General features: G+C 41.1%; 11 protein-coding genes and 1 long non-coding RNA gene across 18 annotated transcripts; 6 read left to right on the top strand and 6 right to left on the bottom strand.

The window, feature by feature from the left end:
• The first annotated feature begins 2,554 nt into the window (after positions 1-2,554).
• LOC309695067 (uncharacterized protein) lies at positions 2,555-7,332 on the top strand. The gene is made up of 3 exons (XM_082515471.1): positions 2,555-2,716; positions 4,770-5,111; positions 6,492-7,332. Exons 1-3 carry the CDS (start codon positions 2,638-2,640, stop codon positions 6,725-6,727), a joined length of 657 nt encoding a protein of 218 aa, XP_082371597.1. The 5' UTR covers positions 2,555-2,637; the 3' UTR covers positions 6,728-7,332.
• Positions 7,333-9,484: 2,152 nt separating this feature from the next.
• LOC309694427 (sialoadhesin-like) lies at positions 9,485-14,517 on the bottom strand (the record flags this gene model as incomplete). 2 transcript variants are annotated; one of them, XM_082514511.1, is made up of 8 exons in its annotated part: positions 9,485-9,719; positions 10,142-10,234; positions 10,869-10,946; positions 11,614-11,787; positions 11,863-12,108; positions 12,188-12,451; positions 13,612-13,647; positions 14,126-14,517. In XM_082514511.1, 8 exons carry the CDS (start codon positions 14,154-14,156, stop codon positions 9,634-9,636), a joined length of 1,008 nt encoding a protein of 335 aa, XP_082370637.1. In that variant the 3' UTR covers positions 9,485-9,633. The 2 variants fall into 2 exon arrangements, with proteins under 2 accessions (XP_082370637.1, XP_082370638.1); XM_082514512.1 differs by lacking the exon at positions 13,612-13,647 and having other exon boundaries at positions 14,126-14,156.
• Positions 14,518-15,119: 602 nt separating this feature from the next.
• On the top strand, positions 15,120-18,489 carry LOC309695403 (uncharacterized protein). The gene is made up of 3 exons (XM_082516030.1): positions 15,120-15,473; positions 16,803-17,150; positions 17,618-18,489. Exons 1-3 carry the CDS (start codon positions 15,404-15,406, stop codon positions 17,824-17,826), a joined length of 627 nt encoding a protein of 208 aa, XP_082372156.1. The 5' UTR covers positions 15,120-15,403; the 3' UTR covers positions 17,827-18,489.
• A 2,783-nt stretch (positions 18,490-21,272) lies between these two features.
• On the top strand, positions 21,273-29,531 carry LOC309694817 (uncharacterized protein). The gene is made up of 4 exons (XM_082515047.1): positions 21,273-21,556; positions 22,517-22,864; positions 25,916-26,278; positions 26,517-29,531. Exons 1-4 carry the CDS (start codon positions 21,499-21,501, stop codon positions 26,627-26,629), a joined length of 882 nt encoding a protein of 293 aa, XP_082371173.1. The 5' UTR covers positions 21,273-21,498; the 3' UTR covers positions 26,630-29,531.
• LOC309693743 (uncharacterized protein) lies at positions 26,285-101,844 on the bottom strand. The gene is made up of 7 exons (XM_082513251.1): positions 101,368-101,844; positions 101,100-101,213; positions 99,808-99,940; positions 98,969-99,319; positions 98,704-98,839; positions 95,165-97,481; positions 26,285-26,474 (listed from the first exon to the last, which is right to left on the bottom strand). Exons 1-6 carry the CDS (start codon positions 101,600-101,602, stop codon positions 96,738-96,740), a joined length of 1,713 nt encoding a protein of 570 aa, XP_082369377.1. The 5' UTR covers positions 101,603-101,844; the 3' UTR covers positions 26,285-26,474; positions 95,165-96,737.
• On the bottom strand, positions 46,862-53,106 carry LOC309694411 (uncharacterized protein). The gene is made up of 9 exons (XM_082514488.1): positions 52,705-53,106; positions 52,328-52,443; positions 51,678-51,713; positions 50,857-51,117; positions 50,532-50,777; positions 50,260-50,448; positions 49,507-49,590; positions 47,422-47,502; positions 46,862-47,123 (listed from the first exon to the last, which is right to left on the bottom strand). The coding sequence occupies exons 2-9, from the start codon at positions 52,356-52,358 to the stop codon at positions 47,038-47,040; spliced, it is 1,014 nt and encodes a 337-aa protein (XP_082370614.1). The 5' UTR covers positions 52,359-52,443; positions 52,705-53,106; the 3' UTR covers positions 46,862-47,037.
• On the top strand, positions 53,238-57,677 carry LOC309695969 (V-set domain containing T-cell activation inhibitor 1-like). Of its 5 annotated transcripts, none has more exons than XR_014273271.1 (3): positions 53,238-54,399; positions 55,008-55,537; positions 56,011-57,677. XR_014273271.1 is itself a non-coding variant. In XM_082516999.1 (3 exons), the coding sequence occupies exons 1-3, from the start codon at positions 54,208-54,210 to the stop codon at positions 56,112-56,114; spliced, it is 495 nt and encodes a 164-aa protein (XP_082373125.1). In that variant the 5' UTR covers positions 53,243-54,207; the 3' UTR covers positions 56,115-57,677. The 5 variants fall into 5 exon arrangements, 1 of the variants encoding a protein (XP_082373125.1); XR_014273272.1 differs by having other exon boundaries at positions 55,023-55,537; XR_014273273.1 differs by having other exon boundaries at positions 53,238-54,265.
• Positions 57,337-66,889, bottom strand: LOC309694765 (Fc receptor-like B). Of its 2 annotated transcripts, none has more exons than XM_082514972.1 (7): positions 66,771-66,889; positions 66,288-66,323; positions 64,618-64,878; positions 64,293-64,538; positions 64,044-64,208; positions 63,583-63,666; positions 57,337-59,827 (listed from the first exon to the last, which is right to left on the bottom strand). In XM_082514972.1, the coding sequence occupies exons 1-7, from the start codon at positions 66,799-66,801 to the stop codon at positions 59,745-59,747; spliced, it is 906 nt and encodes a 301-aa protein (XP_082371098.1). In that variant the 5' UTR covers positions 66,802-66,889; the 3' UTR covers positions 57,337-59,744. The 2 variants fall into 2 exon arrangements, with proteins under 2 accessions (XP_082371098.1, XP_082371097.1); XM_082514971.1 differs by having other exon boundaries at positions 59,737-61,986.
• Positions 69,779-77,890, bottom strand: LOC309703416 (uncharacterized protein). The gene is made up of 10 exons (XM_082528205.1): positions 77,602-77,890; positions 76,672-76,808; positions 76,198-76,233; positions 74,661-74,921; positions 74,336-74,581; positions 74,063-74,251; positions 73,407-73,490; positions 71,777-71,860; positions 70,558-70,650; positions 69,779-69,990 (listed from the first exon to the last, which is right to left on the bottom strand). The coding sequence occupies exons 2-10, from the start codon at positions 76,700-76,702 to the stop codon at positions 69,905-69,907; spliced, it is 1,110 nt and encodes a 369-aa protein (XP_082384331.1). The 5' UTR covers positions 76,703-76,808; positions 77,602-77,890; the 3' UTR covers positions 69,779-69,904.
• On the top strand, positions 78,668-88,474 carry LOC309703417 (uncharacterized protein). Its single transcript, XM_082528206.1, has 3 exons — positions 78,668-78,838; positions 84,805-85,152; positions 86,452-88,474. The coding sequence occupies exons 1-3, from the start codon at positions 78,721-78,723 to the stop codon at positions 86,625-86,627; spliced, it is 642 nt and encodes a 213-aa protein (XP_082384332.1). The 5' UTR covers positions 78,668-78,720; the 3' UTR covers positions 86,628-88,474.
• Positions 94,280-96,271, top strand: LOC309696693. The gene is made up of 2 exons (XR_014273623.1): positions 94,280-94,521; positions 94,760-96,271. It is a non-coding gene; the product is annotated as an uncharacterized lncRNA (long non-coding RNA).
• A 6,774-nt stretch (positions 101,845-108,618) lies between the features above and the next one.
• LOC309702907 (uncharacterized protein) lies at positions 108,619-113,929 on the bottom strand. Its single transcript, XM_082527540.1, has 6 exons — positions 113,455-113,929; positions 113,203-113,316; positions 111,900-112,032; positions 111,060-111,410; positions 110,795-110,930; positions 108,619-109,570 (listed from the first exon to the last, which is right to left on the bottom strand). Exons 1-6 carry the CDS (start codon positions 113,693-113,695, stop codon positions 108,821-108,823), a joined length of 1,725 nt encoding a protein of 574 aa, XP_082383666.1. The 5' UTR covers positions 113,696-113,929; the 3' UTR covers positions 108,619-108,820.
• Between the last annotated feature and the right edge of the window lie 4,090 nt (positions 113,930-118,019).

Here is a 118,019-nt window from a genome sequence, read left to right on the forward strand (position 1 = left end):
CTTGAAGGATCGGAATAAATTCCAGGTGCGCCGAGGGTAACAAGGGAGACCCGACAATGCCCCTAAAAACCCGTAAAAAGTGGAATTTCACAACTGTTGGTTCGTATGCGACAATGAAGCGGTGAGTAATTTAAAAAAAGAGGGGGGGGTAATGGCATGTGTGACATGCTTATATACACGTCATTCCTGCAGGGGGAGTATCGACATTTCCGACGTATTTGGCAGCAAATATAGAAAATCGGAAGTTTCTAATATTTCTGTCAAAACCGCTTCTTTCAAGCGGGGGTTCCTGGAAATAAAACAAACAAACAAACAAACAAAAAGCTGCTGCGTAAACGCATTCATTCATTTAGATAGACCGGCTGGTGTACGGAAGTGGATTTGGGGGGGGGGGGGGGGGGGGTCATTCTTTTTGTTTCCCCAGAATTCTGAGGTTAATGCCAGAATTCTTTAAAAGAAACAGACGCCCCCGTTTTTTGATTTGCTTCTTTTTATTGTCCCCAATCGTCTTCGGTACTGGTGCCATAAGCCAAGGGCGTAGATTTGGTTTTGGCATTGGTGAGGACGGATGATTTAACCACCGAACCCTGCCCCGTTTCTTTTTTTCTCCTTTGTGCGTTTGATAACAGAGAAATATACTTGCCTACATATGCTATTCTACATGCTTTTAAACCATTTAAAATAACAATTCATAGTTTTAAATGTGATTATATAATGTTAAATTAATATTAAAACAAGTATTTTAGACTTTAGTTTACTTCAGCCATATCAAATACAGTCATGAACCAACAAGTCATCATCCAGTTTCACCTGTGATCTTGTGTCACCATTACTCTCTGCGCTTTGTGTTGGTTCTTCTGTCACCTGACAAATAGGACATGCATGACAATAAGAATAAAATGTGGAGCTGCTTCAGTGTTTCTGTCAGTTTGTGCAGATCTTGACTCATCAGTAATGTTTGTAGGCTGAGTGCATTTTTAAAACAATTTGTGCAAACTGCACTACGAGGTGGATATTTGCAAAATCATGACTACCTCATGATATTTTGACTCAAAAATGAACCCTATGAATATGTCAGTACCATTAGGATTAAATTATTGTGTCACCAACATTTTAACGTTAGACATATAATTTTAACAGCCTCTGTAAACTAATATCCTGGCTGCTCGAGGCTGCCATTACTGTGTAATGTAATGTGTAATGTATTTGCTTATATTGGTTTAAAAAATCCTGTAAAACAAGGTTTACGAGGTTTAGTATATAAAATAAAGAAATGGCCAATTTTGCACGTATCTTGGTTACTGCGTTACTGTGCATTATAATCCAACCAGTCCTCTTTTCCTTTTTTAGTTACTTAAAATAACTTTATCGAAAATATTTGTCATAATTTCCGCAGCCCTCGTGATCAGATCTCTCTTGAAAAACACTTTTTTTATTATGTCAGTGACACTTTTACCTGGATAAATGATGGATTTATGAAAGCAACCTTTCCAAGAGCAAACAAACAAACCAGATGTTAGATGAGCCATCACAGCTGTTTTCCGGCCAGTGTAGCATGGGTAACTGCAGGTTCACTCAGTTTATTTAAACTAAACTGCGACCTCTGATCTCCCCTGACCGTGAACACCAGAGGATGCGGTGTAGCTGTGCAGCTGTCCCACATTGTTTATCGAAGCTGCACCTGCATAAAGAGACGTGTCACAATGATCTCACCAACACAGATCCAGTGAAAATCCAACATGAATTAGAACCTTACTTACTTACTCTTTATATTTGTAGTTCTGTAGTACTTACCTGTCAAGATAACCCTCATCTTCCTCTCCTTTCTTCTGTCTTACATCTTAAAACAATTAATGTTTCTTTTTCCTCCCTGATAATTACAGCCTCAGTCCTGCAGACACGCTGTGATCCGACTGCACAGAAAGTATTATTCCAGCAGAGGGCGCCATACATTAAAAAAATAAAGCGTTAAACATCCCACTTTTAAAAAGAACTGTTGTACCAAATCCACTGAGCCACGAAAATGCACAGGACACCAGTTACAGAAACGACAGTCTTTATATATCATTCCTGTGCCTTCTGTTCATTTAACTGTATCGTTAGGAAATCTAACTGGAGCTGCATTAATATCTCACCTAATAATAATAATAATAAAACTGGATGTAGGCCTACGTGAAAGCTGTGACTATGATTTATTTTCTGGGGGATTTCTGTCATTACAGGAAGTGAAATATTGTTTATTTATTTTTTTAAAGCGGGAACTGACTTACAGGGTTTTCGGTTTTTTTTTAACACATCTTCAGTTAAAATTCACATAAAATGTAACAAGTCAGCAGTTTATGAAATACTGTTCGCCGCATTCTTCTTCCACATTCATATCCCTCTCACATACTTGGAATTTCTTTCTTTACACCGCCCCCCCCCCCCAAAAAAAAAAACAAAAAAAAAACAAAAAAAACAAAAAAACTGTAAAATGTCAGAAAATAAGTAGATGATCAGTAGATGGCGCAGTCGCTTGTTGTGATGACGCAACAGGTTTGGGCAGGCGTTTTTCGAAAACTTTCAAGTCTTTCAACTCCGCCCTGTTCGTCCTTCCTCTGCTCTGGTAAACAACTTGTTGCCGTGCATAAAGCTGTCATGGATTTAACGGCAGACATGGGTTTTCTGTGGTTTTTTGCACATTTGCTGCTCTTCCATCGCGCTTTTGCTTCTGAAGGTGAGTTTTGTGCGTCTGTCGTTGTGTGTTTGTGTGCGTTACAAACAGCATATGGAAGAAATGGGAGTTGGTTTCCGTGATCCTGCTGGTTAGTATTATTCCGTACAAAGGCTTCAGTGGCATTATCTGCCTGGTAACTGCAGGCACTGCGCTGCAGGATATTTTTAAGCCTTTCTTTCTTTCTTTCTTTCTTTCTTTCTTTCTTTCTTTCTTTCTTTCTTTTTTCCTCCTGCCCTAATATGTGTTTGAATTTGCAAAATCCCAGGCTGTGGTGCAACCTATGCTGTTATCACACTCAGTTTTCTGTGAGCTGGCAGTATTAATAAGTTAGAAGTGCCTACAGGATGTTAACGCATTTTTGTCGGAAGTCCAGCGGGCACACAAATCACCTTTGGACTTGTGTCATTGAGAACCTTTGGAAAGTCAAACAAACCCCACATTAAGCTTTAATCAGCTCTTGCTGTTTTGTAGTTTCGTTCTCACTGTGCTAAATAGACCTTTGGTCAAGCTGCTGTCTGTGCATGTGTTTTATAGATAAACCTGACCATTGCATGTAATAAAAATATAATTATAATCTTCAGTTGCCTGTGTTTGAGAATTTTTTACAGTCTTATTTTATGCAGTGTATTTTGTTCTTGGGTTTTTGTTTTTCAAACTGAGCTCGGCATTCATGTAAAAATGCAACCGAAAATGTTTGTGTTATGACAGGTGTGTAGAGCAGAGTTTACTGTAAACCTGTGTGTGTGCTGAAAATGTGAAATATGTTCCACACTAATTACAATGTCTGGGATTCAGCAGTGCCACAGAATTGTTGAGTCCAAACTGAGACCACTGATGTCAGTGTTTGTGTGAGGAGATCCAGATGTTCCTGCAGAAACTACTGTCTAATTTCTGCTGATCAGCTGCCAAACCTGCCAAAAGATAGGCTGGTAATTAAAAGTGCATATAGCTGGCTGCGGTCCAGCTGTGTTGTTAGTGTTTGGAATCAAGACACTGGGAGAAATCACAGCACTGTCTCTGGGCCTGATAGCAGAGCAGCCCACGTTATCGATCAATCCAGCATGGGAATGTCATTTTTGTGATCCAGACAGAAGTGACCAGAATGTGCAGGATTAGAAACGAGTGCATCTGAGGGACCGCTCATATCCAGCAGGTTAGGAGACAAAGTTGGAGAAGTGAGTCTAAGACATTTTGGACCTCAGAGGAGGTTAATGGATGTAGTGAAGGAGGACATGCAGGGGGTTAGTGTGACGGAGGAAGATCTTGGGATGAGGTGAGAGGGAGGCAGGTGATCTGCTGTGGCGACCCATGAAAGGAGCGCCTGGAAGATCAGTCCAGTCATGACTGACTGACAGCATCATCAGACCTGTCACATGTGTTGGGTTTCTGTCCCTGACATGACACAACAAGAATTTTCCTAAAGAGAGGATTTGGTTAAAAAAAACCTCACAGCTTAGTCTCCACTACAGCCAGGCTACATGATGCTTCTGATAACTGTAAATGTTCCTGACCCAGGTGGGCTCAGGTTTCATCATAGACTGTATTTAAAAGATGGACTGAACACTTGACGGCACAGGTTGGTTTTGGACTCCGCATATTCAGTCAGTGTTAGAAAAGAAACTGTACAGCAGATAAAATTCTTTCTTTTTTCCCCCTGAGGCAAATATTTGAATAAGAGAGTACAGTCCTCCCTTTTTCAGTTGGTGTTATCTGCATGTGTGTGTGCGGGTGTGTTGCACTGATATCTTCTAAATGCTGAATTAAATAACTGACTTGGGAAACACTCCAACTTCACTCACCAGCACTGAAGCACAGACATCTTGGACAGTCTGTGAGCACATTTACGCGCACAGTAAACAAATTATTAGTCTCATAATTGCATTAAAAATGCTTCTAAAGGCTCCAGTAGGACAGATATGGTCCAGAGGCTCCAGTACAGAGACCCCAATTTATTCAAAATGAAGAAATCACCCCATGTAGAGTTCTTATAAAGAAAGAAACAATCTATTAAGGGTTAGTTGAATTATATCTGAATGTTGTTCTCTGATTTTAGACCAGTACGCAGCGACGATTGGAGAGGATGTCACTCTTCAGTGTCGGGCTCCCAGAGATGCAGTCGTCACCGTGCTGGAGTGGAGCAAACCTGACCTGAGTGTGGACGATTACGTCTTCTTCTACCGCAACGAACGCTCATACGAGAAGTACCAGCATTCGTCTTTTAGGGGTCGAGTCACGCTGCGAGAGGCCTTCATGAAGGATGGAGACGTTTCCATCGTCCTGAAGAACGTCACCGTCAGCGATGCTGGAAGATACAAGTGCAGAATTATAATGAGCAACGCAGCAAGCGGCGAGAGAGTCTTAAGTGAGGAAAGCTCCCTCAGTGTCACAGAAGCAGGTGAGGTTGAGTTTGTTTTTGATGAGACTTGTTAGAAAGCTGCAGGGTTTGATTCCAGGAAGCATGTGAGTTTATAAACCCTCAGATGAAGGAAACTCAGGTTTTCTGCTCCTGGAAGAGAGCCAGCTTCAACTCTGATTCAGTTACCACGGTAACAGACTGAGCTTAAAATCCTGGCGGGATTTCTTCAACAAAGTCTGAGTGTCCCTCTCGCTTCCCCTCGTGGTTCACCAGCTGACTAGTTTTATTTCCCCTTATTTGTTCTTATCAAAGTTCAGAGCAGTTTGTTTGTGCAGTGAAACCTATTTTGTCCCACTTGGACATCACTTTTCTATTTTTTGTGCTTTTTAAAATAGTTTTCGTGCAAATGAGTGTTTTTTCAGTCATTCGCAGAATTATTATCAGCTCAAAATACAATCTGCAGCTGTCGGCCAGTTTCTCTGCAGGGAAGGATGAGCTTCAGATACATGACAGGCTCATGTGTCGTGTTCAGCCACACTCATGGAAACATGTCTGTCACACTTGGATCTTGGAGATTATGTGAACTGGCTGTAGTCAGTCTTACAGTAATCTGATTACTTTTCATGTTGAGTTTTGTTCGCATTTTCGATTGAGACATTATTCAAAGAGCATTTTTAAAGGAACAGAGTCTGAAGTTCACACTCGGTGTCTGTGACCCAGATCCATCTAACGTATCACAGGATCTTGTGTGAATCAGTATCAGCTCCATGTTGGAGTCCGCTTACACTGCAGGATGCAAAGCAGATCATGATCATGGACAGAGACCAGATCTGACCAAAGGCCTGAGTGTCTTCTGGTCGTTTCACAGCTCATCCCTTCTGGATCTGCTTTGGATCCATTCATAGTGTCTTATTTTGTCCTGACATGATCTGTTTTCCATATTTTAATGACTCTCAAAAGTAAAATGTGACTCAGTAGAACATCCCTGCTGTAGCTGCAGGAGAGCCATCGACTATCAGTGAAGGCTGGTTAGAAATGGTTAAATTGGAAACGTTAGTATGACGGACGCGTCAGTAAACTGTGTCCCATCAGTTTCACCAGGTTTTCAGCTTCAGTTTCAGGTAAAAAAAATCAACTGTAAAATCAGGATGCATAATGTAACTTGGGTAAATCACGGCCATCGAAAGTATAAAAAAAAAAAAACTAATTCTGAGCCCCACTAATTTCACTTTCTTTCTCTACTCGCGGACGCATTTAACTCTGGGTGAACGAACTCTGAGCTGTTTGAGCAGGACACAGAGTTGCTGATCTCAGATATACTCAGATTTTTTTTAAGTCTCAGAGTCTGTTGAACAGGCTTCCTGGAATAGAAACTTGGTCTGAGTGCAGCGTGTAATGTCTGATCTTTGTGATCTGCAGAACACAGGGATGAAGTCAGCGAGCCCGTCGGACGCCTCGAAAAAGCAATTCAGAGCAATGCGAATCACGAAGGTGGACAGAGTGTCGCAGTCGCAGTTGGAGCCGGAGTGGTTAGTGTCCTTGTTCTTGTTGCTGTTGCTGTTGTTGGTTTGTTGGTGTGTAAAAGAAAACGGCCATCCTCACCGACTTGCAACGAAGCCCCGAAAAAGAAAAGGGGATCAGAAGAGATGATTTGAAAACCTGAATGTGAAACACTGAGAATCCTGGCTACGTGTATATAACAGTGTGATTCCACTTCTCAGAAAAGGGGACCATGAATATTTCTCTGCTGTGAGAAACTAAAAAAGCAGATGCAGGTCATGAGACTGTCCACAAATATGTAGCATTAAGCACTTTATTCCTGTGAAACTGACCACTAATCAATTTAACAATGACAGAGCAAGTTTTATTTTTGTGTTGATTGAGAATGAAACCTTTCTCTTTAAACTGTGGAGACTGGTGTTTGTGGGAATTTGATCACATGTCAATAACCATGACTGCGGCACGTGAACATGGGGATTTGTGGTTTAGCGTGTCTTGTGTTTAGGTCTAAGCCAGAGATCTTATATATACATATATATATATAACTCAGATATATGTACATATGCACACATCTCCCTTTTAATACTAATGACATGTGTAACACTGACTTTTAATAAGAGTTCTCTTGTAATGTGAACATTTTCTGTAGCTTTCTCATGTTCATGTTGATCTTTCACTTTTGTTTCTTGGCAATAGCCACAGATTTAACCCCTACGTGTACAGCATTATGTTCTGATGTTAATAAAACACTTCAATCAGCTGGTTTGGTTTGGACGGAGTTTGTTTCATGATGATAAAAGGCGTCGGTACAACGTGAAATAACTAAAACTGGTCAGAGAATGAATGTTTGTTGCTGTGGGCGGTGCTGGGGGAGGGCAGGATCGCTGTGTGTCTGAAACAGCCACAGGAATGCAAACGGCTGCACAATAACACAGCAGGAAGTCTGTACTGGAAGAGCTTTTGTTCTTCCTTGTGTCGGAGCAGAACCTTCTGCTGTTAGTAGGAATAATGGGTAATCAGATTACTCTGCAGGTGTGGCCTGGAAACGCTGTGTTGTGGAACAAAGTCGTTGTGGCGTTGGCTTTTTTTCCAACATCTGGAAACGATGAATTCAGCTCCACAGTTTGAATATGCAAGAAGAAGAACAGCTGGAATCCCCCAAATATGTTTTCTTCTCCTGAGGGTTAATGATTTAACTCTGGCAATAAACAAATAAAAGAAGTTATTGTGCTCATGTCAGCTGACTGTAATTGCGGGGCCAGGACCGCCACCTGCTGGCTGCTTTTAGTCACTGCCCATCACTAAGAGAAAGCTGTGTGATCCACATCAAATACATTAAAATACCTTTAAAAGTTTTAAGATAAATGATTGAGTCATTGCAGTTTGGCTTCTCTGCACTGTGTGATTCACAGATGTGCTGTTACCTTCAGTGTATGAGAGAGGTGTGGAGAAGCAGCTGGATTATTCAAATGCACTGCCACGCCTTTAAACGGTTCTGTGTTTTTAAAGAATGAAAAACAAGGCCTGAGCTCTGCAGGCTCAGACATGCAGGTGGAAGTCTTTCGATTCTGCTCAAGGCGAGAACACAACCAAATAAAAGCTGAATGGGTGAGGAACTGCATTTAAGATGTTTTATTAAAGGATGTTTCCACTTGATCCTGAGCTCTGAGCGGCTTTGCAGCAATTCTTTAAATGTTGTTCTGGGTTCTTTTGTGACCTGCTGAATGAGCCGTTGATGTGTCACTCCTGTTTCCACAGGCTTCCTCCATTTGTGGACGTCTGCTCTCATATTGGTCCCAAAACCTTAGAGATGCCTTTCTAACACTTTCCAGACTGATAGTTGTCAGTGATTTGGTTTCTCGGCTATTTCATTAGATCATCATCATGTCTGCAGCCTGCTTTACTTTGTCAGACGAGTTTTATTTAAATGATTTCCTGATCCAGCGGGTCTGGCAGTAGTCTGGCCTGAGTGTGGATGTAGTGAAATTAAACTCAGCTTTCCAAAATAAAATGTGGTTAATCCCAGTTAATTCACAATTTAACACCAGGTTGCAGTCAGTCTCACACAGGGGCCTGTAGGGTTGGACAGCTTCCAATCCTTAATAAATGAAATCGTCTGCATTCAATCTGGTTTTCTTAGTCTAATATTAAAATGTGCTTTATGGCCTAAAACATTTATGTATGATAATGTAAAAAAGAAACTAAACAAAACATAGAAGTCACCTCCTTATGACCTCACTGACTAATGTGCTGTAACTGTCTCCTGTTTTCATGTCTTTTCATTGTTTCTGCTGCTGCAGGCTGAGATCGGAGCCTTTTTCATTTGTGCATCTACAGTTCATCCATAACTGACCTCACTTGTTCTGTGCCCTGAAGAATAAACTGCAGCTGGATCGCTCCCTGCAAAACTAGACAAAGCCACGTGATGGAAAATGTGGATTTGAAAAGCGACTTCGACACCTCTGCTGACTGAGTTTAGTTTTCAAAACAGGAAACTAAATGACCAAAGAGCTGCTCACTCACTCAAAACGTTTACACAGTGCATCACTTTCACAACAACCTGTGAAGCCAGTTTCAAAGACAACCGTTTACATCTTGATGACATTCCCACGTTCACCCTCTAGCACAGCATCTCCACAGAGCTGAACGGCTCTCAGTTTATTTGAGACACACAAAACAAAGACTAAAGTGTCCTTTAAGCGAGACTTCAAGAGACTTCTGAGGATGATACCACTCCTTAAAATGATTCTAGGCGAGTTTCTTCTCTTTAAAGAATAAAATGAAATGATGCCTGCTGATGTGCTGCAGCTGTTTCCAGAGTCTGTGACTCTGGATTCATGTGAAGAAACAATTTCCCTTTTTGAATCTGTGATTGGCCGATGTTGCACAGGTGTGTTCAATGACCAGGAAACTGCTTTGTAAGATGTTTTATTAAAGTGAAAATTAAACTTTCCATTTCATCCTGACCTCTACATTCAAACTGGTCCAGCGCAGCTGTACAACTGTAAACACACACAGAATATGATTGAATAAATAATACAGAGAGGAGTGCAGGGATGTGTCACTGGTTAGACTGGTTAAGCTGTGGTGAAGGTGTGCGGGTCTGCTTCAGTGAGGAGTAGATGACCGCTGGCTCTGGTGGAAGATCTGAACACAAACACACAGATTACCGAAAGTTTAGATAAACATGACAAAAAACACACACACTTTGTTTATTACAAAGAGGATATCCACAAAACTGTTTTACACAAATATAGATAAATGAATCTCAGAATTCTAATAATTAATATTGAAATATATAAATATGTCTTAGTAGTAGCCAGATCTTTTGTTTTTGAATGACAGAACTGATGCTTTGCTGAATTATATGTCGCCCCTGTTTCCATCGCACGTCATCATCAACCTTCAGCTGGACCATCTCTGATTTGCAATAAAATAAAAAATTAAATAAGAGGCATCAACTGTGTAGCATTTTCATATGTATATATATATATATATACATATATACTACAGTGTTATAAAGAGCTGTTCCAGTCTTACTGACCACTCAGAGAATTTCACAGCTGTACCTCTCTGTCTGCAGTTCGTCTTGATGGGGATCTGTGCGTAGCTGATCTCAGGTGTTCTGTGCACTGAAGAGTAAACTGCCGCTGGATCGCTCTCTGCAAAACATGACAAAGTCAGGTGACTGACCCAGAACCTGTGTTTTACGGTGAGAAAAAGTTTGACATTCCAGGAACAACAGCGGCAAATGTGAGGCCACAGCACAGCCTGTCTTTAACATGCAGCAACTTTAACACCTCTGCTCGGTTTAGCTCTCAAAACAGGAAACCTGATGACCACAGAGCCGCTCACTTGGCACAATGATGTAAGTCTTACACAATGCATCATGTAAAGTAAACACTTTGCAAAAGTGTGAAAGTCTTTTTTTTTTCCAAATTTAACCTGACCTGACTAGCGTGTGGCAGTAGTTACAGAAGTGCTGCACCAAAGATTAATATAACCTGTAAATATTCCAAACTACACTAGTGTAATCCAAAAATGAAAACATGGAGCTAGAAATAAGAATAATAAGCCTGCTTTAATGTGAGAAGCACAAGACATTACTCTTTCTGGCTCTGGTTCAACATCTTTAATACCGGAGATTTTTAATGATGGACTGAAATCTTTGTCCCTTATGTGCGAGCAATTTACCGTCCAGACAAAGAAACTGATGAACCTGACCTGATGAAAAACCAGCCATGCATCTCACAGAGCCTCATGTCGAAACACGAGAGGATTAATGCTGTCCTTTACCTCTCATCATCTTTGACCCTTTTCGATCATCTGCAGATGTTCTTCCCACTGATGAAGAGTTGGCAGCTGTTGCTCTCTCTGCAAAATCAAATGCAAAGATTTTCCATTAATAGCAGAACTGTAAATGCTGCTGATTCAGCAAGATTAATATTTGAAAGAAGGCGAAATGTGTTTAAAATGCAAAGTGAAGAAAAGACTGCGGTCAGAATAAAGTTTTTTTTTTTTTTAAGTGTTTCTGTCTTTTCTTTCAAAAAACAGGAAACTGGACTGAACCGCCCGCATCAGCTTTCTTTGACCACAACTTCTCACTTCACACACACTGGAAAAACTAACCAAACTGTGTACAGTGTACAAATGTATATATTCAAATATGACATTAATCATAAAATGCTATTGTAGAAATCGATGCACAAGAAGTGCATGTAGCTTAGTCATAATAAGCCTTATTTAAGCCTCAGTTAATAATGTAAATGGTCTGTGGCTCAAACTGGTCCTCACAGAGACAGATGTGTGGAAATAACATGCAGCATGTTGCAGCTTTTAAAGAAAGCGATTGTGTTTGCTGTTTCCACTTAGATGATGTTAGTGTGAGCTCTGACTGTTGGAGATGTGGGCTGTAGAAGTGAGGCTCAAAGTGCCAGAAACACAAAAATGGAGATTATAATTTATTGATTTTTTTTTAGGTGATTTGTTTAAAAAAAACAGTGGTTTGATGTGTCATCATAAAGCGCAGAATGTGTCTCACCTCCAGCTTTTCCCTGGATGCATCGTCTCAGCACTAGAAGCAGTATGACCAGCAGGAGCAACCCAGTTATGGAGGGAACAGACACCATCACAGAGAGAGGAGGAGAGGAAAACGAGGAGTAGAAGGAGGAAGCGGAGGCTGATGGAGGAGGAGAGGTGGGAGAACCTGCATTTACTAAGAAATACAAATCGATGTGGTCAGTTTGACTCACTTTGGGTATAGAGTCTGTAAAAGAAACTGAAGCTTCACCTGTGACAGTGATCCAGCTGGATGGAGACTCTCCATGACCGCTGATGTCACACTTGTAGAGGCCTTCATCAGACCTGGAAACATGCTGGATGGTCATGTGACCTGTAGGCTGCTTCCTGATGAGGGAGCCATCTTTATAGAAAGCAGCTGGGAGGTTGGAGGGAGTGGTCTTTGTTTTACAGAGCAGAGTGACGTCATCTCCCTCCATCACAGGGAGGACAGGACTCTGCAGGATCACTGATCCACCTCAACACAGAGACAAACTACAGCATTTCATCCATTTACACACAGCTTCATCAACACTAACTCCACACACTCAGCTTACCAGTGACTGTCAGGTTAACCATGTTACTGATGGGACCCTCTCTGGACTCACACCAGTAAACTCCACTGTCCAGTAGGACAATGTGGTTGATGATGCATAAAATACCGTCTAATCTTCCAAACTCATCTCCACACTGAGTCCTGTTTCCCTTGCTTGTGTTTCTCCTCAGAGTCCATCCAGCAGAGCTGTCGTCCTCCTCACAGCTCAGAGACACAAAGTCTCCTTTAAAGAACTGAGAGCTGCTGGGACTCACAGTCAGACGAGCTGTGAGGAGAGACGATTAAAATAAAGCAAAACGTGAGGAAAAAGCTTTTTCACAAAGAAACCAGCAGAATCTTTGTTGGTGTTTTTCAGATGAGGGCAGAAAATGATCCAGGAGTTTAGCTCATGCAAAAGATAATCTTCTAAAATCCTGCCCAGGTATCATGAAACAACTTTTTAGAGATGTCGTTCTATGATATCATACAGATACAAAAGTCTAAACATGTCAGTCTGCATTCTGAGCTTTAATCTCACAGGGATTACTTGTGCATACACTGACCTCGTGGTATCTATTATGAATATTAACCATTAAAGACAGGATATCAGGAAAAGGACAACATTTTCTCTCCAAGTTAAACAGAGATTTGCAATCTGTCTGCAGGTAAAAACTTAACAGATTCATTTACTTTTTACATTATTTATTTTCATTCCTTCCTTCGAGAAATTGAGCTGCTGGTAGCCGTGTGCTCGTCGTGTGTCACAGGACCAAGAAAGCCTCATTAAAAAGCTAACATTGATGGTTGCGTTTTATATCATCCACCCTTTAGTCCTCTTATTTTTAAGTAGGTTTTTATTAGGATTTAAACATTTAAATCACTTTATGTTTAAGAATCTGTTCCTTTCTGCTCATTTTAAAATCATTAACTAGTATTTAGAGACTAGTCTACAGAAAACACATTACTAACCTCTTCCCTCTTTTTTACTGAAAAGTTATAAAGTTTGGTGAAACTCCAAAAACTCTTGATATAAAGTCTGGAACTCTTTTGCTAGATCGATAAAACTTTATTAATCCGTCAGGTAGATTCCTCTGGGAAATTCAGTTTCCAGTGGCAGAACACCGACAGAAATTTGCATAGTAGAAATTAGAATTAGAAAATAGAATATAGAGAGAGTTTTTATATTTATTTATATATGCTGTATATATATATATATATATATATATATATATATATATATATATATATATATATATATATATATATATAAAAAACATTAATAAAGGAGGACATTTTTAAAGCATCATCACAGCTTTTTCGGCCTGTTTCATTTCTCAGAGACACACATTAAACCTGATCTGTCTCCACTGTTGTGCTACTTTTTGGTACTTTTTGGGAGTTGGTGTTTTATTGTCTTTTATTTGTCATAAAAAAAAGTTCCCTCACCGTGGTTTGTTGCCCAGCTGAGCAGCGACATCAGGACTGAAAGGAAACCCAAGAGATAAATAGTGAATAGATTTTCACGTGTTTTTGGTTTAAATACTAAATATCCACTCGACCTGTGGGGCAGTGACCTCGAGCTGAATGTCAGACTGATAAACAGGATGTGCTCTGTAGGGGGAGGTGAGGATGCAGTTTAACACCGCTGTAGTTTATCTGCACCATCGACCACTAAATATGAGTTTTTAACTAATTTAGTGACGTGAAAGCGTGAAGCTGTTAAAATTTCACCTGAAACACAAAAAACCCAGCTGGATTAAAGCACCTGCAGCATCCACCTGTACTTCCTTTTATACTGTGTAACTAGATTTACTGTTACACCCTTTTCCCTTTTGTTATTAACACAGGTTTGAAGTCTTAGGTAAAAGCAAATATCTGTGGCTTCAACTCACTGAAGCCAAAATATCTTAAATATACACATCACATACTAAGGTTTCAAAAAAGAGCATGCGGTACTTACAGAGCAGCCACAACAGAGGTGTTCGTCCCATCGTGTCACACAGATCTGAGATCGTTTCGTTCCACTGCAGCCCTTGAACCCTCCTCCTTCCTCTTGGTAGCAAAGTTTGGGGGGTCTGTGGTTTCTCTGCAGCACTTCTAGGGGAAAAAAACTCCTTTGACCTTTTAGTTTTAAGATAAGATGTAAATCATGAGGTTTATTACAGTAACGAACTGAAAGTGACAGTTTTATTTTGTTTAGTTTATTTATTTATTGCATTTACATCTATCCTGCATTCTTTGAGGGTTGTATTTGCATTAAACATCATGACATGAAGGCTCTCTCTAGTTAAAATAAGATTGATAATAATAATCTTTTTTTAATACGGCTCCACGGCACAATTGTGTCACCTGCTTGTCTAAAAATATTTTAATAATAAGTTAAGCAAAGCGGAAAGAGATCCACACAGAAACACGTGTTTCTTTGCAGTAAAAACACCACATATAGGCTACACAGCTGTGAGAGCTGGAATTTTATTTCTTTCTAAAAAAACATCCTTATTTTCAGTGTTTGTTGTTTTTAACTTCCTAAGACCCGAACTCTTCCACGGCATGCATTTTAATTTATCTTTGATATTTGGGCACATTGGGGCTCGATGAATGTAAAAACAAAGAATTACTAGATTTTTTTTTTACCTGATCTTTCGAGAGAAATGAGAGCCACATGTGAGGATATTCGTTTAAAATTGCGATAGAACAATAGCAACATAATGTCCTTGTAAGTGGATATGAGGCAGTTGTAGAGCAAAATTGAGTGTTTTGGTCTAAATAACCCAAAATGTGATGTCTACATATAAGGACGCCAGGTCCTGGAAGGTTAATCAAATATTTTGTTGTTGTCACAATAAATGCGACTTCCTGTCGTTTGTAGTCTGAACGAAGCCTGGATGTCTTCATCGTCATAGCCAGTAGGGGAGCTCTGTAGCAAAAGAGTCACTGAAGCGCTTTTACAGACGCACTTCTCTAAAAAAATAGTCATGTTTCGGTCATGGATCAAAGTTTGTGTTTGTTGCCACTTAAGATGGATTTTCTTCTAGGCTAGCAATAAGAAAGCATCATTTCAAAAATTAGTTATATAAAGCGTGACTGTGGTGATAAACAGGAGTTTGATCCAGGAACTAAGAGAATGTGATTAAGCTGTACAAGCTTACATAAGCGACATGTCAAAAATGAAACCAAAAGTACTTCCCTTTCAAAACAAAACAACTTCCATCTAACAGTGCGCGCCTCTTCTCGTTTAATGTCTGCAAAAATGTCGTCAGTTGTGGTCTTCTTCTCCCTTCACGTCTTACTGGCTTCTGGATTGAAAGGTGAGTTCATGCGTTTAGAGACAGGACGAACTAGCAGTGGAGGAAATGACTCAACCTTTGCTAAAGAAAGTGGGCACTGCTTGATGGTAGCAAACAATGCATGATTAATAATACCGTGCAGTGCATACATGATGTTGTTATGTTGCAGTGTGTGCATGCACTGCACAGTTGCATCGATAAAAATGTTAGGAGCTGGTATGAGTAATTGATCTGATGCCAAAGATGGAATAAAATGTTACTTTTACTTCACGGTTTGACTGTACTGGGCGTCATCACCACAAACAGAAATGATTAGCTTATAAAGCACATTTCAGACAGACACAATTTGCAATGAAGAGGACATCAATACAGGTTAGTGGAAATCTCACAACAGTGGCATGAAAGGTGTACAAATCCAAATATCGACAATGTTGATACCAATGTTTGTACTGATATTGAGATGACACCTTAGTTTCTGTTCCTCTCCTGTATATAATGCTGCGGTTACATAGAAGAGGAGACCCCGCTGTCTGTGTAGCAGCTGCTGCTCTCACATGTCACAGCAAAACCTTTCTTTTTTCAACCGAAAATGTTATTCACTGCATCTGGTGACGTCATCTCAGCAAAATGTGTTGTAGGATACAGCATCGACGGCAGTATAAAGTCAAAGTCATGATTCAGAGGTTGTTCAGAGGGTGAGGATGATTTTAAAATGTACTGATTAAAGAGTGTGAAATCATGATTACATATTAAATCTAGAAAGCTTGAATGCAAATATTGTACTTTTCTTAACACAATTTATTTTAAAGCTTGTTTGACTTAATATTTTGCAAATTTAAAACAAAAATGATTAAATATGACTGTTTACTGTTATAGATCAAGCTGCCAAGCAGTATGTGAGTCAGTACAGTCCTCTCCCGCTGTAACATTAAAGCAATAGACACATTAATGAAACATGTATACTATTTGTTAATAATTAATAGTTTTATTACTTTAGGCACTTTAAGCTCCAAGTTTTGTTTTTGAAGATGGATTGCAACTGTCACTTAAATATTTATTCAAGTATTGTTTTTGCTGCTTCATACCAGGTTACCATGGTGACCTCACAAGATGAGAGCCATTATTGTGACACTGTAAACTCTGCCCTTCTACTTGCTACAACTCAAGAACAGTTCAGTACTTGCTGTGATCCTGTTGTCAGAGGTCTCAGGTTGTGACTGTCTGCTGAAGTATAGGTGGTAGAAATGGAGTCCAACGTGTTCTTCTGCATAATGCATGTCCATGATGTGCAATATAACACGCTGTTAATGTTTTGGGGTTTTTTCTCCTCTTTCTTTTTTCTGGACACAGAGCTCCGAGTGGGGCCTGGACAAGCTGCCACTCTTCAGTGTTGGGGTCCCAGAGATGCACACGTCACCCTGCTGGAGTGGAGCAGGCCGGAGCTCATCTCACAGGGTTATGTGTTCTTCTTCCAAGACCAGCGCTCGTACGAGAACTACCAGCACGAGTCCTTAAAAGGCCGAGTGCAGCTGAGAGACTCATCCATGAAGGATGGAGACGTTTCTGTGATTTTGAGGAATGTCAGGGTCAGCGATACAGGAACATATGAGTGTGAGATTACAACCAGCAGCATCAGAAATGGCGAGAGAGTCGTCAAAGAGTTCAAGCACTCCATCAACCTCACAGTCACAGACACAGGTGAGTTTGTAGAGGTTGAGCTTACTGCACAGCCGTTTATAAGGGCATTCTTCACACCTCAGAGGTATGATGTTGGCTTTTTCCATGCTCAGAGTGGTCGTCTGTGTATGGTAAAAGCAGTGCCTCATGAAATCCTTACAGCAGGCTCCAACAGTGGGCTCATTTTCCTTCTGCTTATATGTGATGCAGCAGTTTGAAAAAGTCAATCTAAAGCTGCTGAATGGTATTTTTCCATTTGTGTTAGAAACATGGTATGAAACATGAGCACAGAGATGCTACCCTACAGTTATTAACCAAACGGCTGCAGACACATTCACTACTTACTTTTCTGGCATCCAGCTCACTGCCAGCAGCTTTGACATCACCTCTACCGAATGTTACAGAGATTTCAAAATGTAAAACAAGAGCTATTTTTAGTCTGCCTGGTACCAGAGTCCTCAAACCTTTGTTTTGATTTTTCTCTGCAGATTTCACAGAAGGACAATCCAAAGAAAGAGGACACAAGGATGGAGTAGACAAGGATATATCTTCTTTTGTTATTATGTTCATTGTGACGTGCGGACTCCTTGGTGTTATGGTTATTGTTACTGTAGCTGTAAATATCTACAGGGAAAAAAAATCAATCATCAAAAACCCAAATCATACCAACATGATGGAAAGTGAACAGCTGGCATGAAATGTGTCAGATCTGTTTTGAGAAAAACTAATTATTTCAGTTGTTCAGTGGTCCTTTTTAAAATTAAGGCTCCTATCCAACGTGACGTCATTTTTATCCTTTAAAACCTCAAATGAGCAATCCATGCGTTCATCTTATCTCAGCTGGATTACTGTAATTCGCTTTACTTCAGTGTCGTTGTTGATGTTAATTAAACTGTGTAATTATTACTTTGTGTAGCATTTCTCTTCTCTGATCCTGTAATCACAGTTACAACTTACAGCAATGTCATGTTAGCAAGCGATGATACTAACAGCCTTGCTGTGGATATCAGAGTCACAATACTTTATTAACGCCTAAGGAATTTTCCTCTGTATGTATTATTGTAGTGTCTAACTTACAATATAAAGCACCTCGAGGTGGCTGTTGTTGTGATTAGAAGAGAACAGAACATGCTGGAGTTTTCTGCCCCATCTCAGCAGGAGCAGATAAGCAGGGAGCCAAGGCCGTAGCTTAGGCGCCGTGTGAGAGAAAGAATGTGAATGTTTAGGCTTTTATGATAAGGTGGGGGCCACTAGAGGCTATAAGAGTTTGATCAATGCTCCACCATTTTGAGATCTGAGGCTGTCTGCATCAGTGTCCATCTCCCACGCGTGTGATCATTAAAATCATCGTTTGACTCAACCCGGCCGGACCAGTGTTGTTATTGTGGTTTTTCCTCTTGTCTCCATCCCCAATATTTGAATCCGTAACAACTCACCTGTCACGTGTTTTATAAGGACTGCATTCACTTTTGGCTCACTCTTTCTTCACTCCCACACTGGGCGGCAGTGGAGGTGAGGTTCTGTTTGGGTTTTTGATTTCATGCGTTGTTTAAGGTAATGAGTAACTTAAATCTGTTTTCTTTCAGCGTTGGCAATTCATGTGTCTTTCCTTATTGATTTTGAGAATAAAAGGAGAAGCCTATGAGTGATGACTGCTTATTCACATTCTAATCGGATGAGCCCATGATGATGACTACTTAAACTCTGAGCCTTCCTTCCTTCATAACACTGAATCTGCCAGGGGGTTCTTCATGTTAAAAGGAAGTTTTTCCTTCCCACTGTTGCCACAGTGCTTGCCCATAGGGGGTTATAGGATTTTTGGGTTTTTGTATGGTCTACCTTACAATATGAAGTGCCTTGATGTGTCTGTTGTGAATTGGCGCTGTATAAATAAAATTGAAAATTTTCTGTTCTATCCTCTCAGCTACAGCCTTGGTGCTGTTAAAGGGTGTTGCGCAGCTGTTGTGTGGATCAATACTGAAATATCGATTCTAAGAGATATTTATGTTCTAGGTCTGATTCTCATATTAAAATATCGATGTTTTAGTAACGTTGGGGTAAAGATTTACGGGACACAGTGGAAAGTGTCTAAACGATTGGTAGGAACTACTTTCTTCCTCCGTCTGTCAGTAATATGCAAAATATAAACTGTATAAATGCATCGCTGCTACGTGCTCCTTCACTCAGTTCATGATAGTAAGCGGAGTCACGCGTGAAGCAAAAGTGCTGATGTTTAAAAAAAAAAAGGAAAATCCCCGCATCCTGTAAACGACAGATTCTCATTGTTCAAACTTTACCGTGGGTCGTATGCTGGGTGTCATTAAAACATACACATACAGCAGTAAAACAGCCACTGTAGGCTTTAAAAATAAAAATACAAGTCAAAATATTTCATACATGAGACAGAGGCTAGATAACATGTATCTATAAGTGCCATCGTCGTCGATGCTGGAGGAGGGGCTACAGCGGATCTTCCGCTGTAGGCTGCTGCTACCGGTCTGAGCAGGTTGGTACTCCTCTGCAACCTGGTGAAAACGGTCTCTCGGAGGACGTTCTAGTCTTGGATCACAGCTTCTGTTTTTTGTTTTTTAAACTGAACGGATTTGTTCTTTTGTTGTTTTCCTTCTTCGGAGTTTCTTATCTGGTTGCGGAGGCGCCTGACCGGGCTACCTGGAGATGGTGTGGCATGCTGGTGTGATCTGGCTCCAAGGCGAGCCGGTCGACAAGGGGAAAGTTCAGCTCCACCTCGGGACAGCGGGAGATAAACTCGACAGTGGTGTGAGAACGGAGCGGAGAACTTACACCTGAAGCCCAAAAACAATGAACAGGTGAGTTTTTATTTCTTTATTCAGCGCAATGGCACCAACGCCAAATCCCCGAAAATCCCACGTTGACTTCCTGGCATTTGTATCTGCTCCAACTTCTTATAACAGCCTTCATCCTTTACCATCACACATGTGCTACACGTGTCTGTGGATGACCTTGGTGAAGCTGTGGGCTCTATTCCGTGCTCCCTCTGGTAGTGGGCGGACGTCGATTTGAAGAAGCAGCGGCTTCATTTTGTGAGGGAGGGTTAACGTGTTGCGCTTTTCATGTGGCTGCTGTGAACTGCGTGATGTTTCTCTCCACTTTAAACTGTGGGAGATGTGCTGTATCAGCTCAGCTGCTTCTTCTCGCGGTAATGAAGCTGAATTACAGTCGGCTTGTGCGCGTAAAGTGAACTTCTTGACTCTGGGAACACAGTTTCAGATATAATAGCGACCTTTCCTTATGTTCATGTGACCATCTCATGCTGGTATCTCATAGTTTAAATCGTGTAGTGTCAGTCAGCATTTTATCCGTTGGGTAAAAACTGCACCCCTGGCTTTAAGAACCGATCAGCAGCAGCAGAGGGCGTCAGTGACCAGCTTTGGTTTCAAGTCAGTTGAGCTTCGCTGTTTCTTTTAGCATTTGTACGCGCAGCCTGCCCACAGTTGAGAAAAAAGGAAGTACTGAAGTTACACTGTGTGCAGGGCTCTACGTGTATTCACTTGGTGGAGCAATAAACTAACAAACAGTGCATGCAGTTTTAAGTCTCGGAGCTGTAATATGCAACTGTCACTGTGGTCACTGTAGAAGAGCAACGAGCAGCAAATGATGAGCATGTGAGAGCGTTATGATCAGAGTACTGCTACACAAACAAACAGCATCACCTGAAGTATAGCAGATTTACACTCAGCGTCCTGTATGTTAGGATCACCAAGCTCACACTGAGTCAGTCTAACCCAGAGGTCCTGCAGCTCATTTAATCCTGACTGATAAGGGTTCAGCAGGATCGCTGCTTATTATAACTGCTGCGGTCATTTTAAAAGCCAGCGAGGATTACTCGCACCAGGGTCTGTGTCCTGATTTTAAATTATTTTGAACTTCGATCTTTAAATCCTCCGCCTGTCCCCACCCTGACAAAGAGGGTGGGGACAGGCAGATGTTGAAACAGACGCTACCAAAATTGGCCTATGTGCTTGTGTTGTAGTCACAGACTATATTAAATTTAGTCACAGAGTGAGGTAAAGAAGGAAAATAAAAACAACGACATAAGATGCCAGGTTATTTTGTACTTTTTTTTGCTGGGGGGTCTTTGTGAGGGATTTCCTTCCTCCTCTCGCCCGTCCTCACTGAGTCACGTGACATTAGGAAAACAACAACTGGAGGAAGGAAATCCCTGCAGAGACGCATATCCTTACAGAGTTTACAGAGCAAAGTAAACCACTGATCCTGTCACATTAGTATAGATTCGCTACCAATATCGGGGTTGTATGTGCCATCTATATTTGGATCGATCCGCCCACCACTACCAAACCGCGGGGCGACCGTTGGGCGACCTGCAGAAATGTCGTCGGTTGTAGTTTTCTTCTCCCTCCCGATGTTGGTGGCTTCTGCGTTGAAAGGTGAGTTTCTTGTGTTTTGAGGTAACATGAACTGACAGGCTGCCAAAAGAAATGACTCATCCATCAAGGATGTAAACAGTGAAACTACACACTGCAGCATTTTCACGCTTCCGGGAATGCAAACAGCTGCTGCAGCTCGCCTGATACCGTAGATGGAAGAAAATGTGAGCGAGTTCAGAAGGAATTTGGCAACAAAAAGAATGGATGTGATACTAACATGGTGCCAGGCAGTGGCGGCCCTGTTTGGCTGTGTCAGGATTTCTTAAACAACATCTAAGCCAAAAACACAAACTAGTGGTGTGTGACACTGCAAATCTTGATGAACACAGTGACAGTATTGCAAATTTACTAAAGTGTTTCTATATTTTACAGTTTTCCAAACTACTCCACTCTATATTAGATGTAATTTGTTCTCGATATCATTTATTTTAAAATGTCAATTTAAAATTGTGCAGGTTTTAAAAAAATAAATCTAATGTATGTCATTATACTTTAAGCTACCAAGCAGTATGCAAGTGAGTACATTTTCTCCAGCTGCAACATTAAAGGAATGAACTCATTATTAACAACACGGTGTACATTTACATGTACATTTCTCCTGCTTTGCAGTAAAAGCCTCTGCTTAACGTCAGAGTTTAATTACTGACAAACACACTTGCAGCAGGTCGTGAAGAGGATTCCTCTCTGGTCTTGAGGTTTGTCAGTGCAGATTCACTGCTGGGGTTTGTTGCAACACTCATAACTGAAGAACAGTTCACAGAGTAAAATGCAAGTTCGTTTATAGAGGCATGAGTATCATGTCGGAGAGCTGCAGGTATCCATTACTTTGAGTAATCCACTGATGTGTTTTAGACTTCCTCTGCTCAGTACTTCCTCGCTGTCCACAGATTTCCAACACGTGCAGTATAACATGCTATTAATGTTTGGGTTTTTTCTCCTCTTTGTTTTTCATTCATACAGAGGTTTGTGTGAGGCCTGGACAAGCTGCCACTCTTCAGTGTTGGGGTCCCAGAGATGCACACATCACCCTGCTGGAGTGGAGCAGACCGGAGCTCATCTCACAGGGTTATGTGTTCTTCTTCCAAGACCAGCGCTCGTACGAGAACTACCAGCACGAGTCCTTCAAAGGCCGAGTGCAGCTGAGAGACTCATCCATGAAAGACGGAGATGTTACTGTGATTCTGAGAAACGTCAGCATCAGCGATACAGGAACATACGATTGTCAGATTACAACCAGCAGCACCAGAAATGGCGAGAGAGTCATCAAAGAGTTCAAACACTCCATCAACCTCACAGTCACAGAGTCTGGTGAGTCTGCAGAGGCTCAGCTTACTGCTGAAGCTCTGCACCATGTTTACAGCACGAGTGTTTATGAAAGAGTGCTATGGATATCTGAAGTGTGCCATTTCATTCCAGCTCAGATGAGTCTCTGGAGGCAGTTTTATCAATCCTTGTTTGGTGAAGGAGAGTTTTGTTTTTGTGTAACTGGAAACTTAAAAACACTGCAGAAGATTTTAAATGTTTTCCCTTTGGTTTGAGGCATGAGTCTTTATACAGAAAATAAATATGATTAATTAAATAAGACATTAGCTCAGACTTTAGTTTGGCTCATAAAATCTTCATTACATGTTTGTACAGAGGCACTGTGCTTGTTTTCTATCTGATGTGTTAATATTTTGATCAAATGAGACGCTTCCTGTTTTGGTGGGTGTTGACATGTTCGATACGGACTTCCTCGCAGTTATATTTATTGGTGTTTTTTTTTTTTTTTTTTTTTTTTTTTTTTTTTTGCATGCTATGGTTTGTGAGTTGTCTTTGCATGTTTATTTTCATGCTGACAAACAGCTGTAGTTGTGCGTCTGCCTCACTGAGCTCAAACAAAGGCAAAGCATGCAGCAGTTATTATTGGCCGAGAGAGAGAGCTCAAAATACTCAGTCAAGCAGCTACACTGCTCTGAGCTCTTATTGCTTATCAGTTTTTGCACGGTGAAACCAGCTGAGTGCATTTCACAAGTCCATGTGCTGGCACAAGGGACCAAGAACCAGTCAGGAGAAACTTAGGCTTCATTTTTCAGGCAGTGACACTGTGACCTGCTCTGCCCTCTTTGGATAGGCTCCACTTGTTTCTGTGACGTTATTGTATTATTTCTTAGTTCCGCTGTTTGTGTTACACTTTTAATGTGAAGCACTATTGCAGCTTTTGTTTTGAAAAGGTCATTACTTAATAAGCATATCGCAGTTTGGGAAAGAAAGTAAGTGCTGTGTGCAGTCAGTGTGACCTGACCCAGCTGAATGGTGGGCTTTTTTCTGCTTCTGTTAGCAGCTAAAGCTGATGTGAATCTTGACCACAATGATGCTAGTCAGTACTTATTAACCAAATCCTTGCAGATATTTTCATTACTTTTCTGACAACCAGCTCAATGCCAGCAGCTGCGACCTCTGCTGACTGTTAACAATGTTTTAAAGTTAAAAAAACAAAAAAAGAAATATTCTCAACATTTCTGTTGCCTTTGGATCAACTACAGCCAATCAGCAACCTTCCTGCTACCTCTTCCTCCATTAGACTAAGATAAATCATGGCATGAATAATAGAATGTTAATATGTATATATCTATATCTATATAGAGATATATAGATAGATATAAGTCGAATAAACGTACTGCAGAGGCTAACGTTAGCTACTGTCCGTCTCACATGAGCACCTGGATAGCGGTTAGACTACACGCCTTTTGAAACAGAGGATCGCAAGTTCGATTCCTGCCTGGGGCGTCTGTATCCAGTAAAGGTCCTAAGGCTAGACCTCCTATGCTAAGTAAGCCTACCGCAGACATGAGCGAGACAGATAAATATGAAGGTATGCCGGCTCGGACGTCGCCCGGATTAACAAGGTTGAGGAAAGTTGAAAAGTGGGCTACTAGAACAAGAGGGCATCGGTGGGCAAGAGACGAGAACAGGGTGTTGTTGGAATGCTACTACGCAAGTAACCCCGGCGGAAGGGGCTACATGAATAGGATGAGGGACCTATGGATTCTTCGATACCCAACATCCACAATGACGGTGAAACAACTAGTAGCTCAGTGTTCCAACATTCGAAAGAAGGGACTGCTCTCACAGCTAGAGATTGACGAGGTACAACACAAATGCTACGGCAAGGAGGAGTCAGGACGCCAGGTCAGGGGGGAGATATCATCACCCCCACCCGAGATTGGGTACATAGCCCCAAGTGCGATAGGAGAAGGATCGTTGAGTGCGAGAGGAACTGACCTGAAAAATAGGATCATGGCCAAGCTTGAAACCTGGATCCCCCGTAGCCGGTTACCAAGATTACGTGAAGTACCCTCAGAAGGTCTGCTAGATGATGTTAATGCAGCACTACCTACTATACCTACGAAGACGGCCGTAGTGATCGATGTAGCATGACAGCAATATCAGGAAGAAGGAACACGAGAAGCTGGAGAAATACCAAGGGCTCAGAGAAGAGCTCGGTGAAGGTAACTGTGGTCCCCGTGGTAATCGGCGCACTAGGTGCGGTGACTCCTAAGCTAGGCGAGTGGCTCCAGCAGATCCCGGGAACAACATCGGAGATCTCTGTCCAGAAGAGCGCAGTCCTGGGAACAGCTAAGATACTGCGCAGGACCCTCAAGCTCCCAGGCCTCTGGCAGGGGCGTGCTGGGTGTTTTTATTTATTATTTATTTTTATATATATATATATATATATATATTAAAAAAATAGAGATATTTATGAAAATGGTATATATCTGTAAGTATCAGTGATTTCAGTTCAGCTGATCTCACATTAATGGTCATTAAACTCTGGATTGTTTTCACTGCAGTTGCTGTTTTTAGATCTCAGCAAACATCCTGTTGTGTCCACAGGAAGTCGTTCCTGTATGATGGTGCACGATCTTCTCTGAGTAGACAAAGTGACATCTGGCAAACAGAGTTGGTGCAGATTGTACAGGGATTTCTCTAAAACATGTGTTGATCCTAATTTTTGATAGTTGAGTATATAAGAAAATAACCTTGTTTAGAATCGTCCAACAATTTTGCGCCTCGTTGTTTCAGAGTGGCGTTATCAACATGTGGCTATGACAAAAGTATTTGTCACTGTGGAGGTGGATTTGAGATTTATGTGAAACTTTATTATAATTCTGGCATAAGTACAAAAAGCCTCAGCTGGCCATCCCATCACTCCTGTCGCCTTGTTTTTCTTCCTGAGCTCCTTGGTTTGCATCTCTAGTGGGAGTAAGAGGAAAGTGTTCAGGGGGAGAAATCTGTATTTGTAGCTCTTCATGGTGATCAATGCTGCAGAAATGAATGATTGCACTTTGTTTTTGACCGCTCTATTTCCTCTTTCAGTTCAGATAAACATCACAGCTGGACAGAACGTCATTCTGCCATGTCGAGCTCCAAACATCGACAGCAATTCCAAGGCAGTTGTAGAGTGGAGCAGAGCTGACCTTGGAAAAGATTATGTTCTTTTGTATCGGGATGAGCAGCCTGATCCAGAAGAGCAGCATCCATCTTTTAAGAACCGGGTGGATCTGCAGGACAGAGAGATGAAGGATGGAGACGTGTCTTTGATTCTGAAGGGTGTCACGACTGCTGATAGAGGAACATACGAGTGTCGTGTCTTCAGGAGAAGAACAAACCGCAGGAAGAGAGCTCATCTGGAGACTGACCCCATCAGCATCATCAGCCTGAGAGTTGTTGATCCTCCAGGTGAGTGAGTAGAGTTGAGTGTGTGTGTGATCAGAGGTGAAGCTGCTTCCTGGTTGTTGATGTTTGTTTCTAAAGATGTTGTTGATGAGACTTTGTAGAAAGCAGCTGGTCTGAGTGATGTGATCAGAGTGCAGTAGATAATGTCTGACAGCAGTTTGAAGAGGAAATGGATTCTGTTCTGTTCTTCACTCATCACCTACCTGACAGCTGACACCTCACACCTGTTTCTCACCTGCAGGTCACACAGGAGTCAGCAGAGGACATGCTGGACTGGTGGCGGCTTTGTCACTCTTTGCTGTGATTGCTGCTTTGGCGATCTTTATAAAACTAAAACCTCCTCAGCCAGTTTGAAGCAAAACAGTTTGTATGTCTTTTTTTTCTGTCTGCAGATAAACCACAGTTGGCTCATTCTGACATTAACCTCCTAAGGACCGAACTCTTCCATGCATGCATTTTTAATTTCTCTTTGATATTTGGGCTGATTGGGACCTGATGCATATTTAAAAACTATTTAAAAAAGTTACCAGATGTTTTTTTTGTTTGTTTTTTTTAACCTGATTTTTGTTTCAGAGAAAAATGAGATCCACATGAGGACATTCGTTTTAAATTTCAATAGAGCAGTGGCATAATGTCCACGTAAGTGGACATCACACCCTTGTAGAGCAAAGTTTAGTCTTTTGATCTGAATCATTTGTGCAAAAACCTTTTGCATCCCTTTAAAGAAATCATCAGGTTTTTTTTCTCAATCTTCCTTACTTTGGAAAAGTTGCGCAAAAATGTCTGACCTTGATGATGATGATGATGGGCTACAGTTACAGGCGAGAAACTGGGGGCCACACCTGTCAGCTAACGACATGAAACTGGGGCAATATTTCACACAAACAAACTTGCTGAAAACATTAAATTGAAAGACTGAAAAAAGTAATCTGAGAAGTGAGAGATCTAGAGCCGTGACTGAAAAAAGTCAGATTCAAGTGAGAAGTGCATTAACACAGCAACAAATACCACGAGTATGGATCTAAACAAAAGCAGTGTGTATAAAAACAATGAGACAGTCTAATGTTTGTGAGGAAATGCTCAAACTGATTTAAGAACTGCATCAAAAGCGGTGAGAATGACTTTTCTCTCTGTTATGGATGGAGTGATGAAGAAAAACTGTAAGGCTGGTCAACGTGTCCGCTTCGCTCCGTGCTCTCGTCACAGTGGATGGTTTTGTTATGGGCATGCAGATGCTCCTTAGGTCATGTGACAGAACATCATTCAGACTATGATCCTCTGATTACTCTGAAATGTTCTGAACTGACTGATGCTGTGATTTTACACTCCATTTTTTATTATTTAGAATTGACCAAAAACACAAATATACTACCGGTAATAAGACTAGTCAGTATACCCTCCAAGGGGAAGTTTGTTTACTAGCACAAACCTCACCTCCTTATATCTTATTTCTTGAATGCATTCAAAATTCAGCCTACTTAATATTAGAATTACAACACCTCCTTTGAAAACCTGAGTACAAGAAGATGAATACTGATTAAATTTCCATTTCCTAAGTTTTTCATGCCCAAACTGTGGTATGTGAGATTCCTGTGGAAGGGAAACTTCTATTCCTTCTCTTTTTAATTTTGACATAATTTTACTTCTTTCAAAATGATTCCCTAATCCATTTACATTATATGATACTACTTTAGTTAACTTACGAGTAGGGCTGCCACGATTAGTCGACTATTAAAATCGTCGACAACAAATTTAATAGTCGGCAAGTCATTTGAAGCTTTGTAAGATGAGGCGCAAGAATTAGGATTTAAGAGTGTAATAACAGACTGAAACAGAAGATGGCAGCAATGCATGTACAAGGATGCCAGCTGCCGTTAAACGCCAAAGAAGAAGAAGTTGTCTCCAGTATCATAGCTTTGTCCAAATTCAGGGCCAGCATCCTTGTAGGCTGTTTACATTACAGTCACTAGAGCCGGGGGGAACACCGGACTCCCGGCAAATAGTTTTTAAACCCAGTGCGGTCTTTCGTTACTCGGGTTAATCATGATATATAAGTCACTCAGATAACTTAAAAGTGTTATTATTTGGCTTTTTTTCAGTGTTTTATTTGTTCCTCAGTAAATCGGTTTGGCTGAGATTAAAGTTATAGTTTTCACACAGCTGAATAAACATCAAACAGAAAACGGATTAAACAGAAGTGTGAGATGCTCGAGAATTTACTCCAATGTCCTGTTATGTTGTAGATAGCAAGGAGCAGACGGCTGAGTTTACTGAGACAATCTGCAAATTTCATTAAAAGTTTAATAAACTATCTTGTCTTTATTTTTTAGTTAGCACACACCTTAAACACTTCAAGCTGTAAGCTAATGATAGTTAATAAGTGCAGATGCATGCTGATGCAAAAAGCTGCACGTTTTATGGCCAATGGATGCATGATCTGATTACTCGACTAACCGCAAAAATAATCGGTGACTAGTTGATTATCAAAATAATAGTTTGTAGCAGCCCTACTTATGAGACAGGATTGTACAACATTATACGATTTTAACCTCTGTACATACCAAGAAATCAAAAAGTACACCGGGGGGGATAACATGTGTAGCAAATACAACAAAGACATGCAATCATGCTGACTTCCAAAAGCATAAACGCTATATTAGCTGTAGTTGGTGAGGGAAAAGCTCCTCACTCAACTTGCGGAAGAGTACCCTCTTCGGCCCAGAGGCCAAAAGCAGAGTGGTCTGTAGAGTCCAGCTCACTATGCAGCAGCCTATTTACCCACAGCCATCCCGGTGCCTAAATGCCTGGAGACGCTCCTTGAAGCTCTGCTTTTAAAAACGTGTTTCCCAGTTTCTTCTTCGCACTAGTTCGCACTGTTTTATTTGATCCAAGAGTGTAGCCCCGTCTTTCACAACGTCTACCGATAATCCTCTCTTCACCATATCCGTAGTCGCTTCTTGCGTCACTGCTCCATCATTGCAGTACACTCTCAGCCTGGCCGGGAAAGTTGACTGGAAGCGATGTTATTCTCCTTAAGCACCTTCTTGGCTGCCGCTTATTAGATTTACACTCTAAAGAAAAAGTTAATTATTTGATGTTTGTCTTTTGTAAGCAGAGGAAGCGTTTTCTTAGTGAAATGCAAAGGTATCCTGTAACTCGAGGTGTCAGGTTAACGTAGCACTAACATTAACCATTATCTGCAGCTTCCTTCACTGGAAAATACTAAATAAAAATAATAAAAAGTTGTTACAATAAATTGTGTTCTATGTTTTTATTTTCTATCTTATTTTTCCTGTTTTATAAACTGAATAATATCGTGAAAAGTGTTGAAAGTTTTATCTGATTTTGAGTGTGAGCTGTAGCTTTGGATACATTAAAATATATTTACATTAGTAGCTGGGATTGCCTTCAGCCCCCCTCACAACTCTGATAAGGCTAAGTGAAAGAAAATGGATGGATGGATATTTACCTTTGATCATCACTTGCTGTAATCGTGGAGGAGTTTTAAAGAACAAACCGCTCACACACAAATGAAGAAATCCAGAGACATTTAGTCACAGAGGATTCAGAGAAAATGGTCTGATGTTCATGTCTGAAGCAAAGGCGAAAGTCTAGTTGATGAAATGAGACTTTTATTCCTTTTAAATGGGATGGGAGCTGTCTTTGATATGAGGCTGATGAGCCTCCTCTGTGGCATTCTCTTCCTCCACCTGTTTGTCAGTCTTCTTATTCTTTTGCTGCTGAAAAACATCAAATTCAAATAATATCACAAAGTCAAAATTCAAATCCAAGATTCACCCTGTTCTGCACTAATATTTGATGACAAATGTCATCATTAAACTTAAAAAAAAAAAAAACTTTATTCACTTGCTTATAACTTCAGTTGAATTTTTCCAAGTAAATTCATTCATTTATTTACTTAAATTTTTTTCCTTCTTGATCACAGCCACCACAGTGCCCAGCAGTCTGGAATAGGTCTCACTGGTCTCTGCTCCTGCAGGCTGTGTGCCCCTGGCATATTGCCTGAGGTTCGCAGGTTTACGCACCAGTCGGAACTCGCTGTGTCTGATACGTCAGCCAGCGGGTGAGTCTTCTCTGGCCTGCAGCACTAGCTCCCTGTCTGGCGTATTGCCCGCATGTTGTAGGTTGCATGGCTAGCGGGGTCCCCGATGTGCGGCTTGGTGAGCTACGCTTCCTCTTCTCAGTCTGATCCTGGGTTCCAGGTTCGGGCCCTGGGGTTCTCAGGCCCCAGCTGGAGGTCTTGAAGAGCATCCACACAGGGCTCGTCTTCCCTCCGACCGCCCCTGTGCTTTCTAGTATTCCGTCACTCTCTGGCTGTATCCCAATTCAGGGTCTGCAGCCTTAACCCTCCAGGCTCTATCCTGGCCATTTGTGGCCACTTCACTTTTCTTTTTTCAACCATTTTTGTTCTGTTAATGCAAATGGAATGAAACTTCCCAAAGGTGTGTATTTTTTTCAGATTTTTTAATCTTTTTAATTTTTTAATTTTCAACATCAGCTCCTTAATAATGTCAATAATATACACTATACCATTTTTGGCCAATTGAAACCCATTATAACCACCTTTTTTGATTCCTTGTTATTGACAGTACTATATCATGCAATTTAGGTAAAATTGCTTTCATTCTAAAGTCAACACATGAAAATTGTAGTTTTCAATGTTTTTTACCAAATTACATCATTTACCCATTTTTGGCCAAGCAAGCGATTTCATGTAATATTCCGAGTTTCTAGTAGTGGCCTTTGATGGCCTACCACACTCCAATGGACCAAAATAATGAAACAATTTTGACATAGGTTTGATCTTAAGGATCTAATAGTTTGTGTTTGTGCATGACATTGCAGCACAAACATGTATTTGCAAGATGGACTGGAATAAATAATGACGCATAAAATACTACATAGGCTGCAGTGAATTTCTGTGGATGCAGGCTATTGAGCTTTGAGGTTCCCAGTCAAACTTAGCTTTGAAGCACATGTTAAAAGCACTTTTACTCTTGTATTTTTCATAAAAAGAGACCATGGGCCCGTTCTTCGTACCTCGCTTACTACATCCAAGATCAAATGACACATCCAAGATCAAATCATCTCGCTAACTTTGAGCTCGCTATTCCGGTTCTTCGAACACACCTGTTGTTGACGATTAGTATAGCTGGATGAAGTAATGTGAGATCACTGGGTGGCTTAACAGGGGCTACGCATCGATAGTAGAAACATTGATCGGCAACCCTTTGTTTGGTCGGCGAAATGTCGAAGGAGCGCGCTCAGTATTTTTCGGCAGCAGAGCAAGAACTCTTGATTGAGGGATTTCAGGAGTTTCAGAGTTTAATTAAAATGCAAGGGAACACTGCAAAGGCTGCAAAAGCAAGGAGAGAGGGGCTGGCAGAAAGTTGCTGACAAATTAAACTCGTAAGTAATTTAATAATAATAATAATAATGGATTGGATTTATATAGCGCTTTTCAAGGCACCCAAAGCGCTTTACAATGCCACTATTCATTCACTCTCACATTCACACACTGGTGGAAGCAGCTACAGGTGTAGCCACAGCTGCCCTGGGGCAGACTGACAGAAGCCAGGCTGCCATATCGCGCCATCGGCCCCTCTGGCCAACACCAGTAGGCGGTAGGGTAAATTTATTATATCATATTACATTATATCCTCTTTCACATTAGAGCCACGACAGGACCCACGAGAACATGTGAACAAGTAAAAGTGAAATATAAGAATATTCTACAGAATGGTAATATTTATCACTTATATTGCTTTTAGTCTCTTGAAAAGAGACCCTGAAATAATCTGTTTGTTTGTTTATAAAGGCAACCAAGAAAAGGGCAGAGCAAAAAAAGACAGGTGGTGGTCCTGCACCCCCTCGTCAACAAGTTGGTTAAGTGAATAATACCCTCACGGGAATATCGATATCTGTCTATGAGCACACTGTCGCGCTGAGCTAAAGGATCCTGTCTGTCCCGCAATATACGCTGAATTCTGAAAACTCTCCTTATCAATCTTGCACCTTCCGCAATGGGTTGCTCGCGTATACGGACAGGACATGGCTGCAACAGGCTTCCCAAATCCACCTTCGCTTTTATAGCCGTGGTCTCTCATCTTGATTACACGACGTAATTTACAATTACTACTCTGAAATATGAATTACATCTGAAATAATCACATACATGTAATAGAATGATTAATAGTACATTTCCCTTTTTTTAGGAAATGACCTGTATGTATCTGTATGAAATCAATAAAAGAATCAAGTACTGCATTATCTTTAGTTAAATTGATAATATTTATTTATGGAAAAACAGTGGTAAAATATCGCTGTTGCTTTCGTATACATGAAGCGGACATACCTGCGTGGCCGCGATCTAATCCTGTTTACATAAAGTAAACCTGCTTCCGAGCAGGGGCCCGTTCTTCGTACCTCGCTAAGTAGGTTAGCCGGATTAGATTGTTGACGATTTCGCGTGATCCTGGATCAGTCGGTTCCCCGAAGCTCATCCGGGACTTGCTGTCATAGCAACAGAGCCGTAAGCGTAAACCTGCTCGGGAGCAGGTTTACTTTATGTAAACAGGATTAGATCGCGGCCACGCAGGTATGTCCGCTTCATTTATACGAAAGCAACAGCGATATTCCACCACTGTTTCACCATAAATAAATATTATCAATGTAACTAAAGATAATGCAGCACTTGATCCTTTTATTGATGTCACACAGATACATACAGGTCATTTCCTAAAAAAGGGAAATGTACTATTAACATTCTATTACATGTATGTGATTATTACAGATGTAATTCATATTTCAGAGTAGTAATTGTAAATTACTTCGTGTAATCAAGATGAGAGACCACGGCTATAAAAGCGAAGGTGGATTTGGGAAGCCTGTCGCAGCCATGTCCTGTCCGTATACGCGACCAACCCATTGAGGAAGGTGCAAGATTGATAAGGAGAGTCCTCAGAATTCAGCGTATATTGCGGGATAGACAGGATCCTTTAGCTCAGCGCGACAGTGTGCTCATAGAGAGATATCGATATTCCCGTGAGGGTATTATTTACTTAACCAACTTGTTGACGAGGGGGTGCAGGACCACCACCTGTCTTTTTTTCCTCTGCCCTTTTCTTGGTTGCTGTTATGAACAAACTAACAGAGTATTACAGGCCAGTATTACCTTGCCAAGAGACGCAAAGCAATCTAAGAGATAAATATTACCATTCTGTAGAATACTCCTGTATTCCACTTTTACTTGTTCCCATGTTCTTGTGGGTCCTGTTGTGGCTCTAATGTGAAATGGGATATAATATAACATATTATAATATAATGCCATATGATATTGGACAATATAGTGTCATATGATAGATCTACCCTACCGCCTACTGGTGTTGGCCAGAGGGGCCGATGGCGCGATATGGCAGCCTGGCTACAACCGTAGCTGCCTCCACCAGTGTGTGAATGTGGGAGTGAATGAATAGTGGTATCGTAAAGCGCTTTGGGTGCCTTGGAAAGCGCTATATAAATCCAATCCATTATTATTATTATTATTAAATTACCTACGAGTTTGATTTGTCAGCAACTTTCTGCCAGCCCTCTCTCCTTGCTTTTGCAGCCTTTGCAGTGTTCTCTTGCGTTTTAATTAAACTCTGAAACTCCTGTAATCCGTCACTCATGAGTTCTTGCTCTGCTGCCGGAAAATACCGAGCACGCCCCTTCGACATTTTCGCCGACCAATCAGCGGGTTGCCGATCAATGTTTCTACTATCGATGCGTAGCCCCTTTTACGACACCCAGTGATGTCACATTCCTGCGTCCAGCTGTAGTAATCGTCAACAGCAGGTGTGTTCGGGGAACCGGATTAGCGAGCTCACGGTTAGCGCGATGATTTGATCTTGGATGTGTCATTTGATCTTGGATGTAGTAAGCGACGTACGAAGAACGGGCCCCTGGTTTACGCTTACGGATCTGTTGCTATGACAGCAAGTCCCGGATGAGCTTCGGAGAACCGAACGATCCAAGATCACGCGAAATCGTCAACAATCAAATCCAGCTAACTTACTTAGCGAGGTACGAAGAACGGGGCCCTGTTTCAGGAAGCCGGTTTGGAAAACTCAGAGTGAAAAACGACACTCACGGTTGAGTAACCCCGAACTGTCCAACTCGGAATATTCCGTTTCAGAAAGGCTGATAACAATTAGTTCAGTCAACGCGGAGTTGCTTTAACCCCAAGTGAAGCGCGCGGACGAGGATACATAAAGCCCTGATAAGCGGAGCACAGATTAAGCGAGTCACCATGGAGACGGAGGGAAAGAAGGCGCGGTCAATGTATTTCACAGCGCTTGAGGCCGAAATTCTGATGGCAGCATATGCCGATAACATGCAAATTCCGCGGAAAAAAGTAACACAGCCACAGCTGCAAAAGCATGCATGGCAAAACATAGCCGACAGAGTCAATGCGTGAGTGTTAATTTAAACATTGATCTAGGGATTTCCACCCATTTAACACGTTATTTTATCATATGTTATTTTATTTGTTATTTTATACATTTTATTTTGTGATGTGATGTGAGCGCAGGTGCAACCCAACAGGCCCCAAACGTGCCTGGCAGCAAGTAAAAATGAAATATAAAAATATAGTCCAAACAGGTAAGGTGTAATTGTATTATGAGCCACAGTGCTTGGTCTGTTTGTCCGATGTAAATCAATTGCAGTTAGAGGCTACATTAATTTTCTTTCTGTAAGCACTTATTGAAATTATCTGAGCACATTACAAGTACATATTTGCTTACTCTGTATGCTCAAATGTGGCCCGTTATAGCCAACAGAAAAAAAGCGGAGGCCCGAAAAACAGGTGGGGGTCCTCCACCACCACCACTCACAGAGGCTGACAGTTGGCCCTCAGCCAAAACAGTGGGCGCCCTGTGGCCGAAGGCATCTCTGTGGGGACATCCTCTGAGTCAATAACCCCGCAAGACACAAGTGCCTACATAAGGGGTAAATTCAAAATAATACATGATGTGCATACATCCTTTCTTCACAGTCACCTTTGCAGTGCGACACATTCATTTGATAAACTCTTTACCATAATGAATTATTTTGTAGTGAAGTTATTTTCCTACTGATTTTGCCTTCCCTCAGTCTTGGTTGTCTTTGAGAGCATAATGACAATGAAGTATAAGGTGCTTGGTATGTTTGTTAATTGCCATTTGGTCCCTTGTAAGTTATAAGTGACCTGTATAAACCTCATATTCTATCAGTTGATGGTGATGGTGTACTGCATCTGGTGCAGCCTCCTGTTGAGCCAGACCAACATGCAGTTGTGAGTACTCTTAATACTCCACAGATTATATGAGTTTACAGTAGAACAGCAATGTTGTCTATTTCTTTACTACAGGAAAATAATGAAGAAACATTGACAGCTGTTACAGAGGAGGAAGCAACAGAGACACTTTATGAGGTTTACATCTTTTAATACTTTGTGTACAGGAAATACAGGCGACCAATAAAGCCAGTTGAACAAAAAATCTGTTTATTCTTCTTTCAACATGTTGAGGTGATGGGTCAAAAGAAATGATTGTGACATATGGTGTCTCTGACTGCGCTTCCATCTTGTATGTCCGTGGGAGGGTCAGGATGTTCATGGTTTGGATCACTGCTGATGTTTGGTTCAGAAGGACAGTGTTCTTCTCTAATTGTGGCAATGTTGTGAAGAATCACACATGCCACAATAATGTCACATGCCCTTTCTGGGGTGACCCTGAGTCTTTGCAGGCACTGGAACCGGGCCTTAAGCATTCCGATAGTCATTTCAATTCTGGCTCTTGTCCTGCAATTAGCCAGATTATATCGCTGCTGTGGGCCCGGGTCAGGGTCAGGGTAAGGGGTAAGCTAATAGGGTAAACATGGATACCCCCTATCACCAAGCAAGTAGCCAGTGAACTCTCCTAAGACAGAAGGGTACACTTCAGTTCAAATGTCCCTGAAGCAATTGGTCTTTATATATTTTAAAGTATTCTCAACTCACCATGTCCAAATTTTGTGCTCAGTGTACATTCACGGAATATTTGTGAGTCATGGACAGAGCCTGGCCACTTGGCTTCCACATTTGTGATAATGTTGGCAGCATCACATATGATCTTCACAGTGCAGAGAACACAAATTAGCATCCATTACTATGATGAAATAATTTGTTAGTTTGAAATGCTACAGGGAACTATGTACCTGTACATTAATGCTGTGGAAAGACTTCCTGTTCACATAGTCTCCTTCATTTACTGAAGGAGCAATGATTGGAATGTGAGTGCCATCTGTACAGCCAATCACGCCTGGGAACCCTGAAAATAAATGTAAAATTTAAGTAGTAGTCCAAGTATCACCACATCATAAATTAAGTTTTGGTCATCCTGATACCTGCAATTTTGTGGCATCCCTCTTTGATAAATCTTGTGGGTCTATGACCGGGGAACACCACAAACGAGTACAGGAGACGTTTCAGTGCAACTGTAACATTCCTGACTGCCCGACAGACGGTAGCCTTGGAAACGTGCTCAGCATCACCAATATTATACAGAAAGCTCCCGTTTGCAAGAAACCGAAGTGCAATACAAATAATATGTAATGAACTGAGAGCATGTCCGCGATGTGTCACATGCGTAATATATGGCCTGAGGATGTTATCCAAATAAATTATAGATTGTGCTGAGAAACGGTAACGTTCGCACAGAAAATCATCAGGAAATGATAAAATGTCCAAACGCGCTCTGATCACTCTCTCCCGGCGGAGAGCTCTGCGGAGAATTTGGGCTTCACGATCTACTGGCTCTTCAAGGAAGTGGCACGCCATGTCCGACACTTCCTACTGTCAGGTTTCCGACAAAGGGGCGGAGACAGTCAGGGTTAGTTGTAGTAAACCTGCTAGGGGGCAGGTTAGCTTCACGGAGTGTGTCGTCATAGTGACTCACTCAGGCTGCAGCTGAACTCGCTTTGTGAAACCGAAAACCCAGAGTTTTCGTTAACTCAGGGTATACTTACTCAGTTTTTCCACTAAACCGGCTTCCTGAAACAGGGCCCGGACCCCATATCCAAAATGTTAACTCTAGAAACAAAAACAAAAACAAAAAATCCCCAATCACAGGACATTTTGCAGAGTTCAAACCTGCAGCTGCAGCGCAAACAACAACAAACACTGTTTGTAAACGTGTCCTGGAGTTTATGCAGGTACAGACAGAGCTACTGCTGTAAGTAAGCCTAACAGCTTCCACATCATTTATTCTGGCTATTTGGCAAGAAGGTCATCACTGCTTCAAGCACTGTCTGTATGATCTAGTGAGAGAGCAAGGACAGCAAGCAGTCCTCTGCCCTTGAAGCAAAGACATGTAGATGAAGTGGAGATAAAGCCTACATCAGAATAAAGCAATACATAGCATGTTGGATGACAACACTGGAAGTTCTCAGGAAGTAAAAAAGGGAAAGGGGTTCAGATTCCAACTGACGGAGGAGCTCCGAGGACAGCGTCTTTCCTTTGGTCACCTTGGCAGAAGAACTCCTCAGATGAACTGGCACAGGGGAAACAAACCAGAGCTTCCTCCCCAGCTCCTCCAGATGCAACAGAGGAAGATTTTGTTGTCTGTCTTTGGCTTCACCAAAACTACCACGGCGATATCCCACATGCCAAAGCAACGGAGGAATCTGCTTCTTTTGACAGCAACACACAAGGAACCAGCAGTCAGTGATGGGGAATAAAGGATGCGTGAAAGCAAGAAGCAATCCTGGACTACAATAGGCACAAATATTGCTTGGATAATTTAGAGAGGATGTTGGCACCCCAGGTTGTTGAAGGAAAACTGATGGCTGCTGGCTCTTTTCTCCAATCTCCTGGATGTCTTGGGATACGATGCCTTTGTCCCGCCGGAAACAAGTTCACTGAAGTGGGGGAGTCCTCTACAACCTACAAATGAAGAGTGATCCTGGGAGAGCTGGGACACATGCTGGTGACCTCAACAACTGCAAGACACCCTTCTCCTTAATTCTCAGCCACTTCTGCCATTGATCTCAAGATACAGTAGTCTGAACCAGAGTGTGACCCACACCCCACCAATGAAATGAGAAGAAGGTGCAAACGGCGCACCTCCAGGACTGGAACAGCAGCCCCTTGCACCAGGTGTAGAAAGTGTGCCTACAAAAACCACTCTACTGTGGTTAGCACATCTTGCTGCTAATGAGGATGCACACAGAGGCACGTACTGGAGTATAAATTTTGATCATTTTACTGGTCATTTCAGGGGTTATTTGGTCATTAAACTGCCTTTCTGGCCACTAACACCATGTGTGATTTTCTTTTTGGCCATTCCTTCATTGGATGATCTGATATCGTCGTGTTGGTGTTGTTCCTGGAACAACATAGTAAATGTTGTTTCAGGATCAACATTGCAAGTGACCAATCACATTCTTGTGACGTTATTCTTTGGTGCGCCAAGCCATTCATGCATTTATGAAATTCCAATGTTGCAAGGACAATATCAATTCTGCTTAGCGTTTATTAAAGGGTTAGGGTCAGGGTCCATTGATCGGCGGACAGAGGGGACAATGCAAAGCAAATGTAGCCTTTGTTTTACCTGATGGCGTACAATGTTGCTGTTGAGGGATTACTGCTGTTTCTGCTGCTGATAGTGCTGGAGGGCAGGGCTGTGTTGTTTTGAGACTGTAGACATTAAAAAGTCCATAGGTAGCTGATTAAACAAGTGCTTTGAAATAAAAAGCAAATGTCAGTCTGCCGCAGGGCAGCTGTGGCTACAACCGTAGCTTGCCTCCACCAGTGTGTGAATGTGAGAGTGAATGAATAGTGGCATTGTAAAGCGCTTTGGGTGCCTTGAAAAGCGCTATATAAATCCAATCCATTATTATTATTATTATTATTAGTATTATTATTATTATTACCATTATTATTAAAAAATAAAATGTAAAAAGATTGGTGACAGCACTTGGAACCATAAGGCAACAGATTTTTAAAAAATGTGGTAAATAAACTGAAACCCTGATAGTACAAAAGACAGGGGTCATGGTAGGGTGAGAATATATTTAAAAAATCTACACTGAACAAAAATATAAACGCAACACTTTTGTTTTTGCTCCCATTCCCCATGGGATGGACGTAGAGACCTAGAATTCATTCCAGATACACAATATAACCATCCCTCCCAAACAGTGGTCACAAATCAGTCCAAATGTGTGGTAGTGGGCACATCTGCCATATTGAGATAATCCATCCCACCTCACAGGTGTGCCACATCAGGATGCTGATCTGACATCATGAGTAGTGCACAGGTGTACCTCAGACTGCCCACAACAAAAGGCCACCCTGGAATGTGCAGTTTTGTCTCACAGCAAAATGCCACAGATGCCACAAGCAATGAGGGAGCGTGCAACTGGCATGCTGACAGCAGGAATGTCAACCAGATCTGTCGCCCGTGCATTGAATGTTCATTTCTCAACCATAAGCCGTCTCCACAGGCGTTTCAGAGAATATGGCAGCACATCCAACCGGCCTCACAACCGCAGACCTCGTGTAACCACACCAGCCCAGGACCTCCACATCCAGCAGGTTCACCTCCAAGATCGTCTGAGACCAGCCACCCAGACAGCTGCTGGAACAATTGGTTTGCACAACCAAACAATTTCTGCACAAACTGCCAGAAACCGTCTCAGGGACGCTCAACTGCATGCCCGTCGTCCTCATCGGGGTCTTGACCTGACTCCAGCTCGTCGCCGTAACAGACTCGTGTGGGCAAATGCTCACATTCGATGGCGTCTGGCACGTTGGAGAGGTGTGCGCTTCACGGATGAATCATGGTTCACATTGTTCAGGGCAGATGGCAGCTGAGAATGTCCCAGTTCTTGCATGGCCAGCATACTCACCGGACATGTCACCCATTGAGCATGTTCGGGATGTGCTTGACCGGCGTATACGACAGCGTGTACCAGTTCCCACGAATATCCAACAACCTCGCACAGCCATTGAAGTGGAGTGGACCAACATTCCACAGGCCACAATTGACAATCTGATAGACTCCATGCGACGATGTGTTGCACTGCATGAGGCAAATGGTGGTCACACCAGATACTGACCGGTTCTGGGACCCCAGACCCCCAATAGCGCAAAAAACTGCACATTCCAGGGTGGCCTTCTGTTGTGGGCAGTCTGAGGTACACCTGTGCACTACTCATGATGTCAGATCAGCATCCTGATGTGGCACACCTGTGAGGTGGGATGGATTATCTCAATATAGCAGATGTGCCCACTACCACACATTTGGACTGATTTGTGACCACTGTTTGGGAGGGATGGTTATATTGTGTATCTGGAATGAATTTTAGGTCTCTACGTCCATCCCATGGGGAATGGGAGCAGTAACAAAGGTGTTGCGTTTATATTTTTGTTCAGTGTATAAAGACAGTGTGTGTGTGTCCTGTTAGCGCCTTTAAAACATCACAGAGCACAGAACATCACAGCATCAACTTTACATGGGAGGGATTAGATTGTAGAACTGTAAAATCTTCTTTCTTTCTTTCAAATATTAAAATACAACAGTAAAAAAATAAACCAATAGGAGGATAAATCAAACACTTTATTAATCAAAAAACAAAAACAACACAGGGTTTTGGAAAGAGCAGGAAGCAATAAGATGCTCTTCATGTCCTGTCCCAAATTATAACAGTAACTTTCTGTTTGCCATGTCCCGAAAAATGTCAATGACATCACTGTGGTTGGCTGGTTTTTATTGGCTTCTCAACTGCCAATAATAGAAGGTCTGACAACCTGTCCTGTGAGCAAAGAGTGCGAAGTTTGTTTTTAACTAGTATAAGTTTTGAGAAAGAACGCTCCACAGTTGCTGTGCACACTGGGAGTGTTCCATATGTCTTCAGCAGCTCAGTCATGTTGGGGAAGATCAGATGTGCTTTGTTTTCTTTGACAACTGAAAGAATGGATGCCACACTGACTGGTGGGGGACATGAGTATGAAGCATGAAAGACCTTAAGTTCTGTCTGTAATTTGTCTTCCTCCTCAATGTCATAGAACTGGCAGAGTTTCTTCACAGCTTGGTGTGCCTCTGTTGAGATGATTTTCCAGTTCTCTGGGACTGTCAGGGTATGTAAGGCATTCAAGATTTCCCATGTGGAATTATCTCCTCCTTTAAAGTGTCTCAGAAGCTCCTGTGTCATTGTGTCAACAAAAACATAGAACACTTTAACACGGTAGTATTCTTGGGGAGTTGTGAAAGCATGGTCATCAGCAGTAGCTGTTGTGGCAGCAAACTTAAACTTTGCTGGCACTTTCCTCCTCCGAGCTTATCCAGGGACCTCAGATGGGGGGTCCAGGCCCACTGATGCAGCCTTCTCTCGAGCCTGTTCATAAATTTTCTCAAACCCTTCCTCTGTTCTGCTGTGGTCCAGGCTCTGCAAAACACCATCAACAATCTTGTATGCTGCAGCCAGGTCAATGTCTTTCTTCTGCAATGCATCAGATGCAGTAGCAGTCACTTGGAAGATGGGACAGTTGATCTCCAGACACAGGATGAATTTAAAATTGATGCTTTTGAGAAGGATCATTGCATCACCTGCTGAAGAGTCTGGAGGATCTTGCTGTAGTATTTCCTCCAGAAACTGGATGACAGCTGGGAGGATCTTCCTCACTGTCTTGAGGGCAGCTTCTCTGCAGGCCCACCTAGTGTCTGACAGCTTCTGCAGCTCCAGTGGGCGCTGCTCAGGGTACAACTTCTCCTGCATTTTAATACATGCAGAGTATCGTTTAGATGAATTGGCCACAAAAGTGTAAAGCTTTTTGATTAGGTTGAAAAAGCTGACAAAACACATGTTTGACTTTGCGCTCTCTACTAAAACCAGATTAAGGCAATGTGCCTGACAGTGGACATATAAGGCCTTTGGATTTTTTTTTTTTTTTTTTGTATTCTTGACTGAAGTCCCTTAAAGCGCCCACTCATGTTTGCAGCCCCATCATAACCTTGACCCCGGATGTTGTCAATCTTCAGATTATTTTCTTTCAGTAGAGCTATTACTAGCTTTTCAAGAGCATCTCCAGTTGTTGACTCCACATTACACACCTGAAGGAAGCGCTCCTTGATTTCCATGTTGTGCACATATCTGACAACAAAGGAAACCTGCTCTGTGTGCGACACATCTGTGGTTTCATCCATCATGATAGAAAAGGTTTCACATTCTTGAATTTCTGCTTGGATGACATGTCTTACTGATGTGGCCAAAGCTTTGATTATGTCGTTCTGACTTCTGTTTGAGAGGAGCGAGACGAGAGGTCTTTTTTTTTTTTTTGAGGACTATAAATACCTTGGAGTACACACTGACAATAAACTGGACTGGGCTAAAAACACCACAGCACTTTACAGGAAGAACCAGAGTCGTCTCTATTTCTTGAGGCGACTGAGGTCCTTCAACATCTGCCAGAAAATTCTCAGGATTTTCTACGAGTCTGTTGTGGCCAGTGCGATCCTCTATGCTGTTGCATGCTGGGGGAGCAGGCTGAGGGTCGCAGATGCCAACAGACTTAATAAACTGATCCGTAAGGCCAGCAATGTTGTGGGGATGGAGCTGGACTCCCTCAAGGTGGTGTCGGAGAGGCGGATGCTGTCCAAGATAAAGACAATGTTGGATAACACCTCCCACCCACTCCATGACATGCTGGTCAGTCACAGGAGCTCGTTCAGTGAGAGACTGAGATTACCGAAAAGCACCACTGAACGACACAGGAAATCATTCCTGCCTGTGGCCATCTCCCTGTACAACGCATCCACTTAACACACTGTTTACTGCAACAGCTACACATGTTTCTTTTCCAACTATTTATTTATGAGTGACTTATGTATGTATGTATGTATATATATGTATTTAATATTGTACTATTCTTAGTTAGCGTATTGTCTGTCTTGTCTTTATGTTGGTTTATAATGGAGCACTGTAACAAAAAATAATTTCCCCCAGGGATCAATAAAGTATTCTGATTCTGTCGCGCTTTTATTTCAAGGTGTAATTTAATTACACTGTCATACTTGCTGAACAACTCAACTAACTCTAAGAAATTTCCTCGATTTTGGCTTGACAAGGTCTCATCATCTCCCCTGAAAGGCAAACCCTGCCTTGCCAGGTAAAGAATGATGTCTATCAAACGAGACAAAATTTCTCTGTTTCTCTCTCTTTCTTTGTCTTTTGCAGCTTGTGACACTTGGTCAGCTACTTCAAAAGCTGCCTCCAAGGTTTTTTTTTTCAAACGAGTTCCACCTCACCATACCACACATGTGAGACTCTGATGCACTGTGCTCTTTAATCCTTTCTAAATCCCTTCTCCACCGACTGAACCCTTCCGTTTTCCAGGTTTAGCGACTTGGCAGCTGAAACCAAACGTGGCATCAGATCTGGTTGGAGAATACTCTAGCCATGGATTTTTCTCATACCACTTCTTTTGAAACGATCTTCCCTCTTCATTCTTTGGATATGATGACAGTACTGGTTGGCAGGGTCCAATATTATCACACATTTGAATAAAGGCCTCATCATACTGTATGTGGAATTGCTGTTGGGTGTGCAAGTCCAAGTAGGTTTGAGAATGTCCTCTCTATGGCTTCACTCTCCTCCTCTCTGGGCTCTTACTCACTCTAGTCTTTTTCTCCTGGCTTGTCTTTTCCTCTACATTCTCTCTAGGCTCTGCCTGTAACTCAGTTTTTGCCATCAGTACAGATGTAAGGTTCATAAGACATGTGGAAGTCTTTTAAAAGTAACCACAGAATAAGTATTAAGATTTGAAACTGTCAGTTGGAATGCTGTGTTTATTGAAGAAGAAGAAAAAATCCCCAACATTTTGAATGTCCTGAATGACTTCTAAACTTTCTGAGAGATTCAACTCTCTCTCAAACAGAGAGTTTTAGATTTGACCTTCAATTAATTAAAAAACTTAATACATGAATACATTTTTTAAAGGTGTTTTCTTTTTCAATTTTAAAGTTATTCCAGGCCCATTCTGACTGATTGGAACAGCCCTTTTAACACTGACCAAGATCATTTTAAATCTGCCATTCACAAGTTGCTGAGCGTAGGATGAAGAAACTTTCCCGAATTTCATTTTTTTAACATATTGTGTGTAAGGTGTGTTGTCTAAATCTATTGTCACGTGTTTCTGATGTTTGTTCTTTTAAGTAGGATTGCACTTAACCTGTGTGTATTTAAATGTGCTGCAACCTGGTGCAACCAGATTAAATGTACAACTTTTTGAGTCATTGTGAAAGTAAATTAAAGTAAAAATGATTTATATAGCACTTTTTGAGACACACCACAAAGTACTTTAAAACAAAAATCCTAAAACACGTTTTGAAAACCAAAGCTTCAAAGTTTAAAAAGCTGCTTTCTGAAAGAGTCCAGTAGCTCCAGAGTCTGAGGGCCACAGTTGCAAAACTTCTTCTGTGGCTGACATGATGCTTGCCTGATTCTGAGTCACTGGCTACAGTGAAGCTGCATACTTTTCTCCTCATGTTTACGAGTTATTTACACCAAATGTCAGTGGGAATTAAAAAATAGATACATGACACTTTGTTTTAACAAATAATGTAATTAATGATTTTTTTCTGCATTTTAATTTATGTTTTTACACTGGATCACCCCCACCTAAAAGTTCTTGGTGGTTAATGGGAGGGTATATTAGTCTTCATAATCACTAGCAAAAACAATGACGAATTACACATGCATGTGGGGGCCTGTATTGAACTAACCACTAACCTCCACCCCCACTCAAACTCCTTTTTCCTCAGTATCACAGCCACACCTCCACTATCACTTGACACTTTATGGGTTGTTTCTTTTTGCTCATATTTTAAAGTTCAGGGGAAGAACACAGAAATTCTAAGCGTTATTAAACTCATGCAACTGTTGCAATAAATGAAGCATGAAGCACATTAATGCTGGAAGATGTCTTGATTCTTAAAATGCATTGTTCTAATTAATGGTGATGAGAAAGGAGGCTCCAGGAGGAGCTGTAATGCTGCATCTTTCAACATCTGAAAGAGGCGTGGCCATAGCTAGAATATACGAAGCATGTAGGGAGGAGGACTCTTTGACCTTTTTTTTTTTGCGTATTTTGTTCCTGTTCTTGGTGGGACACGTAAGCTTCTTCTAAGGATTTGATGGTTTGATTTTTTTTTTAATGCCTCAATATTTTTGTTTTCTTTTTTCTTTTTATGTGATGAGAAAGAAATTATTTTACTTCTCATCACAGCTTTTCCTGCTTCCCAGACTGTCACAGCGCAAACATACAGAGAAAAATAACCAGAAGTACCTGGAGAGAAGCCACACAGAAACGTGAACATGCAAACTCCACACAGAACGGTCCCAAACTGGATTCAGACTCTGGACCTTCTCCCTGTAGACTGTGGTGACGGTGGTAATCATAAACAGGAATTGTTTATTTGATACATGAATGATACATAAATGTGAAACAATTTGATGGGTTTTACTCAATTTTATGTTACATTTTAAATTACATGAAATTAAAAATTACAATTACATCTTAATAGAATAAATAAATCAAGGGTAAATTTTTACTTAACGTTTTTGCAACTGTAACAACCGTTCTGTGTCTGTAACAGGGAAAATAAATTCATTAAATTCAGTTGTGATTCTCTTCAAAGCTCTGCATCGTTTTGTTTTGTTTTTTTTATTAATCACAAATACTTACACCAATTTAATCAAACCGCGGACTTCAGCTTCCGCCATTTAATTCTACTCTTTGCTTTTGCTCGCTCCATCCTGCTGTTGTCCAAAGTCATCACATACTCCACCATCTCATGTTGCCTAGCTACCTTCTCCCTGACACCACCTTGCAATCGCTTTCAGATTATACCCTCTGCATTAGATGTAGTCCACCTGTGTGCTGTTTTGCAGTAAGTGTGAAAAGGGAGCAGCTGTGCCTCTGTGTCTGCAGTTTGTCCTGATGAAGATCTGTGCAGTTATTAACTGTTCTGTGCACTGAAGAATAACCTGCAGCTGGATCGCTCTCAGTCATAATACGTCATGTGACGGATACAAAACTTTTGTTTTAGAATGAAATGTTGGGCTTTATAGATCAGAACCTTGTGGCCACAACTCATCTTCTCTTTAACCTGAAGTGACTGTAACACCTCTGCATCACAGGTCTGATTAGCTGCTATAATATTAACTGGCAGGAGGGGTCAGTCTAAGAGAGACATGTGGCACTCAAAAACCCCTGAATTCAAATCTATGGCAGACAGCAACAGTAAAGATGGTTGCAGAGGTTGAAATCCCATGTGTGAAAAAGGGTTTTTAAAACCTTATTTTGGGGCAAAGTCAGCAAACGTTAAAAAATGCTTGATGTCAAATTTGACTGCTGATCCTGTACATGCAGTGTTTATGTCCTGGTGACCATTCAAATAAAAGACAGTGCAGATAATGCTTCATAAAGATTTACCAGTGCAGCATTTCATGATGGCTGCAGAGTGATCGGATCTGCTTCTAGAAGGAATCTCCTGTGTGACGCCAAACTGGATTAGCTTTAAAATGTTTTATTAAAGACAAACAAACTTTCCACTTCATCCTGAGCTCTACATTCAAACCGGTCCAGTGCAGCTGTACAACTGTAAACACACACAGAATATGATTGAATAAATAATATAGAGAGGAGTGCAGGGATGTGTTTGGCAGCCAGCTGGACGTCACTGGGTAGACTGGTTAAGCTGTGGTGAAGGTGTGTGGGTCTGCTTCAGTGAGGAGTAGATGATGGCTGGCTCTGGTGGAAGATCTGAACACAAACACACAGATTACAGAAAGTTTAGATAAACATGAAAAAGGCCTGCATCAGCTCTGTTTATGACAGCAGAGATATTCACTGACTGATGTGAGCAGGAGCAGGTTAACACTTCTCTTCCTTGGAGCTGATAACACCTTCATATGACCACATTAGTCTCTCTACACTGCACAAAGACCTAAGCGCTGTAATGTTTTCAATGTGGTTTTCCCAGTGTCTGCTGCTGCAGCCTGAGATTTAAACTTTTTAAAATTTGATTTAGGGTTGGACCTTTGAAGAGGAGCAGCTGTACCTTTGTGTCTGCTGTTTGTCCTGATGGTGATGTCTCCATAAGTGATGTCAGCTGTTCTCTGCACTGCAGCTGAATCACTCTCTGCAAAACAAGACAAAGTCATGTGAGAGATGCAGTACTTTGTGCTAGGGTGAGATAAAGATGGACTTTTCATGATTTAGAGCTGCAAACCTGAGGCACATTCTTCACAACGCATCCTCTGTTTAACCTGAAGCCACTTGAACACCTCTGCTCAGTTTAGCTCTCAAAACAGGAAACTTAATGACCGCAGAGCTGCTCATGTGTTAAAACGATGCAACTGTTTACACCTCTTGTAAAGGAAACCTTTTTATAAATGATTTAAAATAAATGTTTTTACCTGACTGGCACAGCATCACCATAGAGCTGCCCTGTGCTCATGTGGTACACAGAAAACATAAAAGCTTCTGTTCACTGTGACAGTCAAATGGACAAACTAAGTTTTTTTTTACTTTTTAACCTCTTTTTTTTAAAGTTATCTGCAGTTAAAGGGATTATATTGCTGTTAACATCATCAATTAACATCTTCAGTTCTGTCTCATGTCTTTTTGTTCATGCCACTGCCTCATTCATGCCTCCCTGTCATTCACACACATGTATTCTGTCTTGCTTCTGCTGACTTTCACTCATCTTCTCTCCAGAGCACACCTCCACCTCTCCAGCCTGTCTTCTTCCTGCTCCGTGCTCTCACTATAAATCACAATCCCATCTGCAAACATCACATAGAGACTCCTGCCTGACCTCAGCCTGTCCGTGACATCACAAACAAGAAGGGGCTCAGAGCAGATCTCATACATGTCCTGCTGCACCCTCACATACTTATCTGCCAATATTGACCTGCTCATGCAGTACCACAGTTCCTCTCTTGGCGACCTATCACATGTTTTCTCTAGAGCCACAACAACACAGCCCAGCTCCGTCTAACCTCCTCTGTCTTCTCCATCAACACTGTGTCAAGAAAGCATCTGTGGAGCTCTTTCTCAGCGTGAAGCCGTACGGCTGCTTGTTGATCTACACCTCTACTGATCTCCCTCCTACACATCTCCACATGTATGTCATCTGGACTAACAGCATTTCCACTCCTTCATTTCCTCTGCACCTCCTGATTCACTAACCATCCACCCTCTTCGGTCTGCAATGTTCTATAGTTCCTCTCCTCAAAGTGCTACTTCCAAATCAAGCATGCTGATCAAAAAGAATGGGAAAATGCCACTGCCAGTGTTACAACAAAATAAACTCAATTTTAAAGAAGACTGGGGTTCTGCATGACAGTTGAGAAGTCATCTCTAAATAGAAATAAGTTCAATTTTCCCTCTTATATCATTTGTTTTTTAGTTTTTGTGTTTGGACACCTGCCTGAGCACCAAGAAAGGTGAGCACAGTGTTCTAAGCATGTGCAGTGGACTTTGTGCAAGCAACTTTGTAATCCAGCAGTATGATTACTCACACAGTATGCTAACATATGATATTTAATATTAAGCAAAAGTATAGAAAGTATTTAAAGACTGTGACAGCACTGAGCAGCTCCTTCAGTGGGAGACTGCGGCACCCACGGTGTGGGACGGAGAGATTTCGCAGGTCTTTCCTCCCCACTGCTGTCAGACTCCATAATAAAGACTTTAACTGATCAAGCACACACATCCATACATATGCAATAATACTAAGTGCAATAATCCTTTCTGTCATCGTTGTATTTTTACTCAGTTGTATTTTGTATTTGTATTCTATTTTTATCTTATTGTATATTTATTTTATTTTATTCTACTGTATATAGTATTTTATTTTATTCTATTCTGTACAGTTGTGTACTGTATTTATTCTTATTGTATTCTAATTTTTGCCTCATAACTTTTGCACTGTCCACTTCCTGCTGTGACAAAAACAAATTTCCCACGTGTGGGACTAATAAAGGTTATCTTATCTTATCTTATCTTATCTTAAAATGATAAATGTTGGCCTGATGAAAAATCAGCACATGTTTAAAAATCTCAGCCATCGACGTCATGGAGCCTCTTGTGGAAAGAGCAGAGGACTTTTAAAGCATTTCTAACAGGAAACTCGTCGTACCTCTTTTTCGGTTTGACTCGTCTCGACCATCGGCTGAAGTTCTTCTCACTGATGAGGAGGTAGCAGCTGCTGCAGGATCTCTGTCTGCAAATACCACAGATTTCCCTCTGATAACACAATAATTATTGTTGCTGCTGGTTTGACAGCTGGAATATGAATATTTATAAGAATAATGGAAAGTGAATGAAACATTTTAGTCAGTAAAGCTGGAATAAAAAAAAACTAATTCTTTCTGAAAGCTGCGGTAAAAGGAAAAAAAAGCTTTTCTCTTTTTTAGTCATAATACAGGAAACTGGACGCCAGCAGAGCAACTCACATCAAAACTTGTGACCACAAAGTCTCATCATTGAGTACATCAAAGTACATCATTGCAATCAACACAGGAAACAAACTAACTAAACTAACTATCCAAATGTAAAAGTATATTTACAAAAAAAAAAAAAATCACAAAATTATTATCTTATGCATGAAGAGAAAATGATGCACAAATACAGCCTGTAGTTTATCTTTAATTTAACCCTCAGGTAGTAATGTGAAGGTCTGTGGCTCTTCCGTTGAATCATGTGTTTTTCTATGTATCTAAGGAACAATTCACCCCATAATCACACCTACATACGTTTGGTTTGCAGTGCAATTCAATAAAATGAAACTAACTTTCAGTCACCTTTCAAGCCTTAAGCAAAGAAAACCAAATATGATTTTGAGGTGAACTGTGCCTTCACATGTTAAGTGAGGGCAGAATGTGTGTCTCACCTTCAGGTTTCCTCTGGACACATCGTCTCACCTGTACAACCAGTACAACCAGCAGCAGCACTCCAATTATGGAGGGAACAAGGGCCAGCACAGCGAGAGGAACAGAGGAGTGCTGAGGACGAGGAGTAGAGGAAAATGAGGAGGAGAGGGAGGCAGTGGAAGCTGATGGAAGAGGAGAGGTGGAAGAACCTGGAATTAAAGAGAAAAGGGGATCTTTGTGGTCAGTTTGAATTACTTTGGAACTAAACTATGAATAGAAACAGAAGCCTCACCTGTGACAGTGATCCAGCTGGATGGAGACTCTCCATGACCGCTGATGTCACACTTGTAGAGGCCTTCATCAGACCTGGAAACATGCTGGATGGTCATGTGACCTGTAGGCTGCTTCCTGATGAGGGAGCCATCTTTATAGAAAGCAGCTGGGAGGTTGGAGGGAGTGGTCTTTGTTTTACAGAGCAGAGTGACGTCATCTCCCTCCATCACAGGGAGGACAGGACTCTGCAGGATCACTGATCCACCTCAACACAGAGACAAACTACAGCATTTCATCCATTTACACACAGCTTCATCAACACTAACTCCACACACTCAGCTTACCAGTGACTGTCAGGTTAACCATGTTACTGATGGGACCCTCTCTGGACTCACACCAGTAAACTCCACTGTCGCATGGGAGGATGGCACTGATGTTACAAGAAGAACCAGCTGGTTGTCCCCACTCCTCACACTCAGCTCTGGTGTCTTTGCTTGTGTTTCTCCTCAGAGTCCATCCAGCAGAGCTGTCGTCCTCCTCACAGCTCAGAGACACAAAGCCTCTTATAAAGAACTGAGAGCTGCTGGGACTCACAGTCAGACGAGCTGTGGGAGAATTTATTGTATCTTGAACAAAAAACTTTTTTAAAAATTGTGTATTTGAGGTGAACTGAAGCTTATTCAACAGATAATGCGCACTCTGTGTATGTCATAAACTAAAGCTGGTTGGTAGATGTTGCTGCCTTGATGTAGCTCCTAAGTTCATCATCTGTTTAAAAGATCACAAATTATCTCCACAGTAGTCTTTTTTTCTGATTGGCTGCATGTCCGGGAGAGACGGTATGAACAGCAGCATGGACCTTCCTTTGGCTTGAACCTTCTGGTGGTGGTTCTCTATACCACACACAAAATAAGGAACTGACTGTGTTTTAGTGGTGTTATCTTTAACTAGTCTAAACCACTGATTTTCACTCAAATATTAAACTGAACCACATTTTTTAAAGAATAATTGGAGTTTTACTGGATTTTTAATTTTTGTTGTTTTTAATTCTGAGCTTCCCCTTACACACACATCTGGGACTAATCTGTCTTTTATTGGTCAGAGAGGCTCTTTGGGTCTGCTTAATTGTTCTTTGTGTTATTCTGTCATAAACAGGTTCACTAACCTTGATTTGTTGTGTGGCAGAGCAATGACATTAGAACTGAAAAGAAAGCACAAGATCATGCAGTGTATTTTAGTGAGTTTTTGCTTACAGGAGCAGTGACCACAAACTGAGTCTCAGACTGATGAACTCAAAACAATTCCTTTGAACAGGATGTGATGATACAGTTTAACACCTCTGTCAGTGAGCCCCAGGGTGGCTGTGGCTACAATGTAGCTTGCCATCACCAGTGTGTGAATGTGTGTGTGAACGGGTGGATGACTGGATGTGCTTTGGGGTCCTTAGGGACTAGTAAAGCGCTATACAAATACAGGCCATTTACCATTTTACCATTTAACACCGTGGTGGTTTACTCAGAATTTCAATGAATTTAAGGAAAGAAACCTCTGAACCTGTTAAAACCTCCTGCTAATGACAGAACCAGCTGAATTAAAACACCTCAGTCACTAGTATTTCTTTTTTCATTGTACTTAAAGTTTCATTTTCTTTTTAAGAGTTTTGTCACTCTTTCCCTCATGGTCATTAACTTCTATACTTAAGTAAATGCAAATATATCTGCTTTATCTCACTGCTGTTCCCATCCAGAATCCCTTCAATGCACATATTAAGATTATTATTTATTTTATTTTTTTTTTAAAGCATGAGGTACTTACGGAGCAGCCACAGAAGAGGTACTTTTCCCATCGTACCACACAGAGGTGTGAGATCTTTCTGCTTCCCCCCAGGCAGTTAAACCCGCCTCCTTCCTCTTAGCAGCACAATTTAGAGTCTGTGGTTTATTTGTAGCAGGTCAGAAAAACAAGGGGTTATAATCTTTTAGGTTATAAATGAGACGTGAATTGTGAAATTTAATAAAGCTACGAACAAGAAACAATGAAAAATATAGTAGGGTTGGTAACCTGATTATTTTTTAATCATAGAAAAGTGATGTTGAGGGTCTGTCTGTTATATTTAAACAATGATTAAATATTCTAAGGAGCTTGGAAAGAAAAGCATCTGGACTTCTTTAAGTTGCTTGAAGACGTTTCACCTCTCATCCGAGAAGCTTCTTCAGGTCTAAGGTCAAATGGTGGAGAGTCCCAGATTCAAACCCAGTGGGAGTTTCCCCCCAAAGAGGGACAAAGGACCCCCTGATGATCTTCTAACCAATCACATGAGCCAAGGTGTGAAAACGGGTGTGGGTCACAATCAAAAACAAAGGCTCCTTCCAATTAAAATCACATTTTAATGTTTCTTATGGAGGAAATCTCCTGTTTCTTTGGATTTCTGGGACACAAACACAAATAATCAGAGTTATAAAAAACTTCTTTTTTAAATTTCATTATTTTTTCTTTGTAACATTTATTTTTAGTTATACCCGTACTTTCTTGGGTATATGCCTCCCTTTTTAGTTCCATATCACAAATAAAATATAGTTTTAACCCCCTGAGAACGTCATTGTGTTAATAAAGTTTAATTGAAAAGAGTGAAATGAGTGAGCATGCGCATTTCCGATCTATGCTCCAGTCCGTTAGGTGGCGGTAATCCACCTCTAAGCTGCCAAAAGCAGAAGAGGCTGCATTTCATTCATACAGCTGGCGACTGGACGACAGTGCTGACAGCAAGACAAACCAGTCTGGAGGAGTCTGATGCTGTCGGTCTTGGCTCACAGCTTCTTGTTTTTATTTTTTTCCGCTGAAGATGAGCTTTGAGGGTTTTTTCTCTGTGGAGTTTCTATTCTGGCGACTTGAGAGGTAGAGCTGAGCTGCTGCTCGAGGGAAATCCCGAAAACATGACCTGAAAGGAGCGGATCCCCCAAAGAAAGTGACTTGATGAGTGTAACTTAGTTTAATGCTTCAGACACGGGCTACTTTCAGCTGCTTCCAAAGTCAAAATTTCCTTTTTTTTAAATTTTTTTTACGTGCACCTGTATGCAGCACCACATCATGGCAGCAGCATGTTGCGTGTTTGTTATTTCGCTCTGTTTCCAGTTTAAAACAGCTGTAGCTTTTCTACTGTGAGCCAACGCGTTGTTCACTGTAGGTAAAGCCTGCTGTAACGACTGATCAGGACTGTCAGAGTCTATTCAGAGTGGGAGGTTCTGTTTATGTGGTGTGTTCAAGAGTTTCGGGTTAACACGAATCTGGGAGAGTCGCCGTTACATCCGTTATTTGTCTTGTTGACTGAAATCGCAGACAGAGTTCCAGTGGCGCAAAATGTCTGCAGGAACTTCCCAGTGTCAGAACATCTGAAACATGTTTTATGTTTGGTTCTCATTTTGTTTGACCCTCACAGCTCGGATTGTGACCGAAGTCCATTCCTCCTGTCTGATCTTCGCGTAATTCGGACTGTGGGGCAGCGAGTAACCTTGATGTTTGCAGTTTCCGAGCTGTAGCGCTCAGCTGCAAAAACGACAGCGCCGATCAAGCAGCGCATTTAATGGCTCATAATCTGTCACGTGTCGAACACGTCACCCACCCCCACCCAAAAAAGGAAAACAAAAACACTTATTCGTTTCCAAAATAAACATCAGCTGTTCAGCTTTTCCTCACAAATGTTGTCCGCTGCGGTTTTCCTGTGTTTGCTGGTCATCCTGGTTTCCGGATTAAAAGGTGAGTCACGGTTCTTGGAGACAGGAAGAGGAAAAAAATGTAAACATTCGCGTCATCGTGTGTTTACAAGTTAAAACGAACTGCTGGTGTGTTTTGGTCTAAACGGGAAACTTTTCAGCGAGTTATTATAGGAAGTAAGTCCGTTGTGAAAACGGGAAGCTAAACAGTTACCCCCCTGTCTTTGCAGCGGCCTAGAGGACATGTGACGCAGATGTCGTAGTTACAGTTTCATTTGGGAGTGTTGCACAACATGGGGTTATTTTGCGCTATTTAACATGACCACACGTACAACCCAGTCAGACAATCATCGGGTTTTTGGTTGGGGGTGGTACTGCTCTGGCATCGATGCTTTAGCTTATCTTATCTATCTCTAGTTTTATTTAACAATAGAGGGTTAGTCTGTTCTGGTAAACACCTGCGCTCTGACATCTGCCAGGCACATTGTGGACCCTGCTCCGTGTGTGGTGCTTTCCTGAATAAGTCGGAATTGGGGTGATTTCTATTTTTACAGTGGGGGGAAAAAAGCTGTACATGAGCTATGACTATCATTGTTTCACAATGTTTTATAACAACTGGAGTAAAATTCAGAGTTTAACAGACAAAAACAAATTCTGTCCCATGTTCTTTGATGTACTCTGTGGACATTCAAACAACATGCTGGCACAAGTCGCAAAAATTTTTAGGCTTGCAGAGGAGCAGGTGATCATTACATTAATACTAAAACACACTGATGCTCTTTTAGATTTCTTCATTTCAGTACTCCCTGCAGTCCAAACGGTTCCTGTCAGAAGTCTCTGGATGGGCTCGTCTTCTGGAAGAACAAACTATAGAGAGGAAGTCCAACCAGTTCTTCAGCATAGCATGTCTGACAGACTTCCAAAATTAGTCTTAAACATGACTAATTTTGTTGTCTTTTATCTTTGTGTTTCTATCACACAGAGCTCATTGTGAATCCTGGACAAGATGCCCCTCTTCAGTGTCAGGGTCCCAGAGATGCAGAGATCACCCTGTTGGAGTGGAACAGAGCTGACCTCAAATCAGATGATTATGTCTTCTTGTACAGAAACCAGCGCCCATATGAAAACTACCAACATGAGTCCTTCAAAGGCCGAGTGAACCTGATGGATCCGTCCATGAAGGATGGAAATGTTTCAGTGACGCTGAGGAACGTCAAGCTCACCGATACAGGAACGTACAAGTGTCAGATTACAACCAAGGAAACAGAAAGTGTCACCCATGAGTGCTCCATCAGCCTCAAAGTCACAACCTCAGGTAAGTTTGTAGAGGTGGAACTTGGTGTTTATAAGTCTTCTCACTGTGGGATGTCTGAGCATCAAAGGTTCTTTCATTCAGGACAAAGTCCGTTGGTTTGTTTGTCTTTAGGCTCATGTTTGTCTCTGTTACCAAAAACAAATGTATGAGATGAAAAGTGGCGTCAGTCATTAATTAATGCCGATGCAGGAGTCTGAGAGAGAAACTAGAAATGATAACCTCTGCAGTGAGTGCGCTCTAACCCTAATTAATTCTTTATTTCACTTCTTCTTCTGCTGGATGTGTTTATGGGTGAAAATGGTGTGAAAAGCTGAGATTCTAGTTCTTAACCAAATGCCTGCACATAATGTCATTACTGCTTTTCTGACATCCGGGTGACTGCTGAAAGGTGTGACATCACTTCTGCTGAAAACAGGAAAGGTTTTCCTGGTAGCTCAGTTCTCACACCTGCTTCTGCTCTGCTGGTTTTACAGATAAACACACCAAGGAGTCCCAGGCTGAGTCCAAGGATGGAGGAGAGAGGGATACGTGTCTGTCTGTCATCATCCCTGTCCTGTCAGTTTTTGCTTATTACTGATATTATGTAATTGCCCGCAGAACCTGAAAAATGTGTCCGATCTCTTTACTGACAGTGAGTTCTGCTCTTCAACAAAGACGAATCTTTCAATAGGATCTGATTCTGTTAGAGCTTCATGCAGCGCATTGACAACCTCACCAATCATTACAGTTCAATCAGTCAATGTTAGATCAGTGCTGTCCCATTGTGGCTGTAAAAGGCTTTGAGTTTAACCCTGGGTTTTATGTACTTGTAGCTTTATTGTTTGAAGCCTACAGCAGAGCTTGGCTTTTCTCTGGGAACAGGCAGCAGGTGGAGGAGCAGCTGGTATGCTGGTTGAGTCTTTCCAAAAGAAAAAATCAATCTATCCTTTTTCTTTAGCTTATCTGGAGTGGGTTATGGGAGCCCCAGCCTGAGCAGAGAAGGCTAGACCTCCTTCTCACCAGCCACTTCCTCCATGTTGTCCTGGAGCCTCCTCTCAGTGGAAAAAATGAAACGAGTAGGTGTTGTTTTTGTTTGGGTGGGGGGGCTGTTTTGAGAAAGACCAACAGAATCAGCATTAACATGTAATATAAGCTATATATCCCAGCGCATGTGGGCAGAGGTGGAGGCATGCAGTGCATCTATTGTAGCAAGGCTTGGAACATGTTAAATCCAAAGTATACTACTGAATAAGCTCCTTATTACCTTCTTTAAGCACTTTGTTTTGCACTTTAAAAAAATATTTGTTTTTTTAACCAACTGCAGGCACTTTCCTCCTTTTTGCTGAGACCGTATCAGTGGTTTCCATTCAGATGACCTCACATTTAAGATCACTGGCTCAGGCATCCCTGGACTGTTTTCAGCACAGCTGCAGTTTTAAGATCTCAGCAGACATCCTATTATGTCCTCTTCTACTTGTGTCTCTGTGATCAATCGTCTTAAATGAGTCAGAACTGGGACCTTTCAAATCATTTTCACTTTTGGGAAGTGGACAACGTCACGGGGAGGCTAGTGTGGTGAATAGGGTGGTGATCAAAGATTTCACTCAGACTTTAATGTACAGAGCGGGTCAGACACCTCCTACAATTTGTGTTTAAGACTGACTTGAATTTCATTCCTGAGCAGTTTTCTGATGAAGACATTCAAAGACTGGTGGCAGGTCTAAAAACAGCAGCTGCACCTAAAACAGTCCAGAGGTTTCTGATTTTTTATTAATCTGTTCTTTGGTTTATAAAGAATGTACTTTTGTTATATATGTGTATTAAAGTTATCTGTTAGTCAGTGTTAGGGGACCATGATCAGCCGTTACCATTGTTTATCGTGTTTCAGTTTGTTTAATGCGCAGCATATAATCCTGACAAATATACAACACATTGACTCATCACTGAGTGATGAGTCAAATACATTTTAAATAAGCAATTCATATAATGGAAATCTATCAGTGCAATGATTGGATAAAATCTGTTAAAGAAACTGAGCAGGAGTTTACTCCACATCAGGAGGATCCAAAGACTCTGTGTGTTTGTACATGTCAGATGGATGACATACATAAGCTATAAAGTGTTGTGATTACGTCATTATTAAAATTCGCAGTGTTCCTTGTTTTCTTTGTTTTATATTAACCGTTTGTGTGAATGTTCTGACTACACACATCTGACTTCATCTAGAAGGCTGAAGGATGTGTATGGTGGTTTTCATGTGAGGCCTTTTATTTTGTCTCTGAAGTAGTAAGTGGGGGCAGGCCCCATGATCAGAAGGTCGGGGGTTCGAATCCTCTGAACGGCTACCCTGAGGTACCCTGAGCAAGGTACCGTCCCTACACACTGCTCCCTGGGCGCCAATGGCTGCCCACTGCTTCCCACTGTCTGTTTAATATCTTTTTAAAATAATGTTAAATCTTATTTTGGGTCAAAGTCAGAAAACATTTAAAACACGTCATGTCAGATTTGACTGCTGATTCTATGCGTGCATATTTTATGCCCTGGTGACCATAAACATTAAAGGAGGTGTAGATGATGCTTCACAAATAACGACCAGTGTTTCCTGATGGCTGCAGAGCATGGAGATATGCTGTCGTCCTGCAGCTGCGGTGCCAGAGATGAGTCCATCCTGTGGAGATGAAAGCTTAGTTTAACTTTGTCGTGTTGCAAATCACATCAAGTTTCACCTGGATGAGAAAACAGTCTTGGAGTCATAACTGGTTATGGTGATCTTGGACTAGTTATTTTTCCTCCCACCTCCTTAGATCACCATGACCTGCATGACTGAAAACCTACAGAGACTTGGTTATTGTTTTTATTGATGTTTTTGACTCACTGTCAGTGGATCATGAGTTCTGTTTAAAGGATCAAGGGTCAACACTCCCTCCTCACATCCAGCTGTGGCCCTGCCACCCTCAGAGCTCTGTGCAGACCCCAATTTAAAAATAAATTGTCCCTAAATGTCTGTTTTCATCCGTCCTTTTAACAGGAGCTGTTTTAAAATTTTCTTCCTTTTAGCTCAAAGTGGTAAATCTGTACCTAAGATGCATGCAGCTCTTGGACACTTTGTGTCAACAACTAGAAGCCTTTGGTGAAACTTACAGACTAGCCGGTCCTTACTTTCACAGGAAGTCGGAGCTGATCATGTTTTGTTTTTTTTTCTCTGTAATTTTCCAGGATCACATCGGAACCCACAAAAGTCTCTGTGTGGCTAAAACAAAATAAGACTGTTTGTATCACAGTAAACTAGACATATAGACACTATTACTGACCATTACTGACAAAATGATTCGAAAACTGTGGAGATCGGTTTCTGTTTTACATGCTTTCCGTGTCTGTTTATCTCTCCATCAGAAAATGTTTCACTCATCTCCACAGTTTTTAAGTCCCGAGCAGCAGAACAGCTGCACGCCTTGAACATCTGTTTTCTCCCCCTGAGACTTAAAATATGAGCAAAGAAATAGGCCGTGAAAGGAGGACTGATGGTGGAGTGGCTGTGATCATCAAGTGTTTTTGAGGAGAAAGAAGATGTGCTGCCACCTGCTGGCTGTACTTTGTAACTGAAATTGTGATAAAACGATGACATAGATCATTTCTTTAGGTTTAACTTTGATTTGATATATAATGCCCCCCCCCCCCCCCCCCTTCTGTTATATTTTGAAGATTAGTCTCCTGTTGTGTTTCTGTTTACTGCATTTACTATTTCATTCCTCACCAAAAACCACTGTGAGCCTTTCATGCTGAAGGATGTCTTGATTCTTAAAATGCATCGTGAGGATTGCGAAGCTCCAGGAGGAGCTGTAATTTTGTTTATATTGTTTAAAGGTCTTGTAATTACTGAGAATATTTTATTATATGATTATATTATGATCTAAATATTTAAATCATATATGAATGTATTGTTTGTAGCATATATGCATGAAGATCACTGGACTGTAATAATTTATAATGTACATGTGAAGCTGAATTGGTTTGTGTCTGCAACAGTGTGTAACTTGAGTGATGCAACAGTAAATATAAATATTACTTTGTCTTTTGTAATTATTTATAATGTGTATATCCTTTATTTCTCCCTCTTCTTAAAGTATGTCTTCAATGCAGCCATTGTCTACTAATATGTGTAAGATTGTGACTGCAGCTGGTTTCAAAGACTTCTTCTTCTTTGTCTTCATCAGGTTAGGAAACAATCTTACTTGTTGAATCTGAGCTGTGGTGAAGGTGTGTGGGTCAGCTTCAGTGAGGAGTAGATGACTGTTGTCTCTAATGAAACGTCTGAACACAAACACATAATAAAGAAGTTTAGATGTCAGGACGTAAACATGGGAAGAGTAGTGCAACGGCTCTGTTTATCACAGAGAAGACACAGAGGAGCAACTGGTTAGTCTACTGTCCTACCTTCACTATGACAGGTTGAGGAGCTCGCTCATTCAAGAGGGAGTCGGAGTGTATAGGCTCAAATTGTGGGAATAATATTTTGGACTTGCGTATTTGAGCCCATAGGAGTAGACCACTGCTCCTCCACATTAAAAGGAGACAGTTATGGTGGCTCTGGCATCTGACTAGGATGTCTCCTAGATTATGTTTTTCTCTGCATGCTTGGGAATGACTCTGTTTCCCCAGATGAGCTAGAAGAGTTGATCAGGGTGACTCTGGACTTCTCTGCTCACACTGCTGCCACCAAAACCTGAATTCAAACAAGTGTAAGAACATGGATGGATGGATATTTTCTAAGATAGTTTGATCTTTCTTTTTAGTCTGATTTGATGAGCTGATTATCTTCATGTTGTCACAGGAACAAATGGTGTTTTTCACAGTATCTGCTGCTGCAGGCTGAGATCTGAACCTTTTTTTTCCAAAAGGGAGTTTTTAAGTGTGAAAAAGGGAGCAGCCGTACCTCTGTGTCTGCAGTTTGTCCTGATGGAGATCTGTGCAGTTATTAACTGTTCTGTGCACTGAAGAATAACCTGCAGCTGGATCACTCTCAGTCATAACACGTCATGTGACTGATACAAAACGTTTGTTTTAGGATAAAATGTTGGGCTTTATAGATTAGAGCTGCAAACATTACGCCACAGCTCATCCACTCTTTAACCTGAAGTGACTGTAACACCTATTGCTATATTATGCTATATTAACTGGCAGGAGGGGGTCAGTCTAAGAGAGACATGTGGCACTCAAAAACCCCTGAATTTAAATCTATGGCAGACAGCAACAGTAAAGATGGTTGCAGAGGTTGAAATCCCATGTGTGAAAAAGGGGTTTTAAAACCTTATTTTGGGGCAAAGTCAGCAAACGTTAAAAAATGCTTGATGTCAGATTTGACTGCTGATCCTGTACATGCAGTGTTTATGTCCTGGTGACCATTCAAATAAAAGACAGTGCAGATAATGCTTCATAAATATTTACCAATGCAGCATTTCATGATGGCTGCAGAGTGATCGGATCTGCTTCTAGAAGGAATCTCCTGTGTGACGCCAAACTGGATTAGCTTTAAATAACTCATCCTTTTTATTTATATGTTCCAGCTCTTCAATCCTCTCCATCATTGACTGTTTCACTATGTTTGTGAGATTTATTTTTCATAAGTCAATGTTAATTTATTCATTTATTGAGCATTTAGATTTTTGTTTATAATCTTTAAGGGCTTGTTATTAATGAAAAAATGTTATTATCTGAATATATTATTATCTAAATATTTAAATACTTACATGAATGGGTTATTTGGGCCATATATGCATGAAGATCACTGGACTGTAATAATTTATAATGTATATGTGAAGCTGAAATTGCTTTGTGCCTGTAACAGTGCATAACATGAGTGATGCAACAGCAAATATAAATATTACTTTGCCTTTTGTAATTATTTATAATGTGTGTCTCTCATGCATGTGACAGAGCTGCAGGCATCAGAATGAATGACAAACACTTTAACATTGTTTATTCAATTATATGTCACATTTAACATTACAAAAAAGAACTTTCACTTAACTGTAACAGCCATTCTGTGTCTGTATCAGGGAAACATTAAATTCAGTGGGGGTTCCCTTCAAGGTGTGTATGTTTTTTTTTATTTATCACAAAATTTTACACCAAATTTACATCAAACCTTCAGCTTCCACCATTTAACCCTTGCCTTTGCTCTCACTCACTTCCTCCAATTGTTGCCTAGCTACTTCCCCCTGACACCACCTTGCAATCTCTTTCAGATTATACCCTCAGCATAAAATATTAAAATATAAATAAAATGCAGCCATTGCCATTTCTCTATTAATATGTGTAAGACTGCGACTGCAGCTGGTTTCAAAGACGTCTTCTTCTTCTTCGTCTTCTTCAAGTGAGGAAACAATCTTACTTTCTGAATCTGAGCTGTGGTGAAGGTGTGTGGGTCAGCTTCAGTGAGGAGTAGATGACTGTTGTCTCTAATGAAACATCTGAAACAAACACAGAATAAAGAAGTTTAGCTGTCAGGATGTAAACATGAGAAAAGAACTGCAAGCATTCAAACATGAGGCCACAGCACATTAACTTAGAGCGACTTTTACACCTTGTTAGGATTCAAAAATTGAGGAAGGGTACAAGAGGTGATCGAAAAATAACCACACTGGTCCGGCCGGGTGAAGTCAAACGAAGATTTTAATTCACACGTGGGAAGATCACTGGAAACAGCAATTGATCTTCAACTTACTAAAGCACAAACAATTATTTTATAACATCAGGGTTTGTTTACTGACGCCCCTTCATGCGTCACAGATACATTTTATACATACGTCAAATCAACACCACAATGACCTTTTACACAGAACATCATCGTCTATTTTCATGGCTGGCACTTCCTGTGTACCTTTCAGTTCTTATCCTATTCCTCTTTCTTGCCGAGACACCAAGAAACGGTTCCTCTTTTACCAAGACAATTTTGCAGTTACAGCCAAACATCCTCTAAATAAATTTAATTTAAAGTGTGTGTGTCACGACCTCACTCAGCCTCGATGTCACCTCTCGCACTTCTGACCTTTTACCAGACCAGAGGCTCACTGAGACTATGTGTATGTCTTCTACTAAATAAATGTTTTAACCAAGAACCTCTACTAAAAGCTTAATACAAGAATATGAACATATAAAAGATAATAAAATAAACTGATATAAGTGTTTTGTAAGCATGTATTGCAATTCCTTCTATGTTCTAGTTTTCCCTCAGCATGTATCACCTGAACAGTCACGTCAGTGAGGCTTACGACCTTTAAAGAACCTGAACATCAACTCAAATAAGCACAGATATGCAATATGTATAAAATAGTTATAACTGCACCTGAAATACAAAGTTAACATCATCATAAACATCTTAAGGCCATCTTAAAGCTATCTGTTACATTGTTAAAGCAATGATCATACTGCAGATTATATTATGCTGGTAAAATACTTTTTGTTCATCCCCACAACCTCTGCTGAGTTTAGTTCTCAAAACAGGAAACGTAGTGACCACAGAGCTGCTCATGTTACCGTTTACCAAAGGTTAATTGTTGTCTTCGTGCGGTACACAGAAAACATGAACGTTTCGGCTCACTAACAGCCAAACTTCAGGAGTTTGCAGTTAAAATGATCAGAGTGCTGTTAACACTCTCTTCACCCTGTTCCCTACTCTCACTACAGATCACCATGTCATCTGCAACATTATAATCCACAGAGACTGCTGCCTGAGCTCATTTGTCAACCTGTCCCATCACCACTGCACTGCACCACAGTTCCTCTCTCAGGACTATCATCTGTTTTCTCCAGATACACAAAGACACAGTGAAGCTGCTGCTGAAGTTCTCTGCACTTGGTTGCACTTCTCCATCAACACTCTTAAACATCACATCTGAAGAGCTCTTTCTCTGCAAGAAGCCACACTGCTGCTCACTGATCGTCACTTCTCTTTGTAACCTTGCTTCAGTGACTCTTTGCCTTAGCTTCATGGTAAAACTTATCAGTGGAAACAGCAGAGGAGCTTTAAGAAATGTAGAGACTTTCTAACAGGAAACTTGTCGTACCTCTTCTCCTGATTGATCCGTCTCGGCCGTCTGCTGATGTTCTTCTCACTGATGAGGAGGTGGCAGCTGCTGCAGGATCTCTGTCTGCAAAATCAAATGTAAATGTTTCCTAAATATAACAGAACTGTTACTGTTTCATGATTTGTGTTATTAATCTTTCTAAGAATATCCATGTATGATTTTATATCAACATAAATGAAATAAAGATTGTGAGTCATAAAACAGAAAGCTTCTGTTCACATCAACATTATTTGACCACAAAGTCGTGTGTGTCATGTGACTGTTTTTAAAGGAACAGTTTAATAATCACACCTACATGTGTTTGGTCTGTAGTGCTGTTTGTCCGCTTAGATTAATGTGAACTGGTCACAGCTGAAGATATCTGATTCATTTTTCAGGTGAACTGTCCCTTTAAGTCTTCAATATGTTCACATTAAGTTTGAGCAGAATGTGTGTCTCACCTTCAGGTTTCCTTTGGACACGTCTTTTCACCAGTACAACCAGTACAAGCAGCAGCAGCCCAAATATGGAGGGAACAGAAATCAGCACAGAGAGAGGAGAAGAGGACTGGTGAGGAGGAGGAGGAGGAGAAAGAGGAGGAGGAGGAGGAGGAGAGGTGGAAGACCCTGGAATTAAAGAGAAAAATGAATCTTTGTGGTCAATTTATGTCGCTTTGGATTTAAGGTCTGTAAAAGAAACTGAAGCCTCACCTGTGACAGTGATCCAGCTGGATGGAGACTCTCCATGACTACTGATGTCACACTTGTAGAGGCCTTCATCAGACCTGGAAACATGCTGGATGGTCATGTGACCTGTAGGCTGCTTCCTGATGAGGGAGCCATCTTTATAGAAAGCAGCTGGGAGGTTGGAGGGAGTGGTCTTTGTTTTACAGAGCAGAGTGACGTCATCTCCCTCCATCACAGGGAGGACAGGACTCTGCAGGATCACTGATCCACCTCAACACAGAGACAAACTACAGCATTTCATCCATTTACACACAGCTTCATCAACACTAACTCCACACACTCAGCTTACCAGTGACTGTCAGGTTAACCATGTTACTGATGGGACCCTCTCTGGACTCACACCAGTAAACTCCACTGTCCCCTTCCACTGTCCCGAGGAAGCATGAAGAATCATCATATCTTACATACCAGTCTCCACACAGAGACCTCTGTTGTTTGCTTGTGTTTCTCCTCAGAGTCCATCCAGCAGAGCTGTCGTCCTCCTCACAGCTCAGAAACACAAAGTCTCCTTCAAAGAACTGAGAGCTGCTGGGACTCACAGTCAGACGAGCTGTGAGAGAATTTATATTTTTGAGCAAAAACATTAAACCCTTTCATGCATGATTTCTGACAACCTCAATCGGGATTTTTTTCTTAAGTATTTTTATTCATCTTTAGGCATGAAAAAAAGATTTCTCAACTTAATTTGTTAAACATGTACTTTCCAAAGAGTTTTTTTTTTACATGTGGTGGACAACATACATTTTGACTCATGAATTTGAAAGACAGATAAATATTATATACAGTGTAAAAACTATAAAATATCAAAAATATTTTTCAACTTTTGTTGTTTTTAAACTTATGTGGTAACACTGCTTCTGTTGCTGTCCAGTGCAATGAGCCTCCCTCCTCTCTATGCATCAGTAGTGGTTTATGTGCAAGTTTACCATCAACACTGACACACATACAAGAAAACAGCCTTTGAATAGCTGTTCACTGTAGTGACCACTATGCATGAACGGGTTAAATAAAATAAGTCTCAACAAAGTAAGTATGTTACAAAGATCTTTCTTGGTGTGTGTAGCGACTTCCACAGTCTCTAGAGGCCAGAGATGGAGCCTGCCTCTTTGACTGACGCACTGTCAACTTTACGCTATAATGCGAGAGGTGGAATTGTTTGCTCAAAGTGCTTTGAGAGTTTACAGAGTAATGTGATCTAATGCAACAAAGGGAAACTCGTTGTGCAGCGGTCAACAAAAACTACGGCTACCCAGTCCTCCTCTCAGTCAAAATCAAACTAGTGAATGACAGACGCCCTCTTAATGTCACCACTAGCACCCACCAACCAAACAAATGAAAACCCATTGATCATCAAAAATTCAATACATTTAGTTATGGCTGCTACAGTGTGTTTGGGCTGCAGAATGAAGGTGAAGAGCAGAGCAGCTTGTTCAGTAGATGTTTAAACAGCAGACATAACATAAAATAAAGAAAATTTTAATGTTTTTCTTCAGTCCATCAGCTCATGCAACAGCTCACTGTTCTGACCTCCATCTCAAATATGCTAAATTTTCTCCTCCTCCTTTGCTCCACCTTTCTTCTGATTGGCTGCCCCTCAGAAGCAGAAGGTGTGAAAAGCCTGGAGCTGTCAGGTTGAAGCTGTCGGTTCTCTGTATGCACACTCTTACTATAAAGTAAGGAAGTGCTTCAGCTGAGGTGTCATCTTTAACTGCTTTAAACCATTAATGTTGTTAATACATTTTTATACAAATATTGAACTGACCCATGCATTTCTTTTGTTCAGTTTTACTGCATTTACTTTTATTTCTTCAAGAAATTGATCAAATTGGCTCAAATTACCATACCATAGGATCTGGTTCTAACCTGTCTCTATTCCGGCTCCATTTTTGCTCCTTGTGGCTCTGTTCTGTGCTGGGAAAGGCCTGTTTTATGGTCTTGTCACAGGACAGGATCACTTACCTTGATTTGTTGTGCAGCAGAGGAGAAACATTAGAACTGAAAAGAAAAGATCATAAAAATTCAGTGTTAATAACAAATATAAGCTCACAGGAACAGTGACCACGAACTGAGCCTCAGACTGATAAACTCAAAATGTTTTCTTTGAACAGGATGTGTCCTGTTAGCAAAGGTGATGATGCAGTTTAACACTGTGGTGGTTTATCTGCAGCATCGACCACACACTCTGATTTTTTAATGAAGTGAAACTTTGAGCTGAATTAAAGCACCTCAGATAGTCAGGAGTACTTATTGTTTCCCGTTTTAGTGAGAGGCCACAAGTCTTCCTCTTTACATTTTTATCTCCTCGACATTTTTTTCTTTGGACATTTCTTTCTACATGGTCATTAACAGTAATTGATTCAAATAAAATATATCTTGCTTTATCTCATCTTATCTTCAATAAACATAAAAACATAAAATTTTAAGAAAGCATGTGGTACTTACAGAGCAGCCACAGAAGACGTGTTTGTCCCATCGTGGCACACAGAGGTGTGAAATCTTTTCGTTCAATGCAACAGTTAAACCCTCCTCCTTCCTCTCAGTAGCTCAGTGTAGAGGGTCTGTGGTTTCTCTGCAGCAGTTCTGGAGAAAAATCTCTCTGACCTTTTAGTTTTAAGCTGAGCTGTGAATCATGTGATGTATTGTAGTGATGAAGAAGAAAGAATTCAAAATGTCAGGAAGGTTGGTCACCTGATTTTATTTCATTATTCACAGAAAACTGATGTTTAGCGTATGTGTTCTTTTTCTTTCTTTCTTTTTAAAATATATCTCCTCTTGATTGAGCCTTTGTTTAGGGTCAGGTCATCTGTTGTCCTTTGTTCCACGTTTCCATGTTTCAGTCTGCCTCGGCCAGACTGTGACAGAACGACCCTGTTGAACCAAGCAGACATTTATTTCAGTGACTTTTTTAAATTTAAGATTCTTGTTACGTAACTTTGCAGACGTTCAATTATTTCCTGTGTAGGAAATCAGGAGGAGGAGACGGAGGCTTTTTGGGCTCTAGTGATGGGATTTCCGGCTCTTTTTAGAGAACCGGCTCTTTCGGCTCCGAACCGGCTCTTCAGGTTGTTTTGTTGCTTTAATAAACAATAATATAAAATTATGCACAAAAGGAATTACTAATGTAAAAAAGAGTGGTTTTATTTGTATATGTTTATATATAAATATATACGGTGGCCCCTACAGACAACGTACGTACAAACTCCAAAAAGCACATTTCTAGTGTTAACTGAACTTCCAAAGCAGAGCTACTAGATCACTTAAATTACACAATTGAAAGCATATGTGTATTTATACACAAGCACTCATATATATTCAAATAATTAAATAAAATTAATTTACCTGTTACTACACCAAATCCGGTCGTTGGTACTTGCTGGCTTGTGTAGCCACTAGGTAACAAAAGCTCAACACTGCCCCTAGCATCCTGGAGCACTTCTGTTGTGTTTTGTACGTGCTTCAGAGTTCGTACATGATTTGAAGTTTGTACGTGCTTTGTCTCTAGGGACCACCGTAAATATACTTTTACAAAAACCAACTAGTCACAGTTCAACTTTTAACCATTTAAATTTTCAGCTTTTTCCTTTTAAACAAATTTAAAGTGAAACAACACAAAACACTGCAAACCACAACACAATTAAATATAAATTATAATATGAAAACAAAAAGAAGATGCATATTCTCTGTCATATGGACCTGCATGAACAAACTTTCTGAATCCTTTATCACCTGCAACTGAAAATAGTTGTGGATGATTACTACCTTTCTAATGTGATGTTGTTGTCCCTGGCTCTCTCTGTCTCTCCCTCCTGCTCTGTTCCTGTGCTACATGCGGAGTGAAACGGGAAAAAAAGTGCGAGAGAGAGAAAGAAAAAAAAAACTCTCACGGCTCGCGATAAGGAGCCGGCTCGCGTCATTCACTTCAAAGACCCGGCTCTAAGAGCCGTTTCGTTCGCGACCGACACATCTCTAGTTCTTACTACTTCCTTTGTATTTTGAAGGTTACTTTCCTTATGGATCTTCTACATCATGCTTTGATGTTTTGTCCCTCCTTGTCTCCTTCATCCTTCTCCATGTGAACCAGAAATCAGTCTCAGTTCTTCAGTTTCCTTTTCTTATTCTTCGTCATTTTCTGTTTTGCCATGTGAGTCTGAGAGTAATGAATGAACGAACAACAGTTTAACTGTGTGTCATTTTGCGAATTTTATGCAATTTTATGTGAAGGCTGTAAACATGTAACTTTCATGAACACTGTTAGACCTGACATGATTAAATACAGCAGACAGATGTTGCAGCTGTGCGAACATCACATTTAAATCACTTTGAAATGAGGCTCTGAGGTGAGGATGGGTCCGTCGGTTAAAACACCTGCTGCCTTACTCCTCTCTCTTCAGGTCTCCTCTTCACCTTGAGATGTGCAAGTGTGAGTCAAACTTTAGCATCAGAGTGTGGTATAAATATAGCCACTAGGTGGCAGCACAGGGGCTTCAGTTTGGCCCACAGTGGCTTCCACTCTGAGCTTTAATGGCACAAAACTGTAAATACAGAGTCCGAAAGAAAAAGCTACATCATCAGAAAAGAGAGCGCATAGGAACGGAGAGTCAGTGTTCTGCAGGCTGCACACATTTTGACACTTATCCTGCAGTCATAGAAGGAGAGGTGGGGCACAGAGGTGGACAGGTTACCTGCATTTTAGCCCCGTCTGTCACAGGACTAACACAAAAAGACAACCTTTCACACTCACATTCTTATGGGCAATTTAGAACCACCAGTTAATCTAACCCTACTAACTGTATGTCACTGGACTTTTGGAAGAAGCTCCGGCTTCCTCCAAAAGTCCAGCTACCAGCTAGTTTGAGGCATGAAAATGCAACTCCACACAGAAAAACTGGATTCAAACCTTGTTGCTGTGAGGTTATGGTGGTGACTACCACACTATTTTTCCTCCCTTAGTTGACTAATCAAACATAAATTCATATATGAATGCAAATACTCTTCAAATTACGATGGAAAATATAATAGTTATATAACAGTAACAGTTTATAAATGCTGCATGTTTGATGCTTTTTCAGTTTTTATGTTCCAAAAGATTATAAAAAGTTAATACTGACTTCTGTTGCAGACTGGAGTGTGACAAGCAATCTTTACCTGCTCAGTAGCTATTTTTCATAAATCTATGCTAAGTTATTAATATTTTAGAAACAATCTTCCTTCTTCAACTTCCACCATGTGATCCTTGCCTCTGCCTTCACTCACTTCTTCTTCTTGATGTCTGAAGTCATCCTATAAACTACATGTGACGGTGCCTAGCTACATTCTCCTCTGACACCACCTGCTTCAGGGCAGAAATCAGTCTCCTCTTTAAATCTCTGGTGTTGCACAGGTGTGTTCAGTGACCGAAAGACTGCTTTGTATTTAAAATCTTTTATTAAAGACAAACATAAACTTTCCACTTCATCCTGAGCTCTACATTCAAACTGGTCCAGTGCAGCTGTACGACTGTAAACACACACAAGATTAAATAAATAATAAATAATATAGAGAGGAGTGCAGGGATGTGTTTGGCAGCGAGCTGGACGTCACTGGTCAGACTGGTTAAACTGTGGTGAAGGTGTGTGGGTCTGCTTCAGTGAGGAGTAGATGATGGCTGAGTCTTTTGCAAAGTCTGAACACAAACACACAGATTACAGAAGGTTCAGTCCTGAACTGGCTCAGTTTATCACAGAGGAGCTGATGTGAGCAGGAGGAGTTTAACACTGCAGGTGAAAGAATAAAACTAAATCTGTCTTATACACTGTATGAACACCTGAATCTCACGAATATAATGACCAATATTTAAATGTACAAACATGCATTTGTAGTTGTATTCAGGCCTTGTGTGTATGAATGACAGAGCTGTGATGTGATAACTTACAAATTCACCTTTTATTTCCTCGTCTCCTGACATCTCAGAGTTATTTACACCACCTTCACATTTATACAACATGTTTTCTTACTATAGTTACAGAATGTACTGTCTTCATCACACAAACTAGGGTTTGTCTGCCACAGCTGTGTGTATCATGTGTTTAACCTCTTCATATGTTTCTAATATTATAGTTAATCCTCCTCCCAGAGCTAATAACCACATTCATGTGACCACAGTGATTTTCACAGTGTGTGCTGCTACTCTTTTGCTAAACTTTCCTGCAGAGGAGTTCGTGCAGCGAGCATGAAAGAGGAGCAGCTGTACCTCTGTGACTGCTGTTTGTCCTGATGGCGATCTGTGCATAGCTGACATCAGCTGTTCCATACAGTAAAGAATAAACTGCAGCAGGATCGCTCTCTGCAAGACAAGAAAAAGTCACGTGACTGATACAGAACTGTTGTTTGAGGGTGAGAAAAATTTGGACTTTTCATAAATTAGACCTGCAAGCAGGAGGATGCAGCGTGTCTGGTGTTTCACCGAAAGCTGCTTTTACACCTCAGCTAAGGTTCCCACATGTTTACAGACTGTGTTAGTTAATAAAACAGGAAGCTCAATGGCCACAAAGCTCCCCAACTCTCTCAGAAACATGTTTCACTTTTACATGATGCATTAAAATATTTTGCAAAACCAATTTCAAAGAAAAATACTAAACATTTTTGTTTTGTTCTGTTTTTTTACGTTGATCTGACCGGGTTTACCATTTAGCAACGCATCATTATAACGTTTAACTTGGTTTGTCGATACATCACAAACAAAATGGGTTTGGCTCTCTGTGAAAGTCCAATGGACAAACTTTGGTTGTGTTTAATAAAAAGGACATGATGAGCTTAGTGTGTTAATGTGGTTTATTAACATCATTACAGGGAACCAGCTTTAGTTCCCAACAAAGGATTCAGCTGTGGATGCTGGACGGCCTGAACTTCACTGTGTTCTGTTTAATGAGGTTTTTTAATTTTTAGTGAGAGACACACAGCTACTTCCTCCAGCAGCACTTTCTGCCTTATTAAAGGAGGACTGAGAAATAAAAGCTTGTTATTACAATGTATAATGTTATTTTTACTATTATTATTTTAGCAGCAGGTTATTTAACCGAGGAAAGCATCAGAGGAGCTTCTCATTTCTTAAACATGTCAGAGGATATGATGTTGCTGTGTTTCAGACGGGTCAAATTATTGGCCTGTGTCAAGCAAAGAAGCAGCTTAGGAAAAGCTCAACTACTAAAACCTGGCTACGAATGACCCCACGCGTTATTAAAACCTGGGGAAAAAACTAAAGAGTGCAAATAAATCACTTAAACATTTGATGACAGCACATCACAAAGAGAGAGCATTTCAACATTTCTGCAGTGCACGATCTTTAATGAATCACTGCTGTCTGAAGTAGATTTCATCACAGTGCATCCAACACACGTTTAAACATCCTGAGGAAATGTCAGAGGATCATCGACGAGTTTAGAGACTGTGTAACAGGAAACGTTTCATACCTCTGGTCACATTTGACTCATACTGGCTGTTTGCTGTTGTTCTTTCCACTAAGGAGTAGGTGGCATCTGGTGCAGGATCTTGCTCTGTAAAACAAAGTCAGACTTTCCATAAACAACAGGACTGGTACTGCTGCTGCTGCTGCTTCAGCATTTGGAATATTAATACAGCTGAAATCCAGAAACATGTTGACACTGTGTGAAATCTCTTAACCACCTATTTTATTCACAATGAAACGCAGAAAACATTTGAAATGTCGAAAAAGACTCATTTTAATGTTTTATGAAAAGGTTGGGACGGGTCAACAAAAGGCTGGGAAAGTAAAAAAGAAACAGCTGGAGAACGATGCTGCATCTAATCAGGTTAACTGGCAGGAGGTCAGGAACATGACTGGGTATAAAAAGAGCTTCTCAGAAATGAAGACCACTGATCTGCAACAAACTGCGGCTACAAATTGTCAAGCAATTTCTCAACATGACAAGTTTCTCCACATAAAATTACCAAAACCTTTGGACATCTCATCATCTACAGTGCAGAATATCACCAACAAATTCAGAGAATCTGAAGGAATCTCTGTGCGCAGGGCCCTCAGTGCTACTTGAGATCCCTGTTTTGAGCATTCAGACAGCACAAACTCGACTCTTTCATGGAAATCACTGCACGGGCTCAGGAGCACTGCAAAAATGTACTGTCTGTGAAGGAGAGGGAGCACTGGGCTTCATATCAGACCTCTGCTGGAAAGTCTGTCTCTCTGATCGTGTGGGGATGTTTGTATGTAATCGGCAGCTTGCACATGTGGAACGGCAAAAGTCAGTGTTGAAAAATGTATGCAGATGTATTTTTCAGGAAAGGCTCAGCATATTTCAGCAAGACGATGCCAAACTGCATACTGCATCTATTACGACAGTGTGAATTTGTAGTAGAAGAGTCCAAGTGGTGAATTGTCCTTCTTGCAGGACTTTGAGCAGCTGGAATCCTCTATGGGACAAGAATGAGACCACATTGCTCTCCTAAAAGTCCAGCAGCACCAGTTCCCACGTGTTTACAGACTGTTGTTGTTGTGTGACATGACCCTGGCCAACTTTATTCAAATGTAAAAAGACTTTTGTTTTCTTTAAAAAGTACATATTTTCAGTTTACACATTGTTTTCTTTGTTCTATTGTGAACGGAACGTTTTATTATTTTATTAGGGATTAATGAAGTATTCTGATTGTGAAAAATATAAAGTTATGAGATCTGAAAATCACTGCAACTGTTTGGTGGATGGTGTGTAAAATATAGAAAAGAGCTAATGATGTTTAACATGAGCAGTAAAACCGAAATAAAAAAATCGAGGTGTTTCTTTCTCTCAGTCCAGGGGTGAGAAACTGAAACTGGACAGCAGCAGAGCTTCTCCTTCTTCTCCTTCTTCTTCAGCATGCTGATGTGCAGTTCAAACACACGGGTATTTGGTCGTAAAGTGAAGCTTTGAAAGTACTGACAGTATTAACATGCTACCTAATCAAACATGGGTGTTTGGGCCAACACACATGTTGTAAAAACCCCAAGCACGAGCTGGGCAGACCCTGTTGTGGAACCATCAGAGGAACATCAAAGACTTCTGAGATTATATAACAGGAAACTTTGCGTACCTCGTTTGCTGTTTGATTCCTTTCGGTGGTTTGCTGCTGTTCTTTTCACTGATGAGTAGGAGGCAGCAGCTGCAGGATCTCTCTCTGCAAATACCAAAGATTTCCCTCTGATAATACAACCGTTACTGCTGCTTCGGCATGTTAATATGTATAAAGCATTGTGTTTTTAATGAAGCTGAAATAAAACAGTAACTCTTTCAAAAATCTTTCTGAACGCTGAAAAAAATGTCTCTTTTTTTACAGTCAGATAGCTGGATGGCAGCAAAGCTTCTGCTCTCATCGAGTCTCTTTGACCACAAAGTCTGAAAACACAAACTAATCATAAATATTAAAATATAAGGATATATTTCAAATATGATGATTATCATCAATTATAGTAGCTTAAAATGGACTTTTAGAATTTACTTAAAAATGTGAAGGTCTATGGCTCAACAACTCACAAATATAATAATGTGAAATTAACACATCCTGTGCACCATGTGACCATTTTTAAAGGAACAGTTCACCTCATAATCACACCTACATGTGTTTGGTCTCCAGTGCTGCTTATCCACTCAGATTAGTGACTGGCCAAACTTAGAGATATTTGATTACAGTTTTTTCCTTTAAACTATTTAACATGTTCACATTAAGTGTGAGCAGAATGTGTGTCTCACCTTCAGGTTTCCTCTGGACACATCGCCTAACCAGTACAACCAGTACAACCAGCATTAGCAGCCCAAATATGAAGGGAACAGAAACCAGCACAGAGAGAGGAGGAGAGGAGCGCTGAGAAGGAGGACTAGAGGAAAACGAGGAGGAGAAAGAGGCAGTGGAAGCTGATGGAGGAGGAGAGGTGGAAGACCCTGGAATTAAAGAGAAAAAGGGATCTTTGTGGTCACTTTGAGTTGCTTTTGGTCTAAAATCTGTAAAATAAACAGAAGCCTCACCTGTGACAGTGATCCAGCTGGATGGAGACTCTCCATGACCGCTGATGTCACACTTGTAGAGGCCTTCATCAGACCTGGAAACATGCTGGATGGTCATGTGACCTGTAGGCTGCTTCCTGATGAGGGAGCCATCTTTATAGAAAGCAGCTGGGAGGTTGGAGGGAGTGGTCTTTGTTTTACAGAGCAGAGTGACGTCATCTCCCTCCATCACAGGGAGGACAGGACTCTGCAGGATCACTGATCCACCTCAACACAGAGACAAACTACAGCATTTCATCCATTTACACACAGCTTCATCAACACTAACTCCACACACTCAGCTTACCAGTGACTGTCAGGTTAACCATGTTACTGATGGGACCCTCTCTGGACTCACACCAGTAAACTCCACTGTCTACTAAGACGATGTGGTTGAAGATACAGGAAGAACCAGCTGGTTTTCCCCACTTGTCACACTCAGTTCTGATGTCTCTGCTTGTGTTTCTCCTCAGAGTCCATCCAGCAGAGCTGTTGTCCTCCTCACAGCTCAGAGACACAAAGTTTCCATCAAAGAACTGAGAGCTGCTGGGACTCACACTTAAATGAACTGAGAGAAAAACAAACAATTATTTATATATTTTCTCACATAGAGAGCATAAAAGAGGATCCACAAGTACAGCTTCTGAAACAGCTTGTTGATCAGATGCCAAAAGCCCTCCCTTTCAATCTTGCTGCTATCCTTCTGTCACAAATCACCCTGATGAATCTCATCTCCATCCTGATACACTAGTAGATGTTAAAAGTCACTGGCAGGTAGATCTTGTTAAACAAAATATAACGTAACAGTTTATTAAATTCCAAATCCTAAATCTGGTGCAATGCAGTAATACAACAATAAACAGAACAGCTCTACTCAGTAAACGTTTTTCTGTGAGTGCTGCTGTTCGGTTTACTTAGACAGAATCCTGATGGCTGACAGGTTGAACTAACCAGCTGTGCAGATGTTCATGTAGTGGTCAAACACTGTGGGTTACATAAGTGTCCTATGTGCCTCTTAGTTCATCGTCTCTTTGAAGCAAAATGTTTTAGCTCCTCTCACTCAACACCAACCTTCTTCCCCCTCAAATAGGTGTGAGCAGCACTGTGGGGCTTTTTTGCTCACACATTTAAATATAAGGGATAAACCTCATCATACACAACCAACAGCAGAAAAAAGACTCAATTCAATTTGAAATTTTGAGCATGTTTGATGGGAAAAAAGATACCGAACTGCAAAAACGGATTTTTAATATTTTTAGGTAGACAGTCTGGTGAGAGCTGAACATGTATGTGACTGGATTTTCTCTCAGTCTATGTTAAAAGCACATCCGATCACTTTAACTAAGATTTACAGGTCACTCTGAAGACAACATGAAGATACTAACCTTTTTACATTCACCCTCTTTTTCTTTTTTTACTAATAAGGCCTCAAAAGTGCACGGAGCTTGTTCACTGGACTCTTATAGTAATATCGTTGACAAGAAATGTATCGACTTCCGTGTCAGGAGCTGCTTCTGCTCACGTCTTGGTATCTAGCTGACACTATTTGAAACCAGAAGGCTGAGCTTTTATAATATCATTAAAAATACAATCAGCAGGATTTTTATTCAAATATTAAACTGAATCAAGACATTTTATTAAATGTTTGACTGAATTTTACCACACAGAGTTTCACTTCACCAACCGTGCATTAAAGCTGCTCTGACTCAGCTGGTCCATCTGAGCCTAACCAGTTTCTATTCTGTCTCTACTTTTGTCACATTCAGCACAGTTCCAAGTTGTTTTTACACTCTTTTATTTTTTATAAAAAGTGTTAGTTGGTAATAAAGCAGGTTGTCCCTCACCTTGGTTAGTTGTGCAGCAGAGCAGCGACATCAGGCCTGAAAACGAAGCACAACAGATACCAACATCTGTTTATAGGAGCAGCAGAACGGTGACCACAAATTAATTTCCAAGCGATGAACTCAAAACGACTTCTTTAAACAGGACGTGCCGTGTAGGAGGAGGTGAGGATACAGTTTCAAACTGCAGTGGTTTATGTGCAAAATCACATTTTTAATGACGTTTAAAAAGTAAAATGTTATAACCTCCTGTTACAGATGTAAAGCAGCTGGATAGAAAGAGCTGATGTGCACACTTCTACTTAAACCTTCTTAGACAATCCTAAAAGTTGCATCTTCCTCTTTGTAGTCTCGTCTCTTGTCCATTTATCTCGAGGTCATTATCACAGTTATTGAGTATTAAGTGTCTCGCTGCCACTCTCAGCAGAACAGCTTCAAGTCACGCAATAAGATTTACAGGCAGCATGTGGTACTTACAGAGCGGCCACAGAAGACGTGTTTGTCCCATCGTGCCACACAGATCTGAGATCTTCTTGTTCCACAGAAGCACTTGAACCCTCCTCCTTCCTCTCGGCAGCGCAGTTTAGAGGCCCTGTGGTTTCTCTGAAGCAGTTCTACGAAAAAAAAGACAGAAAGAAAAAAGGAAAGTCCTGTAAGTTTCAGGTTTGAAGCTGAAATATGAATCACAGAGTTTATTAAAGCGATGAACGGGAAAGAATGAAACATGTCAAAGCTGTGGGCACCTGAATATTATTAGTTTTAAACCTTCATAAAATTTGTTTTAGTGTTTGTCGCTTAGTCTTTGAGGAAATTATCATGACCTGAATGAACCAACCTCAACATGTAAAATGTAGGACATTTATGTAAGCTGTTATTCTGGCCTGTATATGATTTGCACCATATAACAAAATTTAAACTTTCAGGTATTTGATTAACTTCTCATGCACAGAAATGCAGCTTTGCTACACAAACAACACAGAAATGACAGCTGTGAGAGTAGACTTTATATATCTTTATATCTTTCTTGTGTAAATGGAAATTTGTCTGTGTTGTTGAGCAAATTCTTAACGCTAGTGTGTATTTCACGCACATGGAGAGATTTTTTTTTACTCGCTGGTGCACTTACACGCAAACTACAAGATGCCCTTTTGGGATTTAACTTGTTGAACATGTCAGTGTGTTAATAAAGTTAACTTGAAAAAAAAAGCGAGGCGGAAGAAAAGTGACGGACATGCGCTGCTGTGCTGCAGCCATGCTTCATTCAAAGTGCCACCTGATCGAAACCAGCGAGAATTGGGAGACTGGGAGGATTTAAACGCAGTGTTTTGCTTTTCATTCCTTTTCTCCCTCATGGACGTCCGTGTGACGGTCGTCCGCACACATGAATGCAAAGGGGGGCAGTTTTACCTCAGGAAGCCAAAGACGGTGATCAGGTGAGTTCGTGTCATTCTTCGAGTCGACAACTTTTCAGTCCCTTTTCTTTCTCTACCCGCACACATGTGGAACAGCTTGTTGTTAAATGAAGCCTTTTAAACGTGAGCACTTAGAAAGCAAGCGTCCTCTGACGTCTTCGTGTATCCTGGGTTAGAATAAGCGCTTTTCCCTTGATGTCCCTGAATGCATCAACGTGCAGAGTCTCAGAGGCATTTCGACAGCTTTTGAGTTTCCTGGTTGTAAAACTGCTGCTGAAGACAGTTTATTACAGGTTAGTTCATCTTGCGCAGTGTTGGTTAAACATTTCGATCATTATGAGTAAGAATTAAACCTGCAGTGCCCGCTGACGGACACTAGAGGGCAGTCAGTCATTTCACATTTACAGAAATGCACAGGTTGAAACCAAATATCATTTCTCCAGCATCTATAGTAGAATAATAGAAACAAAAAACAAAACAAAAGCAAAATTAATATATAATAAACAATATAAACACTTCATGGATGATCTCACTTCCTCTAGGCTACTCAAACAGGGGAGAGAGATCAGGGCAGTGCTGCGGTGTGTAGGAGGATATGCCGGGGTAGTGACGATGAGCAGGCGAGCAGAGATGGTTGAGGTTAACAGCATAGACTGCAATATGTTTTTGTGGTTGGAATCCTCAGTAAACAAACAGCTCCACGCCCTGCCACTAGCGTGTGATCTAAGGCGAGATAAACAGTGTGTGCAGCTTCAGAGCTAAACCCCGCTGAGACGGCTGATGCAGCTTTCCAGCCCACGTCTCCGTGAACCTTACAGTGTGTGCGCGCTGCGAGTTCGACCAAATGATGAATAACACTGCAGTCCGCTACAGTGAGACGTTAGACATACAATAGATCAGCACAGGTTTTATAGTTAGATGTAACTGATGTATGGAGTGATTTTAAATTCCCACTGTACAAAAACGGCAACAAACAAACACACAAATAAAAAAAAACAGACAAAAAAAAACAGTGATCACCGTCGCACAGAGATATTGTAAAGACTGTGTAAAACGTAAGACTGGGGGCGTGTCCTAAACGCAGCAGACCGCCTTTGACTCCTTGGCAAAACAAATGTACACACATCCAGTTTCCAGCAACTTCAGGGTGGTCGGTGTGAGTTGTTCTGCAGAAATGTCTCACATTCTTCTTCTTCTTCTTCTTCTGACTTTCGAGACAGCGGCATCAGAAGGTGAGTGCCAAACAAGCGGAGGAGTTGGCAGTCTGCCAAACGCTGTGACTCACGATTTTTAGGGAAGTTTTTTTTTTTTAAACAGCTGTTCAAATGTAATCATTAATAGCAGCGTGTTTGCAGCGAGCAGCCACCTGAAAATCGTAACTGTGGCCCGGCTGATGGTAAATAAAATCAAATGCGAGCGAGATGATAAACATATCTTTGAGATTCACTGCTGCTCTTTAAATCTGCAGATTTGCAGTGAAACAAAAGCGAAACTGCGTTTTCTTTACTTGATATAGGCAGAATGTTGCATCAAAGAAAAGAGTTTGAAGTGATGGGCGAGTGAGATTGAATTCATTGCCTGCAGGCATGAATATTGTTAAGTAAATGAAAGGCGTTTCCAGTCCATTTGTTATAATCAGAGCCGGTGTTCCAGCTTAACTGGTTTTTTTCCACTTTGAGAGGATGATGTTTTTTGCATTTAAACAAATGGTGGCAAAACTATATAGTTTATATATATAATAATATATACTGAGGTACCAATCGGATAGATGCGTGCCAGGAAATCTGTTTATTTCAAAAGCGAACAGCCCAGATTCTCATTAAAGCAACAGATTTGCTTATAAAGTGCTCTGTAGTCATCTCGGTGTACATCGCTCCTCTTTTACACCCTGCTGGTTTGCTTATCTTGTGCAGAATATTACGATGACATCATGTTATATCGAGCAGCAGCTGATTACATTAAACTTTGACTGTTATCACTGGTTAACTTGGGCGTGTTTCCTAAATCAGCAGATGTTAAACAGCTGACAGGTCAACAGGATATATGCAGGTAAACTTAAAGGTCTATTGACCTGATCTATGGTGTCGTGAGAAAACACTGGCTCGTCTAAAGTTTATTATTATTTTTTAATTAAAATAATTTCATTGTTGTCGGGAGATAATATTGATGCTAATTTCTAGGAGCTGGAGATTGTTTTTGTTTTTTTTGCAGAGGTCTTTAATCTTGTCAAACCACATAAGCCACTGACAGACAGATGAACACTCAGTGAAAATGATAAATCTGCGGATCCAACATCTGGAACACCGAGAGTCGAATAAGTAAACAAATCTAACCAGTTAACATAAGAACCAGTTTACCTGGAACACCAGCACGAGGTGTTGAGTGGCTCTAAGCAGAGATTAATTTGGACTGCATGCTTCCATCGCCTACCACCCACCTCAGCACCACCAATACTTATATATTGTCCATATTTGATCTTTTGCACATCTAAAACATCGGTTATTGATGTCTTACTGCAGCGGTGGGGAACTCCAAGCCTTAAGGGCCGGTGTCCTGCAGGTTTTAGATCTCACCCTGGGTCAATACACCTGAATCAAATGATTAGTTCATTACCAGGCCTCTGGAGAACTTCAAGACATGTTGAGGAGGTAATTCAGTCATTTAAATTAGCTGTGCTGGATCAAGGACACATCTAAAACCTCAAGGCCACCTTTGAGGCCTGGAGTTCCCCCGCCTCTATCTAACTGGAACTGAAAGGGAAGAAAAAGACAGGAAACAGTAAACATTGCATTTACAAAGCAAATAAATAACACGCCCTAACCCAGAGCAGCAGAGTTAAGTATCTGGTTTACACCCATTCAAAAACTTGCCAAATCTTCTCTCGCAGCGCCAAACAGACTATTCTTCTTTTGAATCTAGTTTTAAGATTCTGGTACTCCATGTGCTGACAATCGGGTGTCTGATTGGCTCCTTATCAGCAGCACCTGGGAGCATGGACCCTCTTGCAGCGCACAGTTAGCGTCTGCTCCTAGCGGGGGTGACAAGAGGAAGACAGTTCATATATAGCTAATGTATCTGTGAATAATAAGGAGATCTCACAGCTTTTTCCATAATGGTCTGGAAATGACTCCGTAACTGGAATACAGCTAAAATGATAATGTGCAGTTGCACTTTTAAGAAAGCTCATTTTGAAATGTATTGCTAGACACACACAAATGGATAGGATTCAGCCTGACACAAGGATAGGCCGAGGATCAAAGGATCTGCTGTTAATGACTACCATAGCTAGGGATGGGTATCGAAAACCGGTTCTTGTTGAGAACCGGTTCCCACTGTTTCAATTCCTTGGAATCGTTTGCCATTTTTGCAAACGATTCCCTTATCGATTCCAGTCGCCCCGAATGACGTCACCACGTTGCGGCGCGTCATTTACCTGGCAGGAAACACGGCGCCTAAGCGGCTCAAACGCTCAAAAGTTTGATTATACTTTATGAGAACCGATGACAACAGGGCAACTTGCAAAGTAGATATTTCATTTAAGGGAGGAAACACTACGAATATGCAAAAGCATTTGCTCACAAAACACGCGATGACACGCGTTTTTAATTCCGCTCCGGACTCGTGACTCTCAACCCAGCAGCAGCGCTAACGTTTGCACGTCCTCTCCCGTTAATGCAGCAGGTAAATAATCAACTAACAGTGCAAATTATGTTAGCGCAATCTGCCTTATTACAAGACCTGCCATTACTGTACATGTACATGTACTCTGTCTGTCTCTCTCATCATGGTCACCTATAGGTGACCATGATGAGAGAGACAGACAGAGTCTGTCTGGCTCAGATGCTGGCAGTTCTCGCTGCAGTCTACCCGTAGCGTCTCCTTTCAGGCCAGGATAGACGAATGTCACCGAGCAGTGTCTAAGTTTGTGGTCAAAGGCTTGAACCCATTTGCCACAGCAGATGCCCCCGATTTTTGGTAAGTGAATGTGTTTAATTGTAGGCAGGGACATTACTGGATATTCTTGTGTAATTGCCACAGAACAATTTATGTTATACTTTGTTATTGCTACAGAAGAATATTTATTTTATTATTTTACATTTACAATTTTTTTTCCTGGGGACCCTGTGACACCCCATTGAAGAGCCGTAGGCTGTGGATCTCTTAAGATGTCATTGTTGGGTTTGTAAGGCCATGTTACTCCTAAATTTCTATCTTGTTCAAAGAGAAGATATAAAACAAAGTTCTAAGCTAATCGACCTTAGTGTTCTCCTTTTTTAAAAAAAAAAAAAAGAATCGATAAGAGAATCGATAAAGAATCGAATCGTTAAAATCTTATCAATACCCATCCCTAACCATAGCCCATTACCTCAGAAAACTGGAGTTACGTTTGTCATAGAAAACATTGCCCAAGGTGTCTTTACAGCACGGTTTACTACAACAATACAATAATACCATAGTTTTACAATAATATCTAAGATGGTCGAGGTCATCGTGGAATGCGATTCAAATATAAAGCCCTAAACTCACAGCACACCTTTAAAGGCTGGTTTCATTTTTCATTTTAACTAGCGTGACTGTAGCTAGATTATGATAAGATACTGGAATCAGTCAGTCACATCTTGCTGCTTTTGTTCTGGTTTTTTAGTTTTTGTTTTTTTTTTCTCCCTCTGATGGATAAATCCTTTTGATGCATTGTTAGAGTGAATTGTTAAATGTTGTCATTTCTATGCTTGCCAACTCTGATGAAAGAAATTCCACTGTCCTTCCCCCCAGATTCTCCAGGTTCTAGGTGGGGGGCTGTAATGTTTTATTGCAGATACAAACTATCTGGAAGATCTGCTTCTTTTCATGTAAGCTTCCTGCGTTTACGACCCTTTGGTCAGCAGGAGGTCTCACACACACACACACACACACACACACACACACACACACACACACAGTCTTACAGAAGTTCACACATATACATACAATGCCTTGCCTTAGAACCATGTGGGCGTGGCTTTGTTCTGATGTTTTGTCTCTCAATAAAAAGGCAGCAAGGGAGGTCATCGCCGAGGTCATTTTCGTGGTGGACACAGGCCTCTCTTGCGCAAGTGATCGATCGATCGACTGTCTTGTTTTCTTCATGATGAATACGTCTCTAGAATTAGCGAGGCTTGTGGAAACACAGACCCAACATTCATATTTGTTGCAAGTAGAACAACACAGAAATCTTTATACCAGTAGTTTTAAGTTGTCATATCGTTAGCATATTTATCTTTCTGCATGAAACCAGAAAATGACCTAATGTGTTACAAAACAATCGCATGTTATTGTATTTAGCAATGTAGCTTCCAGACATATAGGTTTATAGATGTTGTTCATATCAGTGCAATTTGATGTTGCCTTTGAAATTTCCAAAAGTTGATTCTGTTCATGTGGACGTAGCGTTTTGTGGGAGAAACGTTTCGTCACTCATCCAAGTGACTTCTTCAGTCTCAGCTGAAGGTTTCCCCGATCTTAGGAAGAGTACATTTGCATAATGACTGAAACCATGAAGGAACAATGGGCTGGGAGGTCAGTTCCTTAATATTAATTATGCAAATTCACATGACCATTGATCAATGGCCTTGAGTACCATTCACATAGAGTTGTGGAATGGCTTCAATCACAGCATTGTAAGATGGCCAGGACTCTGCAGTCTATTTACACTTACAGGCCAGTGGACACGCTTTCAATGATGAGGATGTAAACATCCTGGACAGGAAGGAACGCTGGTTTGAGCGCAGAGTCAAGGAGGCCATTTATGTGAAAAGGGAAAGACCATCTCTGAATGGAGGAGGGAGCCTAAGGGGACATCTGTCACCATCTTACTATTCTGTGATTGCAGCCATTCCTCAACTCTGTGTGAATTGTACTGATTGCCATTGATCATCACGTAGCGTGCCACACGAAACACAAGACACTTTGCAACCTGCTCTTTAATCCCTTTAATCCCCGCTTTTTCTCCTGCTTTGTACACATTAATCATATTTGTTCCTGCTCTCTTACTTTTTAGAGTTTATACTTGCCCAGTTTGTGTGGCACACCCACAATTTCATTGTACATGTACAATGACAGGAGAGGGCTTTTCTATTCTATTCTATTTGGTTTTTATTTACAAATCTTTAAGGTTATACAAATGGTACAATGGGAATTTCGGGGAAAACATTTCCTGAGAATTCAAGGGCATCGCAGCTGTGTCATTGTGGGTTCTTTGTAACAGTCAACATATTGATAGGGATTCTTGGGAACGGCGCTGGGAAGAAAATGTGCAAATTCTAAAAAAGAGAGCCACAAAGTCTGACCAGTACTTTGTACCATATGATTTGAGTCTGGTGTTCTTCGAGAAGAGCTTGTTACTCAAGGTGTTTCTGTTCAGCAGGGAATTTCACGAAACCTGTTAATCCCTTGAGGTGATTTTAAGTAATCGAGCCAGACACAAACAATGAATGTTGTAACCTGAGTCAGGTGTTTGTGTGCACAGAGTAGGTTATAATCACAGAGGTGGATGAGGTCACTTTGAGCTTGATTTTTTTTTTTTTTATTCTCCTTTGTTGTGGATCTCCTGGAATAAAAAGTTATTCACACAAGCAGGTGACACATTCACATTTATGGAGGACCCTTTTTCCAACAAACAACACAAAACTAGGCTCATTACAGACTTGAATAGGAGCTTGTATTCTGACTCTCCTAACATCTGTATGTGATTTGTCTCAGCAGTGCATTTTTGTTCTTTGTTTCTTGTAAATAAAGCATAAACCGAGACAGAAAAGCTACCAATCCCCACAAATCCTGCATGAAATCCTGAATGCAAGCAGAAGACTCTAACCTACACCTATCAAGGACATTTGTGACTTTTCATGTCACTTTAAAATACAGCAGAGATGGTGGTGAAAGTGCATCTTCAAGAGATGCACATCTTCTCTAAGGTCCTTGGGCTTGTTTTGGATGCATGTCGAGCTGCAGGAATCCATTACTTGAGTCCGCTGATGTTTTTTTTAGATGTCTTCAGTGCTTCCCGTCCTGCTCCTGTCAGAAGTCTCTGAATATGCTCATGTACTGGAAAGAAAACAACTTTACTTTAGAGGGACTCACATGAGTTCTTCTACACAATATATCTTAAAGAGATGCAGTATGACACGTTATCAATGTTTGCTTTTTTCTTTTGATCACACAGATATAACAGTGAGGTGTGGACAAGATGTCACTCTTCACTGTCAGGATCCCAGTGGTGTAAATATCACCCTGTTAGAGTGGAGCATACCTGAGATTAAGTCAGACGGATACGTCTTCTTCTACCGAAACCGGCGCTCATATGAAAGCTACCAGCATGAGCGTTTTAAAGGCCGAGTGGAGCTGGCAGACCCGTCTATGAAAAACGGAAACGTTTCTGTGATTCTGAAGAACGTCAACGTCAACGATACAGGAACATATGAGTGTCGGATTATAACCAGTAATCTCAGCAGCGGTCAGAGAGTCCAAAATGAGTCCAGGCAGTCCATCAACCTCACAGTCATAGACTCTGGTGAGTTGAGAGGTTCACTTTACTACTTATTCTTCTTCTGACTTGTAGGGACATGCAGAGGCAAATTGCAGCCCTCACTGCACGGCTAAGCACAAAAGAGCTTTTTGTGTCTGTGAACTGTGATGCTGGCTTTTCGGAAGGAAGCATTATCTGTTCATTCATGGTAAAAACAGAAGACCCTGCATGTTATTTTCCACCATCTGATAAAAGAAAGAGGAGAAAAATCCCCAACCTACGTCACTGGAAAGGATTTAAAAAATATCGTCTTTGGATGGGCTCTGAATTTAGCGCAGACTTTGATGTTTATGAAATCTTCACTGCAAACTGCAGTGATCTTATTTTTCTGTTTCTACTGTGGTCTGAGATATAATGATGCATCCTGCAGTGACAGGTGGTGACATATCTGATCTGACACAGTTGTTTATTGGCTGTTTTATTTTTATTCAGACATCTGCTATTGCTCTTTTTTTCCATGCTCTGTGTGACATTATTATACCACCTGAGTGTGTTGTACATGTTTGAAGTCCACGGACTAACCTGCACTGTCTCATAGTTCAGAGTTTTGAATGTGGTGGTTCAGTGAAGCAAGAAACAAAGACGGTGCAGGCAGCTGGTTGAAAAGACTCCGATTTTGAGGCTGGTGTGCAGCCGAGACACAGATGACATGAAAAGAGTCTGTGTGAGTTTAAACTGAGTGTAGTGTTGAATAACTGATTTACAAAGTTGTGTACTCACTCTAGTACTTTAGCTTTCGAGTACCTATAGCAGAATCTTTTATTATGCAGAAAAATGTCCGTGATATGATTGGATCATAGTTGTTGCAGCATTAAAATGTGCTTCCTTTTAATGTATAAGATGGATATTTTATTGGGTTATACTTCTGGGTGGTTTTATCTATATTAATCGAGCAATATATCAGTATCAGTACAATTATAACTAATAAGGTACCGTAAAATAATGAACTGAAGTTTCATATTTCTGGGGGTCTAGCGTCACCCTGCACTCTCATCTTTGGGTGCACCCCTGCTTTTCTTCTTTCCATGGGGAAAATGTATTTTGAATTGTATATTTAAGTTTATATTTAGTTCTGTTTCTTGTTTTTATGCTTTTATTTGATTGGTGCTTTACTTGGTATACATGCAGCAGCTTTAGAGAGAGAAAATAAAAGTGTCAGTCTCTGAAACACGACGCAGTGATGCTGCTCAGCGTTTATTACTGTTTGCAGGATTTCAAAGTATAAAAGCAGAAATACTGTCAGCATACCTGAGTCCTCACACCTGTTTTGTTTTTTCTCTGCAGGAAGCGAGGATGAACAGGACAAGAAGACATTTCTTTTAGCTATAGGTATTGTTGCTGTTGTTTTAAGTCTTTTTGTTATTCTTAGTGCTGCTGTATGTATCCACAGAAAAAAGAAATCATCAACACACAGGGAACATGAACATTATAAACATCCACCTGAAAAAGAGCTGATCTGAAATGTATCAGGCGATGTGTAAAATAGTATTTTCTGACCCTGTTATCAAGCAGACAGCACAAACAAGGGTCCCCTCACAGCAACATGCTTCGATGCACCGCTCCTCTGATCTCAAGTCATGTTCTCCCATCAATCATTAAAAGTAACATTAGGTCAATGCTGTGGCTGCAACAAGCTTCATGACTGTTTCTATTTCTTTTCCCTTTTTTTCTTTTAAGCTCTAACTTTATTCTGTGCGGTTTTCTGCAGAGCTTGATCTTACTGTGAGAACAGGCGGCAGGTAGAGAACAGCAGGCGAGCGTAGTGGAGCTTTTAGCAGGTAGAGAGGTGGAGGAGACAGACGTAGAGTAAATCAGTTCAGACAGTGCATTAAAACGGGGCCACAGTAGCAAGGTTCGCAGGTTCTCACAGCTAATTAAGCACTTTATTAAGTTCTTTAAGCTTTTATTTTGCACCTTTAAACACTTTATTATACTTGCTGCTATTTGTGGCAACTGCAGCCAATCAGCGACTTCCTTCTTTCTGGCCATTGCCTCCATTAGATCAAAATAATTCGCCAAACACAAGTCAGGTAATGTAATATGTGATTATAGTATAACCATAATATTTATTTAAAAAACATACAAACCATTATCACAATGGTTTTATTGTGTTATTATATGAGTTGTGGAAAGTTCTGAGTTGGATCTGTAAATATCAGAAACCTTATTTAAACTCAGCTGATCTCACGTTCAGATCGGGCGTCGCTGTTTTTAGACTTCCCGTCATGTCCACTTAAATTTGTTCCTCTGCACAAGTTGCAAGGTTGATGTTTCCATTGACTTTCATTTTCAGGAGTTCACTCGAACATTAATCTGGTGAATAGGAAGGATTTTAATTCTGAAGACGTTTTAACACAATCTGAGTCAGTTGGTGCTTTCAGCCCCTGACAGTTCTGCTCGTTTCCTGTCCTGATGCCTCAGGATCTCACCCTTTCTCCTGATCGGCGCCCTCTCCTGTTGTGCTGCCTTCAGGTATTGAAACTCATCAGAAAACTGCTCAGTCGTGAAGTTCAGGTTAGTTTTAAATACAATTTGTTTGCTGTTTGTCGTTTGAGGTCTGTGGTGAGGCTGCAGAGGTCAGAGAGGGACTTCCTCTGAGATCTAAAAGCAGCAGCGGCTCTCAAAACAGTCCAGAGGTTTCTGGTTTTTATCGATCTCTTCTCAGAACTTTTCAGAATTTAAGTCTTTATTTATCTGATGTACTCAGTGTGTTAATATTTCACTCTTTGTTTTCTGTTTTGTTAGTCCCCACTGATCTTCTTTAGTTTGTCAGTTCAAATGTTGTGGATTCTTACTGATATCCAGTCTGACTCTGACAGAGTGATAAGCAAAGTTCATTGGAAATATCCACTGTAAAAAAATAAATAAATCGATATTTGAAGCTCAAAAGGGACAGTGCAATGTGTAAAAGGAAGGTGGAAGAAGATGGACGGGCGTTCAAAATTAAAACCGAGCAGGATGAGCGGTCATATCAGGAGTCGGCAGGAGGAACGAGGTATGAAACCCATGGAGAGAAATGTGGCTTCCCTCCATGTTTAGCTGTTGTTTGTATATTTTGTGTCCAAGCCAAGTGGATCTGTTGGCTCAAATTAGTAAATAATACATAGAAAATACGTGTTCATATGTATGCATGTACACATGTTCATTTCTCAGTACCATTTTTACATTGGAACTTATTTGTATTATATTCCTGCTCTTTTGTCTTCTGTTCATTTAAATTAACTGTAAGTGTTGTGCAGTTGGCTGGACTGTTGATCTGAACTCATCATAGAAATAAAGTGAGAGCCTCATATCACAACTAACACAATGATGGTTTGTTTGATGTTTTTTCCCTCTAGGGGCTTTTTCTCTGATTAAAGCAAAAATAGGGGAACTATGTCATTAACTTCAGCCTGTTTACACTTGTGCACTTCCTTCTTCTAAACTCTAGTAATTATAATTATGGGTGTTTTTTCGTAAATGCTTCTCTGTAGAAATGAACTTTCTTAGTTGAGTCCAGCATTGAAAGACATTTTAGATCTTTATATGCCAAACAAATAAAAAGTTAAATCGGCACAGTCAAGAGGCGGGAAACAGAAAATGTTTGAAGTGTCCTTTAACTGTGACTAAAATGTTCCTAAATTCCCCCTGGTACTGTTGTTGGTATGTAGCAGGAATGGCTGCGGCTCATTTCAGATGCACTCGGGTTATTTCCACTCCTGCTCTGAAGTACACTGTGCTCACAAACACGACACAGTATATCGCTCCAGCTGCAAGCTATCAACCTTTACTGACTCGACTGTTTGGTCACATGTCTGGTTAGCTGACATTGACCTTAAAGACAGTTTAACTTCCAGGGCACGCAAAGCTATTTAAAACCTTATTTTGGGCAAAGTCAGCAGGTTTAAAAAAAAAACCTGAGATCAGATTTGACTGCTGAGTCTGTACATGTACTTTTTATGTCTTGGGAACACTTCAAAAATAACTACCAAAACAGGACCCAGTAGGTCTGTTTTAATGTTTTCTTTTTAACAGGAGCTGCTTTTCTTTCTCTCTCATCATAAAGTCAGACTGGGATTAGGGAATCTGCAGCGTCTGTTACTCATGAGTGCACTTTGCTTCCAAAATAAAAAAACAGCTGACTGTCAGTCACTTTGGTTAAATCAGTCAGAAGCCACGAGTACAGCTCACGAAGACTTTATCACGAATGCCAATAAAGATAAGTCATGTTTTCAGTTGAAGCTTATCTCATACTGAAAGTCAGAGTTCAGCATGTTTCCTCATATTTTTACCAAGATTATGTTTTCTGAACCCACAGAGAGGATGGGAATGATGTTTGTCTGATGATACAAACTGTTGACTTGCTCAGTAGTGGTGACGTGTGTCACAGTGACCTGTAGATAGACATTTGTGATACTGTGGGGACTGATGCACTGTGACTTTCACTTCTAGGAAAATGAAACGGGTCAGAGGATGACTTCTCTGGTCACAGCCTGTAAATAAATGACTCAGCACAACACAAACACAACTGGTCAAAATGTTCATTTCACTAATGTTCTTTGCTGTGGATGTTCCTGTTTGTCCGAAACAGCCACGTAAAAACGAACAACTGCACATCCCTCACAATCAGATCATCAGATCGTTGCTGTACTTTCTTTCTTTTCTGCTGGTCACCACTTTGTCTGTGTGTAATTCTGTGAACAGGATGTGGTCAGACTTAATAAGACTAAAGATGTGTGTGTGTCTCAGCAGTGCTTCTGTAAGCTGGCTGATTTCTGTCCTGTTTTTTTTTTTTCTGCATCTTCATCCCTACAGTTGTTAAAGCTGCTGAACATCTGTTTCTTCCCGCTGAGCTTTAAAATATGAGCAAAACAGAAACAGGCCTTCAAGTGAGGAGTAATAGAGTGGCTGCGATTATTATCAGGTGTTCATGACATGAAAGGAGATGCTGCCACCTGTTGGCTGTAGTTTGTCACTGAAGCTGTGGTGAAATGTGTACATGAGATTATATTCTGTTGTCATGAATGAATTCGCTTTAAAACATTCTACAAAATAATGGTTTGTGCATGACAGAAATAAATAATACTAACACCTACTCTCGGGGGCTTTATTATGCACACTGTTACACTTGACCTCATAAAATTCAGCAGACAGATTTTGCAGCTGTGCCAGACGTCATATTTCATTGTGGTGTGTGCGTTTGGCACCACAGGGCCACCGTACATTGATCTAAAATGACATTTCTCGTTTTAAAACTTTCTCAGTAAATCCATTCTGCACCTTGAAGGTGAGTTAAATGTTGTATTAACATGTTGTATTAGAGGAGCAGACTGAGCTTTGAGAGCCAAACAGCTTTTATCTTTGAGTCGAAGTTCTGGTTGAAGAAGGTTTATAGTTAGAGTTTATCAAAATTCAGCACATAACTGAGAGGAAGTCTCATTTATAAGTCTTTCTTGGCCAAGTTCAAGTAAACCGATCAGATTGTCATTACTGAATGCATTAATAATGATTAATATGTCTGGTAAACACTGAAAACAGGTCCACCAGACCTGAACAGCACACAAGAGTTAACTGTTTCAGACAGGACTGGTACACATAGGAATGTTTTTGTTTTTTTAATGCTTCTTCTTTAAGCTCATTAGTTGGAAGCAATTTAACAGGCTCCCAACATGCTCCAAGCTCTGGTTCATGTGTTGTTTCAGACCTACTGTTGATATGCTTCTTTAAAATAGGCACAGTAATTATGCTAAATACTGCTATGTTTTATCAATCTGTGTATTGGTACATAGTGTTGATTTTATTTGCATGGTTTTATTGTGATATTTATATTGCATGGTTTTATCCTCATATTTATATTATGTATTTTAGTGTTGTTGCACAATATTCTTCTAATCCACTGTGGACTAAGCAGACAATTGTAGGCCCCTGTGAGGTGGGGGCGTTCCCCGAGGTGGCCTATCAGCCGCCGGACTGACCTGTTAAAGGGGATAGTGAGGGCAGAGACAAGGGGAGCGACGCACGAAAGGTGAGGAGGAGAAAAAGAAACGCGTGTAAGCCCGCACATGTGTTGGAGGACCTGCTGCCTGACTGTGGGGGGCCACGAGTCGTTCGGCGATCCAGTCCCAACAGCAGGAACAGCAACAGTGGGTGGCGATGGCCGCATTTCACAGCAGGGCAGGGGTGTCCCTCTGCCTGCATCTGATGGTACTACGAGGGATGCCGTGTTCAGGTGTGGAGTGGGGCGGGACTGTGCGGTGACGCGCTGTCAGTAGGAGACAGGTCTGCGACAGGAGCCCCCTCCTTGTTCTTCTGGCCTGCGTGGTTTCCATCCCGGAAGAGAAAAACCTCTCCTGTTTTAGATAAGGAACATTTCCCCGCTTGTGGCTGGACTGTGGGATTATGGGACTGTGAGGGGGAAATTTTGCATACGGGAGACATTTGTTTAGCTTTGTTTTAATAGTGTATAGTTATTTTTGCCGGCAGGGTTTTTAGTGTAACCTGTATTTGTGATTCTGGCTGTGTTTTTTCCATGGAAATAAATGGTGTGTGTTCAAAGTCAGCTTAGTGTCTGTGCCCAGAGCACTGACCCACTCGCTCCCCTTCCTCTTGTATGTGAACGGACTTGGAGGTGAAGATTTGGGTCCACCAGTTTTAGCGGCTACAAGAGAAACACTCGAACAATAACTTCCACCAGCGTCACGTTAATGCTTTTGTTTATGTTGATATCTAAAATGAATATAACAATTTTGCAATGTTGTGGCTTATTATCTAAAAACTTGTGTGATAATTTCTGTGTAATCAGGGCTGAAAAATGCAAAGCCGCGCGTTCCTGTATAATTCCGTGTTAATTACCTATTAAAGGAAGAAGCTGAAGAGCCTGGTGTGTCCAGATCTGCTGGCTGGGATGTACCTGCATCATGATGCTAACACTGGTTAAAATACCAAATAAAACAGACCGATTGAAATGTCTTTACAACATCTCTGAACATCATGTGGGATAGTATAAGACCTATAGATGTGTGTCAGATTTTTCCTTCCTGAATCCTCCAATAGACAATAATGTCTCTGTTTCCCTCCTCACAGTTTCTAGAAGCAAAGGTCAGAGGGCGAGCTCTGGGTTCTTCGACCCTTCAGAAAATTGTTAATGTAAATAGACCTGAAGCAACAAGATCAAACTGGTCCTCACATCAAATTATTCAAAACAAAAGCAGCACTTTATCAAACCATGGCTCCTGTTCACAGGACAAATATCAAACATCTCAAATAACAATGTAGCTGAAGTTTAACCGCCTCCTAACAGCACACAAAACAAAGATGTTGTCAGTCAGACTCTTTCAGATGGTGTTACACAGTGGATCAAAGTATTTAGTGTGACCTAGTGAGGACCTAAAGTGAGGACCATCTATACCGAAGCACTTATAAATGAAACTGAAAGGACAACAGTACCTCAAGACTCAGAACAAAACTCATACAAATGTTTAATGCAAGGTGCAAACAAAACTCACCTGTTTATAAGATCGGGGAAACCTTCAGCTGAGACTGAAGAAGTCACTTGGATGAGTGACGAAATGTTTCTCCCACAAAACGCTACGTCCACATGAACAGAATCAACTTTTGGAGATTTCAAAGGCAACATGATCTGAAGTCGCAGCAATAAATCGCAAAAGCTGAAAAACATCACACTCTTTTTTTTGTGAATGCATTTAAATGCTTATTTGGAAAGAGACTGCTCATTGTACGTACATTGTACAAAGACTTGAATACTATAACAGTGTAAAACCACACGTGATCATGTCATCACATCACACCCCAGTGAATTAACCTGGGTTTATCCTTTTATAATGCACATTAGAGGTGCTACCTCAAAGGTTTATTTGCTAAATAAATCAGATTATAACCAAAAACCACAGTAACAGAACTGATTTGCAAATTTCTGAAACCCCCTGTTACTGAAAAAGATCTGTGTATTTATCTTTAGTTTTTAGTTTCAAAAGGAAACCTTGCTAATGTGCATTATAGGGGGACTCACACATTTTGGCAGATGCAGCCACACAACCTGATAAAATCTATAGAGGGGTAAACCCAGGTTAATTCACTGGGGTGCGATGTGATGACATGCTCACGTCTGGTTTTACACTATTATAGTATCAAGTCTTTGTCTGAACAAACTGTTCCCGTCAGATTATTGTAGTGCACAGTTTAAGGTAAATAGTCTTCCCCATGGTACATTACAATGTCATGAAATTAGCATTAAAATGCGTTTTTTCAGCTTTTGTGATTTGTTTCAGTGACTTCAGATCAGTAACAAGTAGAGTAAAGAAACGTAGCCAGACAAGTGTCTCCTCCTCCTCTGTACGCTCTTGTGGATGGGGAAACAATTTTTGCTGGAGGTAACTACTTTGGCACAACAAATGTGAAGAAACATGCAAAAACGTACAATGAGCAGCATCTTTCAAACTTGTCCATGCCTTAATTCTCATGTGTTCTTCATAGTAGTAGCAAATGCATAAAAATAAGGCTTTTATCAAAATACTCAATAAAAATTTCTTCCTTGAAAAAGACTTAAAACCCAGTTCAGTGTTGAATATTACATAAAATAAACTATTTACAAAGTTTCTTTGAATGGCAGAAATGCAGAAATGTGTGCATGTAGCACAGAGCCCGAATGTGCACTTTAAGTCATTTATAATTCTTAACTAGGTTGAGCTGCTGTTCATCACAAACAAGCACAAGAAGAAATTTTAGATTTTAACTGTATTTACAGAAGCTTTAGAGCTTTTCCTACTGATAAAAACCTCATGGCCGTTCATACTACACAAGGAAGTGACCACAGACTTTAATGTTGCTGGATTCTCCACATATTTAAAGTCTCCTTTGATAACACACATCACTGTGTGCTAAATTTCAGTATCCAGTGTGTGATGTAATTCATCCATTTCACCAGATGTCAGTCTGTTTGCAGTTCTTGATGATTAGATTGCACAAAGGAGTAAATTAGCTTTTTAATGTCTACAACCCAAACTGTGTCCTCTCATTCAGTCTAGATAAACATCACAGCTGGACAGAACGTCACTCTGCCATGTCGAGCTCCAAACAACAACAAAACCATCATAGTTATGGAGTGGAGCAGACCTGACCTGCAGACGGAATATGTCCTTTGTTATCGCGATGAGCAGTTTGATCCAGACAACCAGCATCAATCTTTTAAGAACCGGGTGGATCTGCAGGACAGACAGATGAAGGATGGAGACGTGTCTTTGATTCTGAAGGATGTGACGATTAATGATGCTGGAACATACGAGTGTCATGTCGGCCAGAAATCGGGAGAATTGATGAGGCTGATCACCATCATCTCCCTTCATGTTGATCCTCCAGGTGAGTGAGTAGAGTTGAGTGTGTGTGTGATCAGAGGTGAAGCTGCTTCCTGGTTGTTGATGTTTGTTTCTAAAGATGTTGTTGATGAGACTTTGTAGAAAGCAGCTGGTCTGAGTGATGTGATCAGAGTGCAGTAGATAATGTCTGACAGCAGTTTGAAGAGGAAATGGATTCTGTTCTGTTCTTCACTCATCACCTACCTGACAGCTGACACCTCACACCTGTTTCTCACCTGCAGCTCAGACAGAGGATGGAGGGAAGGAGGATGGAGGAGAGAAGAGTGGATCTGTTGGACTAATAGCTGGTTTGGTAGTTCCCGCTGTGCTTCTTGTTGCTGCTGTTTCTGGATTTTGATCTACAGAAAACATAAGAAGCAGGATCAGGATTCATACCAGCCTCCTGTTGAAATGCACCATGTTTGAAATGTCTCAGAGCTTTTCCAAATGAGCTCTCAGTCTCCTTGTTATGCGTCAATTTCCCATCGTTGTCACTCAGCACAGTCAAAAACAGATCTGAGGACGTGTTTATCATGAAAAGAGCCCAAAATTTGGTTTTCAGGGTTTTTATAAAGGGGATTTATTTCTGTGAATGAAAAACTGACTGAAATCCTGGATTCTGTTCTTCACTCACCACCAGCTCACACCTTCTTCTCACCTGCAGGTCCTCCAGGAGGACATGGAGGGTTTGTGGCACTGGTAGTGAGTCTGTCAGTTTTGGTGTGTTTGTTCTTGTACCTAATGATTTGATCTGTAAAAAAAGAAAAGGGAATGGTGCTGAATATGTGATTTCTGCTTCTCAGAGATCCTGTTAAAGTCTAAAGACATTGGGAGGGTTTCACACTGTTTGGAGCAGGGAAACAGGTACTAATGGTGCAATACTGGTTTTGTTGTTGTTGCTTTTTTTGAACAACACAGTCGAGATTCACATTGTCCTCGCAGTGAACCGCAGAATCAAATGTCTGAGATCTTTCTACAGCTGAATTATGAATCTCCTGCTGCTGATCACAGAGACAGAAATCGTCTAAAAACGCACAGAGGCCACCAACACCCCACAAAGGTCCCTGACTTCACTGACACTACAGTCTGCGGGAAAAAAGCATTTTTCTGAGGTCTGAGGTGAGGCTATCTCACATAGTTAACCTGCCAAGACCTGAACTTTTTCATGGCATTTTTAATTTCTCGTTGCTATTTGGGCTGATTGGGACCTGATGAATGTAAAAACAAAGAATTACCTGATTCCCTTTTTTTTTCTTGTACCTTTATTTTTGGTTTTGAGAAAAGTGAGATCGCTTAATTATCCATGTTTCACTTATCTTAACTGCACTACTGTATAATCTATATTATTGCTAATATATATTGTAATATATCTATATCATGGCTGAAGCACTTCTGGATGGATGCAAACTGCTTTTCGTTGCCTTGTACCTGTGACATGTGCAATGACAAAGTTGAATTCTATTTAATTCTATTCTGTTCTATTTAATTCTATCCACATACGTTTGTTTGACATTTTGATAAAGTAGCAGTTTAATGTCCTCGTACATGGATATTAAGAAAATTGTGTTTTGGTCCAGATCAGGGGTCTGCAACCTTTCACATCCAAAGAGCCATTTGGACCCGGTTTCCACGCAAAAGAAATGAAGATAACACTGTATATTTCTTATTACCTTTATGCTTTGTGTGAATACTAAGGTGTGTTGCTTATGAAATCCATGAAGTGCTACAGAGAAAAATACATTTTATTTATGTAATGAACACATTTTGAACTCTTAAAGAAATATAAGAAAAGGAAAGACGCCCAGCTGAACTAAAATGATCCATGTAGCAAACAATGACTGTTGTGAGCCTAAGTTGTGTGGGCATCGAAGGACTACCTAGTGCAAAGAATATACATGATACAGATGTGCATAAGCTGACTATTTCTTTTTCTACATATACCGGTGTTTGAAAAATGAACAGTGAAAGCAACAGCAAAAAGAAAAACAGATCCTTCAGGCTGGACTGAACAAAGTGATATTTTATTGGCAAAACTTTTAATGAATGTTTAAAAAAACATTTTACTGTTGTGTGAAATCAATAAACTCTTATTTTAGCAAAAATATCAAAAACATTTTACACATTGAATGTTTGCAGAACTTATTTACATAGTAAGTATTTCAAGCTCCATGTCTAGCATAAGTTACTTGCACTGCTGTCTTGGGACAACTCCATCTCGTCTCACTTAATCCGTTTTTGAACTATGTGTGTGTTCTGGTAATTTGACAGCATACATGCTACTGCAAACAGTTGGTTGATATTGTAAACAGGTGACATGGTGATGATGCCATCAAAAAGTTTGTTCTGTTTGATCCTCCTAATGACTCGCTCCACATGCAGCCTGAGTCTGACTGTGGCCTGCATCTCCTTAACCTGGTTCTTCTTCTGCTTAGATACAAAAGGGGGGCGGTACACTTTGCATTTACAACCATCTGTGATCAGGAAGCCCTTATCTACCATCACTGCCATGTCTTCAGTCAGCTTCTCAGCAATGCCTGATTGTTTGAATAGTTCCTTGTCACTAACCGAACCTGCGTACAGATCAGAGATGAATGTGACTGGACCATGTGGAGCTATGCCAACCAGGGCTTTCATCGTGCAGTGGGATTTGTACGAAGAGTACGTTTCACTCTGGAGAAGTGGTGAGGATGGTGTCTGACACCTCAGCTCTGTACAGTCAAGGATCACCTGGGTGTCTGAGAAACCTTTGAATTCCTTAGGGAGGTAAGCTTGCACTTCTGCACGTGTAAGCCAGATGCACTGAGACCCCAGTGCAGTGGCAAGAAAACTTGTCCATGTTGCAATGATGCTGCTCACTGTGGACTGGTGTATGTTGAATCGATGAGCCAGGTCCCTCTCCTTCAGACCAACAGACAGGAAAACCAGGAAAAGAAAGAACTCGTCGATTGGCTGGAGCAGCTGCCTCTGAAAGGTTGAAACAAAAGGGAAAATGTTACTCCTTAATCTATGAACTAGTACGATCATGCTTTTCTTGGCTAAATGTTTTCTAAGATAAGACAGGATAGACCCTTATTAGCCCCACACATGGGAAATTTGTTGAGTTACAGCAGAAAGTGGCAAAAATTCAGAAAAACAATGAGATAGGATAAGAATAAGACACTGTGTACAATAGAATAAAATACTTTATAGAGCAGAATAAAATGTGATATTGTCAAAGTAAATGGTTGCTGGAATGGTTATGCACACCATACTGTACTGTCAGGGTTGAATTCTTTTATTTTTCTAGTAAATAAAGTTGTTTTTATTATCTTTATATACAAACTGCAAACGTCCTTATACGAGTTGTAGGACAAGTCTTAGTGGGACTTGTTAACAGTCCTACTAAGGGGCAGGTCAAATGTCAACGGCACTGCATCCATGTTTATGATCTCGTCCGGTCCGATGGAATATTCGTTTCTTTCTTTGTGTGAATTTGCGCAAGTTTGTTATTTTCTCTGCATAGTCGGGGGGGAGTTGCTGACACACAGTCGTCCGCGCCCTGATGGACAGTCCTTTTCGTTTTTTCGTTGGCGACTATTTTGGCTTTCAGTCGGATCTGCACAGTTGAAACACCTCGCCCATTTGCTCTCTGTGTGTTCACCCAGTCTTCAATACATTTGGGCCATCTGTTTTTATTTCCTCTGAAAGCTTTTGTCGTCTTTTTGGACTGAGCCAGTTCATCACGCTGGAGTCTCCAACGTCTCACCATTGATTCGTTTATGCCAAAGGTATGTGCAGCAGCTCTACTTCCCCTCACTGAGAGCTTTAATTTGAAAGCTGCATCATATGCATTTCTTGTGTTTACCATACTGAGGGTTTGTGAATGAAAGCTTCCTTTGCTCCTGTAATACTCCTCTTGCTAATCAAGTTTGTTTTTCGCGCTACTTCGTACGGGACTACGCTGCCTTTCGGACGGACATGTGACCAACATACCACTCTTGTCCCCCGATACTGTGTGTCTGATCACATGCCCTTCTGCCAGCCAACGTAGTGCCGTACAACAGCAGAACAAACAAAACAAATCCTCTGAAAGCCACAGGGTTCAAAGCTTGTGCAAAAAGTAGCGGCTTGTAGCCCAAAAATTATGCCACATAAACACAATGCCATCGCACCTCTAGTTCCAACTACCAACAAAGCCATCGCCTACCGTTTGTGTGCGTGCAGGTGTCAACACTTCTTCGTCCGTGTTGGCAGCTGACTTGGCTCTTGAAGCCCGGATCATCTTATAGATGCAAGGCTCAATCAAAACCCAGAATGCCACCAAATGATCATAGCTTGGAAATCTATTCACAAGAGAGACAAACATCGTGTCAATCATTAATTAACATCACTCATGAAACATACAGTCAGCAGATAAAAAGTAAATATCTGTTGTTTTCATGAAGACTGGAAACACTTGAACTTCGATGTACCTGGTATAGAATTGGATGTCACTGTCAGAGCCAGCAAACCGCTGTAACCCAAACTCTCGCTGGACACGTAACGCCTGTATTTCCTTCCTCAGACTCTCCACGTCTTTGGACAGGTCTTCTGCTGATGGCTCAGGGACTGAGCAGTAGTCATGATCTCTTGTAACGCTGTGCTGACCTTGATCCCCAGGATGAACTAGTTCAGGGGGTTCTCGCTCCGTTCTCTCCCAAACACTACTCCGCGTTGGTTCAACTTTATAATTATTCCACTGAAAAAGTGTCGGGACAGCACCTTTAAAAAGCCTCCTTCGACCATCAAGGGTTGTTGGTCCTGCATCCTTGGCTGCTGGGTCCCTGATAAGAGAGAAAACAAAATCATGTTCATTCTTTTTTGTTGACTTTTGTAGAAAATGGGCCATGTTTCTGGTGACAGTGGGGAAGGAAAAACTCCCTTATAACAGTCAGAATCGAGAGGGTGGGGAGGCGAGGAAGACAGAACAAAAGGCACGCTGTGGCAAGATTAATAATAACTAATGATTCAATTCAGACAGGTGTATAAACGCACAGTGGGTGAAAATGTGATTAATAAAGAGTGCATTATGTGCTAAGGGTTTAAACAGCTCCAAGAATTAGAAGAACCTACTTAAAACAGTTTTAAAGTTAAAATCATTTCTGTGTTTATTGTAGTTTTTTTTTACGTTTTCCCACCACCTAAAGCAGGGTTAAAGTAACAGTTTCACTATCATGTAGCGTTAGTCTCACCTCACCCAGCCTCAATATGCTTACTTGACAGCACTCCTCGGTATTAAGTCACACCCAGAGAAAGACTTTGATATATTCACCTTGCAGGGATGCCTTCTGCAGATAGCTTGATTTGTGCTATCCGTTGTAGCTTTGCTGTCTGTCTTCTGTTGAACACATCCAGTCTCATTTTTCTTCTTATCTTCTCTGCAGATGCCTCCTCTGCCTTTCTGCCTACAAAATAAACATTTCATTATTTCTACTTTAGAGCTTGCTAACTAAGAAAACACGACATAAAGCCCACTCTGCATGCAGCTATGTGGTTTTCCATCATCAGAAACCACAACGATAGTCTAGTAAATAATGAAAACACTTATGTTAGAAAGCTTATATAAAAGTTGCCCGATACAAAATGATGGGAACAAGCGGAATACGCCGGCTGGAAGGTCCCATCTTTCAGTCTTGTTTTGCTTACTCCTGGCTCCTTCAATGGTGCTACTCAGTTTAGTTCACCTAATGCGGTAAAAGAAAGTACTTCTCTTTTTTCCTCGTCTATTTGTACAACCTGGGGCGCAACAGTTATCAACAATGGTTAGCCGCGTTCACCACGGCAGCCGGATGCTGCCAAAATAGCGACGCCTGGAGGGGGAGGGGGCGAACCTGTGTGACGTCATCTCCTGGAGCCTGAACAGAGGTCGCTGCTCCCTGCGCAGTACCACAAATACTACCAGTTTCGAAATAAGAAATCGCATCCAGTTTACTAATGGCTGAGTGCAAATGTGGCTGTTTTCAAGCCGCTAAACTGTGAGTACGTCGTCATTCAAACCACGTTAAGTCAGCTGGAGTGCGTGGAGTATAATAGCCAAGATAAGATAACCTTCATGTCCCACTCAAATTAGTTTTGTCACAGCAGTTAGTGGACAGTGCAAAAGTTATATAACAAAAATTAGAATACAATAAGAATAAAATTCTGTACACAACTGTACAGAATAGAACAAAATAAAAATACTATATACAGTAGAATAAATAGAATAATATATACAATAGGATGAAACAGAATACAAATTCTATGTACAACTGAGTGAAAATACAACGATGCCAGAAAGGAGTATTGTCCACCCTCCACCACAATTAATGTTATACATTTATCAATGAACTGCAAATATCTCGTTGTCATATTATGTGTCCATAATTGTAAAGTAGATGCAAACTACTACATTGACAATCGGGCAAGATATTACTTTAAACCCATTGTTGTCCTCCATGCACACAGGGGAAACTTTCAGCGGTTTTCACATTAAGGCCGTTTGAATCCTCAAAACTTTATGTGGCGATTGCCGGACACTAAGAGCATTTTTTTTGAATTAGGGATTGGGGTTTGGGGTGTGTTTACCTCCGACTAGTGCTCTTTGTTGTTGTCCTTGCGTTCGTCGTCTTTTTTCGGAGTTCATGTGTAGCGTTGGTACCCAGTCTGGATTTGTTTGATCCATTTCATAGGCAGGCTTCCCTACAGTGGTGCGACAGAATTAGCGAATCTTTACATAGCACGTGTCTGCAAAGTCACTCAATACGATGTTTGTTCGGATTGTATAACCGAGTGCATCAACAATAAAATTATTAAGCTATAAAGAGTGATGTAAACATACTACATTTTCACTTACCGGAGTGAAAATGTCGGGAGCACACCAACAGATATTTAGAGATGGAAGAGAACTGGAGATCAAGTCGTCCCACGGCTGCTATCCAGGCTAGACGCCTTCTTTTGGTAACATCCGATACATGAGCTCCTTCATGTTGCTTCCAGGTTGGGAAAGCATAAAAAGACAATCCAACCTTATTCCCGTGCCGGTCGTAAGATCGAACATTGCAGCCGAGCACACAGCAAGTACGAACCATGGCTATGCTATCGCTCCTAGCTTAGACCCCCAAAATGGTGAATCGGGCCAAAATCCTTTCCACGCCCACCCCCGTGACATCACGCTCCCAAGCCCTATATGGCGCATCAGCCCAAAAGACTTTCCACGCCCACCCCGTGACATCACGCGCCAAAGCCCTGTAAGATAGTGATGTCCTGTGTGTCGAAGCGTGTGTCAGGGGAGTTTTTGGGAAGCACGTATCGAGGCTCGCTCTGATTACGTATGCAGTGACGCTCGAGGCCTCGCGGGCAGCCCGTACCACGTGACTGATTCAGGGACTGGCTCGCCGGTTCGCGCCAGATTCGAAATAAAATGGGCAGCAAAACACAGCTGATTCCCCATCACACTGTTGTGGAATTGGACTACGTACGTGCTACATAGTTGAGCATTTCTTCTTCGATGGAACCAGCAAGGAAGAGATTTTTTTTAAATTTAATCTCCTAATAAAGTATGCACACAGTAATAAATGTCACAAATGATAAGTACCATAATATAAATAAAACTATAGATCCTATAATCTGATTTCTGTATTTTAGTTTATTAAAAAGTGAAGCGCCACACAGTTTGTGTGATTATCCAGATGTACATAAGCATGATTACACAGTTACACAATCATACCAAAACTCTGTCCTGATAGTTTCCACTTTCTCTTTTGTATCAGACATACTGAGACAATATTCGGGATAAATAACAATGAAAACAATTCATTTATTCAGTTTAGAGGTTTACACATCACATCAAAGAGCCCGTTTCACTTGAATCGTCCACTTGATGGCGCAGTAGAGCAAATGAATCATCCCAATGCTTTGACCATGAGTCGACCAGTGTGATGGAAAGCTTCAGTTCATCACGAGGCTTCATCTTATGGAACGCCAGGACTGCCATAATGAATGAATTAAATACACGATTAAATAACTGAGTATCATCCTTAAATAAAAGTTTTAGTGTGTTTGTACAGGTGGCTACGGAACTGGATCAACGTCCTCCACGAGCACAGCGGCCGGAGCAAAATGATAGATTAACATCATTGGAACTACACCCAGCCCGTGTTTTGACTGAATATTACACAGCTTCACTCCATGTACACCTTACACTGAAGAACAAGCTTCGAGGGCAACCGATCTCTCCCTGAAGACAAAATGCAGTTCGAGATCAACAGCGTCAACTTCAAGACTCAACAATGTGAACACACAGCAACACTGCCCTAAACCCTAAAGGGTTCAGCAGCATGTACAAATACCATGGATGGATGGAAGTATGCGCTCCCAATCACAAGCTGGGAGGTTTGCCAGCGACATCACTGTGTGTGAATGGACTTGAGAAGACTGTCTGAGTTTCACATTTGCCATACTGGGAGCTGAAAAGGCAAAGGAAGAGACTGAAAAGAGTGAAAGACAAAAGGCAAAGCTGAAGAAGAACGGCCCACTGGGCCCCTCACACGCCACAACTGTGAACTGCTGCAGATTCAGGAGAGAGACAGAAGCTGTGAGAAGTGGAGAGCATGGAGGAAAAATGAAGTCTGTTGTTGTTAATGTGAGAACACGTGAAAATTGGGTTGGAAAACTGTGGCCGGCTGTCTTGTGGAGGTTGATAAAGAGTCCGTAGGATTGCAACAAAGGTAAAAATAAAACGCACACAAACACACATAAACAGAGAAATGTGAAGGAAAGGCAGCTTTAAGGACACGCCCTGCTGAATCTGCAGCTCCACTGCACACAGCCATTAAACCTGCCTACTAACACACACATGCAATGAAGATCAGCTTGTTATCTGTCATCAGTGTTAAAATTGTGCAAATTTCACAGACACTTGTTATCAAACGCTGAGTGTATCCACTGCTGACAAATAACCCTCTAGGTTGCAGGACAAGAGTTTAACTTTTGTGAAGGGAAAAAAAGAGATTCTGGTTTGACCAACCAGTGATCAGACAATAAATTTAGTTATTAATATAGTAAATTGTGAGATGCTTTCTGCATTATTGGTGCAGCACAAGTAATTTACTGTATGAAGGAAATTCTCTTTTGTGATAATATTTTGAACATGCATTTCTGTTGTCCTGTCAACTTAGTGGGTTAATAGCTGATTTGCAAATTAGTTGATTGTTACTAGATCAGGGAAGGATGACTGGATTATAAAACAAGTGAATAAGATGTAGCAGAGGGTAGTTTCCTGTTTCTGATGTATGGGTGAAGCTTGCACCCAGATACACACTCTGATTACACGAGAACAAACTTTTTTTGTGAAATACATGATGACATGTTACACGTTTTATGTTTGGGGAAGAAAAAAATTTGGGGAAGAAAAATTAAATGAAATGATTGGGTCTGTGAAAATGAAAAATAAGTTTAAAAAAAAAAAGCACAGACCTGGGGAAGAAATCCACATTCCTGTGATAAAACATTGATATGAAGTGTTTAGGAAGCTTTTCATGGTGAACATTTGTGTTGTGTGAACTCTGCAGCTGCTAATGAAAAACATTTTCTCTGTGTATTTAGCAGGTGAAACTAGGTCAGTTGGCCCCAGACTTTCCAGAATTGGAAATATTCGGGAGCACTTGTGGGCAACCAGTAAATATGATGTGGGGAAAATGAACAAAGGTAGTGACACTTAAGTCTGATTTCAGACCATGTAAGCATCAGTTGTTAATTAAAGCCAGAAGCAGTGACTGCAGCACTGCATGGCAGGTTCTAACCCCTACAGCCTGTTATTTCACCTGAAGGCAAAACTTTTCCTGTTATTTTTCCGGTAGATTTTGGGGTTTTTGTTTTAGTACCAGGCTGATTCTGCCAGTTAGAAAAAGAAAAACAACCCAAACCTAAGAGAAAGACTTTTTTGTTTGTTTGTTTTTTTTTATTTACACTTAAGACATGTCCGGGCCTAAAATCTTTTTTGTTTTTTGTTTTTGTAACAGTGCACTTAGGGAAAAACCTGCCAGGTATCATCCCTCTGGGTGTGATATTTTGTGTGTTGATGTTAAAAGCAGGCCTGCAAGATTGGGAGCAAAAGTGCTATAAAATACTTTAATTGAGAGCAAATATAAGGTGAGCTTCTCAAGATTACAATTGGCTTCTGAGAAAATTCACCTACATAAGATGCTGACCATATTAGATGGGAAATCCTGTGTTTAAAAGGATTGTAGCGATTCAATCCATTTCAATGGCAAGAAGAATTGTTTTTGGAATGATGAAATATTGCTGTCAGTGGACATTTAAATTTGTGCGCGGTTTTCCACTATCAGCAATGATCGTTATGAATGCATGTGATTGGTATAAATGCAAATGCAAAGGACTGTGGCTGGACTGATGATGTGGACTAAATGTGACTGACTTGAAATTCAGAAGACGGTAACTATTCTAGGATTGGTCACTTTTAATGCCTAATCCACCCAAACAGTGAAAAAAAAAAAGGTGGATGTATGTGTTTTTGTTTGCTTGTTTTTGCAGAAGCAGAAGGATGACAGAGACCAGAGGAGGAGAGACTGTATGTTTACATGAGTGTGGGCAGACTTAACCCTTTAGCTGTCTCTGTAAAGCACTTTGAATCACCTTGTTGTTGAATTGTGCTATACAAATAAACTTGCCTTGCCTTGCCTTTAGCTGCTACTTTTGTTTTACTGATTTTGTGTGAAGAACACTGTTTTTACTGGCTGCTTGTTGGTTATAGTAACACACTGTATTGTTGGAAAATGTCAAATGTTAGAAGTTGTCAGAAAACATAGCGGCCTTGAAGAGCGTGCAGAGAAGGCCAGCCCACATCAGCAGCAGTTAAGCTATGCTCTGATGAACGGCTTTCACCCACCCACTGCTGACTTCATTAGGAAACAAAATTTTAATCAAAACACAGACGGGTCCGTTGAATGCATGAATTGGGCCCGCCATGTGCTACTCCGGAGGAGACGCCCTGATGTTGCATTGGCAATGATCTAACTAACCCTTTTCTTTAAGAAAGGAGCCTAGTTCTGATGAGTTGACTCATGGGAGTGTCGATGCGTCAAGAGGAGGAATTCCAGGTTTAACATGAAACAATGTTTTCTGTGTTTTCCATGAGTTTTTCATGACGATTTTTTCCACGGCTTTTTACTGTGACTTGTGGGATTAACACGTTATGGACAGGTATGTTCGGATGAGGGTTTGAAAACCTATAAGTGAAGTTCACAAAACTGAAAGGAAAAATGTGGATTGATGTTGGTTGATATATTTTCCAAATGGTTAGAAGTTTTTCCTTCTAGTAGGGAGATACAGGTGCAGTGGCCAGAGTATTGCTGGAAGAAATCATCCCAAGGGTGGAATCTCCAGAGATTGAGACTGGGTGCTGATCAGAAGTCTTCAGAGACCCAGCGAGAAGTAGGAAACAGTCATGGCAGAGCTGAAAGCCCAGGCAGTAGTTGAGGTCAAAGGTTGTGCGGTTTGGGGCCCTACTAGTCATTATGAGAAGGTTCCAGAACCACAGCAATAACCATAAAGCTGCATTGGAACGAGAGGGTGAGGGGTGAAAAGAGCGCCCTCCTCCAAAAAGAGCATGCCAAGCTCCAACTCAGCGACTGCAGAGCAGACTCTGTGGCACCTAAGAGGGATCATGAATGCAGATGACACCTTATTAAACAATCAGGCAGTTGTGCCTGAAGTAGTTCCGTGTGGTTTTGTGTTAAGGGGGTCGTTGGTGTGACATTTCTAATCATCTTATAACTGATATGCATTTACATGACTCTGTGAACATCACAAACTCTGTTAGAGTCCTGAGCCTGAGCAGAAGTGACTGGAGTAGTTTTAGCATGCACGTTTTACAGCAACCTAACTAATAATTATTTGTGTATATTTTGTAGACTGATTTTCTAGCATGTCAGTTCCTGATGTGTAAGTGCATTAGGCCCTCACTGTCCGAGTAAACATAGTAACAACAGTTGTGAGTTCTTTTGACACGTGTACTCAGCTTTGACATGTTGTTTGACACCCTAAAGTAGGATTTTGGGTTCATCACAATTCAGTGAGTGATTTTGATAGGTCTCAAACATGCTGGAAGCACCTAAAGAATGAGGTTGTTCTTCTAGAGTTAAATGTGGTTGTTTTGGTTTCCCCAATCACTGATGTGAGGACAGTAAAGATAATTGCAAATGCCTTTGAGAGGGTTTACACTGTTTAAATGGGTCTACAGTAGTAAAGAGTACAGCACAATGCATAGAGTGTTCAGCTCCAGATTGTACTGGATGCACCAGAGTACCAGCCGCTCAACTTCCTGCCAGTATGCAGACTCATCACTATCCTGAATGAGGCCAATGACGGTGGTGTCGTCTGCAAACTTTAGGAGTTTAACAGCCGAGGTGCAGTCGTTAGTGTAGAGGGAGAACAGTAGTGGTGAGAGGACACATCCTTGAGGGGCACCAATACTGAGGGACCGGGTTTCAGAGGTGATCTCCCCCAGCTTCACTTGCTGCTTTCTGCCTGTCAGGTAGCTGGTGAAACGCTGAGCTGGGAGAGTTTGGAGGAGAGAAGTTCAAGCACAATGGTGTTAAAAGCCGAACTAAAGTCCACAAACAGGACCCTGGCATAAGTTCCCGGGCGGTCGAGGTGTTGCAGAATGTAATGCAGCCCCATGTTCACTGCATCATCCACCGACCTGTTTGCCCGGTAGGCAAACTGCAGAGGGTCCAGCTGGTGGCCTGTAATGTCCTTCAGATGGGCTAACACCAGTCGTTCGAAGGATTTCATGACCACAGACGTCAAGGCGACAGGTCTGTAGTCATTCAGTCCTGTGATGGCGGGTTTCTTGGGAATAGGAATGATGTTTGAGCGTCTGTTGAAGATGCGAGTAAAGATGGGAACCAGCTGTTCAGCACAGGTTTTGAGGCAGGAGGGTGAGACACCATCTGGTCCGGGGACTTTCCTGGGCTTCCGTTTCTGAAATAGTCAGCTCACATCCTCAGTGTGTATTCTGAGTTTGAGGGAGGAGGAGGAAAGGGGGGTGAGAGGTGTGATGGAGGGTGTTGAGTCTGGATTGGAGAGGGCGGTGGTGGTCGTTGGTCTGGAGTGGGGAGGGTGGTGGTGGTCGTTGAGACTGGATTGGGGAGGGTGAGGGTGAAGGGGGGAGAGGTGGAAGATGTGTTGGGGGTCAATGTCTGAAGCAATGTCCCTGGGGAAGGGAGGGTGAGGCGGGGAGTCTGTCCGTCTCAAACCTGCAGTAAAACACGTACCATGGTCACGCAGTCTATTCTTGAAAATAATTTGTGCATCTTCACTTTTATTTACGGTTCCACATGTGGCAAAAGTTTTGTGTTGCCTTAACTTACACCCTGTAAATTTAATAATCTATACTTCAAACGTGGGGATGGGGACTACTTTTTGTTTTTATTTGCTGACATAACCAACTGTTTAAAAAATAAACCTCTGACATGTTTAAACATATGAAGAATGGGATGTAGTATCCTCTAACTACTTGGTTAAAATAGTGTTAGAGAAATAAACATATTCTTATAGCAATGTGCATCACTGTAGTTATAAAACATGAACCATCTAAAATGGTCCCACCAATGTGTAGTCCTACTTAGAATAATCCTTTAATTGTCCCACAAGGGGAAATTTGGTTGTTACAGCAGCCACTTGCACAATCACTTCTGCGTTATACTCATCCTTGCCCCACTGTTTCTGCAGTGGTTAAACAGTGGCGATGTTCTACACCCGCTGCCTACAAGAGCTCCCAAAATTGAACAACTGCCAGAAAATTAGATAAAGGATTTACGTTATATGCTGCATCACAGATACACAACTACGAGGGTAAGAAAACAGAAATTAACCGACAAAAAAATAACGTTGGCTAACGTCAAATTTAAACATTGCGTTACTCCTCTCTGCTTTATCACACCTAATTTGACTGGTCAGATAGTTTAATCAACATGTGTTTGGGTGATCAGAAGCAAATATACATCAAGTTAATACTGCAAACATACAACATCTAAATGTCTGTGAATGTAGTCAAAGGAGCCTTCAAAGAAAAGCGTCTGGACTTCTTTAAGTTTCTACATTTAATGAATGTTTAAAAAACATTTTACTGTTGTGTGAAACCAATAAACTCTTATTTTAGCAAAAATATCAAAAACATTTTACACACTGAATGTTTTCAGAACTTATTTACATAGTAAGTATTTAAAGCTCCATGTCTAGCATAAGTTACTTGCACTGCTGTCTTGGGACAACTCCATCTCGTCTCACTTAACCCGTTTTTTAACTAATGCTGTGTTCTGGTAATTTGACAGCATACATGCTACTGCAAACAGTTGGTTGATATTGTAAACAGGTGACATGGTGATGATGCCATCAAAAAGTTTGTTCTGTTTGATCCTCCTAATGACTCGCTCCACATGTAGCCCGAGTCTGACTGTGGCCTGCGTCTCCTTAACCTGGTTCTTCTTCTTCTTCTGCTTAGATACAAAAGGGGGGCGGTACACTTTGCATTTACAACCATCTGTGATCAGGAAGCCCTTATCTACCATCACTGCCATGTCTTCAGTCAACTTCTCAGCAATGCCTGATTGTTTGAATAGTTCCTTGTCACTAACCGAACCTGCGTACAGATCAGAGATGAATGTGACTGGACCATGTGGAGCTATGCCAACCAGGGCTTTCATCGTGCAGTGGGATTTGTACGAAGAGTACGTTTCACTCTGGAGAAGTGGTGAGGATGGTGTCTGACACCTCAGCTCTGTACAGTCAAGGATCACCTGGGTGTCTGAGAAACCTTTGAATTCCTTAGGGAGGTAAGCTTGCACTTCTGCACGTGTAAGCCAGATGCACTGAGACCCCAGTGCAGTGGCAAGAAAACTTGTCCATGTTGCAATGATGCTGCTCACTGTGGACTGGTGTATGTTGAATCGATGAGCCAGGTCCCTCTCCTTCAGACCAACAGACAGGAAAACCAGGAAAAGAAAGAACTCGTCGATTGGCTGGAGCAGCTGCCTCTGAAAGGTTGAAACAAAAGGGAAAATGTTAATCCTTAATCTATGAACTAGTACGATCATGCTTTTCTTGGCTAAATGTTTTGTAAGATAAGACAGGATAGACCCTTATTAGTCCCACATGTGGGAAATTTGTTGAGTTACAGCAGAAAGTGGCAAAAATTCAGAAAAACAATGAGATAGGATAAGAATAAGACACTGTGTACAATAGAATAAAATACTTTATAGATCAGAATAAAATGTGATATTGTCAAAGTAAATGGTTGCTGGGATGGTTATGCACACCATACTGTACTGTCAGGGTTGAATTCTTTTATTTTTCTAGTAAATAAAGTTGTTTTTATTATCTTTATATACAAACTGCAAACGTCCTCATATGAGTTGTAGGACAAGTCTTAGTGGGACTTGTTAAGAGTCCTACTAAGGGGCAGGTCAAATGTCAACGGCACTGCATCCATGTTTATGATCTCGTCCGGTCCGATGGAATATTCGTTTAACTTTCTTTGTGTGAATTTGCGCAAGTTTGTTATTTTCTCTGCATAGTCGGGGGGGAGTTGCTGACACACAGTCGTCCGCGCCCTGATGGACAGTCCTTTTCGTTTTTTCGTTGGCGACTATTTTGGCTTTCAGTCGGATCTGCACAGTTGAAACACCTCGCCCATTTGCTCTCTGTGTGTTCATCCAGTCTTCAATACATTTAGGCCATCTGTTTTTATTTCCTCTGAAAGCTTTTGTCGTCTTTTTGGACTGAGCCAGTTCGTCACGCTGGAGTCTCCAACGTCTCACCATTGATTCGTTTATTGCAAGGGTACGTGCAGCAGCTCTACTTCCCCTCGCTGAGAGCTTTAATTTGAAAGCTGCATCATATGCATTTATTTTCTTTGCCATACTGAGGGTTTGTGAATGAAAGCTTCCTTTGCTCCTGTAATACTCCTCTTGCTAATCAAGTTTGTTTTTCGCGCTACTTCGTACGGGACTACGTTGCCTTTCGGACGGACATGTGACCAACATACCACTCTTGTCCCCCGATACTGTGTGTCTGATCACATGCCCTTCTGCCAGCCAACGTAGTGCCGTACAACAGCAGAACAAACAAAACAAATCCTCTGAAAGTCACAGGGTTCAAAGCTTGTGCAAAAAGTAGCGGCTTGTAGCCCAAAAATTACGCTACATAAACACAATGCCATCGCACCTCTAGTTCCAACTACCAACAAAGCCATAGCCTACCGTTTGTGTGCGTGCAGGTGTCAACACTTCTTCGTCCGTGTTGGCAGCTGACTTGGCTCTTGAAGCCCGGATCATTTTATAGATGCAAGGCTCAATCAAAACCCAGAATGCCACCAAATGATCATAGCTTGGAAATCTATTCACAAGAGAGACAAACATCGTGTCAATCATTAATTAACATCACTCATGAAACATACAGTCAGCAGATAAAAAGTAAATATCTGTTGTTTTCATGAAGACTGGAAACACTTGAACTTCAATGTACCTGGTATAGAATTGGATGTCACTGTCAGAGCCAGCAAACCGCTGTAACCCAAACTCTCGCTGGACACGTAACTCCTGTATTTCCTTCCTCAGACTCTCCACGTCTTTGGACAGGTCTTCTGCTGATGGCTCAGGGACTGAGCAGTAGTCATGATCTCTTGTAACGCTGTGCTGACCTTGATCCCCAGGATGAACTAGTTCAGGGGGTTCTCGCTCCGTTCTCTCCCAAACACTACTCTGCGTTGGTTCAACTTTATAATTATTCCACTGAAAAAGTGTCGGGACAGCACCTTTAAAAAGCCTCCTTCGACCATCAAGGGTTGTTGGTCCTGCATCCTTGGCTGCTGGGTCCCTGATAAGAGAGAAAACAAAATCATGTTCATTTTTTTTTGTTGACTTTTGTAGAAAATGGGCCATGTTTCTGGTGACAGTGGGGAAGGAAAAACTCCCTTATAACAGTCAGAATCGAGAGGGTGGGGAGGCGAGGAAGACAGAACAAAAGGCACGCTGTGGCAAGATTAATAATAACTAATGATTCAATTCAGACAGGTGTATAAATGCACAGTGGGTGAAAATGTGATTAATAAAGAGTGCATTATGTGCTAAGGGTTTAAACAGCTCCAAGAATTAGAAGAACCTACTTAAAACAGTTTTAAAGTAAAAATCATTTCTGTGTTTATTGTAGTTTTTTTTTTAAGTTTTCCCACCACCTAAAGCAGGGTTAAAGTAACAGTTTCACTATCATGTAGCGTTAGTCTCACCTCACCCAGCCTCAATATGCTTACTTGACAGCACTCCTCGGTATTAAGTCACACCCAGAGAAAGACTTTGATATATTCACCTTGCAGGGATGCCTTCTGCAGATAGCTTGATTTGTGCTATCCGTTGTAGCTTTGCTGTCTGTCTTCTGTTGAACACATCCAGTCTCGTTTTTCTTCTTATCTTCTCTGCAGATGCCTCCTCTGCCTTTCTGCCTACACAATAAACATTTCATTATTTCTACTTTAGAGCTTGCTAACTAAGAAAACACGACATAAAGCCCACTCTGCATGCAGCTATGTGGTTTTCCATCATCAGAAACCACAACGATAGTCTAGTAAATAATAAAAACACTTATGTTAGAAAGCTTATATAAAAGTTGCCCAATACAAAATGATCGGAACAAGCGGAATACGCCGGCTGGAAGGTCCCATCTTTCAGTCTTGTTTTGCTTACTCCTCCTTCAATGGTGCTACTCAGTTTAGTTCACCTAATGCGGTAAAAGAAAGTACTTCTCTTTTTTCCTCGTCTATTTGTACAACCTGGGGCGCAACAGTTATCAACAATGGTTAGCCGCGTTCACCACGGCAGCCGGATGCTGCCAAAATAGCGACGCCTGGAGGGGGAGGGGGCGAACCTGTGTGACGTCATCTCCTGGAGCCTGAACAGAGGTCGCTGCTCCCTGCGCAGTACCACAAATACTACCAGTTTCGAAATAAGAAATCGCATCCAGTTTACTAATGGCTGAGTGCAAATGTGGCTGTTTTCAAGCCGCTAAACTGTGAGTACGTCGTCATTCAAACCACGTTAAGTCAGCTGGAGTGCGTGGAGTATAATAGCCAAGATAAGATAACCTTCATGTCCCACACAAATTAGTTTTGTCACAGCAGTTAGTGGACAGTGCAAAAGTTATATAGCAAAAATTAGAATACAATAAGAATAAAATTCTGTACACAACTGTACAGAATAGAACAAAATAAAAATACTATATACAGTAGAATAAATAGAATAAGATATACAATAGGATGAAACAGAATACAAATTCTATGTACAACTGAGTGAAAATACAACGATGCCAGAAAGGAGTATAGCACTTAGTGTTGTTGTCCACCCTCCACCACAATTAATGTTATACATTTATCAATGAACTGCAAATATCTCGTTGTCATATTATGTGTCCATAATTGTAAAGTAGATGCAAACTACTACATTGACAATCGGGCAAGATATTACTTTAAACCCATTGTTGTCCTCCATGCACACAGGGGAAACTTTCAGCGGTTTTCACATTAAGGCCGTTTGAATCCTCAAAACTTTATGTGGCGATTGCCGGACACTAAGAGCATTTTTTTTGAATTAGGGATTGGGGTTTGGGGTGTGTTTACCTCCGACTAGTGCTCTTTGTTGTTGTCCTTGCGTTCGTCGTCTTTTTTCGGAGTTCATGTGTAGCGTTGGTACCCAGTCTGGATTTGTTTGATCCATTTCATAGGCAGGCTTCCCTACAGTGGTGCGATAGAATTGCACGTGTCTGCAAAGTCACTCAATACGATGTTTGTTCGGATTGTATAACCGAGCGCATCAACAATAAAATTATTAAGCTATAAAGAGTGATGTAAACATACTACATTTTCACTTACCGGAGTGAAAATGTCGGGAGCACACCAACAGATATTTAGAGATGGAAGAGAACTGGAGATCAAGTCGTCCCACGGCTGCTATCCAGGCTAGACGCCTTCTTTTGGTAAGGTCCGCTATATGAGCTCCCTCATGCTGCTTCCAGGTGGGGAAAGAATGAAAAGATAAACCATTTCCAAGCTTCTTCCCTTGCCGGTCGTGTGATCGAACATTACAGCCGATCACGCAGCAGTTACGAACCATGGCTGATGTGTGTGCTTTCGCTCCTCTTTCGCTTGAGCCCTGAAATATGGCGCATCAGCCCAAAAGACTTTCCACGCCCACCCCGTGACATCACGCGCCCAAGCCCTGTAAGATAGTGATGTCCTGTGTGTCGAAGCGTGTGTCAGGGGAGTTTTTGGGAAGCACGTATCGAGGCTCGCTTTGATTACGTATGCAGTGACGCTCGAGGCCTCGCGGGCAGCCCGTACCACGTGACTGATTCAGGGACTGGCTCGCCGGTTCGCGCCAGATTCGAAATAAAATGGGCAGCAAAACACAGCTGATTCCCCATCACACTGTTGTGGAATTGGACTACGTACGTGCTACATAGTTGAGCATTTCTTCTTCGATGGAACCAGCAAGGAAGAGATTTTTTTTTAATTTAATCTCCTAATAAAGTATGCACACAGTAATAAATGTCACAAATGATAAGTACCATAATATAAATAAAACTATAGATCCTATAATCTGATTTCTGTATTTTAGTTTATTAAAAAGTGAAGCGCCACAGTTTGTGTGATTATCCAGATGTACATAAGCATGATTACACAGTTACACAATCATACCAAAACTCTGTCCTGATAGTTTCCACTTTCTCTTTTGTATCAGACATACTGAGACAATATTCGGGATAAATAACAATGAAAACAATTCATTTATTCAGTTTAGAGGTTTACACATCACATCAAAGAGCCCGTTTCACTTGAATCGTCCACTTGATGGCGCAGTAGAGCAAATGAATCATCCCAATGCTTTGACCATGAGTCGACCAGTGTGATGAAAGCTTCAGTTCATCACGAGGCTTCATCTTATGGAACGCCAGGACTGCCATAATGAATGAATTAAATACACGATTAAATAACTGAGTATCATCCTTAAATAAATGTTTTAGTGTGTTTGTACAGGTGGCTACGGAACTGGATCAACGTCCTCCACAAGCACAGCGGCTGGAGCCAAATGATAGATTAACATCATTGGAACTACACCCAGCCCGTGTTTTGACTGAATATTACACAGCTTCACTCCATGTACACCTTACACTGAAGAACAAGCTTCGAGGGCAACCGATCTCTCCCTGAAGACAAAATGCAGTTCGAGAGCAACAGCGTCAACTACAAGACTCAACAATGTGAACACACAGCAACACTGCCCTAAAGGGTTCAGCAGCATGTACCAATACCATGGATGGATGGAAGTATGCGCTCCCAATCACAAGCTGGGAGGTTTGCCAGCGACATCACTGTGTGTGAATAGACTTGAAAAGACTGTCTGAGTTTCACATTTGCCATACTGGGAGCTGAAAAGGCAAAGGAAGAGACTGAAAAGAGTGAAAGACAAAAGGCAAAGCTGAAGAAGAACGGCCCACTGGGCCCCTCACACGCCACAACTGTGAACTGCTGCAGATTCAGGAGAGAGACAGAAGCTGTGAGAAGTGGAGAGCATGGAGGAAAAATGAAGTCTGTTGTTGTTAATGTGAGAACACGTGAAAATTGGGTTGGAAAACTGTGGCCGGCTGTCTTGTGGAGGTTGATAAAGAGTTCGTAGGATTGCAACAAAGGTAAAAATAAAACGCACACAAACACACATAAACAGAGAAATGTGAAGGAAAGGCAGCTTTAAGGACACGCCCTGCTGAATCTGCAGCTCCACTGCACACAGCCATTAAACCTGCCTACTAACACACACATGCAATGAAGATCAGCTTGTTATCTGTCATCAGTGTTAAAATTGTGCAAATTTCACAGACACTTGTTATCAAACGCTGAGTGTATCCACTGCTGACAAATAACCCTCTAGGTTGCAGGACAAGAGTTTAACTTTTGTGAAGGGAAAAAAAGAGATTCTGGTTTGACCAACCAGTGATCAGACAATAAATTTAGTTATTAATATAGTAAATTGTGAGATGCTTTCTGCATTATTGGTGCAGCACAAGTAATTTACTGTATGAAGGAAATTCTCTTTTGTGATAATATTTTGAACATGCATTTCTGTTGTCCTGTCAACTTAGTGGGTTAATAGCTGATTTGCAAATTAGTTGATTGTTACTAGATCAGGGAAGGATGACAGTATTATAAAACAAGTGAATAAGATGTAGCAGAGGGTAGTTTCCTGTTTCTGATGTATGGGTGAAGCTTGCACCCAGATACACACTCTGATTACACGAGAACAAACTTTTTTTGTGAAATACATGATGACATGTTACACGTTTTATGTTTGGGGAAGAAAAAAAAGGAAAGAAAAGTTAAATGAAATGATTGGGTCTGTGAAAATGAAAAATAAGTTAAAAAAAAAAAAGCACAGACCTGGGGAAGAAATCCACATTCCTGTGATAAAACATTGATATGAAGTGTTTAGGAAGCTTTTCATGGTGAACATTTGTGTTGTGTGAACTCTGCAGCTGCTAATGAAAAACATTTTCTCTGTGTATTTAGCAGGTGAAACTAGGTCAGTTGGCCCCAGACTTTCCAGAATTGGAAATATTCAGGAGCACTTGTGGGCAACCAGTAAATATGATGTGGGGAAAATGAACAAAGGTAGTGACACTTAAGTCTGATTTCAGACCATGTAAGCATCAGTTGTTAATTAAAGCCAGAAGCAGTGACTGCAGCAAACAACCTAAACCTAACTGGCTGATTCTGCCAGTTAGAAAAAGAAAAACAACCCATACCTAAGAGAAAGACTGTTTTTTTTTTGTTTTTTTGTTTTTTTTACACTTAGACATGTCCGGGCCTAAAATCTTTTTTGTTTTTGTAACAGTGCACTTAGGGAAAAACCTGCCAGGTATCATCCCTCTGGGTGTGATATTTTGTGTGTTGATGTTAAAAGCAGGCCTGCAAGATTGGGAGCAAAAGTGCTATAAAATACTTTAATTGAGAGCAAATATAAGGTGAGCTTCTCAAGATTACAATTGGCTTCTGAGAAAATTCACCTACATAAGATGCTGACCATATTAGATGGGAAATCCTGTGTTTAAAAGGATTGTAGCGATTCAATCCATTTCAAAAGCAAGAAGAATTGTTTTCGTTTTTGGAATGATGAAATATTGCTGTCAGTGGACATTTAAATTTGTGTGCTGTTTTCCACTATCAGCAATGATCGTTATGAATGCATGTGATTGGTATAAATGCAAATGCTGTGGCTGGACTGATGATGTGGACTAAATGTGACCGACTTGAAATTCAGAAGACGGTAACTATTCTAGGATTAGTCACTTTTAATGCCTAATCCACCCAAACAGTGGAAAAAAAAAAAAAGGTGGATGTATGTGTTTTTGTTTGCTTGTTTTTGCAGAAGCAGAAGGATGACAGAGACCAGAGGAGGAGAGACTGTATGTTTACATGAGTGTGGGCAGACTTAACCCTTTAGCTGCTACTTTTCTGTTTTACTGATTTTGTGTGAAGAACACTGTTTTTACTGGCTGCTTGTTGGTTATAGTAACACTCTGTATTGTTGGAAAATGTCAAATGTTAGAAGTTGTCAGAAAGCATAGCGGCCTTGAAGAGCGTGCAGAGAAGGCCAGCCCACATCAGCAGCAGTTAAGCTATGCTCTGATGAACGGCTTTCACCCACCCACTGCTGACTTCATTAGGAAACAAAATTTTAATCAAAACACAGACGGGTCTGTTGAATGCATGAATTGGGCCCGCCATGTGCTACTCCGGAGGAGACGCCCTGATGTTGCATTGGCAATGATCTAACTAACCCTTTTCTTTAAGAAAGGAGCCTAGTTCTGATGAGTTGACTCATGGGAGTGTCGATGCGTCAAGAGGAGGAATTCCAGGTTTAACATGAAACAATGTTTTGTGTTTTCCATGACGATTTTTTCCACGGCTTTTTACTGTGACTTGTGGGATTAACATGTTATGGACAGGTATTAAACTTCTACAGGTGATACACCCATGTTCGGATGAGTGTTTGAAAACTTATAAGTGAAGTTCACAAAACTGAAAGGAAAAATGTGGATTGATGTTGGTTGATATATTTTCCAAATGGTTAGAAGTTTTTCCTTCTAGTAGGGAGATACAGGTGCAGTGGCCAGAGTATTGCTGGAAGAAATCATCCCAAGGGTGGAATCTCCAGAGATTGAGACTGGGTGCTGATCAGAAGTATTTAGAGACCCAGCGAGAAGTAAGAAACAGTCATGGCAGAGCTGAAAGCCCAGGCAGTAGTTAAGGTCAAAGGTCGTGCGGTTTGGGGCCCTACTAGTCATTATGAGAAGGTTCCAGAACCACAGCAATAACCATAAAGCTGCACTGGAACGAGAGGGTGAGGGGTGAAAAGAGCGCCCTCCTCCAAAAAGAGCATG

This window comes from Aulonocara stuartgranti (assembly GCF_965226115.1).
Source record: "Aulonocara stuartgranti genome assembly, chromosome: 3".
NCBI lineage: Eukaryota > Metazoa > Chordata > Actinopteri > Cichliformes > Cichlidae > Aulonocara > Aulonocara stuartgranti.

What these genes read in the sequence shown, in the direction of transcription:
- LOC309702907 (XM_082527540.1), bottom strand. Translation starts at nt 113,695, where the DNA reads ATGGTTCGTAACTGCTGCGTGATCGGCTGTAATGTTCGATCACACGAC. An exon ending in CTCCCGACATTTTCACTCCG is followed by an intron (nt 113,317 to 113,454) that starts GTAAGTGAAAAT and finishes GCACCACTGTAG; the next exon opens with GGAAGCCTGCCTATGAAATG. An exon ending in GCAGAAGGCATCCCTGCAAG is followed by an intron (nt 111,411 to 111,899) that starts GTGAATATATCA and finishes CTCTCTTATCAG; the next exon opens with GGACCCAGCAGCCAAGGATG.
- LOC309693743 (XM_082513251.1), bottom strand. Translation starts at nt 101,602, where the DNA reads ATGGTTCGTACTTGCTGTGTGCTCGGCTGCAATGTTCGATCTTACGAC. An exon ending in GCAGAAGGCATCCCTGCAAG is followed by an intron (nt 99,320 to 99,807) that starts GTGAATATATCA and finishes CTCTCTTATCAG; the next exon opens with GGACCCAGCAGCCAAGGATG. An exon ending in CACCTGCACGCACACAAACG is followed by an intron (nt 97,482 to 98,703) that starts GTAGGCGATGGC and finishes TCAACCTTTCAG; the next exon opens with AGGCAGCTGCTCCAGCCAAT.
- LOC309695969 (XM_082516999.1), top strand. Translation starts at nt 54,208, where the DNA reads ATGTTGTCCGCTGCGGTTTTCCTGTGTTTGCTGGTCATCCTGGTTTCC. An exon ending in CCTGGTTTCCGGATTAAAAG is followed by an intron (nt 54,266 to 55,204) that starts GTGAGTCACGGT and finishes TCTATCACACAG; the next exon opens with AGCTCATTGTGAATCCTGGA. An exon ending in CCTCAAAGTCACAACCTCAG is followed by an intron (nt 55,538 to 56,010) that starts GTAAGTTTGTAG and finishes CTGGTTTTACAG; the next exon opens with ATAAACACACCAAGGAGTCC.
- LOC309694411 (XM_082514488.1), bottom strand. Translation starts at nt 52,358, where the DNA reads ATGGGAAAAGTACCTCTTCTGTGGCTGCTCC. An exon ending in CAGCTGGATCACTGTCACAG is followed by an intron (nt 50,449 to 50,531) that starts GTGAGGCTTCTG and finishes CTTTAATTCCAG; the next exon opens with GTTCTTCCACCTCTCCTCTT. An exon ending in TGTCCAGAGGAAACCTGAAG is followed by an intron (nt 49,591 to 50,259) that starts GTGAGACACACA and finishes TGGTATTTGCAG; the next exon opens with ACAGAGATCCTGCAGCAGCT.
- LOC309703416 (XM_082528205.1), bottom strand. Translation starts at nt 76,702, where the DNA reads ATGGGACAAACACGTCTTCTGTGGCCGCTCT. An exon ending in ACGTCTTCTGTGGCCGCTCT is followed by an intron (nt 76,234 to 76,671) that starts GTAAGTACCACA and finishes CTTCGTTTTCAG; the next exon opens with GCCTGATGTCGCTGCTCTGC. An exon ending in GGAATCAAACAGCAAACGAG is followed by an intron (nt 71,861 to 73,406) that starts GTACGCAAAGTT and finishes TTTGTTTTACAG; the next exon opens with AGCAAGATCCTGCACCAGAT.
- LOC309695403 (XM_082516030.1), top strand. Translation starts at nt 15,404, where the DNA reads ATGTCTGCAAAAATGTCGTCAGTTGTGGTCTTCTTCTCCCTTCACGTC. An exon ending in ACTGGCTTCTGGATTGAAAG is followed by an intron (nt 15,474 to 16,802) that starts GTGAGTTCATGC and finishes TTCTGGACACAG; the next exon opens with AGCTCCGAGTGGGGCCTGGA. An exon ending in CCTCACAGTCACAGACACAG is followed by an intron (nt 17,151 to 17,617) that starts GTGAGTTTGTAG and finishes TTTTCTCTGCAG; the next exon opens with ATTTCACAGAAGGACAATCC.
- LOC309694817 (XM_082515047.1), top strand. Translation starts at nt 21,499, where the DNA reads ATGTCGTCGGTTGTAGTTTTCTTCTCCCTCCCGATGTTGGTGGCTTCT. An exon ending in GGTGGCTTCTGCGTTGAAAG is followed by an intron (nt 21,557 to 22,516) that starts GTGAGTTTCTTG and finishes TCATTCATACAG; the next exon opens with AGGTTTGTGTGAGGCCTGGA. An exon ending in CCTCACAGTCACAGAGTCTG is followed by an intron (nt 22,865 to 25,915) that starts GTGAGTCTGCAG and finishes TTCCTCTTTCAG; the next exon opens with TTCAGATAAACATCACAGCT.
- LOC309703417 (XM_082528206.1), top strand. Translation starts at nt 78,721, where the DNA reads ATGTACACACATCCAGTTTCCAGCAACTTCAGGGTGGTCGGTGTGAGT. An exon ending in CGAGACAGCGGCATCAGAAG is followed by an intron (nt 78,839 to 84,804) that starts GTGAGTGCCAAA and finishes TTGATCACACAG; the next exon opens with ATATAACAGTGAGGTGTGGA. An exon ending in CCTCACAGTCATAGACTCTG is followed by an intron (nt 85,153 to 86,451) that starts GTGAGTTGAGAG and finishes TTTTCTCTGCAG; the next exon opens with GAAGCGAGGATGAACAGGAC.
- LOC309694765 (XM_082514972.1), bottom strand. Translation starts at nt 66,801, where the DNA reads ATGGGACAAACACGTCTTCTGTGGCTGCTCT. An exon ending in ACGTCTTCTGTGGCTGCTCT is followed by an intron (nt 66,324 to 66,770) that starts GTAAGTACCACA and finishes TTTTCTTTTCAG; the next exon opens with TTCTAATGTTTCTCCTCTGC. An exon ending in CAGCTGGATCACTGTCACAG is followed by an intron (nt 64,209 to 64,292) that starts GTGAGGCTTCAG and finishes CTTTAATTCCAG; the next exon opens with GGTCTTCCACCTCTCCTCCT.
- LOC309695067 (XM_082515471.1), top strand. Translation starts at nt 2,638, where the DNA reads ATGGATTTAACGGCAGACATGGGTTTTCTGTGGTTTTTTGCACATTTG. An exon ending in TCGCGCTTTTGCTTCTGAAG is followed by an intron (nt 2,717 to 4,769) that starts GTGAGTTTTGTG and finishes CTCTGATTTTAG; the next exon opens with ACCAGTACGCAGCGACGATT. An exon ending in CCTCAGTGTCACAGAAGCAG is followed by an intron (nt 5,112 to 6,491) that starts GTGAGGTTGAGT and finishes TGTGATCTGCAG; the next exon opens with AACACAGGGATGAAGTCAGC.